Below are 144,179 nucleotides of genomic sequence, written 5' to 3'. Positions count from 1 at the left end.
GACAGCTTTCCGCACACATCCTCTTGCAGCCCTCCCCATGCCCACCTCCCCACCGCGCATGCCCTGGGGCCCTCAGAACCGTGACCGCTCTCCAGAGACAGAAGGTCTGCAAGAGGGCAGCCCGATCTCCTGTGGGAGGACCTAAACACGGGAGGAGATGGGCATGTGATTTGTAGGTCTTTTCCTTAGGACCCAGGAGGAAGTGGGATGGGTCATCCTCTTAGGCAAATCCTTAAAAATCTCAAGAGAAGGAAAAGGACCTTCACATCTTTGTTTCCACATTGCGAGTAATTAACATTCTTAGATCTTCAAATGAAAGTTTGACGTGGATTATCTCACTCAATCCAAATGATGATCTTACGAGGTGTTTGCTATTATTATCTCTCTCTGTGCCTGTGTCCTCATTAGGGATATAATGGCACCTACCTCATAGTCTTGGAAGAATTTAGCACACAAATAATAAATACATTAGAGCTGTGCCAGCTCTCAGAAAATGTATTTATTATTGTGAGGAATCTGGGGCACAGAGGCTAAGTACTTTGGCCAGGATCACGCAGCTGATAAAATGAGGCCAAGATTCAAATCCAGCCAGTCTGGCCCCCGAGCCTGACCTCCTGATGGCAGCACTATCCACCCAGTGGCTCTGCTCCAAAGAAGGATTAAGGATGACAAGGAACCGGTGACTCTGGGTTTTGCTAGAGAGAAGCTGGAAAACCCCCTTGGCTGGGTAAATCAGTGGTTCTCAGAATCTGCTCCCAAGTGGCATCCTCAGCATTTCCTAGGGACTTGTTAGAGATGCATGCTCTCAGGCCCCACCCCAGCTACTGAATCTGAAGCTCTGGGGTGAGACCAGCATGCTCTGCTTTCAGGAGCTCTCCCGGTGACTCTGCGGCACACTAGAACCCCAGAAGCACCGGTGTAGACCCTCAACTCTCAGTTATCTCATATGTAATGTGCTCTTAGGCTCCACAGATGAACGTGGCTCTCAACCACATTATGATGAACTGTCCCTCACCCAACTCCAGGAGGAGGCTTAGAAAAGGCTTAGCTGAGGGCCAGCCACAGAGGGCTCATGGAAGCCCCAGCTGCCCTCGGTCTTTTATCAGAGAGCAGATGGCAGTGGGACTTTCTCACCTTCTCTGATATTCCCTCCAGCAGTTAAAGAAACAATCCTCTGAAGAAACAGACCTCTAAAAATGTGGATTAATTTGGCCTCATGGCCACAGCACATGGAGGCCTCAGTTTTGGGAAACACTAGGTCTCGCAGTGGAGAAAACAGATTTGGTATCCAGGTTTTGGTGGTGGTTATTGATTTCCCCCCAAAATTGACTGAAAGTAGAATTTAAGGGCCAGAAAGGCTAAAAAGTGACCAAATGAATTCTTCCCCTTGGGGAGTGTATCTATGGGGCGTAGGGGTGGGCAGAGGTATAACCGAGCTCTAGGCTCTATAGCATTAAAATCTGGGTGAGAGTTCATAAAATTTACAAAAGTAGCCCAATTTCCCCAAGGATCAGGGCAGGAGAAGGGTTGGCCCATGGGTGGGCATGGGGATCAGGCTTCGTCACATTCTTTAGCAACTTCACATTCTTGAATGTCTTCTACCTGGCTTAGTCTGCAGCAGCAACTTCTAGAGGGCTGTAAGAAGCAATATGGTGATGACTTAATCCTGTCCTTTTCGAACATGTACCCTGAGGCAGGCACTATTCATTTTGCATGTGTTAACTCTTTTAATTCTCATAAGTCTTGAAGTAGGTATCATTTTTTCATCCTCCTATTACAGATGGATTTAAAATACTGAAGCACAGAGATATAAAGCAATTTACCTAGGGACAAACAGCTACCCAGCGGTGGAGTTCAGGTTAGAACCCAGGCATTGTTGGAACAGAGCAGGCCCTACGATGCGATTCCTCCTCTTCAGGAGAGTTTGTGTGCATGCCGGGGGAAAAGGAAAAGAAGGAGAGTGGGGAGGAGAGCAGGTCAGAAACACGAGGCCCTCAGCTGATCCCTGAGCCAGATTCCCTCCCTGACACTGCCTCAGCCAGCCGCTGCCACATCAGTCCTCCGGACTGGAGTATGACACCCATACCCCGTTCATCAGAGTCAGGTGGCAATGACACATGCAGTCCTTTGCCAGGGAGCATCCCGAGACAGGTATCAAAGTCCACCTCCAGCGCTGGACTGCACCTACCCCGACTGAGACCAGAGCTCAGGAGGGCACACGGCAGAGCTGCCCTGGCCCTGGGGAGTTTTGCTCAGGCCCTGCCTGCCTCTCTGCTCAATAGGACATGGGCTCCGCGCAGGATGTCCTGGCCCAAGGGAAGGGCCTGTCACTCCATGGCATCTATTTCAGCTGAGGAAGCCGGGCTGACAGATGTCACCAGGTGTTCCCTCACCTGCCCACCCTTCCTAGAAGACAGTAGGAGGTTTCTCACTGTGAGTCTTTCTTCCTGGGCATTTTCAGAGGGAGGGAGGACTGCCTTCAGGTTTTCTCTGGGGGAAAGGAATTCAAAGCCAGCAGGCCTCTCCCTGGGAGACTGCAGCCACATGCCAAGGTTCCCAGGAAACAGCCAGCTCACCTGGTCTGTCAAGTGACCTCTCCTGACAAGTGGCCAATCGAGTTCCAGAACAACAGTGCCACTGACTAAGAGCAATTTGCCTCTTTTTAAGGAACACAAGGTGTTTTTGACAGGTGGGGGCAGACCCCCTTTGCTCTTCAGACGCAGGAACATGGAGGACTCTCAAGCCTACTCCACAGAGCAGGATATTTGGATCACCCCTTCACAGGGGGGCTGACACATTAAATGACCCTGCTGACGCGTGAGGGGATTGGTAGCTTGAGGTGGGCGCAGACCCATGACACTGCTGACGCTGTCTGAACACAGGAATGCCTACCATGGATCCACTCCATCGCTGGGCAATGAGTGCTCGGACTTGTAACTCCTGGCCTCTGAACAGTGCATGTTTTGTTTCCTTGTTTGAAGCCAATTTTAAACTTAAATGTATGTAGGAGAAAAAAATCATGTTTTTGCTATTGGACAGTATAAAAAAACTGGCAAGGATACAAGCAGCCCTTGTTACCTGGACCAGGATCTGAGGAAATGCTCCTTACCCAGAAGAGGACTCTGGAACAAACTGTTCCTTTCACCAGGGCTGGCACAGCCCCCAGTGAGAACTGAGGGAACAGATGAATAAAACCTGAGGGCTGGAAGAGCCAGTGGGGCCTCCCAAAGTTGTCAAGCCCCACCAGGGTCCTCATCCTCCTACCTAAACCATTCTGGATCATTTAGCCTAAAATCCATCAGTCCTTAAACATCTTCTCCCACCTCCTCAGGGAAGATGTCTTCCTCCGTCCCCAGTTCCCAGAAGTTTCTGCCTTTCATTTCTGAGAGCTTGCTTTTCACCTGATGTTGAAGACCATCCATTCGAGAAGCAGGCTGGCAGGCTTCCCTCCACAGTCCGGCTGTGAGCCCAGGGATCCCTGAGCCTACATTGGAAGCACCCCACGTTAACCCTGAAACTGCTGGTGGACTCATTCACTGAGCAAATCTTTAGGGAGCACCTTCTACACACCAGGCCTGATCTAGGCCCTAGAGAAATACCAATGAACCAGACCCTTATCCCTGCTCTCACAGAGCCTACATCTATTGGCTTGGCCAAAAATTTGTTTGGGTTTTCCGTAACATCTTATGAACTTTTTGGCCAATCGAGTAGTACATATAAATAAATAAAACACAAATTTTAAATATGGTATATTAGGAAGTGATGATTGCTGTGGAAAAAAGCACAACGGGGTAGGAAATAACCAAGGAGACTGATAGAGACATGAGGACCCAGGGGGACCCAAATCAGGAGTGAGTCACTGGGTGGGGTTGTCTTTTGGCCTGAATGCCACAGCTCCCTTCACCCCACCTCCTGCACTTTTACCAAGAGCTCCTTCTAATGCCTGCCTCTCTTCTTTTGATCCTTCTGTTCCTACCCTTCCTCCACCACCAAATACCCTGGCTCTTCCTCTACCTTTCAAATTCTCCTGGTTTTCAAGGTCCAGCTCAAGCCCAGCCTTATCGCAGCTCCTCTGAAGTGTACAGATCTGTCCCTTCTCTGAGCTCTGTAAAAACAGTAAGCCATGCAAGCGCTGTTTTTTGTTTTTGTTTTTGTTTTTGGCTGTGTTGGGTCTTTGTTGCTGTGCACCAACTTTCTCTAGTTGTGGCGAGCGGGGGCTACTCTTTGTTGCGGTGCGCGTGCTTCTCATAGCGGTGGCTTCTCTAGGTGCACGGGCTTCAGTAGTTGTGGCACGCGGGCTCAGTTGTTGTGGCTCGCGGGCTCCAGAGCGCAGGCTCAGTAGTTGTGGCTCACAGGCTTAGTTGCTCCGAGGCATGTGGGATCTTCCCAGACCAGGGATCAAACTCTTGTCCCCTGCATTGGTAGGCGGATTCTTCCAATGCACCACCAGGGAAGTCCCAAGTGCTACTTGATCTTACCTTGTCTTCTGTAAGTGTCTCTTCAGTAGCATTCTCAACTTGTGCAAAGCTATAAAAGAAGGAGGCTGAGCTCTCAGCATACGGCCTTGAATATAGGATGCCTTTAGTCATCATACTAAGTGGCTTCAGTGCAGTTTGCTAGGAGAGGACTTCTCTCTCCCTTCCAGGAAGCCGCAGCTTTTTCTCCTCAAGCCTTAACCACTCCCCCAAGCTCTCTCAGCAGAATCTCCATCTGATATGAACTCGCTCAGTTTTCCCTCTCCTCAAAATGTAATTTATATTTTCATCATCTTCTTATTTAAGAAGAATTAGTGCTGACTTTGTTCAAGACTAACAGTTTCATCTACACTTTCCCACCATGGCTGCTCATGACTCCGGCATCTTGTTCTTTTCATTATCCAGAAATTCCTGTTCATTCTCTTAAAGGACTGGCTCCTTCTTAGCATCCCAGCGAGTTGAAGTCTTCCCCGTTAAAAATAAGAAAAAATCCTGATACTTCTTCCTCAAGCTACTACCAACTCATTCCACAGGGAAAAGTGACTTAGAACATGGACTCTTGAAAAAGATTGCCTATAGTTTAAATAATACAGTTCTATTGTTGCTAACTGTGGGTTTGGGCAACTTACTTAACCATTCCATGCCTCAGTCCTCAGGGGATAATCATAATAACAACTATCTCATCATGCAGAGCTGACAATGAAATAAATTAATTGTCAACCACTTAGAACAGTGTCTGATACATTATAAATGCTATGCAATTGTTAATTAAAATATATAATTGTTAAGCATTAGCTATTACTACTTCTTTCATTTCTTTGGTCTTATTTCTTCCTAAAGCTACCATCCAATCTCTCTATTGCCTTTTATCACCAAATTTCTCAAAAAGATGGCTTACGTTGCAGATTCTCCACTAATTGCCTCCTTTTCCTCATGTCTTTCATTCCTCGACCCACTCCCATACTGAAACCACCCTCTTCAAAGACGCCAATGGCCTCTTAGGCTGCGAATCCAAAGTCTCTTTTCCTTCCATTTGCCTGCTAATATCTGACTTAGAATCTCTTCCTCCCTGTGGAGAAGGCACTCCAGCTTCCCCTCAGCCATCACCTCTCCATACACTCCAGCCCTTAACGCAGGCCTTCCCAAAGGTTCTTGGCCTCTTGTGCTACCCTCCCTCCCTGGTGATGTAATCCGCACTGCTGTCTTCAGTTACTGCCTACATGCCATTGCCTCTTACACCTGTTAGGCCTGACATTTCCCCCTGGGCACCAGCCCAAAAGCCTGACTGGCCAGACAGATAGATAACCTATCAAATATTCAGTTACAACATGTAAACCTTCTCCCTCTCATGTGTTGCTGCAAGTCTTTGCTTTGATATTTAGCCTCAAAAGCTTGAAATCTTAGAGTCTTTGTTGTTCTCTACCTCTACATGCCTTTGCATTTTACAAATCAGTTGTCACCTCCCTTAGCTCAGTTGCTCCCCACAATGACCCTAAGAGCATTATTTGATTAGTGATTTAGTAAGTCTTAATTTAGATGAGTCTTCTTTTCCCAGACTGACAAAATGAGCATATTTGCCAATTCTTTTAAGAAAGGCTGGTATAACTCTGATTTACAAAGGAAGAAAATGAGGCTCATGAAGGTTAGGTAACTTGTTCAAGGTGTTGGAAGGGTCAAGTACAATAGTATGTGTAATGGAAGCTTCATGGACCATAAAACATCGTGTAAATACAAGGGTTTCATAATTACTAATAAAATATTAAATTATTCCTGATACAACAAATTTGGTAGATGTCATAAGAGGAGTACTAGGCGTACAGAACTACAGAGGGGAGGGAGATCCATTTAGTTTGGGGTAATAAGGATCTTAGAAAAAGATCTGTCAAAATCAAGTGAAGAACATATGGGTTAGATTTCAGTTTGATTATCTTCTAAATGACCAGAGGTGAAGTCTAGCAGTTGCCAACCTAATTAGGCCTGAATGGGATGCATTCAGAGACTTTGTCCCTTTCTCCCCAATCTTCCAAGTACTACACTGTCACTAATGATGACCCCCCATTATTTAAATGATTGAGACAGTCTTAACTTGCAATACTCCTTTCCTCAGGCTGGCAAAATGGACAATTTGCCAATTCTTTTAAAGGACTCTTGTGAGGATTAGTGAGATTATGCTTGTACAGGGCTTGAGTTCCTACGAAGTAGAATGCTGAACAAATACTGAACATAGTCATTATTTAACCCAACTGACATTTCTTTTTGTTTTTGTTTTTTTGTTTTTGTTTTTTATTTTTTGCGGTACGCGGGCCTCTCACTGTTGTGGCCTCTCCCGTTGCGGAGCACAGGCTCCTGACGTGCAGGCTCAGCAGCCATGACTCACGGGCCCAGCTGCTCCGCGGCATGTGGGATCTTCCCAGACCGGGGCACGAACCCGTGTCCCCTGCATCGGCAGGCGGACTCATTTCTTTTAATAGTTACTCATGAATAGTGATATCTTGAGAACTAGGCCTGAAACTGGACCAGCTATGAGCTGTCTAGCCACAAAAATCAGGGGATGCCCCTTTACCTAAAAAGGTAGTCACAGAATGAGATATTGCCAGTCTGCTCTGACAGCTGTAAATAAGTTATGTCACATTTACGTTCAGATCACTAAGAGGTCCTGTTCCTGGTGGGCTGGGGAGAGGCCACTTTCTCTGCCTGAGTGGTCATCAGATGGTGTTCAGTCAGTGCCCCAGCCTGGGCCACTTTGTCCCAAGATGGGGGACAAAAGAACTAGAAGGAATAGAGCCAATCCCAGCTTACCAACAACTTCACAATCTGTCGAAGATGTAAGAAAGCTTTGTTTCACAAATTGCAGTGCCTGAATTAAAAAGTGAGGAGAGGGGCTTCCATGGTGGCACAGTGGTTGAGAGTCCGCCTGCCGATGCAGGGGACACGGGTTCATGCCCCGGTCTGGGAAGATCCCACATGCCGCGGAGCGGCTGGGCCCGTGAGCCATGGCCGCTGAGCCTGTGCGTCCGGAGCCTGTGCTCCGCAATGGGAGAGGCCACACAGTGAGAGGCCCGCGTATCGCAAAAAAAAAAAAAAAAAAAAAGTGAGAAGAGACCTCTCCTAGGTCCCAAAATCTTCCCTGTGGGTTGCAGTGGATGTAAAGGACAGGGAGTGGAGGAAGAGAACTGAGTCACTAGCCAGGGAATAATTCATTTAAATCTCTGGGTTTGGGGCTGTAAGTATTCACCGGTGCTGGCAGCTTTTCTCAAGGTTCTCCTGTTACCTACTTTCTTGAGCACCCCACCCCTGAGGAACACTAACCTGGAACGACAGTATCAAAAGAAACTCCTAAAGCTTAGTCCATAGAAGGACAGCTAGATGGTGGGAGGGCCAGCTGGAGAGGGCCTCATCTCTACAGCCAAAGGGGGTGTGGGGAAAGAACCTACCACAAAGTACAGTTGGAAAGTGACATGCTTAACTAGAATTTTTTACTACTTGCTTCCAGTTGAAAAGGAAAACCTAGCCTATGAGGTCAAAAGTATTGTCACTCACACAATTATGTAGGCAGCATAATTGACTGACAACCTCACTGCTCCTCTGGACCTTCCACCGCGCTCCTGCTGAGGCCACACTTCCTACGGGCTGCTCCCAGCCACTGACAAAGTACACAGGGCATAATGAGGCAGGCCCTTTCCTGCAAGACTCTTCCAGTAGGTGACTTTGGCTCAGGGACATCCTATCAGGTTGACCAAACCCTTCTTGTAACTGTGCTGTAGTCCATGATTCTTCCTACCCATTTCCCCTTCCTTCCGCCTCCCCTTCACAGTTACCAGAGCTGCATCATGGTCTGAAAGCTCTTCCCAGCTTCTCTTCCTTCCCCCTTTAACCTTCACAGGCACCGACCCTGTGAATCTCCTTCACATCTAATCCTCTCTTGGCTCTGTTAAGAGGACCTGAATTAGCACAATCATTAACAATAATATATCTATTGCATTCTCTGTGGAGGGTACTCTACCAAGACTGAGGGATGGAGGAAGCATACAAAGAGATACAGGCCACAGTCCCTACTCTCAGGGAGCCTTTCACTGAATAAGTATCCCACAGATAACAATGGTGAACAGTAAAAAGAAGTATATGCTTCTAACACAATACTGTAATCACCTATTTACATGACTGTTTCCCTTTCTATATCTCAGTGGGACCAGTGCTTTTTAAACTGTAAGTCAAGACTTATTAGGGGGCTATAAAATCATAACAGCAGGTCACAACCAGCATCATTTAAAACAAAATAGAAGATACAGAAGGCAGCATACATAATAACTATTATATTGTGAAACTCTTGTGTCTATATGTGTACACACAAATATATGTGTGTAATGGGCTGTGATGTAAAATATATTTCTTACTGGAACACCATTAAGAAATTTTGGAAGTGAGTGAGCTGGACCATAAGCTTCCTGAGGACAAGGACAGTGTCCTTACTCAGGGCTACAGTCCCAGGGTCCAGGCACTCAATATTATATGTAGGCATTCAATAAATATTTGTTGACTGTGTGTGCTTTTGATGGTTAACTTTAGATGTCAGCTTGACAGGGCTTAGTGCTGCCCAGATAGCTGGTAAAACATTATTTCTGGATGTGTCTGTGAGGGTGTTTCTGGAAGGGATTAGCATTTGAATCAGTAAAGCTGAGTAAAGAAGATCACCCTCACCAATGCAAGTGGGCACCATCCCATCCCTTGAGGGTTTGAATAGAATAAAAAGGATGAGGAAGGGTGAATTTGATTTCTCATTGAGCTAGAACATCCATTTTCTCCTACCTTCAGACTTCGGTGCTCTGGTTCTCAGGCCTTTGGACTTGGACTTGGAATTATACCATTGGCTCCCCTGGTTCACAGGCCTTTGGCTGTGACTCCACCCCTTGCTTTCCTGGGCATCCAACTGGCAGATGATAGATTGTGGGACTTCTCAGCCTCTATAATCACATGAGCCAATCCCTTATAATAAATCTCTTTTAAAATATCTCTGTATATCTCCTATTGGTTCTATTTCTCTGGAGAAGCCTGCCTAATACAGTGCTGAATAAGACAAAGAGAGTCACTTCACAGAGGAGAGGAAACCTGAGTTAGACGTTGAAAAAAAGGACTGGATTTAGAAAACTGGAGAGGAAAAGCAAGAATAGGCAGGGGGCATGATATGAGCAGAGAATCAAAGGTCAAGATGCTCATAATATACTGGGGAGATTGAGTAGAGCAGTTATTTTGGCTTAATGCCCATTAGTGTGGAAAGAAATAAGGGAGGAAAAAGAAGTTGGCCTGAAATTTATGTCAAAATGGCCAACACAGTTCTCCAAGCATGTGTTTTTGCAATGATAAGGTGATAAAGTAATCATGATAATGACAAAATCATACCCAGAACTTATACAAGGCATCTTTCAAAGGTCTCAAAGCATGTTACTATGCTGCATTATTCATCTTCTTGATAATTCTGTGAGACAGGTTCAGGGAAGTTATCAATCATCTCTATTATACGCGTAGGGAAACGCGGATAGAGGCAGGTAGAGTGTCTTAATTCCACATCCCTATAGTGAGCAGGCTGGCGTTCATTGAAATGCAGTCGCCCCATTTCAGCTACCTTTTCTAGGGCCAGTCACCATTGTTAATGTGTGTCCCAATTCCCATTCTGTATAAGTCTGTAGATGTTTATCTCTTCCAGGCAACTAACTGGACTGAAAGCCACTTCTCCACCTGGTCCCTTGGAAAGGTGGACTGGTTACATCTTCTCTTTTAGTGGCATACAGATATTTCTCACTGACACCTAAAATGAAATCTTTGTGTCTAAAGCTAATAGAGCCAAATGACACATGGGTTTTAAAGTGAATTTCCAGTCTAATATACATTCATTCTGTTTGTCTACTGGAGTCTTCTGCCTTTGCATTCCATCAAGTTCTCTCTCTTTAGGCTGTTCCTTTGCCCCTCTCCCCGCTTTTACCACTGATAAGACATGATACATAATCTCAGACACTGATTACCAAATCTAGTGAAAAAATTGAATGGTCCACAAACCTCCTCAGCCTCCAGTTACTGCCTTTTATTCTTCATGGCCCACAGTAACTGATTGCATCTCCGACCCAAGAGCTCCTTAGAGACTATTTTACTTACCCTAGGGCAGGTGCAAGGGTCAGTTATGGCTTCTCCTGGTTTTCCCGGAGCTCTGTTGAATAGCAGCCTACCTTTGACCTCTTCAAGGTCACCTGAGCTTGCCAAGAGTTTCCCAATCATATTTTACTTCTTCCTGCTTTACAAAGCCAATCAATATTCCTCCCATTGATTGAATGTAGACCTCTATTGTGTCAGGCTCATTCAGGTTACGTCAACAAGATGTGCAATGACATGGTCGGCCATGGCTTGTACTTTCTTTCCTGGCTGTCCCCAAGCTAAATTGGCCGTACTTAATGCCAAAAGAGCAGCAGAGTGTTATCAGGAAGATCATGAACTCTGGAGTCCTGCTAGGTTTCCAGTTCTGCTGCACCTACTTGCTTGGAATCTTTAGATAACCCCTTTGAGTCTCAGTACACTGCTTTAGTCTTTCTCTTCAGTGCCTAGCAGAGTCCTAGACACAAAGTACATCCTTTGTTAGTTCCTGTGGACTTGATGTAACTGACCTGCCTATAGGACATCACAGCAAGTTTAAAGCTTCACCTCCCAAACTATAGCTAGGTCAAAGTCATCAGGGAGCAAAAGAGACAGTGGTCATAGGAATGGCTTTGGCAGCAGCTGAACACTAGTTGATACTTTCTTTCCTCTTCCAGTTCTCCCAGGACTTCTTCCTACCTGATGGAGAACTCTCTGGTCTGGTATTGGAGGGTGGGTCACACTCTCAGGGAAACTCCTGAAGATAATACCAGAGCCCTGTTGCTCCCTTATGACATCAACAGTGACTGGAATAGGAAGAAATGGAAAACTGAAAGAAACACTCCTATCTCTAAAGCTAAGGCCATGTGAGAAGGCTGCTAAGGGACATGGCACCATCTGGTATTTATATGGGAGCACTGATGGAAGAGCAGCAAGGATGTTCCAAGGATAATGGCATGGCCCCTCCCTTCCTTACTTGCTCTCCCAAAGCTTCCTCACATATGTGCCAAGATCCAGGCATACTGAACTGCTTGCAATTTCCTGAAAGTGCCTTTTTTTATTTTGCCTCTAGGCTTTTCTTTATGCTATTACTCTGTCTTCCTAGATGCCCTTCCCATGTCTGACTTCCTACTACTTATCTTTCTGGGCTCAGCTAGGTATTAATTTCCCTTCTCATTAGCCTTCTTTCTCATCACCATCCCAGACTATGCTGTTTTAAGACCTTCTCCCAATCTTCATACAACACAAGGGATATTGTAATTGTTAATTTAAGATCCTAATTGACCGTCCCCAGGATGATGATGACAGTGAGATCATAGATGCCATCTACTGAGCTCTGTCTATATTCCAGGTACTATATTTTAAGCCACTCCAACCTCATGAAGTAGGACTGTTATTCCCACTTTAGAGATGGGGAAAAGGAAGCTTAGAAAGGCTTTATCTGCCTTTATACAGTTAATAAGAGGCAGGGTCCGGATGAGAACATGTCTGGTTTTCACCTGTTGGGCTGTGTACAACCTGAAGGCGGGGCCACATCTTTCATCTCTGTATCCTCACCGTCCAGCACAGTGCCTGGAACAAAGCAGCTGCTAGCAGGCACCCAATAATGTATTTGATAAATCAGTGAATGAATGGTAATGAGTTGCCATCACAGTCGGCCTTGGCTCAGACCTGATAATCTCGATATGTATTACCTGGCCCTGGGTACCCATTTTAGAGAAATAGTTAAGTCCGAAGTAAAAAGATACTTCAAGGACAGCAGCAAGGGAGTATTTTGTAGCTTGGCTCTGAGTACATTAGGCATGATTGAACTGGGCTGAGTTACTGGGCTCGATAGCTATACAAAGCAGGTCAAGGATCCAATGAGGAAATGAATATAGATAAACTGTATTTACTCCCAGGAACTGCTACAAAGGGTTTAACAGAGTCTAACATTCTGCTGAGGCAAGGCTTTGGGCAAATAGCTTGGCTTTATTTGCACAATAAACAAGTGGTCCCCTGTATGAGCTAAATTTCTCAGCCAGGAAGGCTGCTTGGAAAGCAGATCTAGGCTCAGAACAAGTTTGAAGCGGCTTCTTTTTGTGGGAGAATGAAAGAACAGGTCACTTTTGGTGGAAATAATAAACCTGAAGAGAAGAGGCTTAGAAAGACCTTGTCCACATTCATACATTTAATAAGAGGCAGGGTCAGGATGAGAACACGGGTCTGCCTGACTCTAAGCCCGATTTTCACCACTATGTCGTTCAGCCGTCCCTGGTTAACTCATCCTTGGCCACCAGCTGATTAGTGGCAGAATGTGGACTAGAATCTGCCAATTCCTCAGAATTCTTGCTTCTCAAGCAATGGTTCTCTGTAGAGGGCAGACCTCAAGTAACCAGTACGTTCTTTAAGCTTCCTTGTGGAGCAGTCAAATACAAGAATTTTCCTTCTTCCTTGGGGAAATTCCTCCTATAAAAAAGAAATATATCTTTGTCAATCTTTCATGGAATTTGAATTTCCCATCCTGGCTGGGTCCCAAGCCTCCTTTTTAGAACTGACTTCCAACAAAATTAAGCACAAATGGGTCCTAATACAACTAATAAAAATGCACTTTTCCCCACTTGGGCAAAATAAGAGGTGATATACCAACTGAAACTTCCTATTCTTATCAAGCAGAAAATAAATAGCAATCTCAGAGCATACCAGTTGCCATAATGCTTGTCTTTTCTTTCCAGTCTTCTCTATGGGCAGGCCACCTCCCTTGATGCTCTGTGGCTTTAGATCAATTACATGTTTTCTAGTCCAAGCTGGGCCTAAGTGTATTTGTGACTATGGTCTTTGCTAGAGATTAAACCTTTCTTGGGGTTCTAATCTATTGCCCCCTGGGTTTGCTATTGTAGCTCTGTTTGATTTCCCTTATTGAATTATAATGATCCTGCATTTGGGCTCCAGAATTATAAGCAATCATAAAACCCCAAGCTTAGAAATTGATTAGGTAGTTAACTAGGGGATCTGAGAGTGAACTTCTATAGAAGATGACTAAAATCATTCATTCATTTATCCAACATTTATCAAATATGTAGTGTATGCTAGGCAGAGTGCTAGGGGCTAAGGATATAGATAAGACATTTCTCTACCCTCAAGGCAGTTTTAGTCTACTGGAGACTTCAGTGGAATTGCAAGTTTATGATTTAGTAGAATTCCTACTTTAAAAGTCATTTGGTGGTTACCAGGGGCTGAGGGGATGGGGAAATTCAGGAGATGTTGTTTAAAGGTACAAATTTGTAACTAGTAGATAATTCCTGGAGATCTAATGCACAGCATAGTCATTATAGACAATAATGTATTTTAAACTTCAAAGTTGCTAAAAGACTAGATCTCAATTGTTCCCACCTCAAAAGAAGTGATAATTATGTGACACAATAGAAGTGTTAACTAATGTTAAGGTGGTGATCATATTGTAATATATAACTGTATCAAATCAACACATTGTACACCTTAAATTCTTACATGTTATATGTCAATTATATTTCGATTAAAAAAAAAGTCCTTTGGGATTCCCTGGTGGCGCAGTGGTTGAGAGTCCGCCTGCCGATGCAGGGGACACGGGTTCGTGCCCCGGTCCGGGAAGATCCCACATGCCGCAAAGCGGCTGCACCCGTGAGCCATGGCCGCTGAGCCTGCGCGTCTGGAGCCTGTGCTCCGCAACGGGAGAGGCCACAACAGTGAGAGGCCTGCGTACCGCAAAAATAAAAAAAAGTCCTTTGGTTTCATTCAAATCAGAATACATCCAACCACTGAGGTTGCCTACTTAGAGGATCAAATTGGTGCTATGGGATTTAGATTCAAATACATTTATTTTAATTTTTAAATCACCTAAAATTTTAGGAAAATTATAAAGCAATTACTGAGATGCAGAATGAATACATCAGGTAAGCATGTTTACTTACTAGAAAAATCAATTCCTGACAGGTAGAGTTGGTGGCAAGGAATCTTGATAATTTATTCCAGTATTGACAGTTGACAATACATATGAAAGTACCTTTCCATTTGTAAAGGGAAGACAAAGCTGTTGTTATTGATACACAGTACTCTAAAAATCTGTGACTGTGGGAATTTCATGTGATTGGATATGAGTCTGGAGACCTGACCAATCAGCCACTAAGAATAATAATTTGGAATTTTCTTGACCCTTTTAAGCTTTAGACTTTTTTGCTTATGAAATATGGTTAGCTCATCTACCTACCTCACTGGTTGGAGCTGATGAACAAATGAGATCATGAGAATTAAAGAAGTAGACACCATCTTTTCCCCTTACCCAGTAATCAACATCACAAGTCCACTTTCAAGGGAGGGAAGTGAAGTAAAGGGACTGCTTTTTCCTGGTGAAACCCTGTGAAGAGAGAGGAAGAAGAGGTAGATAATGTGGTTTCTTGGCTCACCATCTCCCTGAGTATTCGTCTCAGTGAATCACTAGCCTTTGATACAAGAGAAGCAGGTTTTTTCAGAAACCCTGTAGCAAATTTCCCTGCTTCTGCCTGGAACATCAAACATTTATTGTGAGAGGGAAGAGATATGGGAACATATGTATATGTATAACTGATTCACTTTGTTATAAAGCAGAAACTAACACACCATTGTAAAGCAATTATACCCCAATAAAGATGTTAAAAAATAAAAAAAAAAAAACATTTATTGTGTGTACCTCACGAAAGACAATGGGCCTCAAAGATGAAAAAGGTATAGTCCCTGCTCTCAGGGAAAGTTGAGATGGGAAGTGACCCCTAGAAGCTTCAGGGCGGAATGGTTCACAAAACAGACAATGGAAAGGGAGATCTTTATTAGTTAATTTTATCAGGGTCAAGATTAATTCTGAAACTTTAGAAGATATGCTTAAACAAAAGCTGAACAATTATTCTCATAACTGGACAAGATGCATCAGATCTCATTTGCTAGAGTGAAACAACAGATCACCCAGAATAATGGAGCTTCTTCCTTGCTTTGGAGGTACCTTGGATTTTATTCCCAAACCTTCTCAGATGTGAGGTTTCAAGAACAATCAAGGTGGAGTAAGACATTGAAAAGCAACAAAATGATAGAGAGAACACTGGAAAATGACAGAAATGGGTAGGCAACTTCAGGGGAATTTGTAATGGAAGAGGGATGGCAGATCATGGCATGAACTAAACAAACTGTGTATTCACTTTGCAGCAATTATGTTACTGATTAGTGTGAAGGTAATATAAATGAAAGAATTTAAAAAGGTGACATCTAGATTCATTTCAAGTTTTTTATTAATGTGTTATTAAGTTTGTTTAAATCTTCTTTTATAGTGTCTAATTATAACCTGGGCCAAGACTAAGTCTGGTAACATTGAATATTGAATGGAGAAAGACTTGTCCTTGATCTTTTCTTCTAAAACCCCTTTTAGTCCTTTATTTCCCTGCATCTTCGGGCAGCAGACAAAACCTGCCTACCTAGGTGAGAACCCTGTTGTCTAAACCTCTCCCTGACCTACACACACCATCAGCACTTGCGTTCTGGATCTAATTTCAACATGACCCTGCTCTCCACTGAGGAAAAAAAGCCAGTGAATCAACAGCAGTATAGAGCCTCCATTAAAGGAGAAAATGGAGCTGGTCCAGAGACAGAGATGGATTTAGAGAGCTAGGAAGGGAACAAGGGAAGCCAAAAGAGGAATGAGGTTAAAAAAGGAGATGGTGAACCATTAGGCCAAATGCTGAAGAGCGGTCTTGGACAACTGAGAAGAGTTGGATTTAGTGATTAGAACTGATGAGCTGAGTAGAATGAGGGGAGAAAAGACAGAATGCAGCACGTTAAGGAAAAAAATCAGCCCGTGAAGAAATGGAGACAGGGTTATAAAAATAATGATGATAACCAATGTTTATTGGGCACCTTAGCTGTGTGTCTAGAATTCCACAAACCACTTGGCATGTATTATCTACTTACAGAGACCCTATTAAGTAGGCACTATCATTATCCCCATTTTACTTACTTACTTAATTAATTAATTTATTTTGTGGTACGTGGGCCTCTCACTGTTGTGGCCTCTCCCGTTGCGGAGCACAGGCTCCGGACGCGCAGGTTCAGCAGCCATGGCTCACGGGCCCAGCCGCTCTGCGGCATGTGGGATCCTCCCGGACCGGGGCACAAACCCGTGTCCCCTGCATCGGCAGGCGGACTCTCAACCACTGCACCACCAGGGAAGCCCCATTATCCCCATTTTAGATGAGCAAATTGTAACACAGACTGGACAGTAATTTATGCAAGTTAATTTACTATGATACATTACCCATAATCTGGAGCTGATGAAGCTCAGATCAAACTCAGAGCTGTTCAACTCTTGACTGCCAGCTTACTGTGATTCTCACTCTAGATTTGTTTGATTCAGAGGAAGGAAATAGTTTTATCTGTATCTCATGAGGAGAATGTGGTTTGGGGGAACTTTTTGTTAAGACAGGGAAGCTGTAAGGATATATGTCAGCAGATGGGAGAGGAGCACTGGAGATGGAGGTTGAAGATATAAAAAGAGTCTACTAAATGGAAACGTGCAGTTGATGGGATAGAATTTCCCAAGGATAGAAAGAGCTCTGATTACAAACACAGCTGGAAAACTTAACAAGACATAAGAAAAGGAAGAAAATGCTTACTGGGTTTGATGATCAGGAAATAATTTTGTTTGCAATAGCTTTAAAACTTAGATTTTACAGAGGAAGTCAGTTGTTAACAAATATTCAGTTATTTCTCAGATGAGTTATGTACCCTGTCAAGTAGAGTCAACAACAGCATTGCCCGTCATTTCTAATTATTTTCTAGACACTGATTATGATGATGAAAAACAATTTATCAGTACTCCATCATGTAAAATATTTACGTTGCTCCATTCATCTGAGAAATTATATTCCTCAGGTAGTCTCTGGATAGGTAGGGCATGTCAATTGGAATTCTTTTGATTTCAAAGGTCAGGAACCCAACTGGAACTAACTTAGGTAAAAGAGGATTGCCTTGTCTCACACAGCCAGACCCCAGGAAGGACAGGGATGTAGCCAGCCTTGGAAGAACAGGAACATGGGGCTTGAATAGCAGCAGGTTTCTCTATCCCTTATCTCTGTTTCTCTCTGCCGCTAACTTCATTCACTCCTACTCCAGGCTACAAGCTGTTCCTGGGTTCAGTCTCCATCCCTTCCCTACCAGAAAGAAAGAAAGACACTTTTCCCAAACTCCAGTGTGAAAATCCCAGGGAAAGGCTCAGAGTGCATTAACCTGGGTCATGTTCCCAACTCACGGGGCCAATCACTGACCAGAGGAGTGAGGTCAGCTGCCATCCAGACCACTTGCAGCCAGGTGCAAGGTGGGGAAGTTCAGTTCTTCTAAAATAAGGAAATGCTGTTTCCAGAAGAAAGAACGGATGATGGTCAGAAACAAATAATAAAAATCTACTGCCTAAGTGTTGTCAGTTCTTTTACTGATGAGGAAAGTGAAGTACAGAAGCATTAGAAAATCAACTCAGAGTCTTCTTGAGTAAGAACGGACAATAGATGCGGTTCTTTTTATTGATCTTGCTGCTAAATTATTCTGGCTATTGTGTTAAAAGTTGGATTTGGTTTTGGTCGTAATGATTGCTGTTCCCCAGTTGTATTCTTTGTAAGCAAAGAGCAGTATGTGACTAGGAGTACGTGTATTTCTGGATATATCCTCAAGAGTCAGCTTCCCTCTTCTCCACAGAAAGTAGTAGGAAAATACTGATAAAAAATTTACCTTGGGCCGCCAAGACTCTGCTTGATTCAGGCCTGTCTTCACCTGAGTTACTCATGGTGCTCTCAGAAAGAGCCCCACCTGCAGAGTCATAATGAGTGAGCTAAGAAATAGGAAACTTCAGCTCCATCTGGTCTGCGGACACAAGGCTTTGAGCTATCATTTCATTTGTCACAGTTCATTTAAAGTGAGGACTTGCTTCCTTCCCAGTCCTGAGAATATAGACATTTAGGCATTCTAGAATATGGACGACACTTTAAATATTTTAAAGGAGTTGGCATATTTCACACAGCTTAAGGATAATTTTCTCCTCATTAATGAAAGGAATTTGCAAAAGTAATTATTGAATACTTAGAAGTAAAGCAGAACATAAGGATTATCATTGTAGGCAGAGCTCTTGGAAATAAATATACATGAAAAGAAGGCAACGTGAACTTGAATAATGCTTATGTCTAATTTATTCTGCTGGAATGCTGAAAGATTCATTGAGAAAAACTCAATTCATTGTTTCAGTGTTGAGAAAATAAAAGGGACTTTTCTATTAACCTCCAGATTAGTAAGTACAATACACAAAACATGTTTCTTAACTAGCAGAATGGCTTTTAGGACTAAAATTAGTCCTAATGGATATTTTTCAAGTGTTTCCTTTTCTCTGCCACCCACTCATTCAGATTCAGATTCAACTAACTGTTTGTGATTGGCTGCTTTGTTCGGGCACTTTGCTACAGGCTCCTATTACCTCGTTTGATTCTCACTTCAGCTTCCTGAGGAGTCTCAGCATTCTCATTTTACAGAGACTTAGGGAAATTAAGAGCCTTAAGTAAGGCCTGATCAGTGTTAAGTGAGGAGCTGGGGTTCTGGCATCAGAATCTGTTTTTTTCCAGATACCATGACCTGTGCTCCTTCCTCTGACCCTTGTCTCCATTTTATCAGAGTCAGTGAGTTGTATCAACATTTAGATATCAAACAGCAAAAGGAATGGGAGTGAGAAGAAAAATATTCTTTCTTTGCTAATTTCACTTTTATGAACAAAAAAATCAAGCCGTTTGCAGAGAAATAACAAAGAATAGAGCAACCATAGCTTGAGTAGTCATGAGGCATGATATAAAACCATCTGTTCTTTCCCATGTCTTTTGCGTGTGTGTCTGTTTGCTTTCTGTAGTGTCACCAAGTTCTCTGTGTGGCAGAAAGGCGTGAAAGATGAAACACAGCAGGTTTGAATTACAGGGTTGTATGGGTAGAAGCTATCCCCCCCACTCATGGAATTTTATTTACTGATTGAAAGCCTTGTGTAGCATGTGTTCAAAGATAGCTGTGTCTTGGAAGAAGCGATATCACACTGGTGCTATCAGAGGGTCATGTAGCCATGTGGGACCTTAAGATAAACAGTCCTGCACAGTCTGTCCCAGTCAATACAAAATTTGCCAGCTTCACATGAAATGTCCTTTGGCAAATAAAAAGGTTCTCTTAGGGAAACGTAGGATGGATACATGCTGGTATTTTTACCTCAAATTAAAATAGAGTTATCCAGTGGATTATTAAGGAACAAAAATTAATTATTCCTGAACACATCACCCTAAAAATAAAACTAATTTCACTTTTGTGTATTCCCTTCCTGGGGACATCACTGTCTTTAGGATGCGTCACTTTGGCTCCTGTGATCTCTTTTGAAGAATGACAGTTTGCAAGAGTTGGAATGCCTGACCTTGTATTTTATTGTGCAGGGTCATGGCCCTCAGCAGTATGGTTGCATGGTGTTTGTTTGTCCTTTTATGCATTCCCTGGTGGTGTCTAGATGTTCAAACCAACATACTAAGAACAAAATAAGTGTGCTAAGGAAGACCCATTTCTCTGTAGCCCGGCTCTCCCCAGTCATTTCTGGTACAAAAGGCAAACCACAGGGACTGCTTCCTGATCATGCATTTTCAGTTTCTTAAGTAACTGCAACAGGAAGCCATGAGGCTAGGCCTTATTTCCTAAGATGCATTGCTTTTGTCAGCCCATTGCTCCTATCACTATTCAGCTTCTAGCTTTTTACATTTTTAAATAAATCCCTTTTTTTTCTTTAAAAAAAAAAGAAAGAGGGTGGGAGGGAGGGAGACGCAGGAGGGAAGAGATATGGGAACATATGTATATGTATAACTGATTCACTTTGTTATAAAGCAGAAACTAACACATCATTGTAAAGCAATTATACTCCAATAAAGATGTTAAAAAAAAAAAGAAAAGAATTTTAAATTAATATGAATAAGAATTTCTCCTAAGAGCCTCTTCCATACAAATAACTATTAGGCCATGTCTCCCCAATCCTATCCTATCTATTAGCTTTTGATCGCATTTTCATTGTTGCTTTTAGTTGTAAATGACAGAAATCCCATTTCAAGCATCCTTAGGCAATTAAGAAACCAAACCAAACCAAACAAAACAAAAGAAAGGTCATGCTCAAAACGCAACACTCATTGCTGCCAGTAAAAGCAATGAAAAACAAAAAAGATATAGGAACTTTTCCACTGTTCACTAGGCTTCCTTAGACTATAGGTCAACCCTTCCAAGCTTGTTTTTCTGCAAACAAGCAGGAGGACAGAGAAACAGCTTCAGGAGGGTCACCTCGATGCACACAAAGTTGCATGACTCAACCCATTTTAATCACTCTTCTCTCCCCCAGCTCCCCGCTCTCTCCTCTTTTTCTCTCTCCCTGTCCCTTGTCCATATTCTCCCTCCTCCCTTTTCTCCCTTATATTCTTTTATCTGGACAGGTTTTTAATATGGTTAGAATATTAAGATTAATGAAATAATACTTGAGTGTTCTGATGACCTCCAAGGAAGGTTCTTTGGATTTCCTTGTTCTCTCATAACTAATGTCTTCTCTGGGAGTAAACTGTTCATCCAGCAAGCATATTAGCTCTTCTCCAGCAAGTTAACCATTCATTAGGCGATTTTTTTCCCCCAAGATTAAGGCCAAGGATCTGTATTGGCTCCTTGCGGGAAGGAAATGGAAACAATTCCAAGGGCTGCTGTCCTTGGGTGAAGAGGAGAGCAGTACCATTGCGGGGAGGTTGTGGGGGGACATTCAAGGCCTTCTATAATCTGCCCCAAACTACCTTTTCAGCCTTGTCTCCTACAATCCCTGACAGGCCTGTAGCCTTCTCCCAAGGTAAACTGAACTTCTTTCTTTTCCCTTAGTATATGAAGCAGGGCCCAGACCTTAGCTTATATGCTCTTCCCACTGCCTGGAAAGCACCATCCCATACCTGAAACATGACAGGCACACACGCAGTGCCTCACATGCTCCTTCTGCCAGGGAAAGTGCATCTATCCTTGAAGGCCCAGTCCTAGGCCCATCTCTTCCTCTCTTCCTTTCTTGAGTAGCTCACCTTGCTCCATCCCTTCTTTTCTTCTCTGAACACCTACAGCACTTACCTGTGTCAGGCAAAAGTTAATCTCCATGATGAAAACACATTGGCACTGAAACTGAATATGATGTTCTTGATAAAATGTATCAGGCTTTGAAAAAGTGATGTGTGTGTGTATGTATGTGCGTGTGTGTGTCTTAGTGAAGAAGCTGAAGGCTGAGAGGGTGAGAAGAAGAGATGATGAATACAGAGATGAGAGGAGTGATGAAAATAAAGTATCACCTCCTGGTCCTGGTCACTTATCTTACAGAACCCATTTTTACTAGTCCTCTCCCATAGCTGTGCTAATTCTCTCTCTCTCTCTCTCTCTACTTTGGCCTTCATCCTGCAGCTGCCAGTCTTATAGATGGTAGAAACTCACCAAGGCTTCTCAAACACCAGTTCAGGGCTTCTCTGGTGGCGCAGTGGTTGAGAGTCTGCCTGCCGATGCAGGGGACACACATTCGTGCCCTGGTCCGGGAAGATCCCACATGCCGTGGAGCGGCTGGGCCCGTGAGCCATGGCTGCTGAGCCTGTGCTCCGCAATGGGAGAGGCCACAACAGTGAGAGGCCTGCATACGGAAAAAAAAAAAAAAAAAAGATATAGGTAACAGAGGAGAAATTTTCAGGCCTGGAAAAAAATTACATTTAAAACACTAAATAGGTGGTTCTGAAAGCAGGGGTAGTGGGGAGAGTTCTAGTAATGCTTTCCTATTCTAAGAGAGAAAAATAATCAATAGGAAAATGTTCATTTGCCCCACATCTCCACTTTTTATTATCTTCTTCCATTCCATTCAGATTTTCAAGTCTAAGGACTGAATAGAACAATTGTGAAATCTACACATCGTAGCAAATAGTTTACTTTGTTCCACAGATTCAGGATAGACAAATGGAAAACATATTAAAACATGAAAAATATGAATTTATTTTGCCACAAATCACAAATATCATGATAAAGTATCTTAAGTTTTTAAAATTCAAAGTTATACATGCACATAAGAATCAACTAGTTCTAACAGAGTTATGAAGAAAAGCAGTTCCCTGCTGCCCTCCTTCTTTTTCTCTCTGTTCAAAAATCAGCTGCTTTTACTGCTTAAAGTGAGTTATTTTGATATTTACCTCCATGTCCTAAATAGCATGTGTTGTTTTTCTTTGTTTTTGATTTTCCAAGTTTTAGGCATTATTGCTTGACTTTCTGCTATGGAAGCTGAGGGTTTTGCTCTTTTTCCTTTTTCCTGACCAATCACTCCTACCCGAGACCTATAATCCTTCCAATCCTCCCATCCTCCTGATGTAGTTATATCATAATTTTGATTAGATTTAATTTCATTGTTCTTAAGATCATGTAAATGCTATTCACAGATGAAACTTTCCTGCAGAGCTGTTTTCTAAATTGTTTTATTTTAGTTTTCTAAAAGTGCTTTCACTAATCAACTATCTTTTCAAAAGTGTCTAAGTTTCCCTCCAAATCACTCAGATGCAGTAGATGTTCTGTGGCTGTCATCTTCTTGAAGAGGTCTCTCTCAGTGTCTTCTGACCTGCCCCAGTCCACAGTGGCTGCCTCCTATGCCTTGATACTCAGCTGTCATGCTGGGTTCTTCCTTCACAATCACGCTGGGGATCCCCTTCACCTCTTTCCTCTGTACTGGATTTCCTGTTTCCTATATCAAGTGTCTTTTTTTTGGTTTCCTACCTTGTTTTCGTAGAGCAAAATCTCTTTTCATGAGAAATGCACAGCAGGTAAATTTATTGAGAACTTGCCTGTCTCAAAATGTCTTTATTCCCCCTGACACTTGGGGATTGATTAATGGCTTGGATGAGCATATAATTCTTGGTTGGGAATAACCTTCCTTCAGTATTTCGAAGATGCTGCACTACTGCCTTTCAGCTTTCCATGTAAATGTAGAGAAGCCTGAAACTATTGATTCCTGATTCTTTGTGCATGGTCTATTTTTCTCTCCTATCTCTAAAACTTCTGTGATCTTCCCTTTGCCTCCAGTGTTCTCAACTTTCCCGATGATGCACCTTACTGTTGGTCATTTTTATCCAGTGTGCTGGGCACTTAGACTAAGGAACTTTCAATATGGAAACTCCCAACTGTAGAAAAATGTCTTCAGAATTGTTTATTACCCCATCCCTGCCTTCTCTCTTCTTCTATTGCAGGTATACTGGCCCTCCTGGATTGGTCCTTTATCTTTTGGTCTACTTTCTAGATGATTTCTGCAATTTATTCTTCCAATTTTTCTATTGAGTTTTTTATTTCATAGCTTTACTTTATAAGAGATCTTGTTGTTGTTCTTGACAGGTTCCTTTTTTATAGTATCCTGCTCCTATTTTATGGTGGCAATATCTGGCAATGTTAGAATTTCTTTCTTTTTCTTTTTTTTTATTTTAAGATTTCTTCTCACTGCATAGTCTTTTTCTTCTACTCCAAGTTGTTTATTTTTCCCTGTTTGTTTTAGTCTCTATCCATCATGTCAGAGTATTTTCTCATGCCTGGTAGTCATTAGTTATCTACTCCTTTTAAAGCATGGGGCATTAAAAAGCTGATTGGATACTCCGAGTACATGGCTGGGACTTGACTACACTTTCTCACAGGATGAACTAGTTGGGAAAACTCAGGTCTCAGTATCTTTTAGGTCTTTTCTCTTGGGATAATCAAATTGCCCAGAGAAGACTCTTCCAGTCTCCCACCTGGAGAATGAGAGACTGCCTGCCAGTGCAGGAAGATGGCTGGGGTCTCAGCATCAAGTATGTGTGCCTACTCCCTCCAAATTTCTATTATAAAATTTTTTTTATAAATTTATTTATTTTATTTATTTATTTTTGGCTGCACTTTGTCTTTGTTGCTGCGCGCGGGCTTTCTCTAGTTGCGGTGAGCAGGGCTACTCTTCGCTGTGGTGCACGGTCTTCTCATTTCAGTGGCTTCTCTTGCTGCAGAGCATGGGCTCTAGGCGCGAGGGCTTCAGTAGTCGTGGCACGTGGGCTTCAACAGTTGTGGCTCGTGGGCTCTAGAGCGCAGGCTCAGTAGTTGTGGCTCCTGGACTTAGTTGCTCCGCGGCATGTGGGATCTTCCCGGACCAGGGCTCGAACCCGTGTCCCCTGTATTGGCAGGCAGATTCTTAACCACTGTGCCACCAGGGAAGCCCTATAAAAATTTTAAACATAGAAAAGTTGAAGGAATAGTACAATGGCTACCTGAATACCCTCTATCTAGATTCAACAATAGTTAACAGCTGTGCCTATTTGTTCTTGCTCTCTCTCTCTCTGAATCTTTGAAGGTAAGGTGCTGTCACTATGACATTTTACTCTTCAATATTTCAGCATGCATCTCCTTAATGTGAGGACATTTCCTATATAATTACAATGGTATTATCATATATAAGAAAAATAATTTATTATTTAATGACTAGTCCTAATTTAAGTTTCCCCAACCGATTGTCACAAAAATACTCTTGTTTTTTGCATGATACTTCTGCCTTAAACTATACCAGGTGTTCCCAAGTCCAAGCTTTACCTTTTTCCTCCCCTGATAATAAATCTATAGTTTTTTGAGGGAGATGGGGGAAGGGCAGTCACCTAGCCATGTAGAGTCGTGGAGGGTCTCTAACTATTTCTTAATTTGCAACCCCCTCTCACTACTACCACCACCAAACACATGTACTGTTAACCTCACTTTCCGTCGTACTTTGGGCTGGCCTTTCCTGAATGAGCTTTCTGGGGATTTCCTGTCACAAATTGGGTCAATTTTTGCCACTTCCTATTGCTAAATTAGGGTTCAGTTTTTTCATGTCTGCTGTGTTGAGGATTATTATCCATTGTTCAAACCAGAACATATTTGAAAGTAAAAGTTGGCACTATTATTAATTATGCCAGGACGATTAATAAGGGTAAACCAGAGTTGTCCTTGGAAGGCCAGCATGTGGTCACTTTAAGAAGTCGTTTCCTTACAGATATGCTTTCCAGTTTCAAAGTTTTGTTCTTCTGATTCTCTCTCCTGATCTCCCCATCCTTGTGGCTTTATATACAAACAACAAACAAAACTTTCCTGTTGTTTTATGGGGTTTTGTGAGTAAGGTAATTGCATGTGTTCAGCTGCATTATCTTTACCCAATTTAATGATCCTGAACTCACTGTGATCACTTTGTACTTGGCACCACATTTTGTTATTTTAATGTTCTTGAAGGCTTTGTTTCAAAGAAGATAGTATCTCTAATGCTTAGTCTTTAAAGTCATCACATGACCTAAAGTGAAGTATTTTATGTAAATATTCAATAAATATCTGTTTCTTTCTTTATTTTTTTGGTGTCGTTTAGAGTTCACTATCACTGTTTGTGTCAAACGCAGAATACCAGATAAGTGTCAGGCAAACCAAAACTAGAGGGCACATGATAAAAATTGTAAAGGTAGTTTTTAATTAGATTATAGGGTTTACTGTTCCCTATACCTGAAATAGGTTCTCCTCACATCTCTATCTGTGAAAATCCTACTCATCTTTCAAAACTAATCTCAAATCTGCCTCCACCTTTAGGTCTTCCTTGATAGTTTCCTCAAAAGAAAAAGTAATTTATTTTTCCTCTAAAATCTTGTGACACACATGATTTGTATTATTTGTGGCATTTGTTCCATGTCTTATGTATCTTATTTCCCCTAGTGCAGTGGCTTTCACTTTATTTTTACTGCAATCACATTAAAACATATATTTTACATTGCAACTCAGTATGCATATACATATATAACAGAACACACACATATATACACATGTACACATACACAATACATACGTCACTGAAACAACAGTAACTGAGATAATACTACCCCTTACTGAGACACTGATATTTTATAAATTATTACCTTTTACTTTTTAAAAAGTACCCCTGGAGTCCCTTAAAATTGATTTCTTGACTCTCTAACTAATTGTGACTCACAATTTTAAAAATAATACCTCAGTGCAGAGCTTCTTAACTTGGAATCCACGTATACAATTCACTGGTCCATGAACTTGGACAGAAAAGTAATTATGTCTTTATTTTCACTAACCTTTTACTGAAATTTATAATTCTCTCTTATTACGAATGTAGGTAACTAACCTTAGTAGTACTAACAATATCTATAAATTTGTCACTAATGGAAATCTTTATATCACATGATACATATTGTAGGTATCTTTTTAAAAATTAATTAATTAATTTTTTATTTTTGGCTATGTTGGGTCTTCATTGCTGTACGCAGGCTTTCTCTAGTTGCGGTGAGTGGGGCTACTCTTCATTGCAGTGCACAGGCTTCTCATTGCGATGGCTTCTGTTGTTGCAGAGTACGGACTCTAGACGCATGGGCTTCAGTAGTTGTGGCACATGGGCTCAGTAGTTGTGGCTTCCAGGGTCTAGAGCGCAGGCTCAGTAGTTGTGGCACATGGACTTAGTTGCTCTGCATCATGTGGGATCTTCCCGGACCAGGGCTCAAACCTGTGCCCCCTGCATTGGCAGGTGGATTCTTAACCACTGTGCCACCAGGGGAAGTCCCTGTAGGTATCTTGAAATACCTTTTAAACTCATCACTCTTTTGGAATTATTGAAGCTACTAGACCTGCTGTTAAGTCTTATTATTTAATGTGTTAATAAAAAAGCACGTGTATTACTAATCACAAATTTGCTTTGTAATATTTTCACAACTGTATTTCAGTTTAATTGGTTTCCTTTGTAATCTATTATTTTATTTTATACCCTTATAAACCCTCTGAGAAGGGTCCCATGTGTATCACCAAACTGCCAAAGGGGTGCAGTCTGGAAGAAGGTTAAGAAACCTGCTAGGACAATGTGGGTTTCCTGGAGGCAATCTGCTGCAGCACCTTGCATATAAGAAAAGCTCGGTAAGTATTTGTTAAACACGTTATTTCTCCAGATTACTCAGGGATAATTTAAGCCCAGAAAAATCTAATCACATACAAGTCAAACAGTATTATGCTAAGAAGCTAAGTTGGCTATTTGTAATGGAAGAGATAGCTGGCTAGGGGCTCTAGACTAGTCAGTTACATAAAACTTTCCCAGCTTAGGGCATTGCTATTCCTAGGAATTAAAAATATTGGAAAAAAAAAAAAATATTGGGCAGGGCTTCCCTGGTGGCGCAGTGGTTGAAAGTCCACCTGCCGATGCATGGGACACGGGTTCGTGCCCCGGTCCGGGAAGATCCCACATGCTACGGAGCGGCTAGGCCCGTGAGCCATGGCCGCTGAGCCTGCGCGTCCGGAGCCTGTGCTCCACAATGAGAGAGGCCACAACAGTGAGAGGCCCGCGTACCGCAAAAAAAAAAAAAAAAAAAAATATATATATATATATATATATATATATATATATATATATATAGGGCAGATTGTAATGTGGTGTGATTAGACAAATGAAATAGTAGTTAAGTAAAAAATTATTTCTTGGGCCCCTATAATAATTAAAAAAAAGCATTGTGTTTTTCATATATAACACATGACCTCTTTGCATAAGGAATTTACACGCTGCTTGGGGAGACAGACATTACAAGAACTAAGAACACAGGTGTTTCAGGACATGGCAAGGATGTGATGAAGGTAATGTTTTAGGAAGCTTCATCTGAGAGCATTGTACAGGAGGTACTGAAGGGCACAGCAGTTAGAACTCCTAATGCATCATCATCAGTTGCTTCGTTTCTTTCCCTATTTGGAAATATGTATTTATAAATGCTTGCTAGATCCTTCCACCAGACCTCAAGCTCAAAACTATGCTCCTAAAATCAAACTAATCTCTCCTACAAACCTGTGACTCCTGACTTTCCCATTCATGTCATGACCACACACCCTCCTGGAAACTGTGTTAGATTTCTCCCTCTCCATCACCCACTTCCTGAGTAATCTTTCCTCTGGCTGATTTCATTACTAGCCTGCTAAACTCATGTATTTTCAAAGTAGACATTTGTAACCAGCGATAGAAGATTAGATTGGCGATCATAAAGTACAAAAATTTTAAGGGGACTTCTTATCTTTTGTTATTTGCAGTATAAACAGAACTGAACAAACCAACATTGCAGTTTGTGATTCTTCTGTTAAGGGACTGAGTTCTCAGGCTGTCCTAGAGAAGCTATTCACTTTCTTATCTCCCTCTGAGTTCTACATTTTCCTCCTCCAGTGGCCACATTATCAGTGCTCTAGGGTAGATTTGGCAAAGTAGTTTAGGCTCCCCTCAGGCAAGGAGTGACTGAATAAAACAGGTATGTGCTATTCTATGTACATGTCTACACACACTCAAAGAAGCAGCAGCAAGTGGAGTGAAGACAAACAGTAAGAAATCTCTGTACTGTATCTATATGTAGTTAAAAATTTAAGTGCTGATCACCACATTCACCCTTCTTTCCATCTGGTTTAGTCCCTTTTCTTGTCTCTGGATATGTCTTTTCTCAGTTCCCTGGCATTTCTTTCACTGATTTCCAGGGAACTTTTGTCCTAAATGGCTTTTACTCTAGAAGCATCTAATTTCATTGAGCCTCAGCTGTTCCTCTCTAAGACACATAGTATCTCAGCATTTTATAATATTGAAAAGGGCAAATAACTTTTCAACAAATTCAAAAATAAGTCAGAGCTTGCTCATCAAATATCACCAACTTAAATTAGACAAATATTTCTTCTCTTGTGCTTTGAAAGTATGATTTATATATGAGATAAATGACAAAGGAGATGGCTAGAGTGGTTGGCTTCTTTTCTGAGATCTGCTTCTTCTTCTTCACCATCAGCAAACAGAGTATCTGATCTCTATCAGGGCAGGGACAACCTGTCCAGAGTTTCTGTGTCTTTAACCTTTTAGGAATGGGAGAGCTCCTGTTCATCATGCATTTTAGTTCTTGGTGACTTCCTGAATAATCCAAGGATCTGCAAGTCACATGAGTTATCCTGTGTGTTGTCAGTGCTTTATAGATTTTATTGAATTGTGAGATTCTGCTATGGCACAGTTTCTCAAGCTGGGTACTTTCAGCTTTTCAGGCCAAATAATTTTTTTGTTATGTAATGCTGTCTTCTGCATTGTAGGATGTAGCATCCTTGAACTCTACCCACTAGATGTAGCATTACCTCAGTTGTGACAACCAAAAAATTTCCAGACATTGCCAATTTTCCCCCGAGGGAAAAAAAATTGTCCCTGGTTGAGAATCACTGTAGTGTAGTTAAGAGGTGGTAAATGGTGATTACTTAGCATGAGCCTTAAAGATTATATACACATTTTGATTTTTCTGTATACTTTCTTGCCATTCTTTGGCATATGTTATACTTTTGAGTATGGTGGCATTTATCTATACTCAATTTATTTTATATAATTCTTACTCATTTTCTTATTATATTTATCTATTTCATTATAATATAATTTTTCCATTATTTTTTCTCATTATATTTACCAACCATGCAGAAAAATGTCTACCAGTTTTTCAAACATCACCTCCATGGAACTTCTCTTATTCTCACTATCTGAAGCCTTAAAACAAAGAAGAATTAACACAACTAGAAACTCAAGCGAAGAAGTTAATTTATGGGGAAACAAGTTCTATTTTATGCAGGTAAAATTTGAAGTGATGGTAGAATAAGTGTTATGTCCAGCACCTACTTGAAGAGAAGTTGGGATATAGACCAGGGAGTCAACAGTATAGATGAGAACTGAAATTATGAAATACCCAAGAGAAAAATGAAAAGGCTCAGAGGGCTGAAAATTACACCTTAACATGAAGCAATGGAAATGAAACTAGCAAAAAGAGAAAAAGATATTTATTGATTGAAATAATAAAAGCTAATGATTGATTAATAATTAGGTGAATGACAACCCTACCACAGGGGTCACAATAAAGCCCCAACTGTAGGAAAAAAGAAGAAAGAAAGAAAAAAAAGAAAAGAAAGAAGGAAGGGAGGAAAGAAGGAAGAAAACTTCTATCTACTAACTGTATATTCCAAAAGATCATTGCAGAGACTTAGTGGAAAAGCAGTGGGTGGACTTGTGGGTTTGGGGTGAGAAGGAGAGGATACAAGAGAGGCATATGGTAACTTGCCAGGCTTGAGTTGAGCATGTATTCTAACAGAACTTTCTTTGCTGTGATCTACTGAGGATCAGCTCAGGAGCACCTGTTCCTTGCCATGAATAACCTATTTCCTGGAGTGAAAGGAAAAGGGTGCCTCACATGGTAATGAATGTAAAATACTCCCCATCCTTCTGTTGCCCCTACCTTCCTTTTAATTTACATATTAATCATTTGATACTGCTCTTGGGCGAGTTAAGTGCTTGCCTACTGCAGTGAGAGAGATGAAGTGATTTTATTGTCATATACTAAAAGTGCCATGAACAGATCATTGGAACTGTTACCTAATTATTGCCAGAAAAATTAGTTTAGGATGAATTCTTCTAAAACCAAATCATCCTGTGTAGAATTTTTCTAATATCCAGTTGACTTAGAGTAAGAATTTTAGAATGAGTCAAAACATTCTGTTCCCTGGGAATACAATTAACAACTAATTCAACTTAGAAGGTTTACAAGGAAATTACGTGGTTCAAAATTAAGTGTTAGATGGGCACTTTACTGAGTCTTTTTTCCTTCGACCACATGAGCACCAAGTGGCCCACGCTTTAATAACACCTGCTTTGAACATTTCTTACACTAGACATTGTGCCATGTTCCACGGCACAGACAACTGGAGTCTCCATTCTCCCATATGTCTGGCTGCTTTCTGGAGAAGGTAGTTCTGAGTTTCTGACAGCCAAGACAAAAAGGGAAACACCATTGAGTTATACTTTTATATTTCTTATTTTATAAAAGAAATATCACTCGGTAGATACTAACTTCCCTCTTAGTGTCAAGAGTCAAATACATCACCAGAGATAGAAGAAGGAACACATGAGGCCAGAGGCCAGACATCTTCTCCCGAGCAAAAGCTCGTGCGTCTTCCTCTATAACACCTCATAGAAGAGAACTACGTCAAGAGGCGCTGGGGAAGAAAAGCGGTCAAGCATTGTGGACTTTCAGGCAGAGGGTCCCTAAACTAGCTTCTGAGAGATCTTTAGGGGCCTCAATGGCATAAAAATCTCGCGGCGGGGGGCACACTGCTCGTTTTAAAGATTGAGAAGCGGTCACTTTTTGTCTCAGACTGTAGCAACAGACGTGTGTACGCGACCAGCTTCCCCGCTTTCGGTGAACCTCAGAACTTGGAGCTCCCCCATAAGGAGCCGCAGTTTTCCCTTCCGGCCCCACCGCAGCGAACCCAAAGCACGAATCCAAGAGACTGAAGACCAATCGAGCCGATCCCAATGGAGGAATCTGGCGGGGAGCGAAATTCTCCAAGAGGCGGAAAAGATGCGGAAGACTTCTCACTCCAACCAATCAGATGAGAGGAATTCTTGGCACACCTCTTTCCGCTAGCCAATCAGCACCTAGCTTGATGGGCCCGGCCCACTGACACCCGGAAAACGTCTTTTAAATTTTATTAGTATAGCTTTCCCCCAACGTCATTCTAGGCCTTGCCACAAACTGTGGTCAAAAAAGGAAAACTGGATGTAACAATTCCAAAGCTGGCCAGTCTTGCAGTGAGAAGCGAAACCACAGACCTCTTCATCAAAACAGTTATACTGGGAAGGACAGGGAAAGGGAAAGGGAAGGGTTCCGGAGAGAAAACTACAGCTCCCAAGGGCCCTTGCACGGACTCGGCGCGCCCTGGGCTAGAGGGCGGGCCATCATACGAAGAAGGCTGAGGGTCACAAGGCTCCTCTCGGACTTCCTGAAGTGGGCGGGACTTGAGATGGGCGGGGCGGTGGCCACCCCCGCCTCTCTTGCTTTGTGTCCTCCTCCCTCTGGCTCAGCCGCCTGAGACGTCGGAGGGGGTGTGGCCCGCGCGGAGGCTAGTTGGGGGTGCGAGCGCCGCGGGACGTGGGTGACGCGTATTCTTCCAGCTCAGCGGTGTATGAGGTGTCGCGGCCCCGCCGGTGATTGGTTGTTGAGAGGCTAGTACGCAGCGGCCGTTGGTCGCCGGCAGCACGGAGCGAGAACCGGGGAGGGCGGGGGGGATATGGGGCGGCAGCGGCGGCGGCGGCGGCTGGAGGAGGCGGGCGCGGACGAGCTGGCGGCCGCGGCAGCAACGGCGGTCCCCGGAAGCCTCCTGTGAAGTGCACCCGTCGGCGCCGCTGTGGGCCCCTGGGAGAGAGCGGCCAGCACGCGAGCCGCTCAGGAGGCGCTCCTCCAGCGCCGCAGCCCTTCGAACTCTCGGTCTCATCCTCGTTCTCCTGTTCCGGCTCCTCCATCTTGGCCTCGGCAGTAGCAGCTGCCGAGAGGATGTGCCGCCTTCTGGCAGGGGGAAGAAGGAGGAGAAGATGAAGAAGTACCGGCGGGCCTTGGCCCTAGTCTCCTTCCTCTCTCTGTGTTCCCTGGTCTGGTGAGTAGCCGCGACCACACGGGAGTTTCCCGTGAGGGGAGAGGGGGGCAGGGAGCGGCCCAGGTCACACCCCCAAATCATCCCGGCTTTTAGGGTGCGGGTCTCCAAGGCTCCTGTGAAGCGGCAAACCGATTACTCTGTGACTCCTCGGCGGGCTGGCCTGGCAGCCCTCTCTGCGGAGGTTTTCGTGGTGCGTTTTGGAATTTACAGAGACTAAGTGGGAGAGGGAAGCGCCTGGGTGCCTTTGTACCCGGTTACCCTGGCCCTTGGTGATGGTGGGTTGTGTGTGGGAAGTGTTCAGATAGAGGCTGGGCAAGTTGCTCGGGCTTCGTAGCAGCCACTTGTTTTCATGGTGTGGGAAGGGCATAAGGTATGTCGGATGTGATGTGTTCCCCACAGGCAATTTTAAAAACGTGACTTGTCGTGAAGGTGACTAATGTACGAGCACTGGTTTTCCTGGACCTTTCTCTCCTAGTCTTTGGCCTCGGGTACACTTGGGGTTGCTGTTCTTCGAGACTTTTGGGAGGCGTTATGAAGCACTTTTTCAAGGGGTAGATGATAAGCTGTTTAGCAGACAGTGTCTTAGGGTGTAGTGTGTACAGGGGTTTCTGGTAGTGTGGATTGGATAATGCCCCGTAGTAATGGAAGGATAAGTCCTGCATTTTGAAGGCGGGAAGAGTGCTTTGTCTATAAGTTTGTGGAGTTTCTGTTAGTCCCTGGCACATTTGGGGTTTTTTGAAGGAGAAGAGAAAGCTTGTCAGTCAAAGGATCGCTACTACTATACTTGGAACATCCATTCTGCCCTCCGAGGGAGTTTCTTCAGAGATGTGTGACATTTGCTGACTGTAAAGATGCTTCTTCAGTCAAAGTGATTTGCTGTTACATTAAAATCTAGATAAACTAAGTTTCTTGTTCAGCTTATTTCTGCAAAACACCAACAATTTTTTTTCATTTATGTGGGTGCCTAATGGATTCCAAAGACACTGAAGTTGTAGAGTTGTTGTTCATAGAAAATAATATGTAAATAAGAAGAAAAGAAAACACTTGCCTGGCTGAACAATTTTGATTGGCAGGTTGATAGACGTTTTAGAGAACAAGAAATTTGGTCTCTTGACGTTCATTCCGAACCCTTTAATGAGACCAATGTTATCGCACCTTCTACTTTTTAGTATCATGTTGGTTACCAAGAAGTGCATGTAGGAGGTGAGTCCACTCACCTCATTTTAAATTTAAATTTGTACATGAGATACAGAAACCTTGTGTTCATATCCACTTCTTTCTGGGGGCTGTTTAGTTGTTTGTAGGTTATATATGTTTTTTCTTTCCTCTTTCTACTTGATCTTGCCCATCTTTAGGCCATGTTATTCTTCATCACTTTCTGAAATGGTTGAGACAGCAAAGAGGTTACACTTTTCATTCAAGTTTAAAACACCAGGATCTCTGATTTTTTTTTAGTTGAAATATACTTGACATATAACACTGTGTAAATTTCAGATGTACAACATGTTGATTTGATGAATTTACATAATGTAATACGGTTACCATTGTAGCAGTAGTTAGCATCTCTATCACATCACATAATCATTTCTTTTTGTGGTGGGAATAATTAAGATCTGGTCTCTTAGCAAGTTGATAATTATAATACAATAGTGTTGTCTATACTCACTATACTGTGATCTCCAGGACTAACTTATCTACCAGTTGCAAGTTTCTACCCTTAAACATGATTTAAAAAAAATTAATTGGCTGGTGGCAGTGAAATCAAGCATTACAGTGTGGTTTTTAAAATCATTTGCAGATTTAAATTAACCATACTTCTATTACTTTGTTTAATTTCGGGCTGTCTTTTGCTTAAGCTGACCTCAATATGGTTTCTCAACTTTATTCATTGGAAGTAGCGAGGAGATCATGACCTGTTGGGGAAGAAAAAAAATCAGCCTAGTATTGAAAATAATAGTCATAAAGTTCTGTAAAGTTTGTTGACTTTCACAGTGAAAAATGGATGTTGAGGGATTAAGTAAATAGTGCAAAGTTTAAGAAACTTTTGTTTAAGAAACAATTGGATTAGTTTGTTTTGAGATTTGTTTGCGCTGCTAAATTTTAAGATATTTTAATTGTTCTTTACTGAGGCCGTGGAAAGGCATTATAGGATATTAAGTCTTGAGAATTTTTTGGAAGGGTGATGATGACATCAGGGAAGAGAAGTGGTGTGTGGTGTGATTGGCAAAGGGTATGTTGTGTCTTTTGAGGCTGTTCTTCCTTGGGAAATTGGAATAATTAAATTATGTCACTGACTCAGCTGGAGATCTAACTCTTGCTACAAGATGGTCTGTTAGGTCATTTCTCAACATCTCCATTCTCCCTTAGCCTAATGCCCTTGTAGGGTTCGACAAGTTTTGCAAAGAGTCATTTTTGTTTCTGTCATTTATAAAGTGTTCCAAGATTTTGTGATCCATTTCTTTTTTAAGCCGTACCATTTTGTAGATTTATGAGTGCTATGTGTTTATACTACAATACTCTATAAGTTTCTAAACTCCTCATCCTACGAATATTACTGAATTTTGCAATCACTTTATTTATACTGTCACATATTTATAGATCTTGCTTATGTCTCCCCTCTCCTTTTGTCTTTCCAGCCTGGAGTCCTAACCTTAGATTACTTTCACAAAAGACTCATCCTATCCTTCTTATTATTCATTCTGGTTGCTATTTTTTTCCTTTTGCATACTTCATGTGATTCTTTATCAAATAGTACAGAGTATTTTAGGCATAAGTGTACTATAGCTGTGGCAAGAATAATTATGATAGCTATTATTTATTGTCAACTATCTCTGACAAACCTGTGGTGTGTACTTTGCACATTTTAGCACCTTTAATCTTCACAACAACCCTATTAGTATTATTGATAATTTACTTTTACATTTTATAGTTAAGGAAGTGGAAAAGTTAAATAACTTGACTAAGGTAAAGCAGCTATTAAGTTTTGGAGCTTGGATTTGAACCTAGGCCGCCTGATTCATGGGATCCTGACTACTATAATCCTTTGACTGTAGGTCAGGAAACCTATATTGTAGATACGGCTCCATCACTTACTAGATCTGCATCCTTGGACATGTTTTGTAATTTCTTTAAACCTTAGTCCTTATATTCTAAAAGTGGGAAAACTAATCCATTCACACCCCACAGGGTTGTTAGGAGGATAACATGAGATAACATATATGGTAGATCTTTGTAAAATAGTAAGGGTACATTATCTGTATGTTTCATCATAAAGTCATTCAACAAAAGTTTTTCTCATGTTCATTAAGTACCAGATGTTGTTATGGGCATTGAAAATGTGAAAATAGGGTGACCAACTTATCCTGGTTTTAGCAATGAAAGTCCTAAGTCCCAGGAATCCCCTATGTTAGTTTCCTATTGCTGCTGTAACAAGTTACCAAAAATTTAGTGACTTAAAACAACACACATTTATTATCTTACAGTTTTGGGGGTCAGAAGTCCAAAATAAGTCTTAACTGGGCTAAAGTCAAGGTGTCAGCTGGCCTGGTTCCTTCTTGAGACTCTAAGGGAAGAGTCTGCTTCTTGACTTTTTCAGCCTCTAGGGGCTGCTTGTATTCTGTGGCTCCTTCCTCGGATTATTCCAACCTCTTGCTTCAGTCTCCACATCTACTAATGACAGATCCTCCTGCCTCCTTTTACAAGGACTCTTGTGATTACACTGGGCCCACCCAGACAATCCAGGATTATCTCCCCATCTCAAATTCCTTAATTTAATCACTTCTACAGAGACCTTTTTTACCATGTAAGGCAACATATTCAGGGATTAGGACTCAGACATCTCTGGAGGGGCCATTATGAAGCCTAGCATACCCCGCCTTGGTCCTGGCAAAGTAGGAAGATTGATGACCACCCTAAAGAGGAAAAAAAAAGACTTGGTCAAGTGCCTTAAGTGGTGGATATTCAAATTTTTTTGTATTCCCCCCATCAGAAAAGCATTGTGCATGCACCTTTAATATGTAATTAATTGTTTATAAGATTTATACATATGTAAATATGGTATTAGTATACTAATAGCATATTGGTACACATAATAAATTACACAAATTAGATGATTAAGAAAGATGAGAAAGAAAATAAACAGTGTAAAACTTTATGTTAACAGACCTTTTTGTTCTTATTTAAAAAGTAGTAGTTTGATGAGAGGTGTGTGATTGACTGACTAGATTATTTTACATCAGAATGTGGATGAAATAGCTTGTACTTAGCGCTGCTATTTTCTTGTTGGCTTGTGCTTGCATTATTATCTTTGCAGTCTTTGCAGGAATTTTTTCAAAGCTACTTCTCCATGTTGTGAGAGTCAGTTTAGTTAAAACTAAATAATATAATCCCTAAATTTCCTTCATTGAGCACACATAAATTGCAGTGCCTCACAATGTGCTGGAAGTAAAGCCCACTGTTTGTGGAACTTCTGTTCTTTCCTCAGGTTTCTGACTATATAGTCTCTGCTGTTATGACCAGCTGACCTTCAGATCAAGTGTGAATCCTTATATTAATCTTGATAAAGCTAAATTAATTAAAAAATAGCCTTTATTTTTTAGGGCAGTTTTAGGTTCATGGCAGAATTGAGCGGAAAGTACAGAGATTACCTTTAGTACTTGCTCTCTGTGCCCACACGTGCACGGCTTCCTCCATTATCAGCATCCCCCAGCAGAGTGGTTTAATTTATTTTTTAAGACTAAAAAAATCTATTTTTTTCTTCCTGAACCCGAAAGGATCATCTTGGAGAAGCTCATATATAGAGCTAATGAGAAGAGCCTGACATTCAAACAATTCTCATACATTTGACAGATAGGTACCAAAAATAGTTTAAAAGGTCTTTAGAAACTCGAAAGGAAGACTTTGTATTCTAGATAACGGTCTATCACTAGCTGTGTGTCCTCTGACAGATTATTTCTATGAGCCTCAGTTCTCATTCATAAAATGCTTTGCAGAATGTCTAGTTCAAGATGGGAGAATTTTGTTTCAGGCAGAGGAAAGATTCCTGTTGGTGGAGAGAGATGGGAAGGGAGGTTAGAGCCAGGTTTTGAAGGGACTTGATTATTGTGCAGGTGAACTCTGATTTTAACCTGACTGAGAGGAGAATTAGTGAATTAGTTTAAATAGGAGAAACCGGAGAGTGAGGTCAGATTGATCTTTTAGTTAGATCACTGGGGGATAGAGTGGATTGGAAAGGACAGACATTAGAGACAGGGAGCCCTAAAGTGGCAGTCATACTAGGAGAGAGTTGATAGATATCCACAATATCTTGTGGATAGATATCCACAAACATTTTGTTAGGTAGAAACATTTATATGTTTAAAATACTTTAGTAAGAAACTAAATACTCTTTGTTGAAAACGTACATGTTGCAGACTGTACTTTAGTGCCAGGTGTATGTTACCTGTTTTGTTTTCAAGACCATATTTTAAAGTAGATTCCAAAAATAAAATTGTCTCAAGGGAATGGAAATTGCTTTTGAGTATTTGTAGTATAGGAATGTCAATCCTTTGCGATATACTAGTTTCATAAATGCCGAATTTTTTGAAAGAAAATTTGGTTTTATTTTAGGACTTTGTTTTTGTAATGAATCACTAGTTAAAATTATTTTATATTTTCTGTAAAAGTAACAACTAGCTTTGGTAGAAAATGTTTTGTAGCATTAACATGGCTCATAAGTACTAAGCTTATTTTATATTTCTTTCTTTTTTTTTTTTTTTTTTGGTGGTACGCGGGCCTCTCACTGTTGTGGCCTCTTCCGTTGCGGAGCACAGGCTCCGGACGCGCAGGCTCAGCGGCCATGGCTCACTGGCCCAACCATTCCGCGGCATGTGGGATCTTCCCGGACCGGGGCCCGAACCCGTGTCCCCTGCATCGGCAGGCGGACTCTCACCCACTGCGCCACCAGGGAAGCCCTAGATTTCTTTTTATGGAGTATTTGAAATTGATAACAGGAGAAAATGTGTAAAGTGCTTAAAACAGTGCTTTGCTCACAGTAAGCCCTATTATGTAAGTTCTTATTATTCATTCATCCTGGGTGCTTTGGCAGAAGTAGGATCCTAGGCTGAGGTATCAGAGTTTAGAAGTAGGAATCCATACATCTGTTCAAAATATCAATATTATTTTGTTGCCAACAATGTATTTGGTGTGGTGGGGGTGGCTGAAGAAGCAGGAGACTTGAGCTCTGCCCTCAGGAGTATACAAGCTGCTTGTCAAAATATAGGTAGGTACTGGTGTAGTGGAAAGGGCATGAAACTAAGTTAGAGCTTGGCTGTAATCCTTTATTTCCAGTATTGACAGTGAACATTTATTGGGCACTTATTTCTTTTTTAAAATTTTTTGTACAGCAGGTTCTTATTAGTCATCCATTTTATACACATCAGTATATACATGTCAATCCCAATCGCCTAATTCATCCCCCCCACATCATGGCCACTTTCCCTCCTTGGTGTCCATACGTTTGTTCTCTACATCTCTGTCTCTATTTCTGCCCTGCAAACCGGTTCATCAGTACCATTTTTCTAGGTTCCACATATATGCGTTAATATACGATATTTGTTTTTCTCTTTCTGACTTGCTTTGCTCTGTATGACAGTCTCCAGATCCATCCACGTCTCTACAAATGAGCCAATTTCGTTTCTCTTTATGGCTGAGTAATATTCTATTGTATATATGTACCACATCTTCTTTATCCATTTGTCTGTTGATGGGCATTTAGGTTGCTACCATGACCCTGCTGTTGTAAATTGTGCTGCAGTGAACATTGGGGTGCATCTGTCTTTTTGAATTATGGTTTTCTCTGGGTATATGCCCAGTAGTGGGATTGCTGGGTCATATGGTAATTCTATTTTTAGGTTTTTAAGGAACCTCCATACCGTTCTCCACAGTGGCTGTATCAGTTTACATTCCCACCAGCAGTGCAAGAGAGTTCCCTTTTCTCCACACCCTCTCCAGCATTTGTTGTTTGTAGATTTTCTGATGATGCCCATTCTAACTGGTGTGAGGTGATACCTCATTGGAGTTTTTTTTTGTTTTTTTTGCGGTACGCGGGCCTCTCACTCTTGTGGCCTCTCCCGTTGCGGAGCACAGGCTCTCGACGCGCAGGCTCAGAGGCCATGGCTCACGGGCCCAGCCGCTCCGCGGCATGTGGGATCTTCCTGGACTGGGGCATGAACCCGTATCCCCTGCATCAGCAGGCGGACTCTCAACCACTGCGCCACCAGGGAAAGCCCCTCATTGGAGTTTTGATTTGCATTTCTCTAATAATTAGTGATGTTGAGCAGCTTTTCTGGGCACTTATTTCTGTTCTAAGTGTTTTATATACACTAACTCATTTTGTCCTAATTAAACTCTTTTGAGATACACACAGCATTTTAAAGAGATTAATAAAGATACAAAGAAATTAACCAACTTGCCTACATTCTCAGTAAGCAGTGAGCTGGAATTTAAGTAGCCTGAATCTGAGCCTGTGCTCTTAACCACTACTCTCTGCTGCCTGTAGGCTGGGAGGTGGCCTTAGGCAAGTTTCTTTACCTTTTCTTTGTCAATTTTTTAATCTAAAAAATGAGGCTGACTGGATTGGCTCTACAAGGAATGAATAATAGAATTATTCATGAAGCTTTTTAAAAAAAAAACAAACATGCCTACGGCACTTACCTTGGAGATTTTGTTAAGTTTGGGATACTCTTGTGCATTCCAGCCATTACTGCTAAATTAAATGAATTCTGAGATTTTTCTTTTGCACTTTTAATATTCTAAGGTATCTGATTTGAGCGTTAGTGAACAATACAAAGAGCTGAATTGTTTAGTAGTTTCTTAAAAAAGGGAAAAACTGGACTGGAGTTGTCAAGGAAGACGTGGTTTTAAGAGAAATGACATGTGTGGTTCATATACCTTACTTCTGTGGAATACAGGTGCTTCATGAACTGAAATAAGATACACTGGTGCTGCTAATATGAATAGTGGCCTTTACCTAGTTTGTGTGTGTGTGTCTGCTTGCCTGCCTGCAGTGGGCAGATAGTACTTAATTGTCAGGAGAAATGAGAAAGGTTATGAGTAAAAGAGACGATGTACTTGATATGGGTGGAAGTGATAGCAGACAAGCCTGAGTAGAAAATAAAAGCTAAAGTCATCCCTTGGTATCCGTGGGGGATTGGTTCCAGGACCCAACCTTGGATGCTCAAGTCTGTTATGTAAAATGGCGTAGTACACTCAGCCCTCCCTCTACCCAGATGTGGAACCTGTGGATGCGGAGGGCTGAGTGTATTCTGGAAATTGTGATGGGTTTTGCAAGCTAAACCAAGGAGTAAGGCAGTAAAGATCCAGCAAAAGAAGTGGTGTTTGGAGAGTGTTATTTTGACATCATGTGTTACAGGAGAAAGGCTGGAGGGATGAATACTAAATGAAAAGCAATTGGAATAGTTGAAGTTTTTCATAACAAGGACTTGGCAGTAGAAATGAAGAGGGTTCATTGAGCAGAGATTTTGAGGAAGTAAATGATCTGGTTTGGTGATAGGTTGGCAAGTTGGCAATGCAGTACAGTAGAAACAGCATTGGGCTACGATTCAGAAGAACTGGGTTTTAGTTTGCCTCTAACCAGCTCTTTGTCTTCAACACCACCTTTCTGTTGTCCATCTCAATGTCAAGAGATGTTTACCGAGGCTTTTCTATGTGCTGCTTTCTGTGCAAGATTCTGGCAGACAAAACAGAAAAAGTAGCTGCTTTCTTGGAGCCTACTGTGGTTGAGAGAATAAATTCTAGGGTCTAAAATGATGAATCTGTGAAGTAAAGTTCAAAGAGAGAAGAGGAGTTAATTTTTTTTCTTTTAACTTGGGCAACTAGAAGAATTGGAGGTGTTAAAAAAGAACTGGAAGAGTTGCAAAGAGTTTTAAAGGAGAAGGAGCTGTTAGTTGAGGCGAGTAGAATACCCTAGTGGAAACGTTATGTAGGCACTTAAATGCAGACTTCAGTGAAAATGAGATTTGGGCTGGAGCTGTCCTCATAGAGGGGATCATTTTTGAAACAGAACTTTTGAACATGTAGTTTCTGCAGATGCCTAGAACAAACAAACGTGACAAGCAAAGTAAAGCTCTGACAGCGGAAACTAGGGAAGGTGGAAAGAGGTTTAAGGAGGTCATTTTGAATGGTCAGCAATTTAAAAGTCTCAGATAGCCTGAAGAGCTTGAAAATTGAGAGAAGGGCCTTGTTTTCAAGAGAGGTGATTGATAAGTTTTTGTGAGTGGAAATAGAAGGTATTTGGAGAGTGGTAAGTGTGAGCTCGTAAACATTTGTTTTGCAGCCAGAAGGGATACAGGAAGCTGGAGTAGCCTCATACTTGTATGTTTCAAACCATTCAGCCCATTTCGATTTGAGGAGGGATACTGAGGGCCTACTGCAAAGGACTTGAGCATCTGTGGATTTTGCTATCCGCAGGGGGTCCTGGAACCAAGATACCTAGGGACAACTGTTTACACTACTCTGGAATTTGATAAATGAAAGAAGATAAGGATAGTAGCTGATAACAATTGCTAACATTTGAGTGCATATTCTATGCTGGGCTAAGCATTGCACATGCATTATTTCATTTTCCCATTTTACAGTGGAGACATACAGGTTTTATAATTTGTCCAAGAGAATGCACCTGGGATTAACACTTGGGTCTTTTGACTCTGAAGTCCATGCCCTAGCCCACTACACTACAAAGCTTTGTATTTATCTCTTGGGGCTGCTTTCTAAATCAAGAGGTAAATATTGCCCCTCCCTTGTAATAGTTCTTATATTTTTATGTTCTGCTGTAACTAGCCATGACTAACATCATCAGTTCTTAAGGGAATGGATTAGTGTTATTTTCTCACCTTTCTTTTCATTTATCTATTGACCAGAGAGTATTAAATAAGAAATGTAGCACTAGAGAAAGATCGTAGGCTTTGGAGAGGTAGATCTAGATTTGTAGTCACAAATTGAGTGACTTTGGGCCAGTTAACTTCTGAGCTTTAGTTTATTTGTAAAAGTTAGATTAATATTTTAATCTAAACTGCCTGACACACTAAAAAAAAAGACTGTTTTCTTCTAGAGACATCAGATATTTAGGATTGGATTGATCATACTCTGTTTATGCCACCTTCTGTATGGGTCCCCCTTTTTCCTCCATTTTACATCATTACTCTTTTATCTTCTGTCTTCATTTTCACTCCTATCTCCCCCATGTTAGGCATTTACCCTAGAGTATATTTGATGTGTTTTTCCAGTTGACCTTCAGGTATTTACTTCATATATTTGTGTTTTCTTCCAAAATAATGTTTTGTTTATATGTTTTAAAATTTACATACAGGGTATAATGCTATTAATCTCATTCTTTTTCCTACTTTTTTCCACTGAACACTTTTAGAAGCTTGTTTTAGTTACTAGAATCATCAAGTGAATTCTACGTAGTTAATGATGTGGCAGATGCCTCAGGAAGGCCTGATGTCATTTATTCATTCATTCAATGGGTATTTATCAAGCCCTTTGTGTGCAGGCTGCTTCTAATGAGAGACTTTTTATGCCAACAAATGCATTTGGGAGTATTTGTTTCAGTTGCTTGTCTTTTGCACTCCCAGTACTACAGATGAATTAGGGTGGTTTTGTAGTAAATCTTAATTATCTGGCAAGGTGAAACACTTGTCTTTGCTTTTTTTGTTAATGTAGTTATTCTTAGACCGGTTTTTCCATATCATATTTAGAACATTAGGATCCTTCAGGTTATTTTGTTTGTTTGTTTTTGTCTTTTCTTTTAATTTTTATTTTATATTGGAGTATAGTAGATTTACAATGTTGTGTTAGTTTCAGGTGTACAGCAAAGTGATTCAGTTATACATATACATATATCTATTCTTTTTCAGATTCTTTTCCCATATGGGTTATTACAGAGTGTTGAGTAGGGTTTCCTGCCCTATACAGTAAGGATCCTTCAGGGTTTTTTGTTGTCTTTGTTTTGGCTGCGTCAGGTCTTAGTTGCAGCACGCAGGATCTTTCGTTCCAGCGTGTGGGCTCAGTAGTTGCAGCATGCGGGCTTAGTTGCCCTGTGGCATGTAGGATCTTAGTTCCCCAACCAGGGATTGAATCCACATCTCCTGCATTGGAAGGCGGATTCTCAACCACTGGACCACCAGGGAAGTCCCCCTTCAGGTATTTTGATAGGAGTTATATTTGAGTTAGTAGCATTCCATCCATGAACATATTAGATCTTCATTTATTTGTCTCTTCATTTTATGGTCATTATTAGAGTTAACACTTTTTCTCTATAAGTGTTTGTAATTTTTAAGGTTAATTTCTATAAATTATTTTATAATTTTTGTTATTGCTAATAGTTTATTTTCTATTTTGTTATTGCTGGGGAGGAAAATACTGACTTTTTTGCTTATATTTTTAAATTGAAATAATTTACATACAGTGAAATGCACATATGTTATCAACTGTATAGTTGGATCAGTTTTGACAAATGCATACATCTGTGTAACTCACACCCCATCAAGATACGGAACATTTCCATCACTCCAGCATGTTTTTTCATGTCCCATTCTACAGAATTCCCTGAAGCAACCGGTGATTTGATTTCTATCACCATGGTTAGTGGTGTTCCAAATTCTGGAACTTTGTTTAAATGGAATTATACAGTATTTATTCTGGTGTCTGGCTTCTTTCACTCAGTGTAATGCTTCCAAGATTTATCTATCTTGTTTCATTCATTAGTAATTCATTCCTTTTTATTGTGAGAAGTAGTACATTGTATGAATATACTACAGTTTGTTTACATTCTCCTGTTGAACATCTGGGCTGCTTCCAGTTTTTGGCTATTAGGAGTATAAAGCTACAGGGGACATTTTTGTATACATAGTTTTCATTTCTCTTAAGAAGTACCTAAAAGTGGAATTGCAAGCGCCAAAACAGATGGATATCGCATGCTTCTGGATATCATACCCTGAGAAAGACACAACATCACTTATGAAGGCTTCCAGCCAGGAATACATAACCTGAATCTGGTCGTGATGAAACATCAGACAAACCTCAAAAAAGGACCATATTATTTCAAAATAAAAGGACTATGTCCTTCAAAATGTCAGTGCCACATAAGGTAAAGGCCAAGAACTATTCCAGGTTAAAGGAGGCTGAAGGCACATGAAAAATGCAGGATATGGTCTTACACTCGATTCTGTACTTGAGGTGGGGAGAGGGGGAATGCTGTAAGGACACTACTGGGGACATAGATTATTGTATCAATGTAACATTTACTGAGGTTGATAATTGTGGCATGGTTGTATAAGAGAATATCCTTATTCTGAAGAAATACATACAGAAGATATTTAGAGATAAATTACATGGAGTGGGGAGAGAGGGAGGGCTATGTGCTTGCCAGGAGCAAATGGCAAATGATGGAACCAGTGGGTCAAAATGTTAACAGTAGGTTGATATGGGCAAAGGGTTTGTGGATGTTCTTTGTGCTATGTTGGCATTTCTTCTGAAAGTTTGAAATTATTTCCAAATAAAAAGTGGGGAAAAAAAGAGTGGGATTTCCTTTTTCTCTGTGTATGGTGTTGATTAATCCACTCAAATTTCTTTAATTATCATCAATTAATTCCAATTTTTGTATACTTTGTGCCAATTTTGTTATTTTTCTAGAAACATCCATTTCTTCTGAGTTTTCAAATGTATTAGTATATATAGCTGGTAATATTTTGTAATTTAAAAAAATCTGTTCTGTTTGTGGTTATTTCATGCTTTTAGAACATATTTTGTTAATTCACGTCACCAACTCTCCTTTATCGGTTTTTCCAGAGGTTTATCTTTTTAATATTTTCGTCGAAGAACTAACTTTTGGTTTTCTTAATCTTCTTTGCTTTTTTCTGGTTTTGTTTTTTATTTCAGTGATTTCTGTCCTTATAGTCTTCCTTTTTTCTTTAGATTTACAGTCCTTTATCTTCTTGAGTTGAAAGATTAGCTCTTTTGTATTCAGTGTCTCCAAATGTGCTCAGAAGCAGTTTTCCTGCTGCTGTCTTACCAGCATTACTGGCATCCCACCAATTTCTACCTGTAGTCTTCTGCCACAATGTTTTGTAATGTTCCCTATTGTTTCCTCTTTAACCAAAGGATTATTCTGCTGCATAATTTTGTTTCCAGGCTTTAGAATGTTGTTAGCTGTTGTTATCCTAAATGACACTCAAATGTGAATTTTACAAGACTTTAAATTACATTTACTCAGAAAGTTAATACCTTTCTATATGAATGGTGAATCCATGCCACATTATTGGGGAGGAATTGGCAAAAAGGGATAAATGTCCTCTTAGTTTACAGATTCTATTTTTTGAGTTTGTGTGTGTGTGAGGGGATGGTGGGTGGGTGGGTGGGCGAGTTGGGGAGTGGTAGTGGTGGAGGTGATGGGGCTGATGGGAAGAGGAATGAAAAGTGACCTAATTTCCTTTCTGCTACTTGCTACAAAACAGTTCCCCTTAGAACCCTTATTCATTTAATAAGTATTTATTAAGCACATAATGTTTGCAGGTTTTGGCTTTGTAGGGAGGGGCTAAAGTATCAATAGTTAGGAATATGGAATTGATTCTCAAAGAGTTTAAGTGTAAGAGAGGATATACATGGCACAGAATCAACTTACAAATAGTAGAGGGGAGTACTCATTTTGAACTGAGGGAGAGTGTCAGAGGCTCACAGACTGCCATTTATCTTGATGTGATTTGTGGTGCTGAACTTCTTAAAAGTTTTGAAACTCATCAGGCTTGGGATTTTCATAGTACAGTTTTTGAAACTTGCTTAAGTAGTATGGAATGAGACCCATTTAATCATGCAACAAAGTGCCCTCAGCCATTGTAATGTGACCCACTGATTCTTAATGAGGGGGCATGCATATCTAATTCACCTGGGGGAACTTGTTGAAAGTAAAGACCCCATTATAGAGATTCATTCTTCTTCAGTAGAGTTGGAGTGGGTTTGGGGTATTTCATTTTACTTTGGTGATTTAAAATTCCTTGACAGTTATTAGTTGGTGATAAATTTTATCTATTTTAGGCTTTTTCTTATACACAAAATTAAGGTTATCTTTACAGGTCTGTCCTTAATTAATATCTGTCCTTAAATAGGGACTGATATGTTAGAGGTATTTAAGTTATACTATTGATAAAGCTGGAGGAATAGGGTAGATAGGTAAAGAATGTAGTCTGTATTAATGTCAGGTATATGCGCGTTCTTCAGAGAAATAGAACCAACTCTCTCTCTCTCTCTCTCTGTCTCTCTCTCTCTGTCTCTCTCTCTCTCTCTCTCTCTCTCTATATATATATATATATAAAAAATGAGGCATTGCGTCACACGATTATGGGAGCTGAGAAGACCCACGGTCTGCAATCTGAAAAGCTGGAGACCGAGGAATACCAGTGGTTAATTCAGGCCAAGTCTGAAGGCCTATTAACCAGTAGAGCTGAAGATATAAATCCCAGTTAAAGGGCAGGAGAAGATGAGATGCCTCAGCTCAAATAGTGAGCAGAGGAAAAAAGGGCAAATTCATCTGATTTTTGTTCAATTCAGGCCCTCAAAGGATTAGATGATGCCCACTTACATTGGGGAGGGCAGTCTACTTAGTCCACTGATTCAAATGCCAATCTCACCCAAAAAACTCCTAACTTTGGGTAATGGGATTTGATTATATGATAGTAAAAGTAAGGATCATGAGATTTAAATGTCTTTTGGACATCTTCACATTAACTGTGAATATTAGGATTTATACACACATATACACATACACATGCAGAATTCTTGATGATAAAACTAGTATGTGCTCATGGTAGAAATTCCGAAAGTATAGAAAGGAATATAGAAAATAAGGGGGCATAATCTCGAAAATTCTAACACCCACAGTTTTGAATATCTGAAACTTTTTGCTGTCCCAAATATGTGTATATATACACACTCACAAATGCACCTACAAACACATGTGTACACACATACAGCTGAGAAACAATGCAAAAGTCTATCAGTAAAGAAATATTTAATAAATAATGATATATCTGTATGAAATTTTGACTAAGTAATATATTCTTGTGGTTCAAAAGACAGTATTATAGAGTGAAGAATATCCATTATCCTGTCACCCAGTCACTCAGTTTTCTACCCTGGAGGCAACCAAGGTGGTGCTTTTTTTTCTTTTCTTTTTAATTCTTCCAGAGAAATTTATGCACATACAGGTCCCTTTAGTACACATATGCACACATGGTAGCATACTATATGTGTATATTATTATGTACTTTGCTCTTCTCTATTTTTTTTTTTTGGTTTTAATTTTTATCAAAATGATGTATTCATATCAAAAAGTCAGATAGCTCTAAAAGGATTTTGTTTGTTTGCTTTTGCAAATAAGCCATTCCCTCATCCCTCTTTCCCCATTCTTTCTTTCAAGGAAACCACTTTTATCTCTTGGCTGATGAATTTTATGTTTACCTCTTTGTCTCTAAAATAATTGCTTTAATGTCAGTTTTAGGTATTTTACTACAGATGATCAGATTCTCTTAAGCACATGCTAGTAATACAGTTTAGTCATAATTTGGGTTAGATCAGTATTCAGTGTTTATATTATGACTATAAATGATACAACTGAGCTGTGTAGTAAAACATGATTACTTTTCCCTTTTCTGTTCTACTTTTCCTTTTTCATGGTACTAATATTTGACTTGTTTTGTTATGTTTGCTTATTTTTCTATTTAATTACAAATTATCTGCCAGTTATGTAAATCTGTTCTTGAGATTTTCAGACTCATCAGTTGTGCTGTTAATGTCATCCTCCTAAAGAAGACTCTTCCAGAGCTTCTGATGACCTCCAATTTAGTATGGTTGCCCTCTGTTCTTTGTGTACGTACAGCTGTCATCCTAGGAATTCTCTTTCCAGTCACCCTGGGGATTCCCTTTTCCTCTCTCATCTCACTACCATATTGTTGTGATTATTGTGGTTTCTTAGATGTCTAGTTTCCCCACATTAAAATCTTCTTGACTATTCTATTTATATAAAGTTTAGAGTCAGTCTGTCTAATTTTTTAAGTTTCCTTTTTTGCCACTTCAGTATGTGGTTTTCAGATCTTCCATACATATTACCTTAAATTGTGTAAAATTGACTTCTTTTTTTCAACTTAAAGAATTGTCAGTAATGGCAATTTCAACCATTTCTACTATTAACAACATAGAATATGTACTAGTATATGTATAGAACATTTCTCACTAAGTTTAGTATTTTATTGTAATACTATAAAATACTATAAAATACAAAATAATAGTATTATATTGTAATACTATAAAATACTAAATAAAATATTTAGTATTTTATTGTTTCTATTATAAATGGGGACTTTTCTTCTGTTAAATCTTATAACTGGTGGTGATGATTTGAGTAGAGAGTCTGTTGATTTCTTTCTAAATTTTATACCTAGGAATATAATTTTATACCCAAGACTTCTTTTTTTTTTCCAAGACTTCTTTTAATAGGTGTTTCTTTTTAGTTTACCCCTATATATAAACTCATTATCTGCAATTAATGATAATGTTACTGTCTCCTTTCCCATTTTACACTGCTTTTGTCCTCATATTATGTAATACTAGTGATAATGGACATTTTTGTCTTGTTTCAGATCTAAATAGGGGTATTTTTTGATTTCTTCACTGAGTATGATACTGGCTTTTAGGCTTATGTATTATGCATATGTTTCCCATGTTAAATGTCTACTTATTACTATTTTATTGACTTTAAAAATCTTGATGGTTGTGTAAATTTATCAGATGTCTTTTGGTGACGGTAATCATGAGATGTTTTTCCTTGATATTTTTGCATGGCAAACTAAATAGGTTATATTATATTGAACCATTTTTGAATATCGGAGCTAAGTTCTACTTGACCGAAACAGTGGTATTTTATATCTTTGGTATGTTATTGGAGACTTTTTAAAATTTTCTTTAGCTGTTTTGTGTCTGATTTCATATTATTAACCTATAGTATTTATATGTATGTGCTCTTTCTGTTAATTTTTGATATCACTGTTATGTTCCCTATATAAAAATAATTTGGAGGCTTCTGTGCTTTGAAATATCAATAGTTTAGGTAGCTTTAGAGTTATCTGTTCTTAAATATTTGGTAGAATTTAGAATATCATTGGCATTTGATGCTTTCTGAGGAGGTTAGCTCTTTGACAACTTTCTCTGTTCCTTCTGTGATAATTATCAGATACTCCTTTTGTGAAGTTTTTACTGTTTTACCTTCATGAGATTCATGATGCCTTACTTGGAGTGCTGATAACACTGTTTATGGTTTTCTTAGGACATTAAATAAAAAATCTTTACCTTATGTACATTTGTCTTCATCATTAAATTGTTAAGTTCTCAGGGGCATTAGGATAAGAACCATCTGTTTATTGCCTCAAATTCTAGTCCAGGTATGGACTATGTTGGCTTAACAACTTTTTTTTCTTCTTTCTTTCTTCTTTTTTTTTTTGGTGGTGGTGACGGTGGATGTTTTACAGGCTTCCCAGTTGGCATGTATGTTGCAAAGAGAGTTCTTCAGCTTCATCATACTACTCTCAAGATGACAATTGTGCACTAGAAAATGAAGATGTACAATTCCAGAAAAAGGTACCTTAAATGAAGTTGAAGTTGTAATTTGTGTATTAGCTTTCTGAGACTTCCTCAAAACATTTGGAATAAAAGTATTTCAAAAATACTATGACATAATTTTTGGTGGAGATTTGTAATTTTCTTTGCTGTAATATGAGGAGTTACTCAGGTAATTCTGAAATTAATGTGACTCTGAGATATTTATATATTTATTCTTATTGCTTATATTTGGAATGTTGTAATAACATCCTTAGTCCTATAGTAAGGAGAAAAAATAGTGCCTATTCAGAGAGAAAACTAGGGTTCTTTTTTTAATGCTTTAACTAGCAAAGGGTTTCTAAAGAAACCCCAGTCTTATAAATTAAAAACTATTAGAAATGAGGATTGTAGGGAAAGTCTGCAATTAGTGGCTATGTACTTTGTTTTATATAATTGTGTGGAGTGAATAGACAGAGTCCAAAAAATCTGATGGTGTCTAAATAATTTATTATTTTATCATTTTAAATGATGAAAGGTGAGTATTGACTTTAGCTAGATTTGGCTCCCCCCTCCCCCCAAATCAATATACTTATTTTAAATTACAGATGTAATTTATACCCACTATAAGATACTCATATTTATATCCCATTCCCCTCCTCAAAGGAACCACAATTTACGGTTTCTTGTGAAAACATTCAGACCATTTTCTGTGGTTATAGATATATCATTTTATAGCACACAAATTAATGTTTTAATTTTTGTTCAAAAAATATTGTACAAATTTATTTCCCCTCTTCCCCAGTAATATCTCATGGATACCTTTGCATGTTACTGTATTCTTCTGAATAGCTACATTTTTATTCTGTCATTTGGGTATATCACAATTTATTAAGCATTTATTTATTGATAGACTTTTGCATTGTTTCTCAGCTGTGTGTGTGCATGCATGTTTGTGTGTACATTTGTGTGTATGTGTGAATGCACAAACTTATAATTACATGCTTGGGCTGTTTTTATTTTTGGCATGATATTGTGTTTAGAGTAGATTATTTAAATTTCTGAGTTACACAGGATATATTTCTGGGATGGAGCAGTTAAAATTTTGAAGACTATTGCTGGGTATCTCTCTGAATAAAGTATAATTGTGTGCTTCTATCTACAGCCTATAAGATTTAGAGCTAATATCTTCTTTGATGAGAAATTTGAAAACTTAAATGTAAGAATGAGTTTAAGCAAAGCATTAAGGAAGGGGAAACATTCTTTCAGCAAACATTTGGGTACCTAGTATATGCTATACAGGCTTAGATAATGATGAATATGAACTTCGCTTTTATGAAGCTTATATGCCAGAAGATAAATTTAAGGACAATATATCTGAAATTCTAATTTGAAACTCAGTGTCAAGAGAGATGACACAAAGAACTATAAGTACATTCATTTATCAAGTATTTACTGACACATAGTGCTGGGTAGTAGGACTAAAGTGTTTATTAAGAAATCAGATGTAGTATATATTTGGAAGGCAGCTATGCTCATCACTATACCACCAGCGCACACATGTAGTATACATTTGAAGTGAAGCAGTAAGGAGGGTAATGCAGGAAGGTAGACAATAAGCATGGAAACAAATAAAAGACATTAAAGTCACAGTAAAGTGTTTTGGTTGTAAAGTATAGAAAGATGGTCTTTAATGTTGCTTCAGGACTGTTTTGTGAAACAGTTTTATCCGTTGACCTTTTCTTTGTTGCAATATAGGATGAAAGAGAGGGACCTATCAATGCCGAATTATCGGGAAAAGTGGGTTCAAGCTTACCTGTTCCTCCAGAAGAACACAAGTTAAAAGATGACTACATTGTGAATGTACAAGTAAGCTTTGTTGCTTTGATTTTTAATGATATGCCTTTTCAAACTGCTGCACGAAACAGAAAACCTGTTTGGTCACCATATTGTGTATTTTTATTTTTTTCTTTTTGTAGTACCATGCAACTGGCCTTAATACTAGTCACCTGCTAAGAATACTACTTTTGAGAAAATTCGGAATTACAGGTTTAGTAGTAAATGTGACTTTTCTCTGTAGTATAGGTTTGGTTGTAAGTCCTCCTTTCTTTTAGATCCATTTTGGCTTTCTGTAGTTTATCTTGTCTCTTCAGTTTTTCAGATGTCAGGGGAAATTATATTCTGACTTAACATATTTGTATGTAGAACACAGAGCATTTTGATACCAAAATTTTACCACTTAGTGTGGAATATGGATTAATAAACAATAGGTTGAGTGTGTTTTTTCCTTTTTCTCTCATATTACATCCTAAATGTTATTTTCCATTTTGTATACCAGATTTTATGAAAGATATTAAAAACTAGACCAGAATGTAAGCTGATCAGAATGCTGAAGCATCTGGAAACCATTTAATATCAGGAGCGACTGAAGGAACTGGGGATATTTGATCTGGAGGGAAGAAGGACTAAGGAAAAACTAAATATCTCAAATATTAACAAATACAAATTTCAGCTTAAAAGGAGGGAGAATTCTCTTTAAAAAATGCAGCTAGAGTTATGTTATAAGTTAATTGGGTTATCTAAGGAGATATAGTAAGTTTCATTTTATTGGATTCTGGAGGACATTTGGAAAAGATTTGTGCGTAAGAATAAGAGAAAAGTGATCTCTGTAGCCCTTCAGTTTTATGAGTATACTGAACAGTCCAGCCATTGTTCATTTTCCTGAATCTTTATTATGGTATTCTCTTGTTCAAATACTTTGAAGTGCTTACTGCATCTTAGAGACCTGTGCTGTTCAATATAGTAGCCATTAGCTACCTGTGGCTATTGAGCATTGGAAATGTGGATAGTTGAAGTTGAGATTTGCCATTAAGTATAAGATACACATCGATTTTGGAGACTTAGTAAAAGAAAAAAAAAGTGTAAAATATCCTACTAATTTTTTTATATTGAATGCATATTGAATGATAATGCAGTATTTGATAATATTGTAATGGTTCTTTTCTAAAAGTCTCCATCGTAAAATGCAAACTATTTGTACTCTTTTGTGAATTTTTCGTTCCAGTGTAAATAATTCCCCAAATGATGACATTTTATTTTGTATTCTTCTGACTCTGCCTCATGTTTTCTTTCTGCTGCTGTACTGGCTGTCCTATTCTTCAGAACCCTAGTTCTTCTAGTCCAGAGTAGTCCTTAGTTTCTCTTTACCTTGAACTGAGCATGAGTACCTCTCACTTGATATTCATTTAGTAACTATTAAATGTCTACTGTGTGCTAGATACTGTGCTAGGCACTAGGAACATGAAGATCAAGAAAACATAGTCGGGCTTCCCTGGTGGTGCAGTGGTTGAGAGTCCGCCTGCTGATGCAGGGGACATGGGTTCGTGCCCTGGTCCGGGAAGATCCCACATGCCGCGGAGCGGCTGGGCCCGTGAGCCATGGCCGCTGAGCCTGTCCGTCCGGAGCCATGGCTGCTGAGCCTGTGCGTCCGGAGCCACTGACCCTGTGCTCCGCAATGGGAGAGGCCACAACAGTGAGAGGCCTGCGTAACGCAAAAAAAAAAAAAAAGAAAGAAAACATAGTCCTTACTCAAGACATTTATAGTGTAGTTGTAGAGAAAGAAATAAATAAGGGCAATTGAGGTGTTATAGATCCTGTGATTAAAGTCTGTACAGAGAACAAGTGGAGGCATAGAGGAAGGGGAATGGCTAATTCTATTTAGGGTTAGTTGTGGGGGAGGAGGTACTGATAAGAGGTTTTCAAACATGAGGGAGGTATTAAGTACGTTTCAGTTTGTGTTTTGGAGGAGTGAATGGCCCAGAGCATATGGGCCTTGAAGGAGCAGCAAGAATCATGTATTGCTTTGTAATGTTATTTATACATGCCTTGTGTTGTTATTTGTTGATACACATTGTCTTCTAAACTGCTCAGGGGCAAAAACTATGCGCTGTACTATTTTATATATTTATATAGGATTTCTGTGTTGCTATTAGCATTAATTAATTACAGTAAGAGGGAAATTTTGTGGGTCCTGGTATAAAATAGGAAAGAAGAAAGACAAGCTCCTTTGTCCTAGTTTATGAAATGCCATGAAAAATGTGTAGAGCCTGTATTTTAATATGAAATAGATTCCTTAGGGTGGTAATGTTGGAAGAAAGGATTTTTATAAAAGTACTTTTTTAGTGAACATTATTTATATTGTTACTTTTGAGACATACTTTTTATGATACCCTCTTCAGCTAAAGAGATAATTAATCCCAACATTAAATATAACTGACTTTTTTAAAAACAGAATACGGAGTCAAAAAAGTTAAGTCCATCTGTGATTGAAACACTCCCTACAGTTGATCTACATGAAGATTCTTCCAGTGTAGTTGTGGACAGTGAAAACGTGGAAAATATTTCCAGCTCATCTACCTCAGAGATAACTCCAATCTCAAAGCTTGAGTAAGTCATTACAAAGAAAAAAAAATATGATTAGATAATGACAGAAAAATTTCTTTGATTCTCAAATTTGGCATTTAGGCTATATAGCAGATCTAAGTAATAATGCCTATTTTATTTTTATACATTGTTTAAAGTTTACTTTCCATTTATAGTTATTACAAAATATTGGCTATATTCCCCATGTTGTACAATACATCCTTGAGCCTATCTTACACACAGTACTTTGTACCTTCCACCCTGCCACCCCTATATTGCCCCTTCCCACCCTCCCCATTGGTAACCACTAGTTTGGTCTCTGTATCTGTGAGTCTGCTACTTTTATTATATTTATTAGTTTGTTGTATTTTTTAGATTCCACATATAAGCTATATCATACAGTATTTATCTTTCTCCGACTTATTTCACTTAGCATAATGCCCTCTAAGTTCATCCATGTTGCTGCAAATGGCAAAATTTCATTCTTTTTTTTGGCTGACTAGTATTCCGTTGTTTGTGTGGGTATGTGTGTATGTGTGTGTGTGTGTGTGTATATATATATATATACACACACACACACACACACACACACACCACAGCTTCTTTATCCATTTATCTGTTGATGGACTCTTAGGTTGTTTCCATGTCTTAGAAATTGTAAATAATGCTGCTGTGAACATTGGGTGCATGTATCTTTCCAAATTAGTGTTTTTGTTTTTTTCATGTATATACCCAGGAGTGGAATTGCTGGGTCATAGTTTTAGTTTTTTGAGAAACCTCCCTACTGTTTTCCACAGTGGCTGCACCAATATACATTCCCACCAACAGTGTACAAGGGTTCCCTTTTCTCCACATCCTTGCCAATATTTGTTATTTGTAAACTTTTTGATAATAGCCATTCTGACAGGTGTGAGGTGATAATCACATTGTGGTTTTGATTTGCGTTTCCCTGATGATTAGTGATGTTGAAGGTTTCCTTAATTTAGAAAATCTCTTTTATACTCCTAGCTCCAGCAACACTACAAAGAACAAAACAAAATTCCCTTCTCTTAATACTACGTTAAACATATCCTTTATCAAATGAGTTAATTTATATAAAATGTATAGGACAATATCTGGCACATAGTAAAAATACATGTGTCAGTTAATATCATCATTTTTATCATCACTACTATTTTTTTTTTTTACCACAAGCACCTATTCTCTTCAAGAATGTAAGGGAATGGGTTGAAGGAGTTGTACACAAAGGAGTTGTACACAAAGGAGTTGTACACAAAGATGTTACAGTTACCATTTAGGAGTTTGCCCTGGTAAGGGCAAGTTTGCCCTGGTAAGGGACAAGGTAACAGTTACCATTTAGGAGTTTGCCCTGGTAAGGGCAAGTTTGCCCTGGTAAGGGACAAGGTAACAGAAGACATGCTTAGAAATAATGATAGTATTTAACATTTTTAAATATTAAATGCTTAGAAAGAATTTAAGGCTAGATACTGTGTATCTGAACAGTACATCTTATTTTCTCATTATATTGAACATGACAGTCTAGTGAAATGGGAGTGAGGTAAAGAAAAATATTAAGGTATATATTTTTTAAATGAAATTATAGACGTGCTTTAAGAATTTTAGTGAAGCGTTTTGAGATAATAGATGATTTCTTGATACTATAGGCAACAATTCTAATATTGGTAGACTGTACTAATAGAAATGAAACATTAGAGAATATTCATTTAGAATAAATAATTTAAAAATCTTATTTTTGGCAAGATCAGATATTAACCTATAATATTTTGTTTTAAAATTTGGTAATTAGCTATTCGGTTGGCCAAAAGTTTCATTCATTTTTTTTCTGTAAGATGACTCTAGTAGCACTTAGTTGTCTTTAACTTCATTCGAAGCAGTTTTTTTAGATTGTATGTGACAGCTGTCATATCAGCATGCATTTAAAAAAAGACATCAAAATTGGTGAATTTTTGTGTAGCCATTTTAATATTGAAGATGGAAGGAAAAAAAGCAGCATTTTCGGTCTGTTATGCTTTATTATTTCAAGAAAGGTAAAAAAGCAACTGAAACACACAAAAAGATTTGTGCAGAGTATGGAGAAGGTGCTGTGACTGATCGAACATGTCAAAAGTGGTTTGCGAAGTTTCATGCTGGAGATTTCTCGCTGGACGGTGCTCCATGGTCGGGTAGACCAGCTGCAGTTAATAGAGATCAAATTGAGACATTGAGAACAATCAACGTTATACCACGAGGGAGATAGCCAACATACTCAAAATATCCAAATCAAGCATTGAAAATCATTTGCACCAGCTTGGTTATGTTAATCGCTTTGATGTTTGGGTTCCTTATAAATTAAGTGGAAAAAACCTTCTTGACTGTATTTCCGCATGTGATTCTCTACTTAAATGTAATGAAAACATTCTGTTTTTAAAACAAATTGTGACGGGCAATGAAAAGTGGATACTGTACAACAATGTGGAATGGAAGAGATCATGGGGCAAGTGAAATGAACCAACACCAACCACACCAAAGTCTGGTCTTCATCCAAAGAAGGTGATGTTGTGTATATGGTGGGATTGGAAGTGAGTCCTCTATTATGAGCTCCTTCCAGAAAACCAAATGATTAATTCCAACAGTACTGCTCCCAGTTAGACCAACTGAAAGCAGCACTCAACAAAAAGCGTCTGGAATTGTTAATTAGCATTTTGTTATTAGTAAACAGAAAATGCATAATCTCCCATCAGGATAATACAAGACTGCATGTTTCTTTGATGACCAGGCAAAAACTGTTACAGCTTAGCTGGGAAGTTCTGATTCATGTGCCATATTCACCAGGCGTTTGCACCTTTGGATTTCCATTTACTTCGGTCTTCACAAAATTCTCTTAATGGAAAAAATTTCACTTCCCTGGGAGACTGTAAAAGGTACCTGGGACAGTTCTTTGCTCAAAAAGCTAAAAAGTTTTGGGAAGATGGAATTATGAAGTTGCCTGAAAAATGGCAGAAGGTAGTGGAACAAAAGGGTGAATATGTTGTTCAATAACGTTCTTGGTGAAAATGAAAAATGTGTCTTTTATTTTTACCTAAAAACCGAAGGCACTTTTTTGCCAACCCAATATTTAAAGGCCAAGCAAGGGCACTAACAGATCGAGTCAACAGTTTACGTAATTTAAATCTTTACATGATTGAAAATATCTGAATTCTTGAAAATCGTCTGCAGAGCTCTAAAGCATTCTTTTCTGGCTCAGATTTGTTTTGGAAATCAGTAATATGACTTTTAACTTATGGTTCATTATATCCATTAAATTGTCAGATTGTCTTTTTTGTTTCTATTTTAGTGAAATAGAAAAATCTGGTACTGTTCCTATAGCCAAGCCAAGTGAAACTGAGCAATCTGAAACTGATTGTGATGTTGGTGAGGCCCTTGATGCAAACGCTCCAGTTGACCAGCCTTCCTTTGTCAGTCCACCTGAAAGGTGGGTGTGAGCAGTTGTTTGCCCTTTGTATGGTTCTGTAATAAACAGCAGTGTCATGTTTTAGTAGACTTTGGTGCATGCTTAATTCCACTTTATGACTGAGAAGAAACTGATCCCTTTGTACTCCTTTCTTGGTTTACTTTGTACGCATGTACACTTATAATAGTTTAGATTGCATATACTTGTTATTCAGCTAAAATTTGTTTATTTAATATGCCTTTTGCTTTCAAATAGCCTTGTCAGCCAGCATATAGAAAATGTGTCATCTTTGCATGCTAAAGGAAAGATAACAAAATCGGAATTTGAATCAAAAGTTTCATCAAGTGATCAGGGTGGTGGTGACCCAAAATCTGCATTGAATGCTTCAGATAATTTAAAAAGTGAGGTAGGTAAATAACTTGCACTATATCCTACTTTATTATACAATGCATATTTGTTATTAGCTAATCTTGTAATTTGCTATCCGTATTTGCCGTAAAGTCAGGGGATCAGTAGTTAGTGGTGAATGTGGAACTGAGGTGAACTGTGCTCCCAGATAGCAAGTGGTTACTTCACAGAACTATTGCCGGTATACTGTTTATACATAGTGTTGTCCCAAGTATGAACTCTCTTGGGTTATATTTAATTATAAAGGTTTTTTGCCACCATTGATTATTTGATAACCAGATACATAAAGTCCTTATTTAAGCAGTTAAGAGAGCTATATAGAAGAAGTTATGATTGTTAAGTATCTTCAGAATAAAAATTTAACTCAATAATACAAGATTAAATTTAGTCTCTTCAACCAGAATTATTTTAAAGGAACATTTTACCCTTTGTTATTTGTGTGCAGACTACAACTAGACCAGCTTATATTAAAGAATATGGTTCTTAAAATAAAGACAGGGCTCATTCCTGTGTAGCAGTTTTACTTTCTTTTCTCCTTTCGAGTTCTACTTTGACTTCACGTAGAGGCCAGTACAGAATTTCCTGAAGAAATGTTGACAGAGAAGTCTGCTCCCTTCAGCTAAGAAATAGCTAAATAAAAGAGATGAAGGCCACTCTATGCACTTCAAAACACGTGGAATCAGAGTATTTTAAAATACTGAGTACCACATCCACATTTATTTCTTTATAATTTGGATCTTCTGTTCTCCACCTTTTCTTTCACATATTTTCTGTGAATCTGCACTCATAACTAACTAAACTTCATTCTGGAGACTTTACTATCATTGGGCCAGCTGTTTATTTGATGTTTTTTATAAATATAGATGGTCCCCATTTCCTAGTCCAACATCTTGAAGGAAGTAATTTTCCCAGTGAAACCAAATCAAGCATATGTCACAGTTCAGTTGTCAAATACCACAGGCATAAATAAAATTAGACAAACATTACAAAAATGTCTTCTTTGAGCTATTTAAGTATCAAACGTAAAACTCAAGCATGGCAGCCAGTTTTGTCCAAGATTTGCTTGTTCTCCTTAACCATTTGCAGCAGTGTCTTGCAGATCCTTGAGATAACAGGGATAAACTCTCTCCTACTCACACAAACTTAACAGGGCAGAATTATTCTGAACTGGATAGTATACAAAACTACTGGACACTTTATAATATGCTCATTATCTGATAATTTTTCTGGAATATTAAGTTATTTAGGAGGTAATTAATACAGTTAAAAATTCCACTCTTTTGCCTGTTATAATGCTTTACAAAGTAATTTTATTGTGTTGTTTAGTTCTCTTATTTGTTGCTAAGAGGCGATAGTGATTGCTCTGCCTGAGTCTCACAGAGTGTGTGTACGTTCTTATGTATTTCTTTTAGTATTTGGGCTTTACTCTTAAGTATCTCAATTATATTAATTTTTATAAATAATTGTTTATTTTCTCATTCAAACTAGATTTTTGTTATTTAATTTTTAAATTAAATTAGTATAATGCTACTTCTTTAACTTTATTTTCTGCTATGTATTTTTTTAATAGCCACATACTTTATTTGATAAGTTAGTGTGTTCTGCAAAACGCTCCGACGTGGAGGTTGTATAGGAACCAATTTGCTAATAAGTCTTCCTAAAGGGAGATAATAGGTATTTGTATTGATGTATTACACTAATACACTAATTAGTATTAGTACTCGAAAATGTGCCCTAATACAGCAAATATATACTGTATGAGATTTGTGCTATTTACCAAAGTACGCTGTCTAAACAGATGTTTTGTACACTTCTCAAGGTACTGTTAATAAGTACATTATGTGTTGTTTTAGGAGTACAGAAATAATTTAAAAATGGAATGAACATCATTGCATACATTCTTCCAATTAAGAAAAAAATTACAGATTGAATTTTATGCCCTTCCCAGTTACATTTCTTCTCTCCACTTTAGATATAACCACTATCTTGAATTTGGTGTTTTTTACATTGGTAGAGCATGTTTTTTAACTTTTACCAAATATGCATTGCTACAAACAATACATACTATTATTTGGCATATTTTGAAACAATGTAAAATGGTATCGTTCTTGTCTTAAGTATCATTTTACTCAACATTGTTTTTAAGTTTTGTCTATTCATTGTTCAATTCTACCGCAATTTATTCTTCAATTAATGGATATTTAGATTGTTTCTAATTTTTTTGATGTTATCCATAGTGCTGCAGTAAGTATCCTTATGCATATTTTCTTAGGCACATATGTGTGTTTTCACTGATATTTATACATAGGAGTGGAATTATTGAGTCATAGGGTATGCATATCTTTATTTAATATTCCTAAATGTGAAACTCACTTTAGCTGTCTAATAGATGTACCATGGCTCAATAGGCTGTCACACTTTAACCTCAGATTAGTATAATTTATTTAGTATCTTTAGCTTTCCTTTGCATTCCCTGATTATACTGAGAGTGAACATTTTGTATTTTCTCTTTGCTTAGTTTATTATTATTCCTTTACTCTCCCCCATTATTGATTTTTGTAGGCAGTCTTTATAGTTGGTAATAATTGTTTGTTGGCTGAATGTGTTGCAGGTATTTATTTCTGTCTCTGGCTATTTGAACCATGTGGTTTATGGTCTTTTGATATATTTAATTTTTAAATTATAATCTATCCAAATGTATCAGCCTTTTTTAAAATGATTTCTTTCTTCATCTTGTTGAATCCTTTTGTAGCCTGAATCATGAAGATGTTTTTCTGTACTTTCTTTAAGCTTTGCTTTTCACATTTAGGTTTTCATATCCACCGTAAAATTTTTATATAAATGGTACTTCTTTTTATTTTAATTTTTATTGAAGTATAATTGACTTACAATGTTGTATTACTTTCTGCTGTATAGCAAAGTGAATCAATTATACATATATCAACTCTTTTTTATTTTTCTATTTTTTTTCATTTTAACATCTTTATTGGATTATAATTGCTTTACAATGGTATGTTAGTTTCAGCTTCACAACAAAATGAATCGGTTATATATATACATATGTTCCCATATCTCTTCCCTCTTGCGTCTCCCTCCCTCCCACCCTCCCTATCCCACCCCTGCAGGCCGTCACAAAGCACCGAGCTGATCTCCCTGTGCTATGCGGCTGCTTCCCACTAGCTATCTACCTTACGTTTGGTAGTGTATATATGTCCATGCCTCTCTCTCGCTTTGTCACAGTTTACCCTTCCCCCTCCCCATAGCCTCAAGTCCATTCTCTAGTAAGTCTGTGTCTTTATTCCTGTTTCACCCCTAGGTTTTTCATGACATTTTTTTTCTTAAATTCCATATATATGTGTTAGCATACGGTATTTGTCTCTCTCTTTCTGACTTACTTCACTCTGTATGACAGACTCTAGGTCTATCCACCTCATTACAAATAGCTCAATTTCGTTTCTTTTTATGGCTGAGTAATATTCCATTGTATATATGTGCCACATCTTCTTTATCCATTCATCCGATGATGGACATTTAGGTTGTTTCCATCTCTGGGCTATTGTAAATAGAGCTGCAATGAACATTTTGGTACATGACTCTTTTTGAATTATGGTTTTCTCAGGGTATATGCCCAGTAGTGGGATTGCTGGGTCATATGGTAGTTCTATTTGTAGTTTTCTAAGGAACCTCCATACTGTTCTCCACAGTGGCTGTATCAATTTACATTCCCACCAACAGTGTAAGAGGGTTCCCTTTTCTCCACACCGTCTCCAGCATTTATTGTTTCTAGATTTTTTGATGATGGCCATTCTGACTGGTGTGACATGATATCTCATTGTAGTTTTGATTTGCATTTCTCTAATGATTAGTGATGTTGAGCATTCTTTTATGTGTTTGTTGGCAGTCTGTATATCTTCTTTGGAGAAATGTCTATTTAGGTCTTCTGCCCATTTTTGGATTGGGTTGTTTGTTTTTTTGTTATTAAGCTGCATGAGCTGCTTATAAATTTTGGAGATTAATCCTTTGTCAGTTGCTTCATCAACTTTTTTAGATTCTTTTCCCATATAGGTCATTACAGAGTATTTAGAGTTCCCTCTGCTATACACTAGGTCTTTATTAGTTACGTAAATGGTACTTCTTGTTAAGGATTTTGTAGAAACAATATATGACATCTAAAATTAGTTAGCTTCCTTTATTGTATATATTAATGTAGATTTTAAGATGGATGCATTAAATTATAGTATTTGTACAGTTTTTGTATGGTAATTTTTGGCTTACGATATTATATAGGTTTTTTTACAGCCTGTGCTAATATTGCTAACATGTGAAGGGATTCATCCTGTGGTGCTTAGGTAGAAGATTTTAATTCTTCGAAGAGAAACTCAACTTTTAAGTTAAACCAAAACTTTTCTTTTTACATTTTTTGTTTTTGTTTTCAAAATACTATCCTTCATTATAAAATTGGACTTTTATTTGACAGAAACATTTGTATTTACTATTATAATTTATTAATCTGTTTTCTCTATATTCTTTGAAATCTGAAATCTGTTTATTTTTGACATTTCTGTCAGAGTTCTGATTATACAAAACCAGGAGAAATTGACCCTGCATCTGTAACAAATCCCAAAGATCCAGAAGATATACCAACATTTGATGAATGGAAGAAGAAAGTTATGGAAGTAGAAAAAGAAAAAAGTAAGGAAGCACTGTGACTCTTTTTTTCTTTTTTTTAAAGGGACTGGTTTAAATATGTAGTTCTCTTTTTAATTGGTAAAACAAAGTAACATTTTTGAAAACTTTTTAAAGGTGAAACTTACCAAGATGCCTTTGATTACCCACATGTAATTTACCTGTGCATATGTCTTAATCCTGATTAAAATCCATTATTGTAAATTATTAAATGAGGCTAAAATAAAGTAGGCAGAGCAGTGATTTTTCACCTCAGTTTATAAGAGGAAAGTTGAGGCATGGAAAGTTCTGAGTCATAAAGCTTTAAACTGTAAACAGAATTGAACTAAATTATTATACTCTCTTTTTATTGTAAATTAAATCTCAGAGTTAAAAATTATTATGATTGGGATTAGAGATAGAAGGATAGCATTCGTCCTTAATAGAATAAAATGTATATGCAAAAAGTTTTGATTTTCATGGATAAGCTTCATTTTGTGAATTGTACTAGGCATAAATCGAGTAATGTGGATTTTTGTAGTTAATTTGTTTATTGGGGATATTTTAAAGTTATTGAGCTGAAGCATTTTGATTTTCATGTGGGTTTTTAAAATTAAAACATTAATTTTATTAAGTATTTAAAGTATTTGAATTTTATTAAGTATTTAAAATATTTGAAGTATTTAAAGCATTAAAACCTGTTCTCTAGATGGCAGCCTGTTGCTCTTGAGATTGTTTGCTCTGGGTATTTTCAATCATAATCATCATATATATATGTTCATAATAAGGTTTGTCTGCAGGTCAGTCAATGCATCCATCTTCTAATGGAGGTCTACATGCCACAAAAAAGGTCCAGAAAAATCGAAATAATTATGCTTCAGTAGAATGTGGTGCCAAAATTTTGGCAGCTAACCCAGAAGCCAAGGTACTGAAGTACATATAGAAAACTAGTGACTTTATTAAATGTAAGCAGTGGTTTCCTGGGAACTGTATTTTAACATGAGCTATTTTCCTAATCCACTAATAAATGCAGGATTATGCTTTTAAAGACATTTTCTTGCATGGATTCTTAGTGTATTGGTTGATACATTGCACCCTATTTTTGTTTTTTCTTTTTAAAGACAATTTTTTTAGAGCAGTTAGAGGTTCACAGCAAAATTGAGAGGAAAGTACAGAGATTTCTCATATACCCACTGTCCCCACGCCTGTTAGCCTCCTCCATCATCAACATCTCCCACCAGAATGGTACATTTGTTACAGTTAATGAACTTATATTGACACATTGTTATCACCTGAAGTCCATAGTTTACATTAGCGTTCACTCTTAAACATTCTGTGGTTTTGGACAAATGTATAATGACATGTATCTACCATTATAGTATCATACAGAGTATTTTTACTGCTCTAAAAATCCTCTGTGCTCTACCTATTCACTGCTTCCTTCCCCCAACTTTTGGGAACCACTGATCTTTTTACTATCTCCCTAGTGTTATCTTTTCCAGAATGTCGTATAGCTGGAATCATACCATACGCAGCTTTTTCAGATTGGCTTCTTTCACTTATTAGTATGCATGTTAGATTCATCCATGTCTTTTCATGGCTTGATACCTCATTTCTTTTTAGTCTTGAATAATATTCCATTGTCTGGATGTACCACAGTTTATCCATTCACCTACTGAAGGACATACACTCTGTTTTTAAACTTAAAACCTGTGTGAAATTTACAGAAGGAAATAGCTAATAGAAAAATAATTGTTCCCCTATAGTAACAGACATTTAATTTTAAATGTCTTGTTATAAGGCTAACTTAACTTAGCACAGTATAGACAAAACTTATAAATTTTAGCTACTTTTATGCTTTCTTCCCAAAGTGAATGTTTCAGAGTCTTAGGTGTATTTTAAGATCTAAAAATACAGAAAACCTAGAAAGCTTGATAGTTGAAATAAATCTTTTTCTTTAAGTAATTTATTCCCTTCCCCCTTTCTAAAAATAGAGCACATCTGCTATTCTTATAGAAAATATGGATCTTTATATGTTGAATCCCTGCAGCACTAAAATTTGGTAAGTAATATAAAATTTAATAAAGTGTACTCTATACATGTATTATATTCAGCTTTTATTTTGGGATTAGATTGATTTGTTCATATAGTCACTTAATAAGCATTTATGATTGGTTGGTGCTGGTACTGTACTTACCTTAGGTCCTGGGGTACAAAATTGAAGACAAAAATGTCTTTCCTTTTAAGGACGACGTCACACAAAAAAATTGACAGATCTAGTTCAACAGTTTTCAAATGGTATAAAAAGTACTGCTGCAAAGGTATTATAGGAAAAGAGATGATATATAACTGCAGAAGAGGATGAGCTTGCTAGAAGAGGTAGTTCATGAGCTGAAGGATGAATTCCTTGAATTCATAGGAAGTCACAGATGAGGGAGGCAGAGGTATTCAGGAACTATAAGAATAAGGGGATAGCACTAAAAGGAGCATATTTCTGGGCAACTATAAGTAGAAGCAACCTGAAGAAGTTATTTTAGTGATTACAAGAATAGAGGTACAATTAGAGTAATCATGGAAGGTGAGACAGCAGAGTCAGTTTAGCAATAACCAGGCCATTCCATGCTACACATACCCAGCTTAAAAGTTTCTGAAGTTTATCTTAAAGACCGTGGAGCATAGTGTTTGTTTTAAGTAAGGAAATGACATGACCTCACTGGCATTTTAGGAAGGCTTATCCTTAAAAGATGGCCTACAGCATAATGCCGTTGGAAGCAGGGAAACCAGTTAGGAACCTGTTGTCATAGCTCAGGTGAGAAATGAGGGCTTTAAGACATTGACAATTTGGATAAAGAAGAGAGGGGAATCTGAAAAATTTGTATAGCAGATAAAATTGACAGCTCTTGGTTAGTAATTGGATATGAAGAGAGAGGCATCTGTTAATCTTCCTTGATTTTGGCTTCCCTGCTTGGATCTATGATTCTGCCATTAACTGAGAATATAGGCAAAGGAACCGATTTATGTGGGAAATAAATTGATATACCAACAATTTTATTAGATTACTTGATTTCATTGATCAAAAGCAGCTGTTTTAAAAAAGAATTGAGGTAAATCACCACCATCAAATTGAGTAACTAATATATATGATATATATATATACATTTTTTTAATTTAAAGATAAACTCTTTAAAGATAATGCTTATTCTTTTCTACTTTTGGTTTTCATTTTGTTAATATACATATTTAAGTTCAGTTTGAAAATTAACACCAAGCTATTTAAGAGTATTAAGGGATAATATTAAAAAACTTAATTTTCCTATATGCCATTTGGTCTGGAAACTGAATTTGAGGAAATAGTTATCTGAGATCATAATCAAAATGTTATTTTTTGGCTTTTGTTTTTGTTTGTAAAAGCCCCTGTAGTCAGTAACAACTCAGTTTTTATGCTCTAAAATTTTGTATTTTAAGCAAAGACATGCTGGGATGAAGTTATATGAAGCAATCATTTTGTTTTATTCTGGTTTACAGAATAAGTGATCATAGCTACCCGTTTTTTTGTTTTTTTTTTTTTGCGGTACGCGGGCCTCTCACTGTTGTGGCCTCTCCCGTTGCGGAGCACAGGCTCCGGACGTACAGGCTCAGCGGTCATGGCTCACAGGCCCAGCTGCTCCGCGGCATGTGGGATCTTCCCGGACCGGGGCACGAACCCATGTCCCCTGCATTGGCAGGTGGACTCCCAACCACTGCGCCACCAGGGAAGCCCTGTATTTTAACGTTTTTGCAGACAGCATGTATTCGTGTATATGTGTTTACTGTATATTTTACTTTTTGCTCATCTATTTATGCGTCTTTTCATTGTATAATTAAAAAACCTCAGAACACCTTTACTGATTTCACCTGATTTGACTGGGTTGACCCACCTAAGGGTATATTAAGACCACAGTCTCATTATAGCTTTATAAATCCTAATATCTGGTAGAACAAGTTTATACCTCATCTTCAGATGTATCTTCACTATTTTCGTCCCTTTGTTTTTTCTTTTAAATTTTAGAATCATCTTGTTGGATTCTAAAAAAAGAATCATGCTGGCATTTTTATTGACATTGTATCAAATGTCTAGATGAATTTCAGGATAATTGACATTTTAGGATTTTGAGCCTTGTTCATTTGATAGTTTGTCCATTTGTTCATTCATTTGTTTGTTCCTTCTTTCGTTCTTTCTATGTTTATTGAGCACCTGTTATGTGAGGTTGCTGATACTAGAAATAACATTGTTTCACAAATTAGGCTGAGATCCTAGAAAGGTGTCAATCCCTAATCACTAATGGGATTGAACATATTTTCATGCACCAGTTTTTCCTGTAAATAATGCTGCTATGAACATTGGGGTGCACGTATTGTATCTTTTCAAATTAATGTTCTCATTTTCTTCAGTTTTATACCTAGCAGTGGAATTGCTGGATCTTATGGTAGTTTTATTTTTAATGTTTCGAAGAACCTCCATACTGTTTTACATAGTGGCTGCACCAATTTACAGTGTACTAGGTTTCCCGCCAACAGTGTACTAGGGTTCCCTTTTATCCACATCCTTGCCAACATTTGTTATTTGTAGACTTTTCAGTGGTAGCCATTCTGACATATGTGAGGTGATATCTCATCGTGGTTTTGATTTGCATTTTTTGATGATTAGCTATGTTGATCATTTTTCATGTGCCTGTTGGCCATCTGTATATATTCTTGGAAAAATGTCTATTCAAGTCTTCTGCCCATTTTTAGCACATTTTTGACCAGAGACGTATTATGGCCACAGGCGTTAGTTTCTGCAAAAATCCCCCGGTCAGTAATGTGTTGGGCTTCCCTGGTTGCACAGTGGTTAAGAGTCCACCTGCCAATGCAGGGGACACGGGTTCGAGCCCTGGTCCGGGAAGATCCCACCTGCCGCGGAGCACCTGAGCCCGTGCGCCACAACTACTGAGCCTGAGCTCTAGAGCCCATGCTCTGCAACAAGAGAAGCCACCACAATGAGAAGCCTGCACACCACAACGAGGAGTAGCCCCCACTCACCACAACTAGAGAAAGCCCGCTTGCAGCAACAAAGACCCAACACAGCCAAAAAATAAAAATAAATAAATAAAATAATGTGTTAAACTGGGTTCTTTGTTTTCTTTGATATTGAGTTGTATAAGTTGTTTATAAATTCTGGATATTAACCCCTTATCAGTCATCATTTGCAACTTTTTTCTCCCATTCCATAGGTTGTCTTTTTGTTTTGTTGATGGTTTCCTTTGCTGTGCTAAAGCTTTTAAGTTTACTTTTGCTTTTATTTCTTTTGCCTTAGGAGACAGATCCAAAAAAATAGTGCTGTGATTTATGTCAGAGTGTTTTGCCTATGTTCTTTTCTAGGAGGTCTGTGGTTTCAGGTCTTATTACATTTAGGTCTTTAATCCATTTTGAGTTTACTTTTGTATATGGTGTGAGGAAATGTTCTGATCTCATTTTTTTTACATTTAGCTGTCCAGTTTTTCCAGCACCACTTATTGAAGAGACTGTCTTTTCTCCATTGTATATTCTTGTCTTCATTGTCATGGATTAATTGACCATAAGTACATGGGTTTATTTCTGGGCTCTCCATCCTGTTCCATTGACCTGTTGTCTGTTTTTGTGTCAGTACCATGCTGTTTTGATTACTGTTGGTTTGTAGTATAATCTGAAGTCAGGGAGCATGATATCTCCAGCTTTGTTCATTTTTCTCAAGATTCAGTGTTTGGAACTCAACTGTAAAACCTTCCAGGCCTCTGGGAAGATGTTAATTTTAAATTAAATTAAGTATGTGATTTCAAAAATAAATATTTAGTACAGTCACATGGCTCAAACCCAAAAAGGTATTTAAAAGAGGTAGGGGAGTTACAGTGAGAAATATACTTCCAGTCTGTCATCTATCTTCCTATTCAGTGTTAAATTTTTAGGTATCTTTTTAGTTTCTTTATGCAAAAAGTAGAGATTTTAATTTATCTCTCACTTTTCACAGTAGCATATTATACTATCTCACCTTGAATTAAGTTTTAACTTAAAAATATCTGGTCATGTTTCTGTTTCACTCATATAAAACTTTCTCATTTTTTTTTTGATAGCTGCATGAAAATCCATTATATGATTGTACCAAGATTTAACTAGTCTTCTGTTGATGGTATTTGGGTTGTTTATAATCTTTTGCCATGACAGGCAGTTATTATAAATAAGCTTGTGCATGTACTGTTTTATACTTGTGTGAATAGATGGGAAGTTTTAAAAATTATTTTTAAAAGAAATAATTATGAGACTATATAGGTTTTCTATTTCTTCTTGAGTTAGTTTTGGTAAATTACATTTTTCTAGGAATTTGTCTTTAATCCATTTTGAAAGTTTTTGTAGTAAAGCTGTTTATGGTATTCTCTTATTGTTTAAAGATCTTTTCTTTGTAGCTTTGCAGTATAGTCTGATGTCAGGGAATGTGATTCTACCAGCTCTGTTCTTTCTCAAGATTGTTTTGGCTATTTGGGGTATTTTGTGTTTCTATATACGTTTTAAAGTTATGTGTTCTAGTTTTGTGAAAAATGCCATTGGATTGCATTGAATTTGTAGATTGCCTTGGGTAGTATGTTCATATCATCTAAATTTTGACACATGGTATTTTATCAAACTATTATGTTTAGATCTGCTACTTTACTGATCTTTTAAAATTCCTGACCTATAAATAATAAAGGGAAGTATGTTGAAATTAGATTTGTCAGCTTTTTATGTAGTTCTATTAATTTACAGTGTTGTCTGCCTCTAAGAAAATAGAAAAGGTGAGGCAGTAAGATAAGAAAGCATTTTAAAATCAACTTTCATGTGGAATAATTACATATGTACTAATGTTTATGAGTCTGTTAGTTTCATACAAGTTTTAGAATTGTTAAATTTGCCCAGTGAATTGACTCTTTACACCTGGAAATACATTTGTCCAAAAGTTTATTTTAACTGTTAGTAATATAGCTTCTATTTTCTTAGAAATTGAGAACACGTTGTATGCAAAAAAAGGAGGTAGAGGAGAATTTGCTTTTTCTTCTTAATGCTCTTTTAGATTTATTTTCTCCATTGTAAATAAAAAGCAAAGTCTTGAGTCTGATTTTCTTTAGTTTCCTCTCCCCAGGATGTTGTGGTGGTATGGACAATGTTTAGGCTTTGGAGCCAGATAGATGTTTGTTTTGACTTTTAGCTTTACTATGTATTGGCTAAATGACTATTAGTTAGGGCTCTTGATTCTGCTGCTTTAACAGAGACCAGATAACTGTGGTTTAAAAAAGATAGGTATTTAATTTTCTCTGACATAAAAACCTCAAGCTGGTAGATGGTGCAGGGAACAGAGAACAATGAAAGGACCCACACACCTTCTGTCATGTTTTTCTACCATCCCTGAGATGTTGTCTCTGCCTGCATTGCTGAGATGATTTCCTACCACACCCTCATTCTAGCCTGCAAGGTAGGAAAAAGCAAATGGAGAGGTAGCAGCTTCTTTTTAAAGGCTTGACCTGGAAGTTGCACTGGACACGCCGCTCACATCCCATGACTCATAACTAAGAAACATTGCCAAGTCTGGGAAAAAGTCTTTGATGGGTGGCCGTATGCTTGGCTACATCTTTGGAGGGGGGGACAGGTTCTGTTACTAAAAAGGCAGAAGGGAAAAATGTGAAGTAACCAATTAGTGATTATTGAATGGTTCTATAAAATGGAGATAGTGTCCTATGCAGTTTGGTTGTACGAATTAAATCAAAGGATGGATATGAATCATCTACCATGGTATCTGACCCAGAGTAAGCATTCAGCTAATGTTAGTTTCCTTTTTTTCATGAGCTTTTCTCTGAATCATGGCTGTCTTTACCATCTCCTGGAACTCAGTTCTGTTGCTTTCCAGGATTAACACAATATGTTAATTTCAGTGCCTTTAATTTATTTAACATTTAATTGTCAGTGTATGTAATCTCATTTGATATAATACTTAGTTTATTAAAGTATTGGAGTGCTAGATGTCATGAGTATTTCTTTTCCCTAAATGCCATGCTTTATGCAGTTTCATTTTACACATGTAGAACCATACTTTTAATTTTTTCCTAAACAGCAATATTTTGTGGCATCTTTTCCATGTCCATAAATATATATATCTCAAGTATCATTTTTTCAAAAATTTCATACACATGATTTCATATAATCCCATAATAACCCTTTTTTTCCCCTTCCCTACCCCTATTTCCCCTCCTCCTTTCCCTCTCCCCACTGGTAACCACTAGTTCTCTATATCTGTGAGTCTGCTTCTTTTTTGTTTTATTTACTAGTTTATTTTTAAAAACAGCTTTATTGAGGAATAATTGGCATAAACAACTGCATGTAAAATAAATTGTGAAATGTTAAAGTGTACGATTTGATAAGTTTTGACATTTATACATCTATGAAACCATCACCACAATGAAGATAACAAGCATGTCTGTCTCCCCCAAAAGTCCTCATGCCCCTTTATAATTTTTCCCTCCCAGCCTTAACCCCATAGCAATTAAAGATCTGTTTTATATCACTATACATTAGTTTATATTTTCTAGATTTTTATGTAAATGGAATGTATGGTTTTTAGTACCATTTTTAATAGCTGTTTGGTATTTCATTGTCTGGGTGGGGCCATAATTTGTTAATCAATGCTCTGTGCTAAACATTTAGGTTGACTTTCCCCCCCTGCTCTTATAAACTGTGCTTTGTTATATTTATTAAGATGTATATTCAAGGGTGATCATTTGGTGATGTGTATCCGTAGATTAAATTTCTAAAAGTATATTGCTGAATCAAAGGCTATGGTACCTTTTGAGACAATATGGCCAAACTGCCCTCTAGAGTGGTCAGGTTACTCGTACTAGCTGTTCTTAGTCAAGTCATTCCTTCTCCAAGAATGAGGTTTGTCATTAGAAAAGAATCTTCTAAAACAATATTATAGGACAAAATCAGTATCTTTTTTTCCCACTAATGATATGGCTGGGAAATACTTACGGGTGTTCCTTTTTTATAACCAAGGTTGCTAATCCTCTTCCTTCCTTACATTTTTTTTAATGAGTAACTTCATGAGTAACTTCATGAGTAACTTCATGTCTAGTTTATGTAAGCTGTTAATGTCATGTTTAATATGAACTGTTATTTTGGTTGGTTTATCTAAATAATTGTCTTGTGTTCTTTTTAAAGGTTTGTTATTGAACTCTGTGAACCAATTCAAGTAAAACAGTTTGATATTGCAAATTATGAATTATTTTCTTCTACTCCTAAAGACTTTCTGGTTTCTATCAGTGACAGGTAAATTCTAAAGCTGGTTTCTACAGAGTTTATATTGGATTTTCAGAATAAAAATTTAAAAACAGGTCACATTTTAAAACTTTAATTATTTTATTTTTTATTTTAATCAACTTGTATCAATTTGTAAGAACAGTAGTAATACTATTGTAGGAAAGGCACTTGTTAGTTTACTTTCATTAACTTATGTAGTGCTTATAACAGCCCTCTGATATTATTCCCTTATGAAATGAGGAAACAGACAAGGAGAGATTAAGTAGCTTGCCTAGATCACATGACTTGTGACTTGGACAACCAATATTCAAATGTAGATCTGTATGACTTTAAAGTCCTTACTTTTAATATATTATGACCTATTGCTTTCAGATATTTCTTTAAAAAGTTATTAAAAACATACATGAGCATTTTATATCATGAGGTATATTTTTGTTAAAGTATATTTTAAAATCTTTGGTATATATGTGTGATTATAAGAGAAACATATGTTGTAAGGAATTTGGTAGAGAACCCCAATCCCGTCAACCATAGATAACTGTATTAGCATTTTAATACATTCCTTCCAGTCTTTTCTACACATTTATTCTACCAAAAAAGTCAGTTTTTAATGCTTACATCTTGAGAATATCCTTTTGTGTTTTAAACACATTATTTTTAATGAATACTTGATATTTTCCTCCCTGTGGAGGTGTTTATTCCTTCCATAAATCCTTTTTGAGTGCCCATAATATACCATGTAGGAAGCTGGTTTTTTTGTTTGTTTGTTTTGGTTTTACTTTTGCGATACACGGGCCTCTCACTGTTGTGGAGCACAGGCTCCAGACGCGCAGGCCCAGCGGCTGTGGCTCACGGGCCCAGCCGCTGCGCTGCATGTGGGATCTTCCCGGACCGGGGCACGAACCGGTGTCCCCTGCATTGGCAGGTGGACTCTCAACCACTGCGCCACCAGGCAAGCCCTACCATTCTTTTATCATTGATCATTAAGGGTTTTCCGTGGTGTTTCTTCCCTCACCCCACACTTAGCATTGCCAATATACAGTTTTTGAAATGAATTCTCAAAATCTCTCCTTCATTTTTCTTTTACTAATCTTGCTCAAATGATTTCCTTTTCTCTAAGCTGTAATTTTCTTATATGTCAAATGAATATTCAGCTTTGACAGCTTAAGTGTTTTTTTTAATGTGATGAGAGAACACTTGTTACTTTGAGGGATTCTTTAAATGCTGTAGTAAAAATAATAGTTTTGTACTATTACATTAGATTTCCTTTTAAAGGGGGAAAAGCTATATAAGAGCTGTGAAATTCAAATATAGTAAAGGATTTTTTCTTTTTGCCTTTCCACCAGTACTTATACTTCATGTCATCACACACTTATCGGTACATGAAGAATAGTACCTCTTTCTTCCAAAACAATCTCTTGGCTACTTTCTGTTTTAAAACCTGCAGTTTACTTGGAAGCCCTCCCAAACCCCAAGAAGCAGTCCTGGTCCTACTTTTGTCTTCCTCTGTCTTCTATTTGATAATGGTGTAATTTTTCAAGACCATCTTTCCTCATAAGGAAGAACCTGTCAGAGTTTAGCTGGAAGAGAAAAATGTATTTATTCAACTCGATGCTTAACTCATATTTAAACTATGTTAAGTGAGTGTGTTTACCTGGAGAGGGGAAAAATAATGCAATAGGATCTCTTTTGAAAATATGATGGAACCTCTCAATATGTGATTTATGATTTTCTAAAAAGGAATATTTATATGTTATATTTTCTAGATACCCCACAAATAAATGGATTAAGCTGGGTACTTTCCATGGTAGAGATGAGAGGAATGTCCAGAGTTTCCCTTTAGATGAACAGATGTATGCAAAATATGTGAAGGTATGTTTATATTTGCAGAACTATGTTCTATAATGAAACATACCTGTTATTCATACTTTGTACCTCACCTGTTTAGAAATAAGAAAAATTAAGAGGAAATTTACTGCAATATTCCTTTTAATAAAACAATTCTTACTTGATATATTATTTTATGGGACAAATACTAATAAAGTCCCTTTTGTATAACTGGAAACCTAGGCTAGTTTTTTGATATCTGTGGCTCTCATGAAATTCCAAATTATAACTCGTAATATTTTTGGAGTCTTGATATAAAATGTCATTTTTATAGTATTATATTTCTTTATATTTTAAAACCCAAATCAGTTAGTCACTGCAGTCTTTAAAGCAGTTCTGATTATTAGAATCTAATATCATTTCCATTTTCATATCTAGTTATTTATCATTATAGCTTTTTGCCTTTTGTATACTCAAGTGAAATATTATGTCTAAGTAACAATTTCAAATAAAGGTTTAACCATTTAAATTCCTGCTGCAACCTAAATGTCCATCAACAGAGGAATGGATAAAGAAGTTGTAGTACATATATACAAAGAAATACTGCTCAGCCATAAAAAAGACTGAAATAATGCCATTCGTAGCAACATGGATGGACCTCCAGATTGTCACACTGAGTGAAATAAGTCAGACAGAGAAAGATAAATATCATATGATATCACTTATATGTGGAATCTAAAAAAGAAAATGGTACAGATGAACTTATTTACAAAACAGAAATGCTACAAATGAACTTATTTACAAAACAGAAACAAAACACAAACTTTTGGTTACTGGGGAGAAAGTGGAGGGTGCGGGGAGGGAAAACTTGGGAGACTGGAATTGACACGTATACATTACTATGTATAAAATAGATAACTAATAAGGACCTACTGTATAGCATAGGGAACTCTTATATATACTCTGTAATGACCGATATGGGAAAAGAATCTAAAAAAGAATGGATGTATGTATAACTGATAACACTTTGCTGTACAGCAGAAACTAACGCAACATTATAAGTCAACTATACTCTTAATAAAAATAATAAATAAATAAATAAATAAATTCCTGCTGCTTCCTGCCCCAATGTAGAGGTGGAATTATCTACCAAAGTAGAATTAATTACTCTTGAATTGAATTTAGACAAAATATGGGAATTTCTTACTCCTCTTATTTCTTCCTTTTTTTCTTTAAAATAATACAGCCATACCTTAAAGTACAACTGTGTTAATAATAAGACCTTTTGGAATGACAGCAGCTCTAATTTTCTTTCTAATCTTTTCTTCTTTAAGTGTGAAAACTTATAGCTACCTACTTGTCTTTTGGGATTTTACTGTCTATGTCTTTTTTAAGCATGTATTAAATTGGCTTCTGTAAATGGGTAAACTTGTAGTATTCCTAGTCTCCGTATAAAAATGATTTTATAAAAATGCTGTTTTTAAAGTACAGTTGATATTCTCAGTTAATGATTCAGCTGTGTTCAGAGAAGTCAAAGGTACATTTTCAGTTTCTTTTAAAGTGAATACTGAAACAGTTGTTTAATGACTTTTTTATATAGCACAGTTTCTACACTGTGATGAGGGAAAAAAGTTAAAAATAATTTGGCAGGTGATAACAAGTGTACCTAATTTTACAATTAAGACAACTGACATGTTATGAAATAGTTCCAAGAATCATTCTTTATATCATCTACTTTGTTAATAATGGAAAAACATTTTATTGGTGATACAAAAAATGCCATATAAAACTCCCTACTTTGTCCTTTTTATGATGGGAGACTATAGAGCATTTTGATGATTGGTTTTCTTAAAAGCCCTTTTTGGTAGAATTAAGTCTGAAAGCAAAAAATATTTACTTCTGATTCTTATTTTATACTGATAAATGTTATGTAAGTTTACCTGGGTTTTCTTCATCCCAAAAGAACTAAATCCAGATTTACAAAATACTTTTTAATAATTTGTATTTTAAAAATGTATTGATAAATATCTTCTACTTCTATAAGTTATACTTGAAATAGCATAGCATATCAAAAATTCATGCTTTCCCTAAAACAATTTGTATACAGTACTGTGCAAGAATAAATATTTCATATTATGCTAGTTAATTTTTTTATCAATATGAATGTTCATAGATATGTGTAGCTGCATATGTATCAATATATAAATTCATATGTGGGTATATACATGATAACATATCTATAATATTTAAAGTAATATAAGACAGGTTATTTCTAGATACTCTTTATAATTACTTTTAGAATGCTTTCATATCTAATGGATAAATAAAACAGCAGCAATGAATTTTAGGTTATAGTTAATTTATTTCATTATAGTTAGACTATACTTTCTAGTTGTGTTGGTAAAAATTTAAATCATTGCTTTGGTTTCTGCAAAGAAATAAGAGTACTACAATGTTATCCATCACAGTACATTGCTTTCTATTCCTTAATTATACAATAATTTACAAATATTAAATGTTGCTTATGGTATGTTATCCAGACTTTGGAACTGATTTCTTTTTCTTTTCCTTTCTCTTGCTTCAGATGTTCATCAAGTACATAAAGGTTAGCAACCTTCTCTTTTGCAATATTGAATAACAGGGCATGGCATATTATTTATGGCAAAAAGCAAAACTTTACAAGTATTGATTTTTGGGGAAATGAGGACTTTATTTTTAGAAATGTTATAATGAAAAAATGAATATATTGTTAGATAATCTCGCATGCACTGTACTGGCTTCCCATTTCATGTGCTTTTATTCTTTAGGTGGAGTTGGTATCACATTTTGGATCAGAGCACTTTTGTCCATTAAGCCTTATAAGGTAATACAGAATTAAAAAATTTACTGAGTGGTTTAAAAAGAAAAAAAGGGATACATAAAAATCCCACTATATTTAAAGTGAAGAAATAATGTTCTAATATGTGAAGATAGCACCATAGAAATATAAGCTACTAAAAAAAAAACAAAAAAGAAATATAAGCTACTATACCTTTCTTACTCTTGAATACCGTTTAGAAAAATATAAAAATTTCCTTTAAGAAAAAAGAACCTTCATTTTATGTGTTCGATTTAGCTTGCTTGATGTGATGAAAATATATGGAAACATTTTAGACTGATAGAAAACTTAGTCATTGTATTTTTTTTATTTTTTATTATTTTTTTTTGCGGTACTCGGGCTTCTCACTGTTGTGGCCTCTCCCGTTGCGGAGCACAGGCTCCAGACGCGCAGGCTCAGCAGCCATGGCTCACGGGTCCAGCTGCTCCGCGGCATGCGGGATCCTCCCGGACCAGGGCACGAACCCGTGTCCCCTGCATCGGCAGGGCAGGCGGACTCTCAACCACTGCGCCACCAGGGAAGCCCCAGTCATTGTATTTTTAAATGCCTTAAATAGATTAACATTTTAATGGGAACAGTGGATTGAGAAACAGTGGTCATTATTTTTGAGTCCAGAAGTTAATGGCCCTCAAAACATAACCAAAGTTATTATATTTTGTCATTTATTATGAAGAGATGAGTCTTAACAACTGTTTAGTTTTGAAAGACTTTAATGAAATTGTTGTTAATAGGGTATTTGGCACTAGCATGGTGGAAGAATATGAAGAGATTGCTGATTCCCAGTACCAGTCAGAACGTCAAGAACTATTTGATGAGGACTATGGTAAGTGACTTTAAAACAGTGACTATTTATGTATTATTTTTTGCTTTTTAAAATCTAATGGTAATGGGTAAATGTAGGTCACTTAAAAAAATCAATGTGATGGTTGTCTTTAGTTTTTTTCCTTGTCCCCCCCCCCCCCCCGTACGCGGGCCTCTCACTGTTGTGGCCTCTCCCGTTGCGGAGCACAGGCTCCGGACGCGCAGGCTCAGCGGCCATGGCTCACGGACCCAGCCGCTCCGCGGCATGTGGGATCTAACCGGACCGGGGCACGAACCCGTGTCCCCTGCATCGGCAGGCGGACTCCCAACCACTGCGCCACCAGGGAAGCCCTTTTTCCTTGTTTTTAACCCTAGTAACTAATTTTTTCTTAAACCTATTTTCTAAAATAATTTTCTGCTTTGTAAATTGAGCTGTTTTCCAAGCTTATCAATCAGTTATTTGTGACTGGAACTCCCTTCCATAACATCAGTGCTGTAAATTATGGTTATATCCCAATGCCAGCCCCCAAAACCTGTTACTCATAAGGCAACTGAAATAGTAGAATTGAAAATTAATTTCTTTGATTTGCCTTTAGCCTCAGAGCAAGCATATTGAGGCCTGAGTTTTTGAGAAACTCCCATGAACCTGCAGAGGTCGGAGAAGGTTTTATGATACCCTCCATTTCTACTTTATCCAGTTCTTGTTTTAAGATGTCTTAAACTGTAGTCTGAAAAACCTAATTTTTCCCTTCCCTAGTTTTCCCATAAGTGAAGTGAAGACATTTACTAGGGGTTGGTAAACTACATTGAAAGGTTGAATAAAAGTCTTACAAATGTGATTACAATTTTGGTAAGCAGTAGAAATATTTTCCTTGGTTTATATCTGTTTGATAAATGGCTTGTGAATTTCATTTTCTTTTTGTGAATGTGTTTTAGATGTATAATAAAAATTATAAAATTGTTTTAAATGTCAGCTGACTTTGACGGGATATAATTTGAGCTTTTAAACATATTGGAGATAGTTCTTAGCATAAGTACCTTCATTTTCTCTTTGAACAGATTACCCACTGGATTATAATACTGGGGAGGATAAATCCTCAAAAAATCTTCTTGGATCTGCTACAAGTGAGTATTTTGGGTTTTGTCAGTCACTAAAATTAAAGTATTTCTCAACTTTTTTTTCCTGGCATATGTGAACATTTTGTTGTGGTATAGTTTAGGGGGCTCCTACTCTCCCAGTGTTAAACTTTGAGTTGAAATCAAAGAAAATACTTTTGAAGAGTATTTCCGTGGAAATAAAATAGGAAGAATATATGAAAACAAGAGAGGGAAAAATGCAAGCACAAGTTGGTTCTTCTAAAATTAAGCAGTTATATTTTTAGGCAAATTCCTTACAGTGAAGAATGGGCTGTGAATTTACTTGGGGAAAGAATTATTAAAGAAGTCCTAGACCATATGAGTAAGAGCATCTGGGTAATCATACTGGATGGGAAAGGAATTAGTTTTAGAGGTGGTACTCATCAATGAAATCCTACCAAATGAGGATTTGTTAATGTATGGGTATGGTTAGTTTCCTACTTAATTATAAAACATAAAGGCTGTTTCTTATTCATAATAATGATGATTCCCAACCAGTAACAATAATAGCAATAACAATATACTCTTTGTAAACTAAAAAAAACAATGACTAACATACTAGTTGTTTAATTTCTTGTCATGCCAACCTATTATCCGAACTTAGTGGTAGGCTAACTAAGTAGACTCCTTGAAAGACCATTACCGACTGACACTTTAGTTTTACTGTTAGAATGCAGGTAGGTATATTTTATGTTTGTTATCTTTGGTTGTTCCTAAAGAATATGGAACTTGAAGGAATTTTCTTTTTATTTGGAGATTAATAATTGAATTTAATGAAAGTAAGTCTTAGTAAAATAGAAAACTATTTGTGCATTTCTCTTTTAGTGAGTTGAATTGCTTGAATCCCAGTCTCACTGTGTACATTGTCCTTATAGCTTTTTAAGATACTCAACCAGTAGTACATATACTTTAGGTAGATATTTGGGTGGCTACAGTATATGGAGTTGAGTCACTTCTATTTCTTTTCATCTTTTTTTCCCTTTCTTCCCTTCGTGTCCTCTTCCTCTCCATAGAAGACTATAGATTTCAGTGGACTTTTTAGGGAATAGGAAGAAGAGTGTTAAAAATACCTGCATAAAGGGAATGCTTTTATGTACTATTTAGCCTTGTTACAGATTAGCTCAATATATTTTGTTTTACTCTATTGCTAGTCAACTGACATTTTAGATATTATAGACTACTTTTAAGTAGGTTCCTTAGCTATATCTAGCTGATGATAGCATTAAAACAGGTGCCTCATTCACTGCTATGGTGTATAGTTTTTTAGGAGTGAAAAAATGATGCTATTTTATTTATCTGGATATTAATATTATTGTTCATGTCCTTAAATTTGTAATAAAAAACTCTATGTTATATAATAGTCATCATATCATAGCTCAGTAATGCTGACTTAGCTGTGAGAAGGAATTTTTATTTTATGGGGTCAGAAAATAGCCCCAGACTAAAAGCTCTCTAGTATCCAATGGTTACTGGGAAGGAAGAGGCACCTTCCAGAAGTAATGACTTAGAAGTTTTAGATAAGGGAAAACTGTTGATATTCTTGCTTTCTTTTTCTATCTTCCTATGGGATTAACTCCAAGACACCATTAACACGTTTTCAGTGGAGGACATTTCCCTATTTGTAATCACTTCTCTGACTAATATATTATTTTAATTAATGAGACATAGAATTTTTTTAGATCCTACTCTTTGGATCTTTTTCCTCGAAGGTGTGTTTCTTGGTAACACATCATTTTTCTTTTTTGTGGCTTTCTAGGACAGTCCATTTACCTTCCAGTGTTCTAGATGTTGAAAGATTTTGTGTAGTGAGACAAGATGGGTGGGAGGATGTCAGCTGAGCCTAAGCATGAAAAATGGGGTTTAAAAAGATCTCTATTTCTTGAAGTTTCAGAACAAGAGAGGCAGTAGTAACTGAGTGATAAGACTGCTGTCATAAAGTTTATAGGCATGACCTAACACTGCTGCCTTATATACGTGTATCCTTCTAGTTTTCTCTGAACAGTCTAGGACTGGTTTTGAGCCTGACCCAGTTACTGCCTCCAATGTAGTATAACTTTAAGGTGTAAATAACAATGTGGAATCAGGCCAAAGAGCTAGTCTCTGGCACTGGAATGCCTGAATTTGACTATAATCATCACCACTTTCTAAATTAGCTTGAAATTGCCCAATTTTGCACCTAATTTATTTTCAGTATTTATGTAATGTCTCCAAAACAGAATCCTGTGGCTTTAATCTAAAGAGAAACTCTTTTTTTCTTTTTGTTGTGGAGCAATTAGTAGTCATAGGAAATATACCTCACCAGAGTATGTTGCTTCTGATTGGACTTGGTTGTCAAAGAGCATGCATGCTGCATATTTAGACATTGTTGATATTACATAATTTACTGAACTGCCAGAAAGGGAGAAACTACTATTTTAGAGCAGCATTCTTGGCTTTTACATATGCCAGTTCTGGCAACTCTTCTGCCTGAATCTTTTTTTTTTTTTTTTTTTTGCGGTACACGGGCCTCACTGTTGTGGCCTCTCCCGTTGCGGAGCGCAGGCTCAGCAACCATGGCTCACAGGCCCAGCCACTCCGCGGCATGTGGGATCTTCCTGGACCGGGGCACGAACCCGTGTCCCCTGCATCGGCAGGCGGACTCTCAACCACTGCGCCACCAGGCAAGCCCCTGCCTGAATCTTTTGTTTACATTCTTGAACCAGAACATTTAAATATTTTATATCACCAGAAATTCTTTGTATCACTTTGCTCTACTTGTGCTTGGTCATGTGGCTCTTCCTGACCACTCTCTACCTTGACATTCTTGCAAGTCTGCCTTTACTCCTATATGTGGTCTGCATTTTATTAGAATCATCAGATTTGCTAAAGTCCAGGTTTCTGTTTATGTTTCTGTATATGTTTAAGACAAAGTATAGTTTTTGTTTTAAGTCAGAGTATTTTTTATATTTTAAGGTCCTAGAAAGAAAAGAGAATGAAGGTAGGCATGCTCAGTACACATGGGAGGAAGTAGTTTTTTCATTGGTTTGTCTTGTGTTGTAGCGTAGGCAGTTTGTTTCCTCTCTCAAAAAGAGCCATTGGTGTGCTGGAGACTGAGTATAACATATTGATATTTGGTCCCTAGGAGAATTTCATCCCTAAAGGAATGGGATGGGATAAATAGTTGCCCAACTCAAAGAGAAAGGAGTTGGCTAATCCATGAGAAATTAAGGATGGATATCTCGTTTGGCACTATATTCCAAATTATACTTTTACCCTTTAGCCTTTCTGAAGGCTTTTTAGTGGCCAGATTATCGTCCTGACAAGCAGTCACGTGTTCGGATGCAAAGTGAGAATGGTTAAGAAAATTCACAAAGCTCCTTTCTCTCAAAAGACAAAAGAAAAAGGTTGTATTTGTCATTGTTCTGTGAACATAGCAAGATTCTTTCTTACAGGTTAGATGGGCTGAGAAAGAAGAAATTTGCCAGATTTTGCTTTTGTTATCAAGTGGCCCCCTGAAATGATGATAATAGTATTTTAAAATGATGGGTAGCATAAATCTTCCTTATTATAGGTACTAGTATTAAAATTTAGGTTAAAAAGTAATACTCTAAAGCTTCTTTCTCTACACAGATTAATAGATAACAGATTTTTTTAATTGTTAATAATACCAGAAAATTTTAATGCAGGAAGTTTGAAACCTGTGGTAAGATTGCCCTTTGAAGCACAAGGGACTTAGAATATAGACTTGGTTACAAAATTTGGGTTCTGTGAAGCCATCGGTTTTTGTTTTGTTTTTTGCGGTACGCGGGCCTCTCACTGTTGTGGCCTCTCCCGTTGCGGAGCACAGGCTCCAGACACGCAGGCTCAGCAGCCATGGCTCACGGGCCCAGCCGCTCCGCGGCATGTGGGGTCTTCCTGGACCGGGGCACGAACCCGTGTCCCCTGCATCGGCAGGTGGACTCTTAACCACTGCGCCACCAGGGAAGCCCAAGCCATCAGTTTTGACTGAACTTCAGCTGTCAGGCTAAGAGAGGATCACATAGTACTATTGCAGTATTGGGTGACATTAAAATTGTATTTATGAGGAAATAACAGAGTTTCCTTTGCTACTTTATCTTGGTTTGTAAGAAAATAGAGTTTCCATTCCTGTTTTTATCTCATGCTGAGGCATCTCTTTAGCCTAAGATCCAAGACTGCTTCTCTGTTTAACAGTTTGCCAGGTCAAAGGGCAAGGTTGACCTGTAATCCTAGATATTTAAAAAGCAAATATAAAGCTTTTGTGTGTCAAACTGATGATTGGAAACAAAGTACCACTGCTTATTGTCTTTCAGAATATAGAATCATAGTTAATGTAAAGATTAAAATTAATAACTGTCTACCAGATATCACTTTTAAAAGTCTAAAATATACTATTTTTACCTGCCATAAAGCATATCTTTACAGTGTCAGTGCCAGGTGACAGTGCTTGGCTTGTTCCCAGCCTTCCTGATGTGCTAGCTTTTACTTCTTTAGATCCTTTTGTACTTCTCACATCTATGGTTTTCATGAAAGTGTGATGAAAACTCTATGGATCTCTTTTAGGAAAGGAAACTGAAATGGAAAAAACTGATGAGGCTTAATATGTAGCCCCTGCCAGATCTTAGTATTTAAATAGGATAAATACCTGGTGAATTAACTTCTAATAGAATTTCAGAGATTAGATTGGAGTTGGAAGTTAATTTCCCTTGAAATTACATTATATTACTAGAAGGAAGTCTTCTGTTCCCAGCCAGCTAAGTTTTATGTCTTTGACTTTCAATTCATCTGCCCTTGCCCATACTCATCCAGTTCACTAAAGAATTTATGTCATTTATTGGCCATAAAACATTGTTAAAAGTCATCAAATACATGATTCTATGCAGTATCATTTTGGATTTAAGCATATTACCTAGATATTTTAGTTGAAAATAAAGTCTTTCTGCTGCCCTTTGGATAATAATCTTCCCATTTCATTTATTTTTACCTATGATAGTCACATGTTTAGGAAGAACTTTTATTTCTTCAGGCTTTCTTGTTTTTGATTTAAACTGTAAAACCCCTTTCTAAAGAAAAAAAGACTTTTCTATAAAATACAAATTTTGGTTGTCACATTTCTTTCCTATCTCAGTACAGGCTATATGTTGAATTATACTTGAATTTTATAATATGCTGAAGGTAGTGTTTGCTAAAAGGTTTGGGGAAGTTTTACAAAAAAGTATAATTAAATTTTAAAATCCTTCTGAACATAAAAATTCAGATTTATGCGTAATACTTTTTGCCTGAAATTTGTGTCCTATATTGGACTTACATAGTAAGGCAAGCAAAAAGGTAATTAGTCCAAAAAATGAAAAAAGACCATTACAAATGGTTTTTGACTATCTGATATTGAGTTTTATAAAAATATTTAGGTGTATTGGTATTTTTCTCTGATTGAATTTTGTTTTAGATGCCATTCTAAATATGGTGAATATTGCCGCTAATATTCTGGGAGCAAAAACTGAAGACCTGACAGAAGGTACCTAATCATTTTATGGGTCTTTTAAATATATGATACTCCAGGGATTTTCCTAGTTAGTAAAATTAATTAATAAGCCAAGCAATTTGATTTTTCATTTAGAAATATAGAAACCATTCAAAGGAACTTACCAGTCTTCTATTATTCATTGTTTATTTGAATTTCACAAGTTCTCTTTAATAAATAGGATCCTGTCTATATAAAATCATGAATTTGTTTTTTGATTCTTCCCTGCTGTAGAAGTAATGATTTATCCCTTATCTCTTTCCTGAGGTTTTGGTGCTCTAGAGGTACTTCAAGTATGCTTTTATTTATCAAACAGCTATTCAATTAAGAAAGCAATTATTTCCTTAAAGAATGTCAGATAAGAATATTATTAGCAACGGGAAACAATCTTGCCTTTTTTGTTTTCAAAAATACTTCGTCCCAGTTATAAAATAAGTAAGTCATGGGGTTGTAATGTACAACATGGGAAGTACAATATGGTGACAGATGGTAACTAGACTTATTGTGGTGATCATTTTGCAGTGTATACAAATGTCAAATCACTGTGTTGTACACATGAAATGAATATAATACTGTATGTCAAATATACTTCAATAAAAAAAATTTAGTTCCAAGTGCAAACTTAAAATGACCCATTTCTTCTCATTCTCTTTTAGTAACTCAGGTGTCTTATTAATCATGTAAGATTACACAAATTTCGTAGTCATCTTACTTGCTTTAATTATCTGAGAAGCTGAGAAAGAATATGCACTACTTGTAGTTGTGACGTTCTACGATTATTTCTTTCCAAAAGAACTTTGATGGAAAAAACCCACAAAGTCTGCAGTAGTAAACGTATTTGACTTTTTTTCTTCTCCCTCGAGAAACTAAAGTCCTTTATTTGTTATAGTGAAATATTTTCATGGTACAGCTTTTTAAAATTAAACTCAATATGGGCATCTTTCTTAAAATAGGAAATAAAAGTATATCTGAGAATGCCACTGCCACAACTGCACCTAAAATGCCTGAATCAGCTCCTGTTTCAACTCCTGTTCCATCACATGAGTAAGTTATATTGTGATATTAGAGTTCTATTAAAATGGAAAGCTAAGTATATTTGTACATAAAAGGGTACTTGTAACTTGTGGGAAATGATTATCTATAGAAAGCTCTGGATCATGGGACAGATATTCCACAGCCACTTAAAACATCTTTGAGTTGCTTTTTGGGTACTGGGAATTCACTTCACTCCAGACCAAATGTTTGTTGTTTTGATTTTATGTGTTACTTTTATTATTTACAATACTTAATCTTTTCCTTGTTGCACATAATTAACCTAACTCTGCAGGTATAAGTTTGAGGACAAATATTAAAGACCTGTTTTTATTAAGTTCAAATTTAAAAGCATTGATTAAGTATCTGTGCTATGCCTAGAAAGCTAAAAAGGGTACCTGAAATACTTAGAGCAGTGATTTTTAAATGATTTGTTTGCCACACAGCATACTCTTACAGTGTTCAGTTTCTGAAATCGAATGATATAGGTCTTTTCCCAGGGTGCAGTGGGCACTTTGGGCAGGGATGTATATATGTAGGTAACATATGAAATAACCTCATTTGGTCCTTTATACCAGAGGTGATTAAGGTTTGTCGGTACCTCAACTTCTGATCTATAATAGATAGGCTCATTAATGATTTGGGTTATTGGGACAATAATTGGGATAATTTGGATATAGTTATTACAAATGTAACTTCCATATATTTCATTGGATATACTCCCTGTAAACTTCGACAGCCCTTTCTCTCAGAGGAACTCTACTTAATGGGATAAGATATTTGAACAAGAAGCAGTTAGTTCAGGGTTATAACTAATGAAACCTCCAGTGGGTGTGCTTCAAGCTGTAATTCCTAAGTACTATCTTAATTAAAAAATGAGATTTTTGTGCTTTGAAGTGCACAGTGTCAAATTTGTATTTTCCTGTATTAATCCTGAAAGTGACTAAAGATATTTATTGGGTGATCAGAGTGAAATATATAGCATTATGTGCTATTGATTCCTAGAAGGTCCTAAGAAATCTCTTTGGGATAGAGATTCTTGGTGTTTCTAGTTATGTGGAGCTGACCGGTTTTTGTAACTGAATTCTTTAGTTAATAACATATATCAATAGTATGTCTTATTTTTCAAAACTAAATGAAATTAATTTCATTTTACACACATATACACACATAGGCACATATATACCTATACACATTCACCCCTCATACATATGTAAGAATATTTGTTGAAAGGTATCACATCAGGCTAATGTAGCAGTTTTTACTTTTCTATATTAGAGTTTTTTAATAGATATTCTTGCATAATTGTTTGTTTCTTTACTTAATATTTCTTCATGTATGTTTGTCTTAAATTCTTTTTGATGGTTATATGGCAGTCCTCTGAAGAAAATAAAAGAATCCATGATAGGGTATCACTTTTAAAGTTATGAAAAGATGACTTACTTTCTTTTCCCAGGTTTGAGTTTTTTAAAGTGTAACTCTGATTAGGGTGTATATATATATATGTTATATAACTTAATTTTTACCAAATTAATTCAGTTTAGTTTCTTTCCCTCCCCTTCTTCAGACATTCCTCCTTTTTACTGTTATAATTTATTTGGTAGATAATAAGCAGTATACCACCTGAGTATGTAAGAAATGTTGTATAGTGACTATATATTGATATCTGTATCTATATCATCTATTTAGGGAAGCATAGCCTAATTATGTTTTAGTTTAGTCCATTTACTATTTTATTATCAACAAGATGAAAGTCCTGCTTTTAGATATTGTCTTTTTTATTCTTACTTTTGCTATTTTGATATTAGGCTTTGTTTGAAGACATTTCCTGGCATTCTTAGTAGTGTTTCACAGTAGGAAAATTTGCATATAAAGGTTTTTTTTTTGGTTTTGAAATTACTTTGTTTTCTCAAATTATACCTTTGGTGCTGCAAGGGCTGCACCCGGAAATTCATTATCTTTATCTTGGAAGGGACCACAGATATTATAATTTATAACACTGTTCCCACCTGCTCCATTTCTCACTCTCCCTACCCTACACACATACTCCAGAGCCCAAAGATAGGACTAGGTTAGTGGCACTACTAGTTTATTATTAGTCAGGATTTTCATTAAAATGGTTAAGTATTTAGCTTTCAACAATTGAAAGTTAGCCAAGGTGATACTGAGATTATCTGGGGGGAGTGGGGATATGTTTCTTCTCCCTTTGCAGATAATTGTTTGTGTGTGTGTGTGTGTGTGTGAGATGCCATGTTGAAATTCCTCAAATCATCCATAGAGAAATAATCTCTGAGAAATCTGCAGTTGACCCTTGAATAACATGGGTTTGAACTACACGGATCCACTTATACATGGCATTTTTTCATCAGTAAATACTAATGAAATACAGTACAGATGATTTTGGTTGGTTGAATCTGTGGATGAGGAACCGTGGATATAGAGGAACTGTGGATATAGAGGGCTGACTAAGTTATACTGCATGGAGGCCGACAATTCTAACTCCCCATGCACGGTTCAAGGGTCAACAGTAATTGCCTTTTGAAAGTAGGATATTCCAGCACAAAGTGCATTCATAATAAGAGTCCTGCCTTCTAGTTCTAGCTCTGGGACTAGCTCTGGGTAGCTCAATTTCTGATATAAGGGGTGATGAGGCTTGTAATATTGGTGAATATTTATGGGAGGAAAGTTACATGAAACTTTCAGTAAATGGAAATATTCACATACAAACAACTCTTAAACAGAGTTTAAAGAAAAATTTGATTTGGTAAATATGGTGATTTGAATTATCTGGCTGTTCACTTGATAAATTATCTTTCCGTTACCATTTCTGAATAATACTGTTTTTATAATGAAAGTGATTTGAAGGGAAATAATTCATCCAAAGTAAATTGAGGGTTTTCTGTATTTCCAGCGTTCCTTTTACCTTATGTATGATACATTTATTTTCCTTAAACATAATTATGGATATGTATTTCTAGGTTTGTGACTACTGAAGGACTTGTACATGACACAGAGCCATCATCACCAGATACTACAAAAGAGGGTCCCATTGTACAACTAGTTCAAGAAGAGGAAGAGGAGGCAAGTCCTTCTACAGTGACCCTTCTGGGTAGTGGTGAACAAGAGGATGAAACGTCACCTTGGTTTGAGTCAGAGACACAAGTATTTTGCAGTGAACTGACCACAATTTGTTGTATTTCTAGTTTTTCGGAATACATATATAAATGGTGTTCAGTTAGAGTTGCTCATTATCGGCAACGCAGCAGAACTGCTGTGAGTAAAGAAAAAGAGTATCTTGTGTCAGCTCAATCACCATTAGTACTTCCTGAAGAATCAGTAGATGTTTCAGTATTGCAACCTCCAGCTGGAGAACCAGACAGTAAGAGTAAGGAAAAGAAAGCTGAAACTATTGTTCTAGGTGACTTAAGTAGTGTGCACCAGGGAGGTTTGATTAATCACACTTTAGATGCAATTGAACTTGAACCAAGCCATCCTCAAACTCTTTCTCAGTCTCTTCTCTTAGATGTTACTTCAGAAATCAATTCATTATCTAAAATAGAAGTATCTGAGCCTATTAAATATGAGGCAGGGCGTACACCATCACAAGTGATTCCCCAAGAGAGTTCTGTTGAGGTTGATAATGAAACAGAAAAAAGGTCTGACAGTTTTAGTTCTATAGAGAAACCAACTGTGATCTATGAAACAAAAAAACTTGATGAAGTAATGGATAATATTGTAAAAGAAGACTCCATGCAAATTATCACAAAGCTATCCGAAACAATAGTGTCACCTGTAAACACAGCTATTGTGCCAGACAGTGAAGACGGGGAAGCCAAAATGAACATAGCTGACACACCAAAGCAAATTTTGACTCCTGTTGTGGATTCTTCTTCATTACCTGAAGCAAAAGAGGAAGAACAGTCTCCAGAAGATGCCCTTTTAAGAGGGTTACAGAGGACAGCTACAGATTTTTATGCTGAATTACAAAATTCTTCAGATCTAGGATATGCTAATGGAAATCTTATACATGGATCAAACCAAAAGGAATCAGTGTTTATGAGACTTAATAACCGTATTAAAGCCTTAGAAGTTAACATGTCTCTCAGTGGTCGCTATCTGGAGGAACTTAGCCAAAGGTAAGCTTTATTATGAATTAGCACAATACACTTTGCACGGTGAGTTAAGTAGCAAAGTATAATCTGTGACTAGAGAAGGAGAGGATTTAATTATCTCATGGTATAACAGTAATAAGCACCATTTTAGCTGGAGAGAGAAAGAAAGTTATTTGGATGTTGATCAGTGATCTTAAGAATTGATTTCCTTTTCTGGAAGTATTACTAAGTGACTATTATTAGGCTGATAACAAGTTTGAATTATCTATAATCAGTTTCTCCTTTCTTCTGTTGCTTAACTTTAGCCACTTTTGCTGTTTGATTCCCAGAGCACTCATGGGAAAAATTAGTCTATAGACTTTAAAGCTCTATGTGGAACATGACCAGATATTTTTTAAGAGTTTAAATAAGTGAAGATTAGAAAAATGCCAGAGACCATGCCAGTTTGCTTATGCAGTGATGAAGATCTCAGGCACAGTTCTCCACTTTTTAAGCCTATTTACTTTTTTTTTTTATTCCTTAAGTATCCAGCGTCCTTAGGGCTTTTCCAACATTTAGTAACCACCTAGGCACTCAATGCCCAGAATTTCTGAAATGCTACCTTTTCATAATCTTCTTAAATTAAAATGCTGCTGATGAAATGTCACTACGGTCATCATTATATCCTAAAAGGGGTTTCTTCTTAATTCATACATATAATTTATTGGCAAATTTTCTGTGGGTGTGTGTGCATGCCTACATCATACCTGTTCTTGCCTCTCCCCACCCCCAACCTATTTGCCCCACTAAAGGAACCACAGAAATCACTAATAAATCTTTCTTTAATTGAGATGTAATTGACATATAATAGTGTATTAGTTTCAGGCATATAACATAATGATTTGATATTTGTATATATTGCTAAATGATTACCACAATAAGTCTGGTTAATATTATCACCACATACAACTTTTCTTTTTTTCTTGTGGTAAGAAATTTTAAGATCTACTCTGTTAGCAACTTTCAAATATACGATCCAATATTATCAACTATAGTCAACATGCTGTACATTATATTCCTGTTACTATTCATTTAAAGTTTTACCTTTTGACCCGCTTCATCAGTTTTGCCCACCCCCACCTTGGCAATCACCAATCTGTTCTCTGTATCTATGAGTTCAAGATTTTTTTTCCTTTTATTTAGAGTCCACATGTAAGTGAGATCATATGATATTCGTCCTTCTCTGTCTGACTTATTTCACTTAGCATAATGCCCTCAAGGTCCAACCATGTTGTTGCAAATGGCAAGACTTCCTTCTTTTTTATGGCTGAATAATATTCCTTGGTATACACATACCACATTTTCTTTATCTATTCTTCTATTGATGGATACTTAGTTTGCTTCCAGGTCATGACTATTGTATATAATGCTGCATTGAACATGGGGGTACAGATATCTTTTCAAGTTAGTGTTTTTTTCCTTCAGATAAATACTCAAAAGTGGAATTGCTAAATCATATGGCAGTTCTATTTTTGATTTTTTGAGAAACCTCCATACTGTTTTTCATAGTGGCTGAACCAATTTACGTTCCCACCAACAGTGTACAAGGGTTCCCTTTTCTCTGTATCCTCACCAACATGTTATTTTTTCTCTTTTTGGTAATAGCAATTTTAACAGATGTGAGGTGATAACTCATTGTGATTTTGATTTGCATGTCCCTGATGATTAATGATGTTGAGCATCTTTTCATCTATTACCTGTTAACCATCTATCTGTTTTCTTTGGAAAAATGTCTGTTGAGATTCTCTGCCAATTTTCTTTTTTTAATGTTTTATTTATTTTTGGCTGCATTGGGTCTTTGTTGCTTCACGCGGGCTTGCTCTAGTTGTGGTGAGCAGGGCTACTCTTGTTGCGGTGCGGGGCTTCTCGTTGCAGTGGCTTCTCTTGTTGCGGAGCACGGGCTCTAGGTGTGCGGGCTCAGTAGTTGCAAGCACACGGGCCCTAGAGCGTGCGGGCTTCAGTAGTTGTGGTGCGTGGGCTCTAGAGCGCAGGCCTCTAGGTAGCCTTTTCATTAAGTTGATGGTTTCTTTTGCTTTGTAAGAAGTTTTTCAGTTTGATGTAGTCCCACTTGGTTTTTTTGCATTTATTGCCTTTGCTTTTGGTGTTAAATCCAAAAAACATTTCCAAGACTCATGTCAAGGAGCTTACCGCCTGTGTTTTCTTTTAGGAGTTCTGTTGTTTCAGGTTTTATGTTCAAGTCTTTAATACATTTTGAGTTAATTTTTGTGTATGGTATAAGATAGGGGTCCAGTTTCATTTTGTTGCATGTGGCTGTTCAGTTTTCCCAGCACCATTTATTGAAGTGACTGTCCTTTCCCCACTGTATATTCATGGGTCCTTTGTCATAAATTATTGACTATATATGCAACTAGTAAATCTTTTATAGCAGTGAGGAACATAGAATTGATGTTGAGGTAGCAAATACCTCAAGGGACCTCTTTATTTTACCTTTGTAAGTTTTCCTGTATCTCACAGGGTTCAGTAAGAGTCATTTTCAGAAATACGGATTTATCTTATATATTGAAATCAGAAGTGTGTTTCCAGTAATAAATTAATAAATAAGAAATTAAAACCAATTTAAATCAATTCTTACTCCATAGGTACCGAAAACAAATGGAAGAAATGCAAAAGGCTTTCAATATGACAATAGTAAAACTTCAGAATACTTCAAGAATAGCAGAGGAGCAGGTTGGTCATCTTCATATCTTATTTAATTTTTATATAAGTTTCCATTGAATTTTGTAGGATCTCTCTGGTAAGAAGGATAAGTAATGTTGGTTCACTTTTTCCCTGATAGCTGATGATTAAGCTGTAATGTGATGTTTTCTAGCTGTTAGCATCAGTATCTGCTCAAGAGAAAATTTTCTTGAGCACTATTTGTATTACATTTCAAGATTTGTATGTATGTGTATGTGTGTAGAAGTACAATGGACTTTTTGGCAACTTTGTTAAACTCTAAAATCATTTGTGGTTTTCTGTGTAGACAGTTTTATTGGTTGCAAATAAACAGCTCTATTTCTTTTTAATCCTTATACCTTTTTTTTTCTTCTTTTTTCCTCTTATCTCTTGCCTAGAGCTGTACAGTGATGCAATAGGACTGATAGTGGCCATTCCCCTGTCTTGTTGATTTTAAGGGATTGAGTTCAGTATTGCAGCATTAAATGTGATGTTCATTAATAAGTTTTTATAGTGTGTTACCATCATGAAGAAATTTTATATTTAACTTTTCTAAAAGGTTATTTGGGACTAAGGGAAGGTGAGGTGAGGTGAGGAGGCCTCAGGTTGCAGAGTTTAGTTGCATCTTACTCCCAGTTTGTGACATGTTATAATTGTGGTTCTACACACAGTTTTTCCCCACCCCTCTTTTTTTTTCTTTCTGAAATTGAGGTTTGAAAGTTGTTTACATATTCTTAGTATGAGTCCTTTATCAGAGACAGGCTTTGCAAGTATTTTCTCCCAGTCCATTACTTGTTTTGTCATTCTCTTAAACATATCTTTTGAAGAGCTGAATTTAATTTGTTGAAGCCCAATTTACCTGTTTTCTCTTTGCCTAACCCAAAGTCACAAATATTGTTTTCCTCTGTTTTCTTTTAGAATTTGCATAGTTTTAGTTTTACATTTGGTTTATGATCCATTTTAATTTTTACGTGTCACAGAGTATGGATCAAAGTTCCTTTTTTGTGAGGGAGGGGATTGAGAAACATGAATATTCCTTTCTTCCAGCATCATTTGTGGAAAGGACTATCTTTTCTCCACTGGATTTCCTTTGCGCTTTTGATGAAAATCAATTCACCATATACATGTGGATTTGTTTCTGGAATTCTCTTCTGTTTTGTTCATCTGTATCTGTCTTTTTGCTTATACTGCACTGTTGTGATTACTGTAGCTTTATAGGAACTCTTGAAATCAGGTAGAGTGAATCCTTCAACTTTGCACTTGTCCAAAATTGTTTTGGCTAATCTGGATTTGACTAATACAGATTTTAGAATCAGCTTGTCAGTTGCTACCAAAAACAAACAAACAAACAAAAACCTGTTTGGATCTTGATGGGGTTTGTGTTGAACTTAGAGATCAATTTGGAGAATTCACATGTTAATAGTATTAAGCCCTCTGACCCATGAACACAGTATTTATTTAGTTCTTCATTAACATTTTCCCTCTGTATTTTCTCTTTATATTTAACATCTATGCTTTATTAAAGACTTGTTTAAGTACTTTTAAATAATCTTGTGTATCATTAACACTATTGGAAGTAAATCTTGATTAGAAGTGTTAACCAATTTAATAACTGTAATAACTTATCTTTTAAAACTGTCTAGAATTTCTCAGTGTTTGTCAAAAGTGAGTCAAAAGAAACAGTTTAATGAATCACATTCAGCATTTTAAAAATATGAAGTAGGATAGAAAGTACCACAGTGGATCACAGTGAGGGAAGTAAGTGAAACTTCTTGTTACAGTTTTATACATCCGCCTACTCAACCCCATATACACAGTGGAGACTTAAAGATTACTTAAATCTAAGTTTGAAAAACTTAGGTTTAGAATAATAAATGGTTATGTAGCTATTTCATAGAGGGTCCTAAATTAGAGTGTTAGATTTCCTTGACTTCTTTCTGCCCTCTTTTCCTTCTTCCTAAATTCACTAGTTAGTTGAAATTTTCAGTACAGTCTACCTAACGTAGGTTCATGACCATGCGTATGTTGCATAAGTCTCTAAAATATGCATGCGATATTTTAAATAAAGACATGTCTGTTGATTATAAAAGTTTCTAAAATTCAGAGCTGGAAAGATGGGTGTTTTTGATGAATTTCTTTTCACTGGTTGACTAGAGGATCTGTTGTAGTTTTTTGACTATGTGACATCCTAAGTTCCATCCTAATATGCTGTGAAATAGAACTTTTAAAACCTTCTTGGTATGAGCCTGCTTGATATCCAGAAACATTCTTCAAAAATTTTTCAACATGTCTTTGTATTGACTGCTTTGGTTTAAAAAAAAAAAAAAAAGCATGCTTGACAAAGTGACTATTCTGCGTATAGCTGGTTATATACTGGTTTATACATATGGAGCCCATATTAACTTGAAAAGCAGTTTATTATCGTCTGTTAGACAATATTCTACATGGTAGCAGTGAATGGTGAAAGGTTTTTTGGTTTTTGGCTTTTGTTTTTTTTGGCTCAGGGCAGGGGAGGAAGGTTGAATAGTCTTAGATTCTTGAAGTGTTTTATGTTTTTTTTTTTTAATTTCTGGTCCAAGTTTACAGTATTCATTCATTAAGAGCTTCCTATTAACATGTCCCCCCCCCCCGCCCTGAGGAATTTAACAGTTTTTCCAGATTTTTTACTTGAATTTATAATGCAGTTAAAGTACACATGAAACACAAAGGAAAATAATATTTATTTCCTCCTTTATTATAGGATCAGCGGCAAACTGAAGCCATCCAGTTGCTACAGGCACAACTGACCAACATGACACAGCTTGTTTCAAATTTGTCAACAACGGTAGCAGAATTAAAACATGAGGTAATTGTTATTGATGGTATTGTAGGAAATGGTGTCATAAAGGCAGGCTTCGTATCTAAGAACTTTAATTGAAGAAGATAGTCATTTATAAAGAACTTTTTCAGAACACCAGAATATGGCATTTTAAAGTTTTGGAAATATATTAATTATCATAAACTTTTGGAAAACACGGCTTTCATAGTTTAGGTCTAAATTACAGTTATAAAGCAATTCTGTTAAGCCTTTTGTAAACCATTGGTAGTTGCAATATGTACTTCATTTTCAGTTCAAATAGGCTTATTAATTGCTTAATGAAACAAATTTTTCATTGATTTAAGCAGTATTTATTGAGCTACCGGTGTGTGTGAAGCATGAGCTGTCCAGTTCTAGGTTGAGGCATACAGCAGTGAAGAGTCACTAGCCTCACAGGGCCCTCTCACCTGGGGGAGAGAGGGAATACATACAGTAAATATATATGACGGACAGTGGGGTAGAGAGTGAAACTTGTGTGTGTGGACTGGTGGTGCTTTAAGTGTTGCTGCTTTAGCTACGGTGATGTTGGAAGGCTTGCCTGAGGAGGTGGCATTAGAACTGAGTGCTCAAGAGGAGTTAGCATCCACACAGAGCCTGGGGTCAGAACAAACTTGTTAGTAGCAGAAGTAGGGCAAAGGCCTGTGACTAGAAACAGTGTAATGTGTTTGGGGTCAGAAAGAAAGCTGGTGTGGCTGGAGCAGAGTGAATGAGAGAAGTAAGGGTAAGAAATGAGTTTAGGAAATTGGCAGAGACCTGGTCATGTAGGCCTTTGTAGGCAATATAGAGTTTGAATTTTATTCTAATCACTGCAAGTCATTGAAAGTATTCAGTAAAGAAGTAACATGGATCATCTCATTGAAAACACTTTGAGAAACTCCCTGTTTGTTGCTCTATAGAGAATTGCCTCTTAGAGACCAGCAAGAGTGGAAGTGGGGAGGAAACCAATTAAAGAGGCAATTGCAGTAGCCTGGGTGAGGTGATGTTGGCTTGGACTAGGATTTTAGAAGTGGAGAACATTGTGAAGTTGCTGAATTCAGGATACATTTTAGAGGTAGAAAGACATGCCTTGCTGAAAGATTGGATGTGGGACATGAGGAATTAAGGGTGATCCCCAGGCTTAAATCACTGGGCAATTAGTGGTTTAGTTTTGTAAGGTGGGAAAGATAGGTAAGAGCATGATTTTTTTTTTTTTCTTACCAAGGAGAAGATAGTACAAATGAAAAAATGGAACATATGTGGCAAATAATGATTGAAGAACATGTTAATGATTGGTGAAAGTCATATTATATTAATTGTATTATACTATTTTAAAAACTTTTCCATAGGTTTGAAAATTTTTAAAGAATGGAGGGGGGAGAAGAAAAAGTAAAACATTGCCTTTGTAGTACATTTTCAAAGAGCATGCCCTGCATTTACAGTTTTGAAGCACTCTGAAAAAAAATGTTTAAAATGATTTGTCCTTTGAACTTTAGATCCCATTGTATTTTTTTCTAATATGGTTTTCAAATTATTATTATTAAGCCCTCTTCTCATCTCAGGTTTCAGATCGACAAAGCTATCTTGTCATATCTTTGGTTCTCTGTGTTATCTTGGGACTGATGCTTTGTATGCAGCGTTGTCGAAACACTTCTCAATTTGATGGAGATTATATTTCAAAACTTCCTAAAAGTAACCAGTATCCAAGCCCTAAAAGGTAAGGCAGCATTATATTTCAGTTTTCCTCTTATTTTTATTTTTTATTTTTTGGCCACTCTGCGCAGCATGTGGGATCTTACTTCCCCGACCAGGGATCCAACCCGTGCCCCTTGTATTGGAAGCACGGTGTCTTAACCACAGGACCGCCAGGGAAGTCCAGTTCCTCTTATACCTTTGAGAAATTTGAGCAAATAAAGGATACTGAGATAATTTCTTTCCCCGTATGATTATCTTGAAACCAAAATGTTAAAAACATCATTGGAACTAGTGAGATGGTCCTATGCATGCCTGGAAGGTTCTATAGACTCTGATAGAGAAAACACTGATAGTAAGTGTATAAAAACCCTTGAAATGGTTGTGAAAGATGCTTCAATGTGGAATTTAAAGGGGGAGGAGGAGAATAGGTATTCTAATACAACACCTTTTAGAGAATGATCCTTAAATTTTTTTTACATGTGTTATCAATAACTGGAGTGTTACTTTAGAGGTTAGTCCTATGTGGTATGTACAGTTCTCTAGCGTCTGTCTAGCCCCAACTACAGAGTAAATTACATGTATTTTACTCATTGTGCCCAATGTTGTTTTTTCTTAATGTTAGGTGTTTCTCTTCCTATGATGATATGAGTTTGAAAAGGAGAACTTCATTCCCACTTATCAGATCCAAGTCTCTACAATTAACTGGGAAAGAAGGTAGATTTTTGTGGATATGTACTATGTGTATAGAAATGTGAATCTAGCTTCCTTCTAGCAGAAGCATAATGTCAATGTTGTGTTCGAGACCATCTGCAACAGAACAGTGGGTATAAGTAGCCTTTGTTTGTGCGGTGTCAAAGCCACTTTACCATTTCCACACTTTAAATCTATCTTTGTTCCTAAAAGCCCAGAGGGTGGGGTGGGGGGCTTAGTGAAATTAGCCATTGGTAGCCTTATTTGCACATGCTCCTGTTTAGAAGTATTTCTTTTTAGAAAGGGGTATTTGAGAAAGTTCAGCAGATATGGAAAACCTGAATGTGCTCCCATAGTATCCTGTGCTTATCTGCCTTCTCTTCCTGTACAGGTAGGACCCCTTTTGTCTCTAGTTCAGGTCTGTGAGGCACTTTCCGAAAAATAAATCACGTCTTTCTCTTTTTCATAGCCCAGGGTCTATAATAGTATTCCATTGTCTAACACTTAATGAATACTTAAATTTAAATGAATGGGTGTGTACTGAGTGGTTGTTCTCCTGTATTAGTACTTTTTATAATTAGTACTGTAATTAGTGCTTATTGAGAGACTTATCTTTATAGCAATATTAAAATAACCAAATTAATGATATATTTCAACTAGTGCTTTCTTAATCATTGGATTCTCTTTCTCTAGGATTTAGTAACTGAGCAGCATGTTTCAATTGATTCAATCATTTAAGCAATCATTCCTGAGATTCTCTGGTTTACTGTTATCACAAAACTTTACAGACTTAATCCATTACATGTGTGTTTACTTACGACTAGTAAATTTCATCCTATTTCCTGCCTTTTTCTTTCTCTTTTTTTCTTCTTTTGGCTGATGTGTCTTTTTATAACTGAGTTTTTTAAATGAAGTGTAACTTGTACAGGAAAGTGTACTTATCGTATGTGAAGCTTGGTGGATTTTCACAAACTGAACATACCTGTGTGACCAACACCCCGATTAAGAAGCAGAACATTATCTAGCACCCCAGAAACTTCCTTGTGCTCTACACTGCCCATCCCCTCTCAGTATAGCCACTACATATTTTGATATTGTGAGATTCACCATGTCATTGAGTATAGTTGTAGTTTGTTTACTCTTATTCCTGTATAGTATCCCATTATACAAACATACATTATTCATTTACATTGGATTATTTCAGTTTGAGGCTATTACATATCTTTTGGCGAACACGTGAACACACATCTGTTGGATATATACCTAGAAATGGGATTGCTGGATCATAAGATTGTGTATATGCCACCTTAGTAAATACTGCCACACAGTTTTGCAGAGTGTTGTATGAATTTGCCTTCCCATCGGCTCTTTTTGAGAGTTCCATTTGTTCCATATCTCTATTAACATTTAGTATTGTTGGTCTTTTAGCCGTTGTGGTGGGTGTATGTGCATTACTTATTTGAGCTGTGTTCATGTGATTAGGAAATATGTTGAGATGTTTTTCCTTCTCAGCATTTCTAGTCTCATTTCAAATTAGTTGAAATCCTATTTTACTATTTCTTTTCTCTATGTCACTCTTCAAAGCCAGATAGAATAGCCTTTTGTACCTGAGAATAGAATTACTTCTGTTTTAAACAACTGTGTCATCTTGGTTCATCTTTACAGTTAAAAAAAGTTGAGTACAGTAGGCAGGAAGCTGGCTTTAATTCTGATTCCACTGTTTGTTAATTCATTTATTTCTTCTCCTGTTTGAATTAAATCTCTTCTTAAGGCATTTATTATAGTCTACTTTGATTTTAGCCATCCTGTACTTGCCTTATTTTTAATTCTAAGCTCAGTGAGAAGGGTCCATGTCTTATTTTGTTTTCTTACTGTAGTAAAAGACATGTAAAATTTACCATCTTGAAATTTAATTTGCTCTTAAAAATTTACTTTTTAAGTGTATAGTTCAGTAATGTTAAGTATATTCACAATGATGTGAAACAGATCTCCAGAACTTTTCCATTTTTAAATCTGAAACTCTATATCCATTAAACCAATCCCTTTTTTCCTCTCCTCCCAGCCCCTGGTAACCTTCGTTGTTTTTTCTGTTTCTGTGAATTTGAATATTTTGATAAATAATATGATTCCTCTTATATGAGTTGTCTTTCTCTGACTGGCTTATTTCATTTAGCATAGTGTCCTCAAGTTTCATCCATGTTGTAGCATGTGACAGGATTTTCTTCTTTTTTAAGACAATAATATTCTGTTGTACAGATATAATCATGTTTTGTTTATTCATCTGTTGATGGGCATTTGGGTTGCTTCTACCTCTTGGCTATTGTGAAATAATACTGCTGTGAACATGAGTGTGCAAATAAATCTTTAAGACCTTGCTTTCAGTTCTTCTGGATATATAGTTGACCCTTGAACAGTGCTGGAGTTAGGGGCACTGAGTCTCTGCGCAGTTGAAAATCCATGTATAATTTATAGTTGACCCTCCATATCCATGGTTCCTCCGTATCTGAGGTTCTGGATCCGCAGATTCAGCCAACCACATATTGTGTAGTACTGTAGTATTTACTGTTGAAAAAAATCCACGTTTAAGTTGACTCATGCAGTTCAAATCCACGTTGTTCAAGGGTCAACTATGTACTCAAATGGGATTGCTGGATCATATGGTAGTTCTATTTTTTGAAGAAACTTTACAGTGTTTGTCATAGTGGTTGCACCATTTTACAGTTCCACCAACAGTGCACAATGGTTCCAGATTTCTCCACATCCTCACCAGTACTTGTTTTCTATTTTGATAGTAGCCATCCTAATGTATGTGAGGTGATACCTCATTTTGCTTTTGATTTGTGTTTCTCTGATGATTAGTGATGTTGAGCATCTTTTCATGTGCTTGTTGGCCATTTATAAATCATCTATGAAGAAATGTCTATTCAAGTCCTTTGCTCATTTTTAAATCAGGTTATTTTTTGTTTAATTATAAGAGTTCTATATATTCTGGATATCAATCCCTTATCAGATATATGATTTGCAGCTATATTCTCCCATTTTGTAGGTTGCGTTTTCACTCTGTTGATTGTGTCCTTTGATGGACAAAATTTTTTTAAGTTTGATATAGTCCCATTTGTCTATTTTTGCTTTTGTTGCTTATACTTTAAATGTCACATCCAAGAAATCATTACCAAGGCCAATGTCATGAAGTTTTCCTTCTGTGTTTTCTTCTAGGAATTTTATAGTTTTAGGTTTTATGTTTAGGTTCTTAATCCATTTTCAGTTAATTTTTGTATATGATGTAAGGTAAGGGTTCAACTTCATTCTTTTGCATATAGATATCCAGTTTTCCCAGCACTATTTGTTGAAGAGACCGTTCATTCCCCATTGAGTGGTCTTGCCACCCTTGTTGAAGATTATTTTACCATTTGTGAGAGGATTTATTCCTGGGCTCTTTTTTTTTTATTCCATTGGTCTGTATGTCTCTTTATACCAGTACCACACTGTTTTGATTACTGTAACTTTGTGATGTGTCTTGAAATCAGGCAGTGTGAGTCCTCTGTTTTTATTTTTTAAAAATTGTTTTGCCTATTTAAGATCACTTGGGATTTGATATGAATTTTAGGATGCATTTCAGCAAAAGAATGGTATTAGGATTTTGATAGGGATTATGCTTAATCTATAGATCGTTTTGGTAGTATGGACATCTTGACAATATGAAGTTCTCCAGTCATGAATGTGAGATGTCTTTCCATTTTTTTGTACCTTCTTTAATTTCTTTCATCAGTGTTTTGTAGTTTATACTTTGATTTACGTCTCTCACTTTTGTTGACCAGCCAGGTGGACCAAAATTGTTTTGATTTTTGTAAGACATTTTTATTATAAAATAAGTGAAATACAAAAAAGTGTACAGAACTGAAATGTACAACATGCAAAGTAATTATAAAGTGAACACCTGTGTAACTAACACCCAGATCAAGAAATAGAACAAGGCCAGCACTTTTGGCATTGCTCCTGTAGAGATAGCTACCTTGACTTTTGAAATAGTCATATTCTTCATTTTCTTAATAGTTTTACCATCAATGTTTGGATTCCTCAACAATATAATTTGATTTTTACCTGGTTTTGAGCTTTTGATAAATGGAATCATACCATATATACTTTTTTGCCTTTCTTTCAGCATTCTATTTGTGAGGTTCATATACATGATTATACTTCATTTTCAATATTGTATAGTATTTCAGTAACTGACTAAATCACAATGTAGTTATCCATTGTACTGTGTTGTTTACAGTTTGGGGCTATTACAGATAATGCTGCTGTAAACATTCCCTTTGTTTGTATACCGGCACATAGTTGCATGAGTTTCTCTAAGAATATTACCTAGATGTAAAATTGCTGGATTGTAGGGTATGCTTATCTACAAGTTATAAGATAATGGCAAACTTTTCCAAAGTGGTCATATCAGTTTATCCTTCCACCAGTACCATGAGAATTCCCATTATTCTATGTTTTTACCAGCACGCACTTAGAATTGTCAAATTTTAAAGTGTTTAACCTCATTGCAATTGTAATTTGCATTACCTGATTACTAGTGGGGCTGAGCATTTTTACTTATGCCGTTTATTCATTTGACTTTCCTGGGCATTAAAGGTTTTTGCCTGTTCTTTTACTGGGTTGTTTCTCTCTTTCATACTGGTTTATAGTTATTTTTAAGGTTTGGATTCTAATTGTTAGTTGGTTAAATGTTGCAGATATCTTATTTCATGTAGATATCTATTTCACTCTTGACAACCTATTTTACATGGAGTCTTTTTAAAAAAAATATTTATTTATTTATGGCTGCATTGGGTCTTAGTTGTGGCACGTGGGATCTTTTGTGGCTGTGCACAAGCTTTGTCTAGTTGCAGCAAGCGGGGGCTGCTCTTCATTGCAGTGCGCGGGCTTCTCATTGCGGTGGCTTCTCTTGTTGCAGAGCACCGGCTCTAGGCATGCGGGCTTCAGTAGTTGCAGCACGCGGGCTCAGTAGATGTGGCGCATGGGCTCAGTTGCTCCATGGCAGGTGGGATCTTCCCAGACCAGGGTTCGAACCCATGTCCCCTGCATTGGCAGGTGGATTCTTAACCACTGCGCCACCAGGAAAGTCCCACAAGTCCCCTTTCAAATCACACTATACTACTTTGCAGGTAGTATGAATATTTTATAATAACAAAATATTCCTAATTCCTCCCTTCAATCCCTTATATAATTTGTCATTCTTTTTACTTCTATATAAGCATGTATAGTTACATAAGCATACCCAAATACATTGTTGCTATTATTGTTTTGAACAAGTTGTTATGTTATGGATTAAGAAAAGTTTTTATCTTACCTTCACTTACTCGTTCTCTGATACTCTTCCTTTTTTTATGCAGATCGGAGTTTCTGACCTGTATTATTTTCCTTTCTGAAGAACTACTTTTAACATTTCTTGCAAAAGCAGGTCTATTGGCAACAATTCATCAATTTTAGCTTGCATCTTTGATATTTTTGAAATTTGTATATGAAATGCCTGGGTGTAGTAATTTTGGCATTTGTCTTTCTTGGTATTCTGAGTTTCCTGGATCTGTGGTTACTGTCAGACATTAATTTGGGGAAATTCTGTCATTATTACTTACAATATTCCTTCTGTTCCATTCTCCTACTCTTGTCTTTCTGTATTCTCATTACTCATATGTTACACCTTTTGTAGTTGTCCTGCGGTTTTTGGGTATTCTGTTCATTTTTTAAAATTCGTTTTTCTCTTTATTTTTTAGTTTTGGAAATTTCTATTATCATATCCTCAGCCTCAGTTATTCTTTGCTCAGCTGTGTTCAGTCTACTAATGAACCTATCAGAGGCATTCTTCATTTCTGTTACTGTGTTTGATCTCTAGCATTTCTTTTTAATTCCTTTTTAGAATGTTTCTGCTTACATTATCTATCTGTTCTTGGATGTTGTATACTTTTTTCCACTTAAGTCCTTAGATTAATCATGGTTTTTAAAAATTCCTGGTCTAATAATTTAAGCATTCCTTCCATATCTGACTCTGGTTCTAATGCACGTTTAGTCTTTTCAAACTGTGTTTGCCCCGTTTTAAATGCCTTATAATTTTTTGTTGAAAGGGGAGTATAATGTACAGGTGGTCCCCAACTTATGATGGTTTGACTTAATTTTTCAACTTCACGACGTGTGAAAGCAATATGCATTCAGTTAAAATAGTGCTTTGAATTTTGACCTTTCCCAGGCTAGTAATATGTGATGCTGGGCAGTGGCAGCAAACTCTCAGGACAGAAATGACTTCTGTGTTCCACTTGACTGTCTGGGTTCCTACTTTTTCCTTCAATTGTGGCCTGGAATTACTTACTTAGTCTTGACAGCCCTTCAGTGCTGTTAGTGATTTTTTTTTAAATTCATTTAATTGCTTGAGGTTGATCTGAAAACCATTAACAACCATTCCTAGAAGTACACGTCATGTTTTTTAAAAAAGCAATTTGAATGAGATTAGTAATCTGATAGAAATGACTATTTAAAGGAATCTTTGGATACTTTTATATATTTGATGACTTTCTCAACAAATTTCTAAGACAATGTAAAAAATTATAATTCGTTGAATCATGTTATTAGTAGATTTCTGGTACATGAACTTTTATAATGAGTTTGCTACTTAGAAACTTCTGCCTACATCAGACTATAAATCATCTACTTTTAGTGGGTTGAATAGGACTGAAGTCTCAGAGTGCCTCTTTTATATGCGTATTTATCTTGTCAGGATGGGGGTGGCATAGAGCTGTCGTGAATGTGCTTAAAGTAATGAAATTTCAGCAACCTAAGGCCAGTATTTCTAATTTACTCACCATGCCAGAGTGTTCATTCATTATTGCTTGATCGCTGATACTGCATATTCAAGCTATTTTAAGATTTTGGAGTTCATAGTTTTGATCACAATAAATCATAGTTTTGATCGCAGTAAATCATAGTAATAAACAATTAGAAAAAACTTCTTAGATCTCTTTTTGTATGTTCCTTTAACTGGCTTTCATACAGTCACTGCTGTATGAAACTGCTTGTTGCACAGTTAACCCATATTTGCAACACAGTATAGTCTTCTGGAAAAATATTCAGATGATCTGTAGGTTTGGTATTAGCTTACCTGGAATGTGATTTTTCTCATTACATATAAGAGGGTAGAGCTGGCCCAAACAAGGATCCTTACTGTGTTGGCTGATAGCTGATAGCCAACACAGTAAGTTAAAAACTTAAGTTATTTGATGATGATCAGTGAAGCCCAAAATAAGAATGGTGCCCTCTCCTAACTTATTGCTTTTGGCTTACTAATTTCAAGTGTATAAATATATGATATATATATATATATAAATTCATTGGTTCTGTTAAGAAAATCATAAAGGGATAATATTTATAGTATTTAATCATAGTATAATCTACATTTTATGTCTGCTTTTTTTCTTACTTATAGTAGACCCAAATGATCTGTACATTGTAGAACCCCTCAAGTTCTCTCCAGAAAAAAAGGTAATGTTTTGTTTCCTTTTAAGTATATTGGTGTGTTATGTGGGTGTAGATGAAGAAATAGGTTGAAAGTTTTAATATAACCTTTAAGTGGTCCTTAAACTTACTGTTTATTTTCAATCATGATAATGATGTAAATGTTTACAGGGGTCAGCAAACTATGACCCATAGGCTATATATGGCCTGTGGCCTGTTTTATAGGGGCCTGAAGCCATTTTTAAAGAGTTGTAAAATAAAAAAGAATATGCAGAGAGAGAGTATGTGACCTGAAAAGCCTAAAATATTTACTATCTGGCTTTTACAGAAAAAACTTGCTGACCCCTGGCTGATTGTCTGACATGCACTGATAATAAAGAATGACTCAGTGTGTGTGCTATTCCTGTAATCCTCACATCAACCTGAAGACGATACTCTCCCATTTTTTAAGTGAGAACACTGAAACTCAGAGTTTGTATCTTCTTTAAATGACTCATTAAATAGGTGGCAAAAATCAGACTGTACTTAGGCTTTTTTGGTTACAAAGTGTGTGCTTTTTCCATTTTGCCTCTTAAAGTAAGTTGTCCTCATTTTGATTTAGAGGTAATTGTCTCCAGGTGAAAGGACTTGGCCATTAGAACTTATCTTGTAACTTGGCCCAAGTTACAAGGTAGTATGTGGCGAAGTTAGGATTGAAATAGCCTAGGATTCAATCCTAACTTCACCACATACTACCTTGTAACTTGGGGAGGGAATTAAACCTGTGAACCTTGGTGTTTTCATTTGGTAACCAGGGACAAAATATTGATACTCACCTTTCAGGGTTAGCAAGTAAGATACACATGAAAGCAACTAGAATGATGTCTGGCACATAATAGGCATTCAGATTTTAGTTATCGCCCCCTAATCTATATTCAGAGGTGGCAGATAAGAGTTTGACTGAGTAGTATTTACAAAATGAAAAGGTAATTATGGTATCTGTAAAGAACATAACAGTATGTCTTGCTATTTATAATACTCTTTTACTTTCCACCAGGAGAGGGCGCTTTACTCCAGTAGCTCAGCTCTCTGAATTTGGTTAGGTAACTATTGGAGGTCTAATTCCTACCCTTTCTTTTCCTTGTGTTATAGAAGAAACGCTGCAAGTACAAAACTGAAAAAATTGAGACCATAAAGCCAGCACATCCATTGCACCCTATAGCCAATGGCGACATAAAAGGAAGAAAGCCTTTTACGAACCAGAGAGATTTTTCTAATATGGGAGAAGTTTATCACTCTTCTTATAAGGGTCCTCCGTCTGAAGGAAGCTCAGAAACTTCATCACAGTCAGAAGAGTCTTATTTTTGTGGCATTTCAGCTTGCACAAGTCTGTGCAATGGACAGTCCCAAAAGACAAAAACTGAGAAGAGGGCTTTGAAACGAAGGCGGTCTAAAGTCCAAGACCAAGGAAAATTGATAAAAACTCTCATACAGACTAAGTCAGGATCATTGCCAAGCCTGCATGACATAATCAAAGGAAACAAAGAGATCACCGTGGGAACACTTGGTGTTACAGCAGTCTCGGGACATATTTAAAATTAATCGAACTTTTCATACTGGAGACTTTTGTTGTTGTTCTTTGAAGAACAGTCTGTGGTATTTGAAGGGTTTGGGGGAGGGAGAAAATATTACTGGGAAAAGTATTCAGAAATTATGATTCCTGCCTTTTTAAAAAGTAGGTGGGATTGTGTCAATCTTGGTTAGTGAGCTGCAGTTTTACAAGGCTGATCACTTCCTACGAGGACAATGGTAGACATTTTATAAAGATTTTTTTCACAGATTAATTACTGGGACAAAAGTAATTCGGAAGCCCAGTTCCTTGGGTGGGATAGGAATGAAAGCCTAAACCTCTTCCTTTAGCTTTGTTCCTACTTCTTGCACCTTCCCATATTTATGTGCCTTTTGTCTATTTATAATGCCACTGGAAGAGGAGGGAGAACTTTTCCTGTCATTTGATTTCTTTTATAACTTTGTTAGTTTTTTGAAGCTGCAAACACTACAAGGCTTTAATGTGATCTGCGCCTGGAGTTCAGTAAAGATCAGTAAAGACAGTGTAAAGATCCTAAAGACTTGGCCAACTAGACCTCTGTTTAGCAAACTCACTTGAAACAGACACTTGATGGAATTTTTACATCTGTTCTTTTAGGTAAGTGGTGATGCTTTTGATGTTATTTTCATTTAACTTATTCACACTAGTTTTCTTTGGTTACTAATTCAATGAGAAGGGGAAGAAAAAAACGACAGGATCTTTTCTTGAAAATAACTAGTACTTGCAAATAATTGTTTTATAAACTCACCTTTTAAACACATTTAGCCACTTTTAAGGGTTTTCTTTAGCTACATTACATTTTCAACATTCACAATAAGCACTAATCCTCCCAACTTTCAGATCACTGTTTTCTCTTACAAATGGAAAATTCAAAGGTTCGTCAAATGAGTCCAGGTCTCATAATCACTGCCTATGTATATATGCACAGAACCAGCTAGTGAGTTTGTCAAGCCTTGTCTAATTGGTCAAGTCTAAAGGGATTATTATTCCTTGATGTTTGCTTTGTACTGGCTACAAATGTGCAGAGATATACATGTGTGATGTCAATGGGTTTGTCTTCGTCTTTTTTCTTTAAAAATAATTGGCAGTGACTGTATTTGAATCAAATGATTTCTTAAGTATGTGTTTGTACAGTAATGAGTGAAAGTGGAAAGTTTCTTTTTGAAAGGGAGAGAATTGACCGTTTTGTGTTGCAAGATTTAAGTTATTGAGCACTTTTAGTAATAACTGTTTTTCAACTTGTCTAATACCTTTCTGGGGGTATTGGTTGTAATGTGACTTATTTAAAGCCTCTTTTGTTTAAGTTGCTGCTTTAGGTTAACAGTATGTTTTAGATGATTTAAAATTTTTTCCAATCTGTACAATTAGCCATTCAGAGCAAGAGGGCCTGATTGTATAGAAACCCATTGAAAAGAGGTCCAGATGAGAGCAGAGGTAGAACGGGAAGTTACACCATCTGTGTGCAGCATCCAGGGTTGTGGAAAGACGACTTTCAATATGTAACTACGGAGCTGTAGTGCCATTAGAAACTGTGAATTTCCAAATAAATCTGAACACTTGTCTTTATTAATTACTGGCTCTTCTGTTCTTTGAAGGAGAACTTTTACAAACTTGTTACTCTGAACAGATTTGTTTTTGCCACTTTTAAAGTTAAATACAGCAGCATCCTGTTAAATAATTAGTCACATTTCAGCCAACTACAAACTGATTGAACTTGGACAGAAACATTTTGTTCCCTATACAGTCAGAATTTCACCATTTCAAACACTGAAATGAGCGTTTTGAATATTTAGTAGACTACGTTTATGTGCTTTTCTCTTATTAGGTGCCATCTTTAAGACTACTAATTGTTAATTTTTTCCATATATAAACATGGCATAACATTTTACAATTTGGGGTTTATTTTTCCTCTCTGAGATTATACTTACATGAGGGGAAAACATGAAAATTCTTGCCAATAATAGATTTGTGACTGGCGAGAAGCAAAGCTATACGTGTGTGTGTGTATGTGTGTGTATGTGTGTGTGTGTGTGTGTGTGTGTGTGTATATATATGTAATAGGCTTTCAATGTTCCTTGGTAGTCAACTTTATTTTATTTCTTCTAATATTAAGTAAAGCATTAAAACAGTAAGAAATAAGAAGAAACGAAGGGATCTGTAAGAGCAAGAACACAAAGTAAAGTTCTTATAATTGGATTTTTAAAAATAGAGTTATATAATTTGAGGAATGAAATAGTTTTATAAGGTAAGGTTTGGCACAGAAAGACAGCTGTTCTCTATTCTCTGCCACTACACGTCCCTCACACCCCAGCCTTTCCCCCATCAAGGGTTCCTTGCTCCCCAGCAGCAACCATTTTCAACTCTGTATCTCCAGTTACTGTGCTTATTTTGCCACTTACTGATTTGCCAGTTTTTGATGTGTCCCCAGTGTGAATATATAAACTTGTCGGCACGAATATGAAGTAGATATAAACTTATATTTGTTAACCTGGTTGAACAAATTTAAGATCACAGTATAATAAGCAACATGTCTATTTAGAAATATGTTTTAACTCTCTATTTCATAGAACAAAGTTACTTAAAAGCCTCATGCTTTTCCCCAACTTTTTAACTTGAGAAATTTCAAATCCATAGAAAACGTGAATTCCCATGCACTGTTACCCAGGTTCAACAATTAGCATTTGTAGTTTTCTTTTTATACATACATACACATGTATTAAACACATTTTTTGGGTGAGCCCTTTGAAAGTTAAAAGATATCATGCTCTTAACCCCTGAATACTTACGCATGTGTTTTCTAAGAATAAGAACATTCACCTACATGACCATAATACTAGTATCACACCTGAGAGTCAGTAATTCCCTAATATCTAATACACACTCCATGATCAGATTTCTCCACAGGTCCACATGCATACTCTTTCCTTCCTTTTCCTTTCCTTCTTCCTTTACCAAGGGCCAGTCAAGTTTGATTTGGTTTCATTGTCTAGTTTCTTTTAAAATGTACAGATTGCTTTATGACTTTGCATGTCTTCCTTGTGTAAGGGCCATACTTATTTTCTCTGAATCATTCCAGTTTTAGTGTCTGAGCTACCAAAGTGGCTATTAAGAGCTTTTCTAGTGATGTATCAACACTGTCACTATAAATTTTATCCCAACCCACAAGTATTCATTTATATGACATTAAGACATTAAAAATAATCCTATTGGAACATGTATTATACTCCACTGCACTATACTCCACTTAGTCTATTACTTTCAAAATTAATCTTTAGAATATTTGTCTACAACAGAGTTCATCACTTGCATTTATAAGGTCATACACCCTAGACTACCAACTTGGCATTCCATTTTTTTGACAAATCAAGATATTGAAAACCCAAACAAATACCTTCTGTTATAAAACTTGTAAAATAAGTCTTTTTGAGCAAACAGAAGCATTTGTGATTTTTAAGTTTATAAGGGATAAAAACCAAGTTTTACACCCAGAATAGTTCCCCATGTAGGTGGTGTACTATCCCACTTAAGAGCAGGTGTTTAAATCATACTGCCTAGTTTCATATTTGTTCTCTATCTCTTGAGTTTGGCATTAGACAAAATCACAATCAGTCATAATCTCATTAAGCATCAGACTTCTCACCTGTAAATATGTGTAACAGCACCTATTTCAGATAATTGTTCTGAAGATCAGTCATGCTTATACATGTAAAACTATCATGTGCCTAGCATGTAGTACACACAATGCTAGCTATTAATGTTTTGATGCTCAGAGTGAGATCTCATCCCTTTGTCTCTGAGCATCAACCAGCAGGTGTAAGACTGTCCTCTCCAGCCTCAGTCTACAACCACCATCCATTAGCAGGGTCAGCAGGGAGCTTTGAGCCAGATGTGCTCTGAGTAAGATTCCACCCTCAGTGCTTCCATTGCAGGCATCAATAAGTCACTCCAGAGCTCTGCAGGGCCCCTGGAAAGACCTTGCTACCCCTTGTTGTAAGGCCTTGCCACAATTTTATGCCTCAAAACCATTAAGGCAAATTTCATATGCCTTTGATTCCTATTAATTTTATCACCACAAGAAACCCCATATGGCTCTTCACATCCTTCTTTCTGGACCCATGTTCCTTCACCAACGCCTAAAAACACTTCCCCTGTGCCCTCTGGAACTCAAAAGTCAGTCATCAGTAAAATTTCCTAAATCTTTAACTTCTTTCAACCTTCTCTTCACCTCCTTATTCTAACTGAAACTACTTTCCTTGAATCCTTTCCAGGAGGTCACTTTTTTTCTTCCTGATTGCCTCATAACCACTCGACCTAGAGGTAGAATAGATGGTCTCCTTAATCTTCAGTGCCTAAAACGCCTCACTTTGTATCTTATATTGACAAACTCTAGCATCTACTCTTTCTCCTTGTTGCAAGTGAACCCCTGTTTTCTCTCACCCTCTCTCATCTTCCTTCATGGGGTCACTGTCATTCTAATACTGTTTCTGTCATAATCCTTGATTTCAATGTCTACACATTATTTTTTCTAGTTTCTCACTTCTTTGCCTTCTTTCCCCTAAGATCTTGTTCTCCAGCCTGTATTAGCCACTTAACTCCCATGATTAAATCCTAGTGTTTATCACTGTCAATATCCATAATCCTTAATACCAATTTCAAGCACCCAACTCTGAACACCTCCTATTTTTCTAGCTCATGCCCCCTCACACCCTAACTCTAACAATTCTTCGATTTCACCGAATCCTACAGTCCATTGGTCATACTGATAAGAACAGAGTAAAGGGACAAAGTAGGTGATTAAATAGATAATCCCACTAAGGGAGCATAAGAAAAATGTATGGGAGACCCCTGTAAGTTAATGATCACTCAAGAAAGCAGGTTTGCCTAACCACAAAACCAAGCAGGCTTCCTTAAAAACAAAACCATGCAATAGTCATGAGACATGCCCTACAACAGTAAAACGATGATGGCTTTCTTAAGTTCCCTTTACACCCTGGTCTTTCTTGTCCCACTCCCAAATCACTTTTCTTTCACTCAAAGTTCTCTTTCCTATAGGGGAGGGAAAAAAATGACACTTTCAAAATATTTTCAAATGAACCTTATTCTTCATTAGGGCAAAGGCAATGCTTCCTATCTTTGTCCTTGACTTCCAAGAATGGCTGAATGATGGACTTCCCTTTTACCATTTCAACTCAACACCCTTAAAAGTCAACAGCAATGGAAGAGGAATCAAGATGGTGGGGCAGTAGGATGTGGAGCTTACCTCTTCCCACAGATACAGCAAAAACACATCTACAAGTGGAATGATTCACACAGAATATCTACTGAATGCTGGCAGAAGACCTCAGACTTCCAAAAGGGCAAGAAAACTTCCATGTAACTGGGTAGGACAAAAGAAAAAAGAAAAAAAAGAGAAGGAATTGGGACAGGACCTGCACCCCAGGGAGGGAGATGTGAAGGAGGAAAGGTTCCCCCACCATGGGAAATCCCCTCAATGGTGGGGAGACCAGCCTGGATGGAGGGGGAGCCATAGAGCCTCGGAGGAGAGTGCAGCAACCAGTTTGTGGAAGGACCTGCACAGATGGTCAGTACCTCTGCCCTGTGCTCCCCAGCCTGGGACGCTTGTATGCTGGTGTGGGCGGGGCTGGGTGCTGAAGCTCGAGCTTCAGATGTCAGACCCAGGGATAGGACCAGGTTAGCTGCATGCAGACAGCCTGAAAAGGTTGGAGAGTGACAACTGAGTGTGCACTCAGAAGAGACCTGGGCCCACCAGAGAGGCAAAACACCACTGTTGGGGGGCACTTGAGAAGACGGGCAGGACTGCCATAGGAGCTTCTTTTCCTACCTGTGGGCTCTCAGGCAACAAGGCACCACTTACACAAGTTCTGGGGGCAGGTGCAAGCTGCTGCCACCATCTTGGGCTCCAGAGACAGACATGGGCCACTGCCACAGCTAGTGGACCGGCTAGCAGGTGCCACTTGCTGTCCTGGCGGGGGGAGTTGCACAGCCCGCCACTACCACTGTGAGACCCGTGGGTGGGCGCCGATTGCTGCCACCACCATATGGGGAGCGCGCACAGGCCATGAGCAGGCACCAATTGCTGTTCCTACTGTCCTGCAAGTAGGTAGGTTATTGCTGCCGCTAAGAGACACAATAGCAGGCGCCATCTGCTGCCCCTACTGTCCTGGGACTACATGGGCCACTGCTGCCACTGGGAGACCTGGGAGCGGGTGCTGATCAATGTCCCCGCCATACCAGGAGTGTGCACAGGCCACCGTGCCTGCACACGTCATATCAAGAGGATAAGAGCCAGCACACACACTGTGGAAAGAGGCAACAATCATCCAAACTAAAAGCAGCCCCTTGATTCCAGACAAGATGGCAGGGCTACGTAGAAGGACGTGAACTCACCTCCTCTCAGTAAAACACCAAAATTACAACTAACAACTTAATTACCATTGACAAAAAAGACTGGAACCCACCAGAAAAGATACTTCACATCCAAAGACAAAGAAGAAGCCACAACAAGACGGTAGGAGGGGCACTTCCACGATATAAGACAGATTCCATACCCGCCAGCTGGGCAACCCAAAAACTGGAAAATAATTATATTGCAGAGGTTCTCCCACAGGAGTGAGTTCTGAGCCTCATATCAGGCTCCCCAGCCTGAGGGTCTGGCCACAGTAGGAGGAGCCCCCAGAGCATTTGGCTTTGAAGGCCACTGGGGCTTGAGTGCAGGAGCTCCACAGGACTGGGGGAAACGGAGGTTCCACTTTCGGAGGGTGCACACAAGATTTTACGTGCACTGGGACCCAGCACAAAGCAGTGACTCCATAGGAACTTGGGCTAGACCTACCTGTGGGTCTTGGAGGGTCTCCTGGTGAGGTGTGGGTCAGCTGTGGCTCACTGAGGGCAAGGACACTGGTGGTGGAAGTCCCAAGGAATATTAATCGGCATGAGATTTCCTGGAGGTCTCCATTTTGGCACTGAGACCCGACCCCACCCAACAGCCTGCAGGCTCAAGTGCTGGGATAACTACAGGCCAAACAAACAGCAGGGGGGAACACAGCCCCACCCATCCGCTGACAGGCACCTAAAGTTGTACTGAGCTCACAGCCACCTCTAAATACACCCCTTGACATGGCCCTGCCCACCAGAGGGACAAAACCCAGCACCACCCACCAGTGGGCAGGCACCAGTCCTTCCCACCAGGAACCCTGCACAAGCCTCTGGACCAACCTCACCCACCAGGGGACAGACACCAGAAGCAAGAGGAAATACAATCCTGCAGCCTGCAGAAAGGAGACTACAAACACAGGAAATTAGAAAAAGTGAGACGGCAGAGAAATATGTTCCAGAAAAAGAAACAGGATAAAACCCCAGAAGAACAACTAAGTGAAGTGGAGATAGGCAATCTACCTGAAAAAGAATTCAGAGTAATGATAGTAAAGATGATCCAATATCTCATCTCAGAAAAAGAATGGAGGCACAGACTGAGAAGATGCAAGAAATGTATAACAAAGATCTAGAAGGTTTAAACAATAAACAAACAGATGAATAATACAATAATTGAAATGAAAAATACACTGGAAGGAACCGATACCAGAATAAATGAGGCAGAAGAAGGAATAAGTGAGCTGAAAAACACAGTGGTGGAAACCACCGCTGCAGAACAGAAAAAAGAAAATAGAATGAAAAGAAATAAGGACAGTCTTAGAGACCACTGGGACAACATTAAACACACAAACATTCACATTATAGGGGTCCCAGAAGGAAGAGAGAGAGAGAGAAAGGGCCCGAGAATATTTGAAGAGATTATAACCAGAAACTTACCTAACATGAGAAAGGAAACACTCGAGTCTAGGAAGGAGAGAGAGTCCCATGCAGGATAAACCCAAGGAGGAACATGTCAAGACACGTATTAATCAAACTGACAAAAATTAAAGACAAAAAAATATTGAGAGTAACAAGGGAAAAGCAACAAATTACAAGGGAATCTCCATAAGGTTATCAGCTGAATTTTCAGCAGAAACCCTGCAGGCCAGAAGGGAGTGGCACAATATATTTAAAGTGATGAAAGGGAAAAACCTAAAACCAAGAATACTCTACCCAGCAAGGTTCTCATTCAGATTTGATAGAGAAATCAAAAGATTTACAGAAAAGCAAAAGCTAAGAGAATTCAGCACCACCAAACCAGCTTTACAACAAATGCTAAAGGAATTTCTCTAGGAGAAAAAGAAAAGGCTACAACTAAAAACAAGAAAATTACAAATGAAAAAGCTCACCAGTAAAGGCAAACAAAGTAAAGGTATGAAATCATCTGCACACAAATATGATATCAAAACCAGCGATCATGAGAAGAGGAGAGTACAAATGCAGGATATTGGAAATACATTTGAAATTAAGAGATAACCAACTTAAAACTATCTTGTATCTATACAGACTGCTATATCAAAACTTCATGGGAACTGCAAACCAAAAATTTACAATAGATACACACACAAAAAAGAAAAACCCATCCAAACAACACTAGAGATAGTCATCAAATCAAGAGAGGAAGGGAAGAGAAAAGACCTACAAAAGCACATCCAAAACAATTAACAAAATGGCAATAAGAACATACATATCGATAATTACCTTAAATGTAAATGGATTAAGTGCTCCAACCAAGAGATATAGAATGGCTGAATGGATACAAAAACAAGACCCGTATATTTACTGTCTACAAGAGACCCACTTCAGATCTTAGGGACACATACGGACTGAAAGTAAGGGGATGGAAAAAATGTGTTCCATGCAAATGGAAATCAAAACAAAGTTGGAGTAACAATACTCATATGTTTACTCATAAAGTAAACAATATTTATTTTTTTAAATAAAGACTTACAAGAGAAAAAGAATAATGATTAAGGGATCAATCCAAGAAGAAAATATAACAAATGTAAATATATATGCACCCAACATAGGAGCACTTCAACATAAGGCAAATACTAACAGCCATAAAAGGAGAAAATCGATAGTAACACAATAATAGTGGGAGATTTAACACCCCACTTTCATCAACAGACAGGTCATCCAGACAGAAACATCAATAAGGAAACACAGGCCTTAAATGACACATAAGACCAGATGGGCTTAACTGATATTTATAGAACATTTCATCTGAAAGCAGCAGAATATACATTCGTCTCAAGTGCACATGGAACATTCTCCAGAATAGGTCACATCTGCGCTACAAGTCAAGCCTCAGTAAATGTAAGAAAATTGAAACCATATCAACTATCTTTTCCGACAACAACACTGAGATTAGAAATCAATCAGAAGGAAGAAAAATATAAAAACCACAGACACATGGAGGCTAAACAATGTTACTGAACAAGCATGGGTCACTGAAGAAATCAAAGAGGAAATCACAAAATACCTAGAGACAAATGGTAATGAAAACACAACAAACCAAAACCTAATCATGAGATGCAGCAAAAGCAGTTCTAAGAGGAAAGTTTATAGCAGTACAATCTTACCTCAGGAAACAAGAAAAATTTCAAATAAACAACCTAACCTTACACCTAAACCAACTAGAGAAATAAGAACAAACAAAACCCAAAGTTAGTTAAGGAAAGAAATCATAAAGACCAGAGCAGAAATAAATGAAATAGAGACATAGCAAAGATCAATGAAACTAAAAGCTGGTTCTTTGAAAAGATAAACAAAATTGATAAACCTTTAGCCAGACTCATCAAGAAAAAATGGGAGAGAGCTCAAATCAATAAAATTAGAAATGAAAAAGGAGAAGTTACAACTTACACCACAGAAATACAAAGGATCATAAGAGACTTTTATAAGCAACTATATGCCAATAAAATGGACAACGTAGAAGAAATGGACAAATTCTTAGAAAGGTACACCTTTCCAAGACTGAACCAGGAAGAAATAGAAAACATGAACAGACCAAACACAAACACTGAAATTAAAACTGTGATTAGAAAACTTCCAACAAACCCAAGTCCAGGACCAGATGGCTTCACAGGCAAATTCTATCAAACATTTAGAGAAGAGTTAACACCTATCCATTTGGAACTCCTCCAAAAAATCGCACAGGAAGGGACACTCCCATTCTATGAGGCCACCAATACGCTGATATCAAAACAAAACAAATATACCACAAAAAAAGAGAATTACAGGCCAACATCACTAATGAAAATAGAGGCAAACATCTTCAACTAAATGCCAGCAAACCGACTCCAAGAATTTGGTGAAAGGATCATACAACACACTCAACTGGGATTTTTCCCAGTGATATAAGGATTCTTCAATATCTGAAAATCAATCAACGTGATATACCACATTAACAAATTGAAGAATAAAAACTGTACGATCATGTCAATTGAAGCATAAAAAGCTTTTGACAAAATTCAGCATCCAGTTATAATAAAAAGTCTCCAGAAAGCAGGCATAGAGGGAATCTAACTCTACATAATAAAACGCCATATATGACAAACCCACAGCTAACATCATTCCCGATGGTGAAAAGCTGAAAGCATTTTCTCTAAGATCAGGAATGAGACAAGGATGTCCACTCTCACCACTTTTATTCATAGTTTTGGAAGTCGTAGCCATGGAAATTGACAAGAAATAAAAGGAAACCAAATTGGGAAAGAAGAAGTAACACTTTCATTGTTTGCAAATGACATGATACTATACAGAGAAAATCCTAAAGACACTACCAAAAAACTACTAGAGCTCAGTGAATTTGGTAAAGATGCAGGATACAAAATGAATACACAGAAATCTCTTGCATCCCTATACATTAACAAGAAAAGATCAGAAAGAAAAATTAAGGAAACAATCCTACTTACCATCACATAAAAAAGAATAAAATCCCTAGGAATAAGCCTACATAAGGAGGCAAAAAACCTGTACTCCTGAAACTATAAGACGTTGATGAAAGGAACTGAAGATGACAGAAACAGATGGAAAGATATACCATATTCTTGGATTGGAAGAATCAATATTGTCAAAATGACTATACTACCCAATCCATAAGGCAATCCATAGATACAACGCTATCCCTATCAAATTACTAATAGCATTTTTCACAGAACTATAACAAAATTTTAAAATTTGCATGGGAACACAAAAGACCCCAAATAGCCAAAACAATCTTAAGCAGAACAGAGTTGTAGGAATCACTGACTTCAGGCTATACTACAAAGCTACAGTCATAAGACCAGTATGGTACTGGCACAAAAACAGACACATAGATTAATGGAATAGGATAGAAAGCCCAGAAATAACCCCCTGCACTTATGGTCAATCAATCTATTACAAAGGAAGCAAGAATATACAGTGGTTTTTCAAAGACAGTCCCTTCAATAAGTGGTGCTGGGAAAACTGGACAGCTACATATAAAAGAATGAATTTAGGAGGCTTCCAGGAAGATGGTGGAAGAGTAAGACGCGGAGATCACCTTCCTCCCCACAGATACACCAAAAATACATCTACACGTGGAACAACTACAGAACACCTACTGAACGCTGGCAGAAGACCTCCCAAAAGGCAAGAAACTCCCCACGTACAGGGTAAAAGAAAAAAGAATAAACAGAGACAAAAGGATAGGGATGGGACCTGCACCAGTGGGAGGGAGCTGTGAAGGAGGAAAGGTTTCCACACACTAGGAAGCTCCTCCGCGGGCGGAGACTGTGGGAGGCAGAGGGGGAAAGCTTCGGAGCCGCAGAGGAGAGCACAGCAACAGGGGTGTGGAGGGTGAAGCGGAGAGATTCCCATACAGAGGATCGGTGCCAACTGGCATTCACCAGCTCGAGAGGCTTGTCTGCTCACCCGCAGGCGTGGGCGGGGCTGGGAGCTGAGGCTCAGGCTTCGGTCGGAGCGCTGGGAGAGGACTGGGTTTGGCGGCGTGAACACAGACTGCAGGGGGTTAGTGCGCCACGGCTAGCCGGGACGGAGTCTGGGGAAAAGTCTGGACCTGCCAAAGAGGCAAGAAACCTTTTCTTCCCTATTTGTTTCCTGGTGCGCTAGGAGAGGGAATTAAGAGCGCTGCTTAAATGAGGTCCAGAGACGGCCGCGAGCCGCGGCTAGAAGCGCGGACCCCAGAGACGGGCATAAGACGCTAAGGCTGTTGCTGCCGCCACCAAGAAGCCAGTGTGCGAGCACAGGTCACTATCCACACCCTGCTTCAGGGGAGCCTGTGCAGCCCGCCACTGCCAGGGTCCCAGGAACCAGGGACAACTTCCCCGGGAGAATGCATGGTGTGCCTCAGGCTGCTGCAATGTCACGCCGGCCTGTGATTCCACAGGCTCGCCCTGCACTCCGTACGCCTCCCTGACCCCGGCCTGAGTGAGCCAGAGTCCCCGAAGCAGCTGCTCCTCTAACCTCGTACTGTCTGAGTGAAGAACAGATGCCTTCTGGAGACCTACACGCAGAGGCGGGGCCAAATCCAAAGCTAAGCCCTGGGAGCTGTGAGAACAAAGAAGAGAAAAGGAAACCTCGCCCAGCAGCCTCAGAAGCATCGGATTAAAGCTCCACAATCAACGTGATGTACCCTGCATCTGTGGAATACCTGAATAGACAACGAATCATCCCAAATTGAGGAGGTAGACTTTGAGAGCAACATTTATGATTTTTTCCCCTTTTCCTCTTCTTGTGAGTGTGTATGTGTATGCTTCTGTGTTAGATTTTGTCTGTATAGCTTTGCTTCCACCATTTGTCCAAGGGTTCTACCCGTCCATTTTATTATTTTATTTTATTTTTCTTAATAATTATTTTTATTTTAATAATTTTATTTTAGCTTACTTTATTTTATTTTACTTTATCTTCTTTCTTTTCTTCTTTCCTTCCTTCCCTCCTTTAGACAACGAATCATCCCAATTTGAGGAGGTGGACTTTAAGAGCAAGATTTATGATTTTTTCCCCTTTTCCTCTTTTTGTGAGTGTGTATGTGCATGCCTTTGTGTGAGATTTTGTCTGTATAGCTTTGCTTTCACCATTTGTCCTAGGGTTCTATATGACCATTTTTTAAAAAAAAATTTTTCTTAATAATTATTTTTTATTTTAATAACTTTATTAAATTTTATCTTACTTTATTTTATTTTACTTTATCTTCTTTCTTTTCTTTTTTCCTTCCTTCCCTCCTTCCTTCCTTCCTTCCTCCCTCCCTCCTTTCTTTCATTCTTTCTTTCTTTCTTTCCTTCTACTTCTACTAATTCTTTCTTTCTACTTTTTCTCCCTTTTATTCTGAGCCATGTCGGTGAAAGGCTCTTGGTGCTGCAGCCAGGAGTCAGTGCTGTGCCTCTGAGGTGGGAGAGCCAACTTCAGGACACTGGTCCACAAGAGACCTCCCAGCTCTACCTAATATCAAACAGCGAAAATCTCCCAGAGATCTCCATCTCAACACCAGCACCCAGCTTCACTCAGTGACCAGCAAGCTACAGTGCTGGACACCCTATGCCAAATAACTAGCAAGACAGGAACACAACCCCACCCATTAGCAGAGAGGCTGCCTAAAATCATAATAAGTCCACAGACACCCCAAAACACACCAAGAGATGTGGACTTGCCCACGAGAAAGACAAGATCCAGCCTCATCCACCAGAACACAGGCTCTAGTCCCCTCCACCAGGAAGCCTACACAACCCACTGAACCAACCTTAGCCACTGGGACAGAAACCAAAAACAACGGGAACTACGAACCTGCAGCCTGCAAAAAGAGGACCCCAAACACAGTAAGATAAGCAAAATGAGAAGGCAGAAAAACAAACAGCAATTGAAGGAGCAAGACAAAAACCCACCAGACCTAACAAATGAAGAGGAAATAGGCAGTCTACCTGAAAAAGAATTCAGAATAATGATAGTAAAGATGATCCAAAATCTTGGAAATAGAATAGACAAAATGCAAGAAACATTTAACAAGGACCTAGAAGAAATAAAGATGAAACAAGCAACGATGAACAACACAATAAATGAAATTAAAAATACTCCAGATAGGATCAATAGCAGAATAACTGAGGCAGAAGAACAGATAAGTGACCTGAAAGATAAAATAGTGGAAATAACTACTGCAGAGCAGAATAAAGCAAAAAGAATCAAAAGAACTGAGGACAGTCTCACAGACCTCTGGGACAACATTAAATGCACCAACATTCGAATTATAGGGGTTCCAGAAGAAGAAGAGAAAAAGAAAGGGACTGAGAAAATATTTGAAGAGATTATAGTTGAAAACTTCCCTAATATGGGAAAGGAAATAGTTAATCAAGTCCAGGAAGCACAGAGGGTCCCATACAGCATAAATCCAAGGAGAAACACGCCAAGACACATAATAATCAAACTGTCAAAAATTAAATACAAAGAAAACATATTAAAAGCAGCAAGGGAAAAACAACAAATAACACACAAGGGAATCCCCATAAGGTTAACCGCTCATCTTTCAGCAGAAATTCTGCAAGCCAGAAGGGACTGGCAGGACATATTTAAAGTGATGAAGGAGAAAAGCCTGCAACCAAGTTTACCCAGCAAGGATATCATATAGATTTGTTGGAGAAATTAAAACCTTGACAGACAAGCAAAAGCTGAGAGAGTTCAGCACCACCAAACCAGCTTTACAACAAATGCTAAAGGATCTTCTCTAGGCAAGAAAAACAAGAGAAGGAAAAGACCTACAATAACGAACCCAAAACAATTAAGAAAATGGGAAGAGGAACATACATATCGATAATTACCTTAAATGTAAATGGACTAAATGCTCCCACTAAAAGACACAGACTGGCGGAATGCATACAAAAACAAGACCCATATATATGCTGTCTACAAGAGACCCACCTCAGACCTAGAGACACATACAGACTGAAAGTAAGGGAATGGAAAAAGATATTCCATGCAAATGGAAAGCAAAAGAAAGCTGGAGTAGCAATTCTCATATCAGACAAAATAGACTTGAAAATAAAGACTATTACAAGAGACAAAGAAAGACACTACATAATGATCAAGGGAGCAATCCAACAAGAAGATATAACAATTGTAAACATTTATGCACCCAACATAGGAGTACCTCAATACATAAGGGAAGTACTAACAGCCATAAAAGGGGAAATCGACAGTAACAAATTCATAGTAGGGGACTTTAACACCCCACTTTCACCAATGGACAGATCATCCAAAATGAAAATAAATAAGGAATATTTATTCCTTATTTATATATATAATATATATATTATATAAATAAGGAAACACAATTAAACAAGATGGATTTAATTGATATTTATAGGACATTCCATACAAAAACAACAGAATACACATTTTTCTCAAGGGATCATGGAACATTCTCCAGAATAGATCGTATCTTGGACACAAATCAAGCATTGGAAAATTAAAGAAAATTGAAATTGTATCAAGAATCTTTTCCGACCACAACACAATGAGACTAGATACCAATTACAGGAAAAGACCTGTAAAAAATACAAACACACGGAGGCAAAACAATACATTACTTAATAACGAAGTGATCACTGAACAAATCAAAGAATAACTTAAAAAATACCTAGAAACAAATGAAAATGGAGACACGACGGCCCAAAACTTATGGGATGCAGCAAAAGCCGTTCTCAGTGGGAAGTTCATTGCAATACAAGCCCACTTTAAAAAACAGGAAACATCTCGAATAAACAACCTAACCTTGCACCAAAAGCAATTAGAGAAAGAAGAACAAAAAACCCCCCAAACTTAGCAGAAGGAAAAAAATCATAAAAATCAGGTTAGAAACAACTGAGAAAGAAATGAAGGAAACGATACCAAAAATGAACAAAACTAAAAGTTGGTTCTTTGAGAAGATAAACAAAAGTGATAAACCATGAGCCAGACTCATCAAGAAAAAAGGGAGAAGACTCAAATCAATAGAATTGGAAATGAAAAAGGAGAAGTAACAACTGACACTGCAGAAATACAAAAGATCATGAGAGATTACTACAAGCAACTCTATGCCAATAAAATGGACAACCTGGAAGAAATGGACAAATTCTTAGAAATGCACAACCTGCCAAGACTGAATCAGGAAGAAATAGAAAATATGAACAGACCAATCACAAGCACTGAAATTGAAACTCTGATTAAACATCTTCCAACAAACAAAAGCCCAGGACCAGACGGCTTCACAGGCGAATTCTATCAAACATTTAGAGAAGAGCTAACACCTGTCTTTCTCAAACTCTTCCAAAATATAGCAGAGGGAGGAACGCTCCCAAACTCATTCTATGAGGCCACCATCACCTTGATACCAAAACCAGACAAGGATGTCTCAAAGAAAGAAAACTACAGGCCAATATCACTGATGAACATAGATGCAAAAATCCTCAACAAAATACTAGCAAACAGAATCCAACAGCACATTAAAAGGATCATACACCATGATCAAGTGGGGTTTATGCCAGGAGTGCAAGGATTCTTCAATATACGCAAATCAATCAACGTGATACACCATATTAACAAATGGAAGGAGAAAAACCACATGATCATCTCAATAGACGCAGAGAAAGCTTTCGACAAAATTCAACACCCACTTCTGATAAAAACCCTGCAGGAAGTAGGCATAGAGGGAACGTTCCTCAACATAATAAAGGCCATATATGACAAACCCACAGCCAACATCGTCCTCAATGGTGAAAAACTGAAAGCGTTTCCATTAAGATCAGGAACGAGACAAGGTTGCCCACTCTCACCGCTCTTATTCAACATAGTTTTGGAAGTTTTAGCCACAGCAATCAGAGAAGAAAAGGAAATAAAAGGAATCCAAATCGGAAAAGAAGAAGTAAAGCTGTCACTGTTTGCAGATGACATGATACTATACATAGAGAATCCTAAAGATGCTACCAGAAAACGCCCAGAACTAGTCAGTGAATTTGGTAAAGAAGCAGGACACAAAATTAATGCACAGAAATCTCTTGCATTCCTATACACCAATGATGAAAAATCTGAAAGTGAAATCAAGAAAACACTCCCATTTACAGCTGCAACTTCAACAATATAATATCTAGGAATAAACCTACCTAAGGAGACAAAAGACCTGTATGCAGAAATTATAAGACACTTATGAAAGAAATTGAAGATGATACAAATACATGGAGAGATATACCATGTTCCTGGTATGGAAGAATCAACATTGTGAAAATGACTCTACTACCCAAAGCGATTTACAGGTTCAATGCAATCCCTATCAAACTACCACTGGCATTTTTCACAGACCTAGAACAAAATATGTCACAATTTGTATGGAAACACAAAAGACCCCGAATAGCCAAAGCAATCTTGAGAACGAAATACGGAGCTGGAGGAATCAGGCTCCCTGACTTCAGACTATACTACAAAGCTACAGTAATCCAGACAGTATGGTACTGGCACAGAAACAGAAAGATAGATCAATGGAACAGGACAGAAAGCCCAGAGATAAACCCACGCACATATGGTCACCTTGTCTTTGATAAAGGAGGCAGGAAAGTACAGTGGAGAAAGGACAGCCTCTTCAATAAGTGGTGCTGGGAAAACTGGACAGGTACACGTAAAAGTATGAGATTAGATCACTCCCTAACACCATACACAAAAATAAGCTCAAAATGGATTAAAGACCTAAACGTAAGGCCAGAAACGATCAAACTCTTAGAGGAAAACATAGGCAGAACACTCTGAAATAAATCACAGCAAGATCCTTTTCGACCCACCTCCTAGAGAAATGGAAATAAAAACAAAAATCAACAAATGGGACCTAATGAAACTTCAAAGCTTTTGCACAGCAAAGAAAACCATCAACAAGACCAAGAGACAACCCTCAGAATGGGAGAAAATGTTTGCAAATGAATCAACTGACAGAGGATTAATCTCCAAAATTTACAAGCAGCTCATGCAGCTCGATAACAAAAAACAAACAACCCAACCCAAAAGTGGGCAAAAGACCTGAATAGACATTTCTCCAAAGAAGATATACAGAGTGCCAACAAACAAATGAAAGAATGCTCAACATCGTTAATCATTAGAGAAATGCAAATCAAAACTACAATGAGATATCATGTCACACCAGTCAGAATGGCCATCATCAAAAAATCTAGAAACAATAAATGCTGGAGACGGTGTGGAGAAAAGGGAACACTCTTGCACTTCTGGTGGGAATGTGAATTGGTACAGACACTATGGAGAACAGCATGGAGGTTCCTTAAAAAACTGCAAATAGAACTACTATATGACCCAGCATTCCCACTATTGGGCATATACCCTGAGAAAACCATAATTCAAAAAGAGTCATGTACCAAAATGTTCACTGCAGCTCTATTTACAATAGCCCGGACATGGAAACAACCTAAGTGCCCATCATCGGATGAATGGATAAAGAAGAAGTGGCACATATATACAATGCAATATTACTCAGCCAGAAAAAGAAACGAAGTTGAGCTCTTTGTAATGAGGTGGGTAGAACTCGAGTCTGTCATACAGAGTGAAGTAAGTCAGAAAGAGAAAGACAAAAACCGTATGCTAACACATATATATGGAACTAAAGGAAAAAAATGTCATGAAGAAGCTAGGGGTAAGACAGGAATAAAGACACAGACCTACTAGAGAACAGACTTGAGGAGACGGGGACGGGGAAGGGTGAGCTGTGCCAAAGCGAGAGAGAGGCATGGACATATATACACTACCAAACGTAAGGTAGATAGCTAGTGGGAAGTAGCCGCATAGCACAGGGAGATCAGCTCGGTGCTTTGTGACCACCTGCAGGGGTGGGATAGGGAGGGTGGGAGGGAGGGAGACGCAAGAGGGAAGAGATATGGGAACATATGTATACGTATAAGTGATTCACTTTGTTATAAAGCAGAAACCAACACACCATTGTAAAGCAATTATATCCCAATAAAGATGTTTTTTTTTAAAAAAAAGAACCCACTGTATAGCATAGGAAACTCTCCTCACTACTCTGTAATGCCCTATATGGGAAAAGAGGTCAAAAAAAGAAGAAAAAAGTGGATATATGTACATGTATAACTGATTCACTTTGCTGAACACCTGAAGTAAATGCGTTGTTTTAAGTCACTAAGTTTGTGATAATTTGTCACAGCAGAAATAGAATATCCCACTCAAAAGAAATGAATTTATTTCAAGATCCACTGAGAATGTCCTTTTCAAGATAATTTCGTCTAAAATAATTCATAAGATTCTTTACCTGTCTTACTGTGGGAGTACAAGTGTCACATTTTTCATGTAATATGTATATAATAAAACTTACTACATCAAAGCTTTAAAAAAAAGAAATAAATGAAGGAAACGATAGCAAAGATCAATAAAACTATAAGCTGGTTCTTTGAGAAGATAAACAAAAGTGATAAACCATGAGCCAGACTCATCAAGAAAAAAAGGGAGAAGACTCAAATCAATAGAATTGGAAATGAAAAAGGAGAAGTAACAACTGACACTGCAGAAATACAAAAGATCATGAGAGATTACTACAAGCAACTCTATGCCAATAAAATGGACAACCTGGAAGAAATGGACAAATTCTTAGAAATGCACAACCTGCCAAGACTGAATCAGGAAGAAATAGAAAATATGAACAGACCAATCACAAGCACTGAAATTGAAACTCTGATTAAACATCTTCCAACAAACAAAAGCCCAGGACCAGACGGCTTCACAGGCGAATTCTATCAAACATTTAGAGAAGAGCTAACACCTGTCTTTCTCAAACTCTTCCAAAATATAGCAGAGGGAGGAACGCTCCCAAACTCATTCTATGAGGCCACCATCACCTTGATACCAAAACCAGACAAGGATGTCTCAAAGAAAGAAAACTACAGGCCAATATCACTGATGAACATAGATGCAAAAATCCTCAACAAAATACTAGCAAACAGAATCCAACAGCACATTAAAAGGATCATACACCATGATCAAGTGGGGTTTATGCCAGGAGTGCAAGGATTCTTCAATATACGCAAATCAATCAACGTGATACACCATATTAACAAATGGAAGGAGAAAAACCACATGATCATCTCAATAGACGCAGAGACAGCTTTCGACAAAATTCAACACCCACTTCTGATAAAAACCCTGCAGGAAGTAGGCATAGAGGGAACGTTCCTCAACATAATAAAGGCCATATATGACAAACCCACAGCCAACATCGTCCTCAATGGTGAAAAACTGAAAGCGTTTCCATTAAGATCAGGAACGAGACAAGGTTGCCCACTCTCACCGCTCTTATTCAACATAGTTTTGGAAGTTTTAGCCACAGCAATCAGAGAAGAAAAGGAAATAAAAGGAATCCAAATCGGAAAAGAAGAAGTAAAGCTGTCACTGTTTGCATATGACATGATACTATACATAGAGAATCCTAAAGATGCTACCAGAAAACGCCCAGAACTAGTCAGTGAATTTGGTAAAGAAGCAGGACACAAAATTAATGCACAGAAATCTCTTGCATTCCTATACACCAATGATGAAAAATCTGAAAGTGAAATCAAGAAAACACTCCCATTTACAGCTGCAACTTCAACAATATAATATCTAGGAATAAACCTACCTAAGGAGACAAAAGACCTGTATGCAGAAATTATAAGACACTTATGAAAGAAACTGAAGATGATACAAATACATGGAGAGATATACCATGTTCCTGGTATGGAAGAATCAACATTGTGAAAATGACTCTACTACCCAAAGCGATTTACAGGTTCAATGCAATCCCTATCAAACTACCACTGGCATTTTTCACAGACCTAGAACAAAATATGTCACAATTTGTATGGAAACACAAAAGACCCCGAATAGCCAAAGCAATCTTGAGAACGAAATACGGAGCTGGAGGAATCAGGCTCCCTGACTTCAGACTATACTACAAAGCTACAGTAATCCAGACAGTATGGTACTGGCACAGAAACAGAAAGATAGATCAATGGAACAGGACAGAAAGCCCAGAGATAAACCCACGCACATATGGTCACCTTGTCTTTGATAAAGGAGGCAGGAAAGTACAGTGGAGAAAGGACAGCCTCTTCAATAAGTGGTGCTGGGAAAACTGGACAGGTACACGTAAAAGTATGAGATTAGATCACTCCCTAACACCATACACAAAAATAAGCTCAAAATGGATTAAAGACCTAAACGTAAGGCCAGAAATGATCAAACTCTTAGAGGAAAACATAGGCAGAACACTCTGAAATAAATCACAGCAAGATCCTTTTCGACCCACCTCCTAGAGAAATGGAAATAAAAACAAAAATCAACAAATGGGACCTAATGAAACTTCAAAGCTTTTGCACAGCAAAGAAAACCATCAACAAGACCAAGAGACAACCCTCAGAATGGGAGAAAATGTTTGCAAATGTATCAACTGACAGAGGATTAATCTCCAAAATTTACAAGCAGCTCATGCAGCTCGATAACAAAAAACAAACAACCCAACCCAAAAGTGGGCAAAAGACCTGAATAGACATTTCTCCAAAGAAGATATACAGAGTGCCAACAAACAAATGAAAGAATGCTCAACATCGTTAATCATTAGAGAAATGCAAATCAAAACTACAATGAGATATCATGTCACACCAGTCAGAATGGCCATCATCAAAAAATCTAGAAACAATAAATGCTGGAGACGGTGTGGAGAAAAGGGAACACTCTTGCACTGCTGGTGGGAATGTGAATTGGTACAGACACTATGGAGAACAGTATGGAGGTTCCTTAAAAAACTGCAAATAGAACTACCATATGACCCAGCATTCCCACTACTGGGCATATACCCTGAGAAAACCATAATTCAAAAAGAGTCATGTACCAAAATGTTCACTGCAGCTCTACTTACAATAGCCCGGACATGGAAACAACCTAAGTGCCCATCATCGGATGAATGGATAAAGAAGAAGTGGCACATATATACAATGCAATATTACTCAGCCAGAAAAAGAAACGAAGTTGAGCTCTTTGTAATGAGGTGGGTAGAACTCGAGTCTGTCATACAGAGTGAAGTAAGTCAGAAAGAGAAAGACAAAAACCGTATGCTAACACATATATATGGAACTAAAGGAAAAAAATGTCATGAAGAAGCTAGGGGTAAGACAGGAATAAAGACACAGACCTACTAGAGAACGGACTTGAGGAGACGGGGACGGGGAAGGGTGAGCTGTGCCAAAGCGAGAGAGAGGCATGGACATATATACACTACCAAACGTAAGGTAGATAGCTAGTGGGAAGTAGCCGCATAGCACAGGGAGATCAGCTCGGTGCTTTGTGACCACCTGCAGGGGTGGGATAGGGAGGGTGGGAGGGAGGGAGACGCAAGAGGGAAGAGATATGGGAACATATGTATACGTATAAGTGATTCACTTTGTTATAAAGCAGAAACCAACACACCATTGTAAAGCAATTATATCCCAATAAAGATGTTTTTTTTTTTTTTAAAAAAAAGAACCCACTGTATAGCATAGGAAACTCTCCTCACTACTCTGTAATGCCCTATATGGGAAAAGAGGTCAAAAAAAGAAGAAAAAAGTGGATATATGTACATGTATAACTGATTCACTTTGCTGAACACCTGAAGTAAATGCGTTGTTTTAAGTCACTAAGTTTGTGATAATTTGTCACAGCAGAAATAGAATATCCCACTCAAAAGAAATGAATTTATTTCAAGATCCACTGAGAATGTCCTTTTCAAGATAATTTCGTCTAAAATAATTCATAAGATTCTTTATCTGTCTTACTGTGGGAGTACAAGTGTCACATTTTTCATGTAATATGTATATAATAAAACTTACTACATCAAAGCTTTAAAAAAAAGAAATAAATGAAGGAAACGATAGCAAAGATCAATAAAACTATAAGCTGGTTCTTTGAGAAGATAAACAAAAGTGATAAACCATGAGCCAGACTCATCAAGAAAAAAAGGGAGAAGACTCAAATCAATAGAATTGGAAATGAAAAAGGAGAAGTAACAACTGACACTGCAGAAATACAAAAGATCATGAGAGATTACTACAAGCAACTCTATGCCAATAAAATGGACAACCTGGAAGAAATGGACAAATTCTTAGAAATGCACAACCTGCCAAGACTGAATCAGGAACAAATAGAAAATATGAACAGACCAATCACAAGCACTGAAATTGAAACTCTGATTAAACATCTTCCAACAAACAAAAGCCCAGGACCAGACGGCTTCACAGGCGAATTCTATCAAACATTTAGAGAAGAGCTAACACCTGTCTTTCTCAAAATCTTCCAAAATATAGCAGAGGGAGGAACGCTCCCAAACTCATTCTATGAGGCCACCATCACCTTGATACCAAAACCAGACAAGGATGTCTCAAAGAAAGAAAACTACAGGCCAATATCACTGATGAACATAGATGCAAAAATCCTCAACAAAATACTAGCAAACAGAATCCAAGAGCACATTAAAAGGATCATACACCATGATCAAGTGGGGTTTATGCCAGGAGTGCAAGGATTCTTCAATATACGCAAATCAATCAACGTGATACACCATATTAACAAATGGAAGGAGAAAAACCACATGATCATCTCAATAGACGCAGAGAAAGCTTTCGACAAAATTCAACACCCACTTCTGATAAAAACCCTGCAGGAAGTAGGCATAGAGGGAACGTTCCTCAACATAATAAAGGCCATATATGACAAACCCACAGCCAACATCGTCCTCAATGGTGAAAAACTGAAAGCGTTTCCATTAAGATCAGGAACGAGACAAGGTTGCCCACTCTCACCGCTCTTATTCAACATAGTTTTGGAAGTTTTAGCCACAGCAATCAGAGAAGAAAAGGAAATAAAAGGAATCCAAATCGGAAAAGAAGAAGTAAAGCTGTCACTGTTTGCAGATGACATGATACTATACATAGAGAATCCTAAAGATGCTACCAGAAAACGCCCAGAACTAGTCAGTGAATTTGGTAAAGAAGCAGGACACAAAATTAATGCACAGAAATCTCTTGCATTCCTATACACCAATGATGAAAAATCTGAAAGTGAAATCAAGAAAACACTCCCATTTACAACTGCAACTTCAACAATATAATATCTAGGAATAAACCTACCTAAGGAGACAAAAGACCTGTATGCAGAAATTATAAGACACTTATGAAAGAAACTGAAGATGATACAAATACATGGAGAGATATACCATGTTCCTGGTATGGAAGAATCAACATTGTGAAAATGACTCTACTACCCAAAGCGATTTACAGGTTCAATGCAATCCCTATCAAACTACCACTGGCATTTTTCACAGACCTAGAACAAAATATGTCACAATTTGTATGGAAACACAAAAGACCCCGAATAGCCAAAGCAATCTTGAGAACGAAATACGGAGCTGGAGGAATCAGGCTCCCTGACTTCAGACTATACTACAAAGCTACAGTAATCCAGACAGTATGGTACTGGCACAGAAACAGAAAGATAGATCAATGGAACAGGACAGAAAGCCCAGAGATAAACCCACACACATATGGTCACCTTGTCTTTGATAAAGGAGGCAGGAAAGTACAGTGGAGAAAGGACAGCCTCTTCAATAAGTGGTGCTGGGAAAACTGGACAGGTACACGTAAAAGTATGAGATTAGATCACTCCCTAACACCATACACAAAAATAAGCTCAAAATGGATTAAAGACCTAAACGTAAGGCCAGAAACGATCAAACTCTTAGAGGAAAACATAGGCAGAACACTCTGAAATAAATCACAGCAAGATCCTTTTCGACCCACCTCCTAGAGAAATGGAAATAAAAACAAAAATCAACAAATGGGACCTAATGAAACTTCAAAGCTTTTGCACAGCAAAGAAAACCATCAACAAGACCAAGAGACAACCCTCAGAATGGGAGAAAATGTTTGCAAATGAATCAACTGACAGAGGATTAATCTCCAAAATTTACAAGCAGCTCATGCAGCTCGATAACAAAAAACAAACAACCCAACCCAAAAGTGGGCAAAAGACCTGAATAGACATTTCTCCAAAGAAGATATACAGAGTGCCAACAAACAAATGAAAGAATGCTCAACATCGTTAATCATTAGAGAAATGCAAATCAAAACTACAATGAGATATCATGTCACACCAGTCAGAATGGCCATCATCAAAAAATCTAGAAACAATAAATGCTGGAGACGGTGTGGAGAAAAGGGAACACTCTTGCACTGCTGGTGGGAATGTGAATTGGTACAGACACTATGGAGAACAGTATGGAGGTTCCTTAAAAAACTGCAAATAGAACTACCATATGACCCAGCAATCCCACTACTGGGCATATACCCTGAGAAAACCATAATTTAAAAAGAGTCATGTACTAAAATGTTCACTGCAGCTCTATTTACAATAGCCCGGACATGGAAACAACCTAAGTGCCCATCATCGGATGAATGGATAAAGAAGAAGTGGCACATATATACAATGCAATATTACTCAGCCAGAAAAAGAAACGAAGTTGAGCTCTTTGTAATGAGGTGGGTAGAACTCGAGTCTGTCATACAGAGTGAAGTAAGTCAGAAAGAGAAAGACAAAAACCGTATGCTAACACATATATATGGAACTAAAGGAAAAAAATGTCATGAAGAAGCTAGGGGTAAGACAGGAATAAAGACACAGACCTACTAGAGAACGGACTTGAGGAGACGGGGACGGGGAAGGGTGAGCTGTGCCAAAGCGAGAGAGAGGCATGGACATATATACACTACCAAACGTAAGGTAGATAGCTAGTGGGAAGTAGCCGCATAGCACAGGGAGATCAGCTCGGTGCTTTGTGACCACCTGCAGGGGTGGTATAGGGAGGGTGGGAGGGAGGGAGACGCAAGAGGGAAGAGATATGGGAATATATGTATACGTATAAGTGATTCACTTTGTTATAAAGCAGAAACCAACACACCATTGTAAAGCAATTATATCCCAATAAAGATGTTTTTTTTTAAAAAAAAGAACCCACTGTAGAGCATAGGAAACTCTCCTCACTACTCTGTAATGCCCTATATGGGAAAAGAGGTCAAAAAAAGAAGAAAAAAGTGGATATATGTACATGTATAACTGATTCACTTTGCTGAACACCTGAAGTAAATGCGTTGTTTTAAGTCACAAAGTTTGTGATAATTTGTCACAGCAGAAATAGAATATCCCACTCAAAAGAAATGAATTTATTTCAAGATCCACTGAGAATGTCCTTTTCAAGATAATTTCGTCTAAAATAATTCATAAGATTCTTTATCTGTCTTACTGTGGGAGTACAAGTGTCACATTTTTCATGTAATATGTATATAATAAAACTTACTACATCAAAGCTTTAAAAAAAAGAAATAAATGAAGGAAACGATAGCAAAGATCAATAAAACTATAAGCTGGTTCTTTGAGAAGATAAACAAAAGTGATAAACCATGAGCCAGACTCATCAAGAAAAAAAGGGAGAAGACTCAAATCAATAGAATTGGAAATGAAAAAGGAGAAGTAACAACTGACACTGCAGAAATACAAAAGATCATGAGAGATTACTACAAGCAACTCTATGCCAATAAAATGGACAACCTGGAAGAAATGGACAAATTCTTAGAAATGCACAACCTGCCAAGACTGAATCAGGAACAAATAGAAAATATGAACAGACCAATCACAAGCACTGAAATTGAAACTCTGATTAAACATCTTCCAACAAACAAAAGCCCAGGACCAGATGGCTTCACAGGCGAATTCTATCAAACATTTAGAGAAGAGCTAACACCTGTCTTTCTCAAAATCTTCCAAAATATAGCAGAGGGAGGAACGCTCCCAAACTCATTCTATGAGGCCACCATCACCTTGATACCAAAACCAGACAAGGATGTCTCAAAGAAAGAAAACTACAGGCCAATATCACTGATGAACATAGATGCAAAAATCCTCAACAAAATACTAGCAAACAGAATCCAAGAGCACATTAAAAGGATCATACACCATGATCAAGTGGGGTTTATGCCAGGAGTGCAAGGATTCTTCAATATACGCAAATCAATCAACGTGATACACCATAATAACAAATGGAAGGAGAAAAACCACATGATCATCTCAATAGACGCAGAGAAAGCTTTCGACAAAATTCAACACCCACTTCTGATAAAAACCCTGCAGGAAGTAGGCATAGAGGGAACGTTCCTCAACATAATAAAGGCCATATATGACAAACCCACAGCCAACATCGTCCTCAATGGTGAAAAACTGAAAGCGTTTCCATTAAGATCAGGAACGAGACAAGGTTGCCCACTCTCACCGCTCTTATTCAACATAGTTTTGGAAGTTTTAGCCACAGCAATCAGAGAAGAAAAGGAAATAAAAGGAATCCAAATCGGAAAAGAAGAAGTAAAGCTGTCACTGTTTGCAGATGACATGATACTATACATAGAGAATCCTAAAGATGCTACCAGGAAACGCCCAGAACTAGTCAGTGAATTTGGTAAAGTAGCAGGATAGAAAACTAATGCACAGAAATATCTGGCTTTCCTGTACACAAATGACGAAAAATCTGAAAGTGAAATAAAGAAAACACTCCCATTTACCATTGCAACCAAAAGAATAAAATATCTAGGAATAAACCTACCTAAGGAGACAAAAGACCTGTATGCAGAAATTATAAGACACTTATGAAAGAAATTAAAGATGATACAAATACATGGAGAGATATACCATGTTCTTGGATTGGAAGAATCAACATTGTGAAAATGATTCTACTACCCAAAGCGATCTACAGGTTCAATGCAATCCTTATCAAATTACCACTGGCATTTTTCACAGAACTAGAACAAAAAATGTCACAATTTGTATGGAAACACAAAAGACCCCGAATAGGCAAAGCAATCTTGAGAATGAAATACGGAGGTGGAGGAATCAGGCTCTGTGACTTCAGACTGTACTAAAAATCTACAGTAATCAAGACTGTATGGTACTGGCACAAAAACAAAGATAGATCAATGGAACAGGATAGAAAGTCCAGAGATAAACCCATGCACATATGGTCACCTTGTCTTTGATAAAGGAGGCAGGAATGTACGGTGGAGAAAGGACAGCCTCTTCAATGAGGGGTGCTCGGAAAACTGGACAGCTACATGTAAAAGTATGAGATTAGATCACTCCCTAACACCATACACAAAAATAAGCTCAAAGTGGATTAAAGACCTAAATGTAAGGCCAGAAAAGATCAAACTCTTAGAGGAAAACATAGGCAGAACACTCTATGAAATAAATCACAGCAAGATCCTTTTTGACCCACCTCCTAGAGAAATGGAAATAAAAACAAAAATCAACACATGGGACCTAATGAAACTTCAAAGTTTTGCACAGCAAAGGAAACCATAAGCAAGACCAAGAGACAACCCTCAGAATGGGAGAAAATATTTGCGAATGAATCAACTGATAGAGGATTAATCTCCAAAATTTACAAGCAGCTCATGTAGCTCAATAATGAAAAAACAAACAACCCAACCCAAAAGTGGGCAAAAGACCTCAATAGACATTTCTCCAAAGAAGATATACAGAGTGCCAACAATCACATGAAGGAATGATCAAAATCATTAATCATTATAGAAATGCAAATCAAAACTACAATGAGATATCATGTCACACCAGTCAGAATGGCCATCATCAAAATATCTAGAAACAATAAATGCTGGAGACGGTGTGGAGAAAAGGGAACACTCTTGCACTGCTGGTGGGAAAGTGAATTGGTACAGACACTATGGAGAACAGTATGGAGGTTCCTTAAAAAACTACAAATAGAACTACCATATGACCCAGCAATCCCACTACTGGGCATATACCCTGAGAAAACCATAATTTAAAAAGAGTCATGTACCAAAATGTTCATTGCAGCTCTATTTACAATAGCCCGGACATGGAAACAACCTAAGTGCCCATCATCGGATGAATGGATAAAGAAGAAGTGGCACATATATACAATGGAATATTACTCAGCCATAAAAAGAAACGAAATTGAGCTATTTGTAATTAGGTGGATAGACCTAGAGTCTGTCATACAGAGTGAAGTAAGTCAGAAAGAGAAAGACAAATACCGTATGCTAACACATATATATGGAATTTAAGGGTAAAAAATGTCATGAAGAAGCTAGGGGTAAGACAGGAATAAAGACACAGACCTACTAGAGAATGGACTTGAGGATATGGGGAGGGGGAAGGGTAAGCTGTGACAAAGCGAGAGAGAGGCATGGACATATATACACTACCAAACAGAAGGTAGATAGCTAGTGGGAAGTAGCTGCATAGCACAGGGAGATCAGCTCTGTGCTTTTTGACCGCCTGGAGGGGTGGGATAGGGAGGGTGGGAGGGAGGGAGACACAAGAGAGAAGAGAAATGGGAACATATGTATATGTATAAGTGATTCACTTTGTTATAAAGCAGAAACTAACACACCATTGTAAAGCAATTATACTCCAATAAAGATGTAAAAACAAATTGAAATTAAAACTACCATAAGATAAAAAAAAGAATGAATTTAGAATGTTGTCTAACACCTTACACAAAACTAAACTCAAAATGGATTATAGACCTAAATGTAAGAGCAGATACTATAAAACTTCTAGACGAAAACATAGGCAGAACACTCTGACGTAAATCATAGCAATATATTTTGAGTCAGTCTCCTAGGGTAATGGAAACAAACGCAAAAAAACTAATGGGACCTAATTACACTTAAGAACTTTTGCATAGCAAAGGAAACCATAAAAAAAAGTTAAAAGACAACGTAAGGAATGGGAGAAAATATTTGCAAATGATGCCACCAACACGGGATTAATTTCCAAAATATACAAAAGAGTCATACAGCTCAATATCAAAGAACAAAACGACCTAGTCAAAAAATGGGCACAAGACCTAAATAGACATTTTCCAAAGAAGACTCCCAGATGGCCAATAGGCAACTGAAAATATCCTCAATATTGCTAATTATTAAGAGAAATGTAAATGAAAACCACAATGAGGTATGACCTCACACTGATCAGAACGGCCATCATTAAACAGTCTATAAATAATCAATGCTGGAGTGGGTGTGGAGAAATAGGAAAACTCCTACACTGTTGGTGGGACTGTAAATATATATATATATTATATATATATAATATATATAATGAAATATTACTCAGTCATAAAAGAGAATGAAATAATGCCATTTGCAGCAACAAGGATGGACCTAGAGATTATCATATTAAGTGAAGGAAGTCAAATAGAGAAAGGCAAATGTCATATGATATCACTTAAATGTGAAATGTAAAAAATGATACAAATAAACCTATAGAAAACATAAGTAGACTCACAGACGTAGAGAGAGGGATAAACTGTGAATCTGGGATTAAGGGATACACACTACTATACATAAAATAGATCAACAAGGACCTACTTATAACACAGGGAACTATATTCAATATCTTGTAATAACCTATAATGGAAAAGAGTCTGAAAAAGAATATATGTATAACTGAATCACTGGGCTATACACCTGAAACTAACATAACATTGTAAATCAACTATACTTCAATAAAAGAATAAAAAAAGGATATATGAGTCCTTTCAAAGAGGTATTTTATTCAACGAGGTAAAATAAGTATTTTTTGATCATCATGTATTAGGGATGGACTGCCACAACCCTTAACTTTAAGGCATAAGGAAGTTTACACAGTCTAATTCTAAGAACCATGCAGCATTTAGGAGAAATGAGTAGTATTTTTATCACTGGTGAAGAAAAGTCTGCTCTCCCCAGGAGCAGGCAATCAGAATTCTTATTTATTGGGGTTTATGGAACTTTAAAAGAACAAGTACAAAAATGACTCAAAATCCCCACATGAAAAAGAATATTGATTTGAGGGGGCATGAAATGCTAATGTGTATCACATCAAAGAGACTCTGCTTAAAAATAACAACTAGTAGCACAGCAGAGAACGGAAATTGTGGCTCTTCTTTTCTCCCCCAGGAGTCTCTGATCTCCCCCTACAGCCCCACAGCACCCTTCACATGTATTGCATGAGCCCCACTAGGGTTTTGCTAGCTCTGATCTGCATGTTTCTGTGAATCCCAGATTGACCAAGTTTATCAAGTCACTCAGAAATACCTTAAATATTTACCACAGGGCCATATTGCCTATCCCAGGCTAGACCTGGCCATTGTTTGCCTAATTATAGTTATAGCAAATAGATAAACCTGGGCATTTTAGTGTTTACTCTTTTTTTTTTTCCTATAGTATAGATCAGTTTAGAGCTATCTCTAACAGCTATTTGATTGTAAAAATAGGTAAGCCTCTTTGTATGTTATCAGGAATGAGAGTCTGAACCTGGTACTAACGAGCTCAGTTTTAGTCAATTCTAGGGTGACTCTGTAAAGTAATTCAGAGACTATTATTTACAGTAAGGAAATGATCAATTCATCTGTCTTTGAAAAGTGGCTGTGGGTTTGTATTTCCATTCTGCGATATTCATGAAAGAGGAGTCATAACTAAAAGACAAATGAAATTTAAGGAAATGATTTGCCCTCAAGACTTCTACTGAGGAACATTAATTGCTAATATATTTCATACTTCCTACAAGAGGAATTACAGATGCACAAACTTCCACTGGTAATTAGATGGACTAATTCCCCCCACACCTGTAATCTACTGACTTTCATCACAAGTTTTATAGGTCTAGGGCTCTTTCTGTGGAATCGAATAACTTAACTGATTTATTACCCTTAGCTCAAAAAGGACCCATCAGAGGATCCTTTATTGCCTGACCCATTTCAAAACTTTTTCTGAGTAGCACAGCATCCAGTTCTTTAAAATCTTCATAATCCAAGAATACACTCTCCTAACATAAGGAACCCTTTGGAAGGGCCAAGCAGACCCTATCCAGGTGCTGCTGGGCTGTGTCTAGTCTTGTTTCATTTTCTTTCATGGTGTGGCCTGAGAAGAAAAGGTCAGGTCTACCTGACCTCCTACCTTAGTCTGGGCCTGCTCCAGTCTCGCATGGGCACAGCTTGGACAAGTCCACGTGGGCATCCACACACTTGCTTGTGCACGTACATGTACCTTCCAGGAAACAAACCTCATAACTTTCAGATGAAGGTTAAGTATACATTTAGAAAAAGTTCTAACAACCTTCATCCCTCTACTTATTCCTCTATTCTAACACTTGACCATAGTAGCATAATGACAACAATTTACTTAGACATCTGTGTCTCCTCTTCCTCACTAGACCTGTGAGGTTTCTGCGATTGAAGTCTTAGAGTAATGCCAAAGGATATGCCTAGTTCAGTTACAAATCTTAACTAATGTTTTCCTAATTAAGATCTCTGTCTGAAACATCTTCATTTGGGTTACTTTGCAATTCTGAAGCTCCCCCAAGAACAAATGCAAAGGCTTCCAGCAGGGCTGTTTTTTTTTTTTTTTTTTTTTTTTGCGGTGCGCGGGCCTCTCACGGCTGTGGAGCACAGGCTCCGGACGCGCAGGCTCAGCGGCCATGGCTCACGGGCCCAGCCGTTCCGCGGTATGTGGGATATTCCCGGACCGGGGCACAAACCCGCGTCCCCTGCATAGGCAGGCGGACTCTCAACCACTGCGCCACCAGGGAAGCCCAGGCAGGACTGTTTTTTTTTTTTACTTTTTTTTTTTTTTTGCTGTACGCGGGCCTCTCACTGTTGTGGCCTCTCCCGCTGCGGAGCACAGGCTCCGGACGCGCAGGCTCAGCGGCCATGGCTCACAGGCCCAGCCGCTCCGCGGAATGTGGGATATTCCCGGACCGGGGCACAAACCCGCGTCCCCTGCATAGGCAGGCGGACTCTCAACCACTGTGCCACCAGGGAAGCCCAGGCAGGGCTGTTTTAACACAGCCCCTAATCTTAGGAACCTCATAGTCTAGTGAGCAGGGATAGACAGAGAAATGCAAACAAACAGCCATTAATATAATATCATGTTTAAGTGCTCTAGTAGTGGCATGATGAAAAGCTGTAGGAACACCGAGGGTATACCACTGCCTGGGCAGAGCAGATTTCAGAGAGAAATTTCTTTGCCTTTTGAGCTGTGTCTGCAAGAATGAGTAGGAGTTTACCAGGCAATGGAAGCAGTGTTGGTAGACACTGTTGGGGAAGGGTAGGAATTAAGACTGGCCGTCAGGTGGGCATTTCATCCACAAAAAGCCCTAAAAAGCCTAGAGGCATAAAGTGCAACGAGCTTCATAACCACAGCTGGTTACTAATCAGATGGATTTCAATTTCTCTCCCAGGGCAAAGATCATCAGATTCTTACCTGTACTCTTGGCTTTCTTTCATGATATGAAGATGCCTTTACTGAACCATCATTATGAGCTTTTCTGCTCATGGAGATTAATTAGTAGGTGTGGGACCTCCAAATACCGTCTCTCCTCTGTTGTTACCAAACCAAACTTGGGTCCGCTTGCCTGCCACAGTAAAGCCCATCTCCAGACCACAGGTTGCGGTGAAGGAAAATGCAGTGTTGATTGCAGGGTTCCACGCAAGGAATTCAGGACAGCTAGTGCTCAAAAAGCCCAAACTCCCGGATGGCTTTCAGTAAGGCATTTTTAAAGGCAAATTGAGGGAGGGGCGTCACGGACATGTGATCAGCTCATGCGTAGTTCTCTGATTGGTTGATGGTGAGGTAACAGGGCAGAGTCAAAGGGGTTAACATCATCAATCCTTAGGTGCCAGTACGTCTGGCGCCTACGTGCTTATGATCATTGAGTAGTTAATTTCTTCCATCTGGTGGTGGATTTGGCCTCTGTAAAACAACTCAGGAAATGTGCGTCAGATACTGTTACCTAGGTACTTCAGAGAAGAGCTAAAGCAGAGGATATGGGGGAGGGGGTCTGTCCTGGGAAGGCCCCATAGGGTCCTGCTCAGTTACATTGTTGCTATAGGCTTATGTTTGAGATGATGACCAGCTGGGATTAAGAAAGTAGGCTTTGCTGTGATAGTGGATCCTTATGGGTCTTTATTGGTTCTCTTCTGGGCTAATCAACTGAATTAACATATATCTATACCCTATGGGCAACCCAGGCATTTTTAATCCCTTTCAGGCAAGGGGTAGGGAAAAGCGAGTCACTTCCTCATATTCTTCATTGCTTTTCTCCATGGAGGCCAAAGAAAAAAAAATTCCAAAGTAAAATAAGAAAAAATCTTAATTTTTAAATAGTAATTGGCATGGAAAAAAACTAAAGACACAAAATGACCAGGAAGATTGAGTTCAGAAGTCTGGATCATGGACCAGATCAATCCTGATAGGTATTTATTTCAGGAAAATTTCCCTCTTCCATAATGACACTCCCTTGCAGAAAAAATATTTCACATCAAAGAGGTGACTCACCTGGAAGAATTATTTTTCTTGAGTAGCTCAAGATTGAAGACACATGTGGGACCCATTTCCCCTTATTCCAAAGGTTTCTTCAATGGTGGCTCCAGGTGAGTAAGGGGACGTGTGGTGTCGAATTTGAACCTCTCTGCCCAGGGATCTGAGGGATCTCCCAGGGCCCCTAGCCTTTGGAAAGCACTGGTCTTGGATGGAAGTTCTTCATCTGGGCTTAGAGAAGGAGTCTGAGGAACCTGAAATTCTGTGCAAAATTTTGAGTTTATTCTTATTTGTCTTTGTCTTTTGTCAATTGCTCAAAGGAGTCTGTCACTCTCAAGCATGTTTAAAACCCCAAGTTTGATACAATGTTTTAAGTCCTTCCTTCCCCCCACCCCACCTTTTTTTTGCGGGGGGTGGGGGGGTTGGTGGTGGGAACAATAACTGGTGGAGCTTCCCTTTGATGTTACATCACATCTCCCTAAAGAGAGATCTGAAGGACCCAGGAAAAATCACTTCAGAACCCTTTTAACCTGGCTGCTTTCAAAATTCTGGCAATAACTCACGAATTATCCTAATGAGCAAGAAATGGGGAGACAACATCTACAGAGGCCATATTTCTATACTAGCTTGGATACAAACTGAACCCGTACAGAAGCGGGAGGTTTTGTGCACGAACACAGAAGAGTGACACAAATAAGTATGACTCTGAAAAGAAAGGCCAAAGCAAAGAGGAAACCATGAGGCAAAGCTTGCAAAAGTGCAACATCAAACTGCAATGACCTCTTTTTTTTCCCTAAAGGACGATAAACAAACGAGATCAGGACACCAGCAACAAGTGACATAGCTCACTGGTGGCAGAGAGCCGGCAGAAAAACTGTGTCTTGTCTCAGCCTGGGGAGGTAAGAAAAGACGTCCCTACACAGGGGAGAGTATGGCTCTCAAACTGGTTCAATGGGCAAAATACCTGATGATTTTTATCAGCAAGAAAGATGATAATCTAGGTTACAATTTCTGATTCAGATCTGTAGGGCCAAAAGTATTTTAAGATTTAAAAATGTTTTCATTTTAGAAAGGTAACATAGTACATATTTTGCTATGAGGTGACATTCCCAGTCTGGATCAGGTTTCCATGATCAAACTAATATTTGATCAAAATTCACATTTTGACAGTTCTATGAATATTCACACTAGTGGGAAAAGAGACTCTGTACAAAGACTTTATATATCGACTCTAAATAGCCTCATGGCAGTTCAGGTCAAATACTGTCACCGAATGAATTCAATTTAGGGCCCACTGCCAAGTGAGTTATGAAAAACTTCCAGTTTTCAGGCCTTTATGGAAGAAGGATTGTAGATCTGTATTTTATATTTATATATATATATATATATATATATATATACACACATATATATATATACACACACACATATATATACACAGATCTCTGCAACTCAACAAATAAAGTATTTTCTAGAAACCATGCACACACCACCTATTAATAAAATCATATCATCCAGATATTGAAATGTAGTTTCAGTAATATCCAGAATAAATTCAATTGAACAATTTTTAAAATATTGAGGACATGTGTTTCTCTCAGATGTCTCCCACTCCTAGTTTCCGTTTCTTGAGAGTTACAAATTGTCTCCACATTGAAAGCTGCGAGTTTTGACTATTCTAGAATGAAATTAGTCTGAGCACGGTGAATGTGATATAATAAAAAAATAAATGTTTGGTCTTATCCCAGGTTCCTGGCATACAGCTCCTCAACCTTTGGAATCTCTGGAATGATAAGAGTATCTTTTGTATGCTGATGAGGTGACTCTGGCTAGGGTTCCCTAGGTAGCTTCAGGATGGGGGCTGGTGCCAGAAAGACAACCCCCAATCTCTGGGGAGGGTGGAAGGGCTGGAGATTGAATTAATCACCAGTGGTCAGTGATTTACTTAGTCACACCTGTGTAATGAAACCTCCATAAAAACCCCTAAACAACGGAGTTTGGAGAGCTTGCAGGTTGGTAAACACATCAAGGTGCTAGGAGGGTGGTGTAACCTGACACGGCATGGAAGCTTGAACCCCTGATTTATAGCCAGTCAGTCAGAAGTATGGGAGACCCAGGACTTTTGACTGACACCTGAAGTCGGGGGCAGTCTGTGGGATGGAGACCTTAAACTGTGAGGCACTCTGGGAAGCTAGTGTCAGAATTTAACCGAATTGTTGAACACCCAGTTGGTGTCTGGAGATTCAGAGAATTGCTTGTTGGTGTTAGAAAATACCCCAGAGTGAGACTTTCATCATAGTGATTCTCAAACCATGTTCCCATGGGACAGTAGTGTGTGTGGAGCTGACTGAGGTCCTTTGTGGTGGTTACTGAATAATGATATTCTTTAAAATTTGCTGAAAAAAAGTGCAGAGGTTC

The 144,179-nt window shown here is 37.9% G+C and overlaps 1 protein-coding gene and 1 non-coding gene across 11 annotated transcripts; one reads left to right on the top strand and one right to left on the bottom strand.

Annotated features, from left to right (window-relative positions):
* Positions 1–32,623: 32,623 nt before the first annotated feature.
* Positions 32,624–108,985, top strand: SUCO (SUN domain containing ossification factor). 10 transcript variants are annotated; one of them, XR_007479478.1, is made up of 25 exons: positions 32,947–33,158; positions 50,735–50,843; positions 52,560–52,670; positions 55,093–55,247; positions 58,558–58,695; positions 58,930–59,080; positions 63,651–63,774; positions 64,536–64,672; positions 65,742–65,809; positions 72,985–73,092; positions 74,850–74,955; positions 77,495–77,515; positions 77,718–77,773; positions 78,520–78,611; positions 79,649–79,714; positions 85,170–85,238; positions 86,198–86,288; positions 89,255–90,412; positions 93,028–93,115; positions 95,844–95,948; positions 97,499–97,653; positions 98,254–98,345; positions 105,799–105,854; positions 106,156–106,277; positions 106,959–107,088. XR_007479478.1 is itself a non-coding variant. In XM_004269764.3 (24 exons), exons 1-24 carry the CDS (start codon positions 33,097–33,099, stop codon positions 107,400–107,402), a joined length of 3,750 nt encoding a protein of 1,249 aa, XP_004269812.1. In that variant the 5' UTR covers positions 32,624–33,096; the 3' UTR covers positions 107,403–108,985. The 10 variants fall into 10 exon arrangements, 7 of the variants coding, with proteins under 7 accessions (XP_004269812.1, XP_033283979.1, XP_033283983.1 ...); XR_007479479.1 differs by lacking the exon at positions 106,156–106,277 and adding an exon at positions 98,622–98,712 and having other exon boundaries at positions 106,959–107,028; XM_004269764.3 differs by lacking the exon at positions 106,156–106,277 and having other exon boundaries at positions 32,624–33,158; positions 64,548–64,672; positions 106,959–108,985.
* A 1,429-nt stretch (positions 108,986–110,414) lies between these two features.
* Positions 110,415–110,519, bottom strand: LOC117201311 (U6 spliceosomal RNA). Its single transcript, XR_004483317.1, has one exon. It is a non-coding gene; the product is annotated as a U6 spliceosomal RNA (small nuclear RNA).
* Between the last annotated feature and the right edge of the window lie 33,660 nt (positions 110,520–144,179).

This window comes from Orcinus orca, chromosome 1, assembly GCF_937001465.1.
Source record: "Orcinus orca chromosome 1, mOrcOrc1.1, whole genome shotgun sequence".
NCBI classification, from domain to species: Eukaryota; Metazoa; Chordata; class Mammalia; order Artiodactyla; family Delphinidae; genus Orcinus; species Orcinus orca.
This window is presented reverse-complemented; position numbering and strand designations above follow the sequence as displayed.

Coding starts and splice junctions, on each gene's coding strand:
- SUCO (XM_033428088.2), top strand. CDS start 33,097: ATGAAGAAGTACCGGCGGGCCTTGGCCCTAGTCTCCTTCCTCTCTCTG. Junction 74,956..77,494: donor TGTATGCAAAATATGTGAAG/GTATGTTTATAT, acceptor CTCTTGCTTCAG/ATGTTCATCAAGTACATAAA. Junction 77,516..77,717: donor TGTTCATCAAGTACATAAAG/GTTAGCAACCTT, acceptor TTTATTCTTTAG/GTGGAGTTGGTATCACATTT.